Source organism: Pleuronectes platessa, chromosome 21 (assembly GCF_947347685.1).
Source record: "Pleuronectes platessa chromosome 21, fPlePla1.1, whole genome shotgun sequence".
In the NCBI taxonomy this organism is placed as follows: Eukaryota; Metazoa; Chordata; class Actinopteri; order Pleuronectiformes; family Pleuronectidae; genus Pleuronectes; species Pleuronectes platessa.
Genome location: NC_070646.1, coordinates 6,110,620 through 6,254,798, shown reverse-complemented (window position 1 = coordinate 6,254,798; position 144,179 = coordinate 6,110,620). Strand labels below are relative to the sequence as shown.

The 144,179-nt window shown below is 44.9% G+C and overlaps 2 protein-coding genes across 17 annotated transcripts in view; both read left to right on the top strand.

The window, feature by feature from the left end:
* Positions 1 to 7,471, top strand: part of vti1a (vesicle transport through interaction with t-SNAREs 1A) — a 107,329-nt gene extending 99,858 nt beyond the window's left edge. For both annotated transcript variants that reach the window (XM_053413477.1, XM_053413478.1), the window contains exon 8: positions 6,982 to 7,471. In XM_053413477.1, the coding sequence (XP_053269452.1) occupies positions 6,982 to 7,075 (94 nt within the window). In that variant the 3' untranslated portion in view covers positions 7,076 to 7,471. The remainder of the gene's footprint in view (positions 1 to 6,981) is intronic.
* Positions 7,472 to 36,487: 29,016 nt separating this feature from the next.
* Positions 36,488 to 125,974, top strand: tcf7l2 (transcription factor 7 like 2). Of its 15 annotated transcripts, none has more exons than XM_053413422.1 (15): positions 36,488 to 37,410; positions 37,610 to 37,676; positions 37,864 to 37,988; positions 67,738 to 67,839; positions 74,762 to 74,821; positions 108,904 to 109,036; positions 111,612 to 111,714; positions 112,752 to 112,838; positions 116,658 to 116,780; positions 116,880 to 117,042; positions 117,413 to 117,520; positions 118,231 to 118,279; positions 119,057 to 119,107; positions 120,230 to 120,302; positions 123,619 to 125,974. In XM_053413422.1, the coding sequence occupies exons 1-15, from the start codon at positions 37,222 to 37,224 to the stop codon at positions 124,076 to 124,078; spliced, it is 1,893 nt and encodes a 630-aa protein (XP_053269397.1). In that variant the 5' UTR covers positions 36,488 to 37,221; the 3' UTR covers positions 124,079 to 125,974. The 15 variants fall into 15 exon arrangements, with proteins under 15 accessions (XP_053269397.1, XP_053269396.1, XP_053269393.1 ...); XM_053413421.1 differs by lacking the exon at positions 120,230 to 120,302 and adding an exon at positions 120,883 to 120,955 and having other exon boundaries at positions 117,413 to 117,521; positions 118,217 to 118,279; XM_053413418.1 differs by lacking the exon at positions 120,230 to 120,302 and adding an exon at positions 120,883 to 120,955 and having other exon boundaries at positions 116,643 to 116,780.
* Positions 125,975 to 144,179: the final 18,205 nt, after the last annotated feature.

Genomic DNA, 144,179 nt, shown 5'->3' with positions numbered 1-144,179 from the left:
AAGCAAAACTGATAAATCAATTGATCGATTGACAGAAAGTTGATTTTAAAAATCCAATTCACCAATTCCACGTGAGAACAATTGAAATCTCTAACTGTCAATTGCATGTAAAAAAAAAAACATTTTACACCAGCAACAAATATCAAACCAAAAAATTCTCATAAATGTTTTTGGTCTGTGAATTAACCTGTCAGTCAGTGTTTTAGAAGGCTCCTATCTTTTGTTTTGGATTTTGTGTCAAACTTTACAATTAGATCTCTTAACATTAATCTCTATAATCTGTATAATATCATGCTTTTGTACGTGGTTAGTAATGGGCTATTTATCTTAAGTGCACAGTGAGTATGTGAGTGCCCTCTTAATATTGTTTTTCTTTGGGGAATTACATGATGTTGGGGACTTCTTTAAATAATTACAGTTAACGGCTTGCAATTATAGCCCCGCTCCGTGTGTGTGTGTCTGTGTGTCTGTGTGTTTTAAAATAAGTCATAATTTAGCTTGAACACACCCCTTGGGGGCAATAGGCATCAGATCTCTCCAACAAACAGGTCAATTCATTATGTCTGCGGCGCAACATGAGCCCGTCTGATTGTTTCTGGATTGTTCTTCCTTTTTCGTTCACTTGACTGAAGCGTCGCAAGTTTCTCACCTTTCTTCACTCGGGATGGATTGATCGCAGGCGCATCTCCACCCTTTATTTGTCATGTCTGTGCGAACTCAGACAGTACCTGTGTGTGTGTGGGGGGGGGGGGGGGGGGGGTGTGCGCACATGTGCTTCCACAATTAAACATTTATTTGTATTAGTTTGTGATAACACGTCCATGCATTAGTTAGAACTTACCCCCACCAGCGTTCCGCCTTCTTGTCCATCACTCAAACCATTTGTGAACACATGATCCTTCCCTCCCTCCTCTTCCCCCTCCTCCTCCCCTCATCCCCTCCTCCCCTCCCATGCTGTATATTCCCAGGGTTTGGAGGGAGGAGAGCCAGAATGGCTCAGACAGCCATTGATTTTTATTTTATTGGTCTACTAGTGAAAGCAGAGGAATAGGGGAGGGCCTGGGAGATGCAACTCTGCTGCTAAGTTTGTTCTTTGTGGAGCTAGTGTGTGTGTTTGTGTGTGTGTTTGTGTGTGTGTGTTTAGGTGGGTTGGGCCTATCTGCCTATGTCTGTCTGACTGAGAACTGTTTTTGTTTTGGTGGTAGGGGTGTTATCTGTCTGTCTGAAAGGTGTGTCTATATGTCTGTGTGTGCATGTCCAGCCACCTCTGAGAGGCATCAAAAGCTGTGGCGTGTGTGCGTGTGTCTGTGTGTTTTGTGTGTGTCTGTGTGCCCACCCTCCTGAGTTTTGTGTGGGCACAGACGTGTGTATCATTGAAAGGACTGGGGAATCTGGGACGCTGATGGAACTGGCATTAGGGACCTGGACCCCAACACACACACACATACACACACACACCCCCACGTACATATACACACACACACACCACACACACAGCTGAGGTGTATCCCGGTGCTCATTAGAGCTGGTAATAAGGCTGTGCTGCTGGAAGAGGAGGGGAAAAAACAGGGAGAGGAAGAGAGCGAGGGAGGGAGGAAGAGGGTGGGAAGGGAGAAAAAGAGAGGAAAAAAATGGGAGATTTTAAATTTTAATAACACTGGTACGATTTGTAAATCTTTCCTGACAGAAAAGTCCTCATTATTTTCATCTGTCTCCCAAGGAGCCTCTCCCTCCAGCTCTGCCTCCCCGTGGTAAATGGACTTCTCTCTTTCCTTTCCTCACTTTCCCTCTGTTTCTCTCCACCTCTCTATTTCTGTCCCTCCACTCGTTCTCTCTTGTTTTTCACTCTCAGCTGCTTATTGTCCATTTCCGTCCTTCCTGTGTGCTTTATTGTTTTGCTCTCCTTTTGCACTCGTCATTTTGACACACTCCCTCGCTCCGTCTCTCTCTCTCCTCTCTCTCTCTCTCTCTCTCTCCCTTTAACATTAATGCTGTATATCGGTGTATTTCCATTGAGTAAGGTGTAAGCTGACTGGCTGCGTGCAATGAAGGAATACCAGGAGCCAATGGAATGACCAGTATTATGTGCTGTTATTGGCTGGCGTCCTTAGATACAGTTACACTTGGTCTGTCTTCATGTTTTAGAGTTTTTTTTTAGTTGGGGGGGGGGGGGGGGGGGGGCAGTGACAGAAAATACTTGATAATTAGTATCATGTAGGGAGCGGGGTGAAGGTAAGCCTTCCAAAACTCAGTGTGTGTACGAGTGTGTATATGTGGGTCAGCATGTATGTGTGTACCTTGTACGTGCGCTGTGTGCATCTCTTGCACACACACACACACACACACACACACACACACTCGCCTCACCCCCCCTCCCCCCTCCACCTCTATGTCAAGTGTCAAAGCTGGAGGATGGATCCGGTTTGATAAGTTCTGTTCTGTCTGGCCACGTGTCAGGACCGGATCAACCATACGGCAGAGGAAAACCATGGTTCTTCACTCTCCTACCTCCCAATTTTGGGATATTTTTTGTGTTTTCGGGGGGGGGGCGGGGCGGGGGTATTCTATACTTGTGCGGCTGCTTCTGTTTTTAGAAATTTAAAATGGAGGCTAAGAACACTTAAAGGTTTAGAAGCTAGTGAAGTTGTAGTGAAGCGCTTTGCTGATAAAGATTAAATCTACAAGTGTCTGGATGTAGATGAGTTTTTTTTAAATGAATCCGTCCTCTGTTAGATTTTTTTTATTATTATTTTATACACACTAGTTGGTTACAAGTGACCAAATAGAAACAATATATTAAATGACAATAAGCAAAATAACTGTTGTGGGTAAAACTTTGTGTGATTTGGATTTTTCTAATAGAAAAGAATACATGTGGCACCCACATACTAAGGTTTGAGTCCTCCTACAGCGGCCATGTGTTAGGGACTTTGCTGCATGTCCTCCTCCATCTCCGCTATCTGTCCTGTCAATCAGGCAAGAGGCCTCAGAGAATGTCTTTTAACGAGAAGAAAGGAATAATTTCCCAGCCAACCTGTGATGTAACACAAGTAGTGACTTCGCAGCCTCCTCCCCTCTGCGGTGGTTAAAGGTTAATAAGGTTAATCATGAATCATCACTCGATCCTCCTCAAGCTGTCAGAGGAAAAGACTTTGCTGTTTACAGTGTCACAGACACAATATTCTTTAATGGACTTTCGCATTGCTGCAGTGAATTATGACTGTACCCCCCCCCTCCCCTCCCCTCTCTCAGGTCTGCAGGTCCTGTGGTCGAAGGCAGTTCATGAACTTCTCAAGATCAAGCTGCGGTTTTGACTTGAATTATTACGAGCAATAGAAGGGGTTGTGCGAGGTTGTGATTATTGGCTTAGTCTCGACACTCGGTTTCTCACAGTGAGTTTAAATCACACAGCTGCTGGAGTGAGAGACGTACTTAAAGTTTGAGTTGTGGCAAGATTGAGTTCGACCTTGATTTGTTTTACAGAGGTTAGTTACTTTGGCTGCTTAAAGATACAATATGAAACAACTCTTCATTAAAATGTCTTAAAAAAAAACAACTAGATCTGTGTTAAATGTTCTGTTGACTTGTGAACTTACAATATCCAGAAGGTTTCTAACAGTCCCGATTTAATTCGAGGTGTTTCATTTTGGTTGCCTTTTAATCACATCTGATTCACCTGTCAAATGTCCGGGGCAAACACACTGATAGGCAATTAGTCGTTTGGCTGTATAGCCGTGTTTGTATTGGTGACCTGTAATGGATCACGATGAATCATTGCCTTTGCTGCCTAACATACAACTTTAATACAATACCTCCTCATCCGTGACCCTTGATTTGTGCCCGCGTGGCTTCAGGGAGATTTTCATCAAACAACTCCCATGATCCCGTGGTGCTTCACTGCATCGTCAAACTAGGTCTCCTATTATTATTGTCTCACCTCGAGTGGCCAGAGTTAAATTTGCATCAAGTTTTCCTGAAGTTGCCACAAAATAACAGTTCAGGTAAAGGAGTCTGTCTGAAAACACGTGTCCCCTCAGGGAGTGGTTCTTAAATAGCCGGACTGTCGTGTTCCTCACTGCTTTCAACATTTAATTGTTTGAAGTCAGTCGGCGTTGATTTGCAACCGAATCAGATTCCTTTAATGAATGCTATTATTACAGAGCTGAACCCCCCCCCCTCTCTCTCTCTCTCTCTTCGCACCCCAGCTCCTCATCCAAGAGGCTAAACTAACTTCCTGTACATTTTTCCAACCCCCCAACCCCCCTCACACACACTCACACAAACACACACACACACACACACACACACACACACACACACACACACACACACACACACACACACACACGCAGGCCTCTAGTCACCCTCCCCTCTTTTCCCCCAGCTGTAAAATTAACAAACAACACAAGGCGATCTGGATTCTCCCAACACACTTAGACACCTCCTCTGGGTATTTGGCTGGGATAAATAATCATTCTAAATAATGAATGTCAATTAATAGGGGGAGATGTGGCCTTGCTAAGTACGCTCTGATTAGTGTTTCAGAGGGATCTCCTCCCCAGCTGGCTCCAGCCAATCACCACCGCCTCATCTCAACAGCGGGATCATCCCGGCCTATCGCAGCATCCCCGGCTCTTACCATAACCTAGACATGAGGGCATTCTGCAGCTTATTTGTATCACTGTTTCATTGTTGTTGTTTTTCTAATGTCATCCTCAAGGGTGAGACATCCGCGGGGGGGTGAAGGCAGGACCTGTAGCAACACGGTATTAAAATGCCATAACCGGTGCACGTGTCGTACAAGATGCTCACTGTATACACGTATGACACTTTCATGGTAATGAATGCATTTATTCAAGGATAAACCGTCTACTTACAAAGCAGCACTGCACACAAACAGTAGCTGTGATTAGCTCTCTGGTGTTATCCAGTGAGAGCGTCACCGCGCGTCAGGAGAACAACAGCATGGTGCTCCTGAGAAGACATCACGGTTATCAGTGTTATAGTACAAATACACAAACTGAAGTAATTTCACCAAGTTTTATAATTAAGTAACATAGTTGATTTTAATTGAAATAATAATATAGCATTATAAAACACAATATCAAAGGTGCAAAATTTACATTGAAGACTCTGCATGTGCAACAATACAACCATATGTAAACAAATAGGTGGATGATGTACACGGTCGACATAAAATAAGCGTAATGGAGAAAAGAATGTTGGAAACTGGTAACGTTAAGATACGTTGACCTCAAATGTTTGGAGTTGGGAAAGTATCAGTGTTAAGTGGAAACCAGTTGATGCCAGTTGATGCTCTCCGTTGATTTCTAAGGACAGAGCAGGAGCAGCTCATGTTTTTACAGCACCGACCAGATCCCCGTGGTAATCTCAGTGATTGAAGATGGAAAACGGTTCAACTAACCCTCAGGAATTTTACCACAATTGTACCGTGAAACTGTTTCATCCCCTCAAGTGAAACAAGTGACTGTTGACCGTTTTTCTGAGTTTTTAAACGTTAAGGTCTGAAAGTGATATAAAGCGATAGTTATGAGTATCACTCCTTTTCCGCTAGCATCACGCTTCTGTCTCCAACGGGATTTGATTCAGTCTTTATTCCCTCTCAGGTAAAATGACTCTGAAACGTCTGTTGGTTTGTCAGTGGCTTGAGAGTCTGTTGTGTGAAGTATAAAAGTTTAAGTCTCTGCAGTAAGCAAACCAAATACAGTGCCTAACAGCACTTCTGTGATACATTGACCGACTGAGCCGGGTATTTTATTTTGTCGTTCTTTCTTCTCTCTCAGTGGCCAGTTGAGTCCACTGCAGGTGTGGGTTGGTGGCCTGGACGCGGCTGGGAGCTTTACTGGTGTGTCAGACTTTAGAGGGTAGCAGGGTGACTGAGCAACCAGCCAGTCCCCCCCCCTCCACACCTCCTCCCCAGTGATAAATGGCCACAGCATGGGCTATTCATCTCCTGCTTAGAGAGGTGGACAGTGCCCCCCCGCCACCTCCTCGGCCTCTCCTCCACCCCTCCACATGTCAGCAAATGTGATAATTCTCTCATTTGTCAGGAGCAGCGGAGGGTTCATGAGCTGGTGTGTGTGTGTCTGTCTGTGTGCGCGAGGACACAAACTCTGGAGGATTGTGGCTGGTGTGTGTGTGTTTGGGGGGGGGGGGGGGGTGTTGGCGTACGTGAAATGAGTTGCTCGAGCACCCAGTTCCCTCCTCTGCTCCCAGCTTTGTGTTTTTTTGGTTCAAAGCCCCCCCCCCCCCTCTTGTCGAGTTTACTTAGGTCACAGTGGGAAAATTTAAATGTGCAAAAGAGTGAAGTCGTTTTATGGCAAATTCCATCAGTAATTCAGTGATTTTATTACCTCCAGGAAACTACTGAGCCACTTTTTCCACTTTATTGTGCAAATAAAATTTTAGAGCCTGTCTGCAGTGGGTGTGAGTCTGTGTGTGAGTCTGTGTGTGTGTGTGTGTGTGTGTGTGTGTGTGTGTGTGTGTGTGTGTATCGTACTTGTTTGGAAGTGTTGAACAGTGCCATGTTCATATGTGAGAGAACGTCAGTAGGAAATTTTACTGCTCCGGCTACGTGTGTGTGTGTGTGTGCAGGTCCGAGTTGTGAGACGTTTTTCGACAGCCCTGTGCAATCACTCTGCACCTTTGGAAGTAGTTTTGTATAGTTTGTGTATGTGTGCGTGCGTGTGTGTGTGTGTTTAACACTCCCCTGCCAATGCTTGTGTACTTGTAAATACCATGTACTCAGACCTCATGTTAGCTATTAAACATGATAAACCTGCAGTTGATGGCCGGTCATTTAGTTTGCACATAAACATGTGACTGTTTAACGTGTTTTGACTTTTCCTCGTAGACACAATATGACTTCTGTGAACCCAGTTCCTGATGCGTGTCTCCCTCTTTTCTTCTTTCCTTCTTTCTTCCCTCGCTCTTTTCTCTCTCTCCCTTCCCTCTCTGCAGGATCATCCAGAACCGTGTCCTGATCTTCATCCTCGGAGCCATCATCCTGCTCACCGTCATCCTGGCCATCTATTTCAATCTGCGGGGCCACTGATCTCTACACACACACACAAATACACACACACACTCCCCCTTCCCGACACAAATACAAACACACACACCCGTGATTAATAGCGACAAAAACGTTGTTCTGCTGTAATTAGGACAAATGGTCCCCATGAATCACTGTTTTCCAAAGCCTGACAGGGAGCTTTTTTTTTTTTCCATCTCTTTTCCGTTCGATGTCCCCCTCCTCTCTTTCTTTCCCTCTCTTACCTTTTTTTCTCTCTTGTCTTTTCTCCTCTTCAGCTTTGTCCTCTCTCTGTCGGGCGTTCTCCAACATTTCCAGGGACAACATCTTTTGGGGGGTGGCGATATGTTTTTATGACAGTTCATATTTTTCAGGGCGTCATCCTGCAGCTCATCGTGTCCCGAGGTGAACGAGGCCTGGGGGGGGGGAGGGGGGGGGGGGTTGTAACTCGAAACAGGTTCAGATATTTAGATGTTTTTTTTTTCTGTGATGAGTGGTGGGTCAAGTGTTATTCAGGGTGCATGTGTACAGAGAGAGGGAGGTAGAGAGAGAGAGAGGTAGAACAATGTGCTTGTTACGAACACCACCACCAACAGACACACATGATTCAGCTGTTCTTCATGTGGCCCCAGCACCGAGGACGCTGCCTTCACATAGAGATTTACTTTCTCACACTCCTGCTTCAAAACGCCGGCCGAGCCCAAAATAGACGAGTGGAGCTGCTTTGAAAAGACGACGCTCGTGAAAAAGGTTGAGAACACTTCACTCAGTCGAGGTGAAGGTTAATTTTTATTAATACGTAAACAGTTTGTTTAGAATTCTTACTTTCAAAGAAAGATACATGAAGATTTCAAGAGTTTACAATAGTAAAAATGATAATTTATGAAGTTTTAATAGAAGATGGAACTGACTCCAGTCTTTAGACGTACGATACAGATTCAGGTTTAATATCCATGATTCCCCCGAACGTCCCGAACACAGATTTCCTCTCTCATCCCCGCAGACTTTATGACATAAGTATCATCGGGGAGAATTATATGCATCGTGTTTGTACTAACATTTAAAACACACATGTATAGTGTTTCGCTCTAAATACAAGTGATTCTGTTACTATTTATTTATAAATGAGTTTACAATTAAGTCTCTGTACTAGAACTGTATATTTGATCAGATCTGTAGGTTTTCACAATTAATATTAATCATGTTTTGTTTTTTCCTTATTCAGTGATTAGACAAAATTCAGACTTCACTCCAGGACCAACAGAAATGTTTTGATTTCTAGTTTTCTGTCTTAACTCTTTATTTTGTATTTTTTTCTTCTGTTCTGATAAATGGATCTAACTTGTTTTAGAACTCGTACTCTGTTTTGTGTTCCATATTTTTCTTGTCAACTTCTGACGGCGGTGTCGCGGTCCCTGTTTCTCTGTTTATCTGAATCTTCACTGATGATGTGATACATTTGCAGGTTGTTTGAAAAACATGTGCGAGTTTACCGCTGTTTAATTCTTCAGGGGAAAGCCATTCTTCAGGGGGTCTTGGAAAAAAATCTAAATTTAAGAGCATATTAGGAGATTTTTTCTGAAGTCGGGGCGCGGGAAGGTAACGGCTTGCACCCTGCAAACACACACACATTACACACACACACACACTTACACACACACAACAGGGAGGAGCGCGCACGTGTCTCCTTTGGTCGGCGCGGCGGTTCCCAGCGAGGACATTTGCTATTCTGTTTTAGGGGCCACGGTCTTCATTTTTCCAAAAGATGCAGGGGCGTCTGGGGGGAATCGAGGGTCCCCCACCCCCAACGTGTGCAGCCTCCCCCCCCCCTCTCCCCCCCCTCTCTCCCTCCCTCCCTCCCCCACGACCACCATTTCACAGGCCCTCACCAGCCGCAGCGCCACAGTCTGCATCAAAGCCTCGAATTAATGGCCGACAAAATAGTGTGCCTCTGACCGTCCCATGCGGGCCGACCCACCAAGAGTTATCATTAAAGTCAAGGAATGATGAAACAAGGAAGGAGGGAAAAAAAATAAAAAAAGGGGAAGAGGAAGGAAGTGAAGAAGGAAGTGAAGAAGGAAGTCTGGGGGGGGGGTTGAAATCCCCGGCAGTTTGACAAACCTCATCTGGTAATGACCCTCAGTGATTGTTTTTTCACCCCGTGCACAGTGCGCGTGCACGTGTGTGTGCGTGTGCAGACTGCCTATGTGCCGATGTGCTGTCTTCTCATCCGCTCTCTCTCTCTCTCTCTCTCCATCCCTCTGTCTTCCTCTCCCTCCCCAGCCCTCGCTCCCCCCCCCCCCCCCCTCTTCTCTCTACCTCTCCTGCCACCTTTTCTCCTCCTCCCTGTCCTCCCCTCCCCTCCCCACCTCCCAGCCTGTCAGATGAGCGGTAGGTAGCGAGTGAGCGGTGGAAAGCAGCGTGGCGGCGGCTTCTATTTGAAGTTGTAATGGTGTCAAAAGTCAGGGCTGACTGACAGACGTCAGTCCCACAGGGCCTCATTAAAAACAGACCCACTTGACAAGGAAATAATTGAGCGCCGGCGACAACTCGGGGGCCCCTCCGCGTTTTTAGATGTTTTTATTTTCTTTTCATTATTAGCGCCGAGCTATTATGTTCATTAAGAAATGGCATTAAAACAAGTTTATAAAAAGCGAGGCGAGGGGAGGGGGAGGGGCTGAGGGGGCGGCAGGACGCACGGAGGTGGAGAGATAAACGATTTGTTTGGAGCCCCCCGTCCTGTTTTATTATTTAAACAGGAGCACTGTCATGTGATACCTTGGCAGACATCGGCTATCATCTGCCTCTCCTCCCTTCCCCCCCCCCTTTTACTCATCCATCACTCCCCCAAGCCCCCCCCCTGGCTTTTATCTTCCCCATTCTCTGTCCACCTTTCTCTTTCTCCACCCTCCCATCCTTCTCCCCTCGCCTCATCCCTTTCTTTCTCTCCCTCTGAGCGGCGGGTGTCGTCGGAATATGAACTAGATTATTCATCAGTGCCCCCACCACACCGCTCCCCCCCCCCACCTTTTGCTGATTTGGTTTTCGACAAGCGTCTCGCCGCAGAAGGCTGAGGATGAAAACTTGTCAAAAATAGGTTATATCTTATTCCAAGGGGCAACAATAGCAGCAGGTACAGACACCTTTAATATTTAATTTAGACGGGTGTTAACCCTCCTTAAGTGACTGGAGCTGTGTCTTCCATGCAGACACCGGGAGAGAGACTCTGGAAGGAGGGGAGGGGGAGAGCAATTAATTATTTGATGTCTGAAAAGTGATTGTGAAGCTCTCCCTGCCTCCTGGAGAAAGGATGGAGTCTTTGGGTGTCCCTGTTCATCACGTCCTCAGCCCGGCCGCCTCGCGAGGACTCAAACATCTGCGCTCGTGGTTCAGATCCTCGCTCCGCTGCGCCTCAACTCCATGCAGCGAGTGATCGTATAGAAACGGTTTTGGTTTGATCCCAGGAACTTATTTGTCCAGAGGAATCATCTCTTAACAGAGCCAGCTTGCATCAGCCCGTCTCGCCGTGTAGTCCTCCCCGTTCTCCCTGGTTCTCTCTAGAACATTAAAAGTAAAGAAGGGGGTTCTTCCACGAGGAACCACTGTGTTGCACCTCCATTACACAAAGCCGGATGTTTGTCAGCCATTTAGGACGACAAGGGATTGTGACAAGCGTCGTTTGAGCTGTCGGTCCCCCCGGTGCAGGGCGGGCCTTAAACGGGATAAACAGCTCCAGTGGTGGGATCACGACAGGAGGGTGGGCACTTCATCTCCAGGAGTGTCCATGATGCTTCAACACAACACAGACACACACACACGCACACACAAATATATATTAAATGAGCCCCCTGCAACAACAGCTACCCAAGAAAAACCCACAATGCCACTGTTTGAGAACTACAATGAATCTTCTACTGTTTGATTCAGCAAACACAGCCCCCCTCCCCACATACATACACATGCTCCAGTGTACGGCTGTTAAAGAGGAGCCATGTTCTCCTTTTGTACAAACCACCAGTCCTGGTAGAATGGCTTTCTTTCTCTCTCTTTGTTTTTTTTATCTCGTCTTTTCTTTTCGCACCCATCAGCGCCGTCGACCATTTTGCTCGAGCCTGCGCCTCACACAGAAATGACAATGCCCCCCATTATTTGAGGAAGTCGCAGGGGGCTGGCAGCCGTGCATGCACCACACGGATGTTGGAGAGCATGCGTGTGCGGGACGGAGCCGGAGGCTGCGTGGAATCGTCTGTGTGCACATGTGTCTGTAATGTCCGCTCTGACTCATTTTCTCCTGTGGACCAGGATCTGCGGTACATCTCCTTCCACCAATCGGAGTCTGAGCTGCTCCTAAATCTATGAAGATGTGATTTTCTGTCAGTGTTTGTCATTAAAGCAGTTCTGAATCTCTTAAACCAAAGACGCTGTGTCATCCGCCTTCCTCTGGACACACACACACACACACAGAGACAGACACACAACACACTCCTAGCTGACTCCCTAGGAACAAATAAGAAGCTAAAACTGTGAGCTGACATTTGTGAACCTAAAGCCGAGTTGTCCGACTCATTTTTATTTTTAAACAACCTTTTGCAGAAGCCTCTCTAATAACACGTCCCTGTGCAGACAATAGATTCACGGAGAGCTGGGTCAGAGCTGCACTGAGCCGGGCTAAACCACTTAGCACCACCTCCCTCCTCCATCTCCATTTTACCTTCGCTCCCTCTCTCTCTCTCTCTCCCTGTAGAATACTGCCACAGCCTTTGATCTGAAATTAACACTTTACCACTACAAAGGCAAACGATTGTAACCAGCTCTGTCATTTGCAGGATGACGGGGAGTAGGAGCAACCGACTTGCTTTTAAATCGCAGAGGCCGTCCATTAAACTGTATGTTATAACCTGGTATTTGTGTGACCTTTGCCTTTCAATGAAACTCCTTTGCCATGACTTCCTGTTTGCAAATGAATGCACATTATATGAAGTAATTTATGATTTTTTAATCTCTGCAAAGGAGGTTATATTTTCACCCCTGTCTGTTTGTTTGTGAACAAGATTTCACAGAAACTTCAGAAGAGATTACTTTGAAACTTGATGGAATGATGCATTATGGGTCGGGCAAGAACTGTTACAATTTTGGGGAGGATCCATACATGTTATTTCACTTTCATTAACATTGTCCGATTCATTTCTCTACATTTTATAATTTATGGATCACATTTAGTTAACAGACATATATCAGTGTGTGTAATTTGGGGCAGCTGCATTGATTGTAAAATAACTTTATGCCTCGTTGCCCACGTGTTTCTGGTTTTGTGAAATTCAAGAAGCGAATGTGTTCTATTGAAGTTTATTATATTTTTTCTCGATGCTGCTGTCTGTTTTAAAAGTGGACAGAAGATGGAAAGAGAGAAACGAGGTGTAGAGAGAGAACGAGCTCAGGTTGCCTGCGAGGCATTCAGCGGCCAGGACGTTCAGAGAGAGAGAGAGATAGAGAGAGAGAGGGCTTTAGTCAGACTCGCCCCTGTACAGTAATTTACTTTGCATATGGTGTCTTAGCAGACACGATTCTAAATTTCCAACTGGGAGGCATCAGTGGAGGAATCACTGTCTTCAAACGACGGCCTGCCAGTCACGCTCCTCTCGGAGCCGGAGATCTGAGCGCGCGGTGATAACCCGCGACATCTTTCTGGAAAAACGGGGAGTCGATCAGCTTTGATGGAGCACATCCGCCATGACAGGCTACTGAAGAGCTCGTTAATGAAGGGGATGGAGGGGGGGGGGGGGGGGTGCCACGCTTAGCATGACAGCCCGGAGGAGAGAGAGGTGGGGGATGGATGGATGGACAGATGGGTGGATGGAGAAGGTGGATGGATGGATGGATGTTCGCCGTGGAGCTACGTCAGGTCGCAGGTGGATGTAGGGAAGCCTGGATGAGAGGGAGACGGGGACGAGTGTTTGCATTGTCTTTCATAAAAGGACTTCCCCCCCCCCCCATCCAATCACACACAGCCCTCCAGCAGCCTGTTACCCCCACCCCCCACCCACCTTTACAAAACCTCAGATGCTTGGTGGCAATTAAAGATTCATGAGAGGGCGGCCAATCCCTCGGCCTGCTGGCCAGTTCGCTCCGTGCTGGCCAGGAAGTGGAAATGGATTCTTATGAGGGGGGGTCTGTGGTGGAGGTCCAAAGGTCGCAGACCCTGTAGGATGTCCTCTTATATTCCCCCCCCCCCCCCCCATCTGACAGTCTGGAACATATCAAGGTTCAGGTCTTTGTTACATTGTTCACGTTTGATCCGGTAGATTTTCACGCGGCTATTAAGGGATCGAACAAAAGACTGTTATATGAACGTCCTGTCATCCTCACATGTTCATTAACTTACGAGGTGCACAGAGAAAAGCAAAGTTTCTAAATGATCCGGTTCACTTTGTTAGTTTTGTTGCCACACTTACATCATCGTGGTAAAATGAACGTCCTGGTCGTTAACTGCAAACAATCCTGACACCTCCGATTCTTCCTTTCTTCTTCCATTGTTAACTTTCAATAAAACTTTCAATAAAGAAGAAAACGATCCAAACCCTGGCTCAGTTTGATCCGGACCGACTCCCCCTCTTTGGGTCCGACCAAATTTGGACCGCGGCATCGTTCACTCCCGTTGTTTTGTTTTCAGACTGAGATGAGAAGTCAGACGGTCCAGACCAAACAAGGCGGGAAATCCTCCTCCATCATTCAAACGCTTCTATTCCAGCCATCAAGGTTTAACACATGTCACTAGAGTCCTCACATAAATTACCCAAACTCCAAATTATGAACCAAACTTTCCCAGAAACGCCTTCTCCTCTGCAGCCTTGCAAGCAAAAAAAAGCTTCATCTCCTAAAGACGAACAGAGCTTCACCACGCACACACTCGCTCAGGCTCTCACACACCAAGTACACACAACAAGTACACACACCTCTCTATTGAGACGTATGGATGTGGCAACAAAATACACATTTTTTTGTTCATCTCAAGGACTTGCGAGGGCCCCAGTGAACTGAGAGGCCATATTGAAGAGGCCATATTGATTTCCCCTCTTTTCATGCTGTGACTCTGGGATTACCCATTTTCTCATTCATTTTTAAAGACAACTCGTGAGATTCTCACTTCCCCGTTTTCTCTCTGTTTTTTCCTTTTTCCATCGCCGCCGACACCCCCCCCCCCCCCCCACCCCCCCCTCCGTCCAACAGATACACACACCAGCCCAGCAGTTGTATGCACCCCCCCCCCCCACACCCCACACACACCCTACCCCATACGCAGTCAAGTCCCCCCTTGACCCTGAAAATTGTAATTCAACCATAGATTACAGCTGCTGAATATCAGGTCTTACAAAAGCACTTAAATAAAATATGTTGAAATCGTCCAATCCCAGAGGCCGCGGCTGAAATTCTAATCAGGTGAGAGGAAGGGGAAGGAGTCAGCGGGGGGGATTAGGGGCTAAAGAAAATTGTCAGGCTCCATTAGGGAAAGAGTGAGGATCTGACACGGAGATGGGACTGAAGCCAAACAGTAGCGATGGTCCTGCTGCGTCACGAGGTGGAAGACTTCTTCTCTTTTATTCTTTTCGAGCCGTGTCAACGAGCAGGGTTATTTTTAGTCTTTTTGATTCAAAATTTAAAAATATCCAGACACAAATCAGACGATCCGTGAATTTGCATACGACATGAATTCTATTTGTGGGTTTTGATGCCACCGCAAAGACGGAGCCTTGAGTGGAGACGCTTCATTTCCAAGTAATCTGAGTTGTACTGATCCGTAATTAGTGTAAACTCCGGCTCCGGCTCCGGCTGAAGGTCTTCGGTGTCGGCAGCTTCTCGTTTCCTGCAGTGACGACCAAACTGTTTGTGGAATAATTGAGTCTCCAGGTGCTAATGCACTCACTTTATGCTAAACAGGCCAACAACACTTTTGGCCTATAGGCCATCCTGTGACTGCCGTGGGAGGGGGGGGTAAAAACATATTAATTATCCTGTTGCCACAAAGGTTGAACCGGCTGAGGACGAAACTTGGGACCACGCTGTTTCAGATTATTTCGATTTTGTTTAATTTTCCAACAGTGAAGATTAAAAAAAAAAACAGATCCACCAAAACTACTTCTAGAAAATGAAAGATTTAAGTTTCATGGAGTGAAATAAATATTCCCCTTAATGAAAGCGAGCGTCATGCTACATTGGCTCCATCAGAAAATCATCAACTTTGCCTTTAGAACACAAGCGTGTCATGAGGAGTTGTCCAGCTCGGACTCAGCCACACAGGCCGGACAGTCCAGAGAGGAGTGATTGATCGAGCCTCAATCCCTCACTGGGTTCTCCAGACAACGAGACGCTCGATTACACTTCGGGATCAAAATGCTGAATTCACACACACACACACACACACACTCACTCCCCTCCAGAGAGAGAGAGAGAGAGACAGTGTGTCCGGAGACCTTCACCACACAGATTTTACTGGTTCTCATGACTTTGTGTTTCTGTCTCTGTCCTTCATTCATGTGTGAGCAGGAACAAAATCAACAACAAAGCCTCCTGGTCTTTTTTTCTCTGTCGCTTAAAAACAAATGTAAATGAGCGTCTCTCCTCCTCGTGGTCGAGTGGGGGGACAGAGAAACACTGACCACTTCCAGATGAAGCCCAGGTAGTTCAAGGTAAACACCACTGAGGAAACCACTTCTTTAACTGGATGTTACTGGGGCAGCAATCAAAAAACAGTCGGTCTCTTACACAGATAAAAAAAATCACAGGCTGCACAAACACCCACTGTGCACTTTATTAGGAACACCATACCAACACTGGGTAAGGCCTCAGTTCAAGAGGTTTGGAACATTCCTCTGTAGCTTCGTGTTGATGTGATGCATCACAACGTGTTCTACTGGATTCAACCAGTGACTAATGAGTATAAAGTGTGTGAAGACAGCATTCGCCACCAGCATCGGTCGGTTGGACTGTGTGGAGGAGGAAGTACAGATATTTGTAGTGGAGTAAAAGTACCTGAAAATACTCCAGATTCTAACACCTGCAGCCAAAACAGAAATCCAGCTTCGTTCGATCCCGTTTCCACTGCAGCCTTGAACTGGGACCAGATGTGGTCTCCTGCTCCTTTAGCCATGGTGACGCTCCTCTGACCTCTCTTATAATCCGTCCTCCCGTCCACTGTCTGTCCCAGTTGTCCTGGAAGGTTTGACGTTAGGGCTTCAGCCAATCCCAGTCTACGACTTTCTCCTGATTTCAAACACTTTTCTGTGAGTTCTGTCTCTCAGTTCTACAGCTCCTGTGTCATAGCTGCTTTTTAAACCTGATCCAAAGATCAGACGGATATTTGGTCGGATATTGAACCCACACTGTTCAGGATTTGCCTTTTTTATGTCCATGTTTGATTCACAGAGTTGGGAAAGACTCAACCACTGCAAGAACCAAAAGATAACAATTTGAACCAAGTCACACACTCGGCCAATGTTACAAAGTAGGAATTTATTTACTGTTTCTTTTTCTCCACGTTTAGGACGGTGAGGAGAATCTACTGATACATCGTGAGTTCACAGACACCAGAGCAATGCTTTTCACTCGGGCTGATAAATCTTTAATCTTGGATCTATCTGGAGGTTTTGTCAAGGACTACGGAAGGGGGGGGGTATTCAACTCTATGTGGACATGATAGCAGCGGGGGTGCTGTGGTCAATACAAAAGCATTCAGTATTTTTGGGGGAAAACACAGTGAAGGCGAGTCGCTTGTAGAAATAATGCAGATGGACGAAAAACAAAAAAAATAAAAAATAAGGCGAGCTGCTGATTCAAGCCGGCCTCTGTCTGCGCCCATTGAAATCACATTGTATGCTGAGCTGATGGCAGCGGCTGAAGGACGAGCCGCTCGGAAAAAAGGGAAAAGATCTTATATCCGCACACAACCAGTGCCGTTCAATGGACGCTCAGGGGGCGGGGGGGTCGCTTCCTCGAGTGGTGGTCCTTTTTCTCTCCGAACGGGACAATGGGATGGAAAACTGTAAGCAAGAGCAGAAGACGGTGTAACGATGAACTTTGTACGGTGAGTATCTGCCGGTCCATACAGAGCACAGTGGGGGGGTGGGGGGGGGGGGGGGCTCAGTCACAGGAGCACTCGTCTTCATCCAAGTGGAGTGCCGTGAGCGATTGTGCCGCGGCCTTGGGCTCCGATTGGTGCAGCCCCGACTACGTCTGCACAATGGATCCCACTGTGGTTACAGCTGAAAGAAGTTTCATTGATATTAGATTTGTAATTAAACGACAATTTGGAAAAGAGCACAACCCCACTTCTGCAAATGGAAAGTTCTGATTATAAGCGTTTTCATAATGTGGTATCATTACTTTTTGAAAATTGAGGGAAAAAACAATTTACAACAACCTCTTATGTACTTTATTTACCCGCCGTAGTATTCACCGTCAAGTAACGGTAGTAAAACACAGGTAGTCAGATGGTTCGAGGTATCGTAAACAAAATGGCGTGTTCTCCAAAAGAATCGTAGGAAAAAGCACAAATGTTACCGACAGAGTTCAAGTGGCTGAGTTCAGTTCAAGTGAACCATTACCAAACCAGCCTGAACCAGAACCAGGACCCCGAGATCGAGGCAGCGGAATGGAACTCAGCCGAGGCTCCGTTTGTTATTTACATCTGAAAATGTTCCGACTTTTTCAGAACTGCCGCTGTGATAAAAGGCCGTCAGCTCTGAACGGCTTCATAGTCCATGGATGAGTAGATGGAAACTCTGTGAGAGGCCCTCGGGTTCTAATACATGTGAATCGTTCTGCTTTAATAGTCCCACATAGAACATGTAGATCTAATTAAAATACTCTGAAGGGAATCAGCCAGGATTCAAACTACAAGCTGAGTGGAGTTCACATGTTCTAAAGACAGATGGATTGGAGTTCGGTTAATTGGAGATTCTAAATGACCATGAATGTGAGAGTGGATGAATGTTTTCCTCTGTGTGGACAATGGCTACTTGTCTAGGGGCTTGTCCTGTCCCCCCCCTATATCAGCTGGGAATGGCTCAAGCACGATCACCAACCCTCAAAAGATAAGTGGGATGGATGATGGATGGATGGATGGATGGATGATGGATGATGGATGTACGAGAGTAGCAAATCCATTAAACAATCTACTCAAGTATCATTTTGAGTTCACATCATTGTTTTTGTCACTGTAAAGAAAAGTAAAGTTTAATGTACAACCAGGGAATGAAACTGCAAATCAAAATAAATACACTTCGGCACTAATATGTCATTTTGGCAGACGCATGACCAACAAGCTGCTGGACGTATCACATGTACATTATTATTATATTTCATTACAATCTGAATTACAGTGCGAGTGATGACTCCCTCTGACTGTCTGTGTTTTTTATGTCCTGTATTTATTACTTTGTCTTTTTTCCTGTGTCCCCGGTGATAATAAAGACAATTCATTCATCTATTTGACTTCTGAAAGACAGAATCCAGGAGATTGAACTGTTCGTGTATATAACAGTGAGCAAAGGGCAATTTGATGTGTGAGTGAACAAAGACATGAGGACGAGGACCTGGATTCATTTCAGCTGCCACTGGGTCTCAGTCTGTCAGAGGTTGAACTCCATAGGTTAAGACTTACAGAGGTGATGGATGACGGGTAGAACCTCTGGAGAGCCGGGGCTCTGAGGACCGGCCGACAGGCGGAGCTGAACGGGTCGTGATCCGAGAGAAACAGGAAATCAACTCAGAGCCGGGAGATGAGCCGAACTCAGAGAAGAGAAGGTAAAGAAACAATTTACACTTCAATGTATAAACATGTCATTTTTATCTCGGTCTTTGAAGTGTGGTTGAAGTTAGTGAGTTGTAAATTTATCCGCAGAGCCTTCATCTTACATTTTACTTTCAAGACATCTTTAGTTTTTGTACTTTACTTTGCTTTGAACACATTTATCATGCTCATCAATATGTTCCTGGTACCAACTGGAAATGAAATGAAACCAAACTCACTTAGTTTTTCAGTTTGCTAATGAGTTTTCTTAGTGAATTGAAATAAATATAAATATATATATATATGAGTAGGCCATACACTGTAAAACTAAAACACAAAATAGCTCTGTTTCCTATGTTTTTTTTTACATAAAATGAACAAAGAATATTGAATGTCTATGTAAACTCAAACAAAGTTTAACTGGTCCATTAAATTTTAGCTTAATACTTGTTGGAGAAACATTTTTAGTTTTAACCGGAGCCGAGGCCAGGCAGGTTAAATACGGGGTTCACTGATCAAGTTTGTAGGGGTTTGGTTTAAGTTTGTGTCCACATACAACACCACCTCTCATCTCCCTTCAAAAGAAAAGTGAGTGTTTTTATTGAACATAGTTTAACTTATATTAAATATTATGATATTTGAGTTTCCATGAAAGTTTGAGTTTCCCTAACTATTTCTATTTTTGCAGTGTAACGCTCACGAGGTTGTTTTCTTTCTTACACACATGAACCATTAGAGGACAGAGGGACTAAAAATACATTAGTTGGTGTGACTTTGTTTGTCATTATGTCAAAGTGGTCGACAGATGCATGCTGGGATACGCACCCCCGTCCGACACCAGGTCGTTTCAGCACCATGGACAGATTCAGCAACTTTCACACAGTTACACAACTGTTCATTTCAACTTTTGATGCAGGAATAAGATTCACTGATGAGAACTGGAGGAGAAACTGTTTGTTCGCAGGATTACGCAAAAAACGACAGGACGGATTACCATGAAATTCGGTGGAAGGGTTAGAGACAAACCAACACTCACGTTCACGTCTCTAATTAACCTAACCTGCATGTGATTGAGCTGTGGGAGGAAGCTGGAAAAGCCACACAGGTACAATGAGAACACACAAACAGAAAGGCCCGGTACCTTGTTGCTGTGAGGCGGCAGTGCTAACCCAGCCATAACACCACCATATTGAAACCTGCAGTCTGAGCAGAGGAGGCACAGGTATCAAATCAGCAGTACACAAAAAAAAAAAGTACACCCACAACTACAAGAGCTCCATTATCATCTGGAAACCAGAGTAAAAGCAGTACCTCCTGGCCAGAGATGAAATAGTTGTTTTACATGTGACGCACACGGCTCCTCAGCCAGACAGGGTGGTGATGAAGCAGAGGCCCTCCTGGTTACACTACATCTCCTTAAAAACAAAACTCCCCCGGCGCGGCTCCAGCTCGGAGCTGATGTGCTATAGGGAGCCGGGGTCACCGGGTCATCCGTCAGAGAGGCTCGGCGCTGATGGATGGCACTCAGAGCAACGCGCGCCCAATCCGCCGCGGCCCTAACCGCCGAGAAAGGGCCTTCGCAGGCAGGGAAATAAATAAATAAACAGCAACATCAAAGGGATGTTCAAAAGAAAAACAAAGCCTGCACACGTTCGTTTGCAAACACACACACAAGCACTCACTGGCTCTCTCGCACACAACCGACGAGCGAGAGAGAGAGAGAGAGAGGGAGAGAGGGAGGGAGAGAGGGAGAGAGGGAGGTGGAGGGAAAAAAATACAAAGGACTGAAAGCATACACATAGTTTACTCTCCGATGACACTCGGCTTGAAGAAAATCTAGACAAAACAAGGCAGAGTGGAGAAAATTGGAGCATTTGATGGTTCGATATTCGTGCTGAAGAGGCTCCCGAACAAAAGATGGAGCCACAACTGGATACAGTTGTTTTTTTATCCTCATGAAATCAACAAACAATGATCTCCCTCCTCAGGTGATGCCGTGAGTCACCTTCACACACCGGAGCCAGCTGTGGTTTGCATCAATGAAACACATCTGAGCAACGCTGCAGCACTTAAAACTTCCTCTAAATGACTTATTTATCTGGTGATACTCTACATTTTGAACCTGTCGACAGAATCCATGAAAACCAACAATGACTCGCTCTCAACAGGAACCTTCATGCAGCCAAACATCCCTTCTTTTGATTTGGAAACGCACATTAGTGAGCCACAGCTGCCGTGGCTCTGCGTTATAGACGTGCACTGAAACTTCAGACTTCCCTCAGGAGATGATCCAGAGAGGCTGCACGTGAGACCATTTCCAGAACTTCTTCAGCCAGATCCCTCGTAAAATGTCCAGAGATCGTCCAAGTGAGTTCATGTGAGGAAACAGCAGGATATCGTCCAGAGGAGGAACTGTGGTGTGTTGACGACGTTTCTCAAAGGTACACAACTCCCAATGAACACAGTGATTATGGTCAATCCTTTTTTTCACGAGCACCAAATCCACCGCTGGCAGGAACGTTTTCTAAAATCCACCCTGCACAAGTTTTCAAGGAACTTATTACGGATTTCTGAAAAGTTAAAGAATATGTTTTCACCCGTTTTTAAAGATGAACATTATTGGAGGAACCGTTGAGCTTGAATTCGGGAGCTAATGTGGAATTTGTTGACAATTACACAAAATATAAGAACATCAGCCGCCTAACGTAGGAAACAGGATGTGCTGCTTGGTGATGCCAGTTGAGATCCAATCACAAATCAGACCCAGCGCCAGCAGCTCACCCAGAGTCAAGAACATGCAAGAGCAGCTTTTATTTAAACATGTTCAGAGAACCCATTGGTTGACATATTAGATGTTTTCATTTCACATGTATCTGGACAGAAAGTCGAGGAGAAGCAGCCGAAAAAAAGTTGCATGAGGTAACTTCATGCGATCATCCCCAAAAAAATGAATTTGAGCTCAGGAGCTTTTCACCTCTTCCAGACCCACAGGATGATATCGAAGATGAATAATCGTGTTTGGGTTCAGATGTTCAAAATGAGAATCAGGATAAGAGTCGTTTTTTTTTTTTAAATCCACGTCACAAAAGAGGTTTTCCCCGTGATGCCGGCTAACGCCCTGACCCTCACGTCCGATTTTTGGAGCCACGCGCACCAGGAAAAGAGAAAGTAATACAATCTACATTTATGAAAGTCAATCTCGGATTCATCGTGTTTCTCTTTGTCTCATTTATCTGATTCCTGGGAACCGCACTTAAATGTTTCCATGAGCGTTGATATTGGCAAACGGGAACCTCGGCAGACTGCGAGCGCTTTGGTCGGTTAGGGAGCCCGGCTGCACGGCCTTGAGTTAGTCAGCACGGGCTCATCCCATGAAATATTGAGGAAGCTGGAAGGGCTGGGGCCTCGTGAAGGTGTGTGTGTGTGTGTGTGTGTGTGTGTGTGTGTGTGTGTGTGTGTCTGTGTGGTGGGGATTGCCTGACGGTGGAAGCGCTGGATGTTGTGTCAGCTCCCCCAAACCAAAACAAACTCCTCAGCCCCCCAGTGTACTCCTAAAGTGGATTGCAATATACCTTCCATTGAAAATATACCATTCTCTCTCTTGTTTTTCACAGCCTGTTCCAACCCTCCCTCCACCCCTCCCTCCCTCTCATCCCTCCCTCCTCCCTGTCTCACACACACACATAGAAATAGACAAACACACACACACACACACACACACACACACACACACACACAGCAGTCGGGCTCTCTAGATTTAATCTCATCCTTATTCCTGTCCCCTTAATCTTTTCATTTCTTTACATCTCCATTTCCCCATGCAAATCAGCTCCTCTCATCTTTCTGACTATTCTCCGTCACTTTCTGCTCTTTCTCTTTCTCTCTGTTTTCCAATCAACCATCAGACCTGCTGCTGTGTGAGTGTGTGTCTGTCTGTGTGTGTCTGTGTGTGTCTGTGTGCGCGTCCAGTCAGCCAGCGAGCTGAGCTACAGTACAGACAGTTTAGTACAGTTGAAAGAGCACATCAGACTTCTGCCCTGCTCCCTCTGAGGGCTGATAATGTGGGCCCCTCTCACCTGTTAGGAGCTAGTGAGCCGCTGCTCCTCCCTCTAAATGAACTTCAGAGGGGGGGGTCGGATTGACAGGAACACCGAGCGGGCTGTGCCGTCTGACTGGCGGTCCTGTCAAGGTGAACCCAAGGTGCTCTCTCAGGCCCGCGCTGCTTTCCACAAGGCTGCCCCCGCTGAGCTGATTGGCTCTTAATGGTACAGTAATGACCAAAACAAGCTCCCCGACACACACAGACACACACAGACACACACACACACACACACAGCCTCACTATTGTCTCAGCCAAGGGCACGTTATCTCCAAAGATTTTCAGTAAACTTGAAGGTCCGAGCCGGCTAATTTAGCGAGTTAAGATCAGTCGAGCCTCCCCCCCATTAATCTTTGTTTCAAAGTATGTGAGGGAAATATGAGGCCGTGTGCAGCCGCTGTTTGAGAAACCATTAAGAGTGCGTGGTCTCGATTTCTTCCCCCGACAGATTCTGCATAGTAATAAAGGCGAAGGGAAGCCTCTCTTTAAGCCTCAGCACCTTAATAGCCTGTATGATGACACTTTATCTATAGTTTGTGCATATAATCACCAAACTAAAGGCGCTGACCCCAGGGCGGGGGTTCACCCGCTGACATTTGACATCTTTATAATTAACTGGGAAGGTCTAATCTCTGCCTTCAAATGACGCGTGGCCACATCCCATTTAATATGCTTATAAGCACTATGTATTATTCAAATATGCAGATGAGGCTCTGTTAGAAAACAGACTTTTTGACACAGGTTCCCCCCCCCCGTCGCGGTGGGCTGTGGGGGCCACTAATGGACCTGCAGGGTTCGGAGAGCAACAGCTCCTTGTGAAATTTTCATTCCCCGAGAACGACGACAAACTTTTTTCCTTCCGTGTCTTCGTCTTTGTTTAAATGTTTGAGTCGGAGCCGCGCGGGGACGACGGCACCGGAAGACAGATTCTCCGGCGCGATGAGAGCAAAGGCACCGAGACGCTTTTTAAAACCTAATTATTTCTGCTGTATAAGCCAGAGTGCACATCTATCAAGCCCTCATTACTCCGTATGAGAAGCTTGTGTGGATGTTTCTGAGGAGCTTTAATAGTTTTGGTCGGAGATGTTTTGGAAGGCCATCTTTAGACCGAGCGAGCCGGCGTATCTTTTTATGGATGTGGGCTCCTAACAGGGCTGGAAGAAAGAGCCTCTTATGTTCACTTTTGGCTTGAGTTACTTTTGAGAGGCTGGTGGTCGTGGGGTCAGAGGCTTCACTGAGCCGGTAACCGCTACACGAAGCCCTCAGTCCTCACCGGAGCCCCTCAGCAGCCGGAGCGGCAGCGCCTCGCCACATTCACAACCTCGTGTCCTCTCGTTTCAGGGAGAGGAAGAAGTCAGGCTGATGAGCACAGTGGACTCTGGTCAGAAATAATGTTCATTTTTCTTCTCCTTTTCTTTTCCGGTCCATATTCATGAAGCCCTTTTAAACCAGAAAATCAATATCACACAACGATTACACTACGGAGAGTTCATACAGTGTTATTTGGAAACTGTACATGAACAATACACATATGCACCAACAATAAATCAATAAATGTTTAATAAAAGTTTAACATGACGATAGAATTCGACTTTTAAAGTAAATCCTACTTCCTCACCTGCTAATCTGTAGTTATTTCTACTTCCTATAAAATACAGGCAGACGTATGCAAAGATTTGTTTTCCTCAACCTTGTCTACACGGATATTTTCGCAAACAAGTACGCCAGGCCAATAGGGGGCGACATCCACATCAACTATCCATCAAATACCATACGAGAAAAACGATAAGGTCCAATTGGCACTGGGTGAGGCTAAATTTTGCTACAGATGAACAAGACCTAGCTGTGCTGACCAAAACGTAGAGTAACCGGTATAAAGCCGCCATTGTTGTTGTGTCTGGTGCAGGGTGAACTGTGACGTCATAGTTTCCCAAATCTGAATCGAGAAAATCATTCACTTTGGAAGGTATTTGTAAAAACTGAGAGGCCCCGAGGAAAAAGCTATTTGTTGCAAAAGATGCTCGAGTGTTTTTGAAAGCTGAACCGAGCTTTTCTACGTTGCTTGTTCTCAGTCTCAATATTTCGACAAAAGATATGAAAAACAACATAAGAGACAGAATATTAAAGACCGAAGCGTCTGCTGTGTTTGCCCTCGGTCTCAGGTCTATCCCCAGTTTGCCGTTTGGCTGTTAAGGGGTTGATATTGAGCGGCATCGAATCACCTTTTTTTTTGTTCCTTAAAGGTTGTAAACATTTGTAAATGAGTGCTTGCATGTGTTGAAGGCATATTAGGTTTTCTCCCTGGTGTCTGTGGGGGGTTTATCGAGTGTGCTGCTGCTGATCCTGGGCTGTGGATCTTTCCCTGCCCTCTCCTCTGCCTGGAGCCTGCCCCCAGTCGCTCCACCACCTCCCACTGAGCTCCCTCCATCTCTGGCTTCATCTGCAGCTCCATCCACCTCAGCTCCCGCCTCCTGTCTCATGTCCCTTTTAACTAAACTCTGTGTGTGTGTGTTTTTTTTTTAAGATATCAGTATTCTATTCAAGCCTTGTGTTATTCATCCTTCTCTTATTGCTCATTTCTATGTATTAAACATACAGTTAAAGCAGTTTCCATTGTGTAAGTGTCAACTTCAAGTGTTGATATCTATAGCTGGTCCCCTTCATAACTCTCATGGGGGTTTCCCCCCTTCTGTCTGCCTGGGTCTCAATATAGAACCAATAAAATGCTTAAGTCCCAGTTTTGTTCTTCGTATACAAAACAGCTGTTGCATTAAATTGTAAACAGGCATCAATGGAAATTAAGTTCATCTACATTCAGTTTTTCAGGTGTCACATTTTGCATTAATTCCATTTTTTTTTTAAGAAAATGGGAATGGAGATATGAATATAGTGATTTGTTTATAATTATTGTAATGATCTTTAATTTGGCTAAAAGTTTAATAAAGTTTAGACAGAATCATTTGTCATTGGGGGGAAAAAATGCACTTTTGCACGTTTCACACTAGTTTGATAGCATCAAATAACTCATTCAAAACAAATCTACTGAAAAATAACATTCATGTGATGTGTACATTAAGTTTTAAGTTTGGTCCATGTCATATCCATTAACATGGAGGAGGAATGATTTATGACCTGCACTGCGGCTTACACTAATTAACACAGTACTTTTTACTTGATAATTACCAGTCATAGTTTATTTTACTTGATAATCACCAAGGTACATCTTTATTTTATGTGACGGATAAAACCAAACCAGAAAGCAAGTGCAAGCGTAAGATGCAAAGACAGGGCTAGCAAACATGAAACGCCAGAGCAGTGTGGACGTCGGGCATAAACGTAGCAAAAGTAAAGTGAATACCTACTAGTTAGTTGGCTAGTTAGTCGGTTATCTAGTTAGATAGTTTAGAAGTAGTTGAAGCAGGCTAACCTAGCTGTTTCCAGTCTCCAAGGCTAAACAGCTGCTAGCATCAGCTACATATTAGCACAAAGATGCAGGAGTGGTCCTCGTCTTCACAAGAATACGAACAACAACATTTTGAAATTGTTTAAATCTCTAAATGGGAATTGAACCACTGTGAAGTTTACAAGTGCACATAAACAATTCCCTCATCCTCTGAAATTTAAAGGCCGCGTGTTTCTTTTCATCCATGTTCGTATATCCCATAGCATATCAGCGGGAGACTAGTTTTCTCGTGCCAAAGGTTTGTGTACTTAGACATCGCCGAGAATTTGATTACAAAAATGTCAGACGGAGATGATGTTGCTGCACAAACGTGCGTGGGATGCACACAACATCTTGTGCATCTGTTCAGAGAACATGTCCGCCAACAATTCCTCCTCGCAGACTCATTGAGAGGGAGGAATAAAGAGGCGTGGGGAAGGGAAGCGAGCCTGTTGGCAGCCATGTTGGCTGAATGATTTATCACTTCTCTCACATCCACCTGTTGTTTTTCATGGGGCCTAATTAGAGGCCTACTGTGTGTGTCATAACGTAACGCACACAAACACCGGGCAGCCGTGTACAATTTGATTATCCCAAAATAAACGAGGCGAGAAACGTTTCCCGTTATCGTCCGTGTGACAGCGCCGGACGGCTTTAGCCATTTTGGCATCTCGACACCACATCACAACACAACACTGTACCGTCGGTGCGTTTGGTTACCGACTCACTTTTCAACACCCTTCATTTATCAAGTGAGATCTTTACCTCCGTTTACTCCTTTGCTCCACTGTCCTCCCCCCGTTTCTCCTCCATCGCCTCGACACATCTCTCCCTCTCCTCTCCCTCTCCTCTCCCTCTCCTCTCCCTCCCTCCATCTCCCGGCCCTGCAGATTGTCACTGTTATTTACCAAATATAGTCTGACAAAGAAGAAGTGGGATTTTTCCCTGATTGAAGATCAAAGTGGCAAAGTCCCCTCCTCAAAGCCCGCCCCTTCTATTAGCCGCCCTTAAGAACAGAGGAAAACATCAATTTCTCGCACATCAATGGCGGCTTCATAATCAATTGAAAAAGACACTTGTATGGGGATGCAAATCTTATCTTTGTCTTATTAGAGCTTTTAGAAGATGCATGTCGGGATTTAATGTTATGAAATAAAAGGGGGTCGCTTTTTTTAATCTAAAGATGCAGAGGCGTTAGTAATGGTCGAAATCAAAGCCCAGAGACTGTGGTAATTACTGGAGGAGTTTGCCTATCCTTATTAATATTGATCAAATATTACTGTGATCTGATCTCTGGGCTTATGATGAATTTGGAAGGTGGTTAACGAGCACAAAGAAGAACATGGCACTCGTTTTCCCCCCCGTGCAACACAACCACGAGAAAATGTCCATTTTTTGACCATTAAAGAGAGGGAGCGGGTGAAAACAGGTTTGCAGCCGCCGTTTGAGGTGAAGCTGTTTCAATAGTTAAAGATTTTTTTTAGCATCACATCTTTCTCTTATGGCCATTTTTCTCCGTTTTGCTTTTCTGCCTTGAGTCGTAACAAGGTGATGCACATTCATGCCGTTCGAGTGCCGGGGAGGAGGAAAAAAGAAACAGTTGCGTCAAAGGGAATTCAAGGTTGCTTTTTCATTGACCTGATGATGATGTGCAGAGCTTTAAAATGGCCCTAAATAAGCTGATGTCCTCTAGGCAAGAGGGATACACTGACAAAACGGCAATTCATCCTCTAACAATGCCGCGGATGATCACAGAATGTTAAAAGATCCTCATTTTGAAGTGTAAATAAGGCAGGCTCAAAGTGTGTTGCCAGAAAGGGAACGATTTCTACACCGTGTATCTCAATTCCTGGATAGCTTTATTTATTATTTTTGCGTTAAGTGATGATTAAGCGGCGACCAGAGATGTCATTTCATGCCCCGAAATATACATTGTGCATCATATGGGGATTGGTATGGTGGAAAAATTCATTAGTTTTTATTTCATTGAGATTCACATATTGAAATCCTCCAGCTATGAACACATAAACAAAAGAGTGATGGGGCTTTGGAGTCGCCCATGTGGAAAGCATTGATTGCTGCCTGCTTGAAGCCTTCAGGAGTCGATTGGACACAAAACTTGAGGCCAATTGATTTTTCTGCATTAATTTCTCAATTAGGATCCTCGAAGAAGACCATGAGGGCTGCTGCTCAAAAAACTTCAGTTTGAGGGATGGACGGGAAGCTTTGGGGCCTCGTTTGCGGTGAGTGTGTGTGGGTGTGTGTGCTTCTCGGCTTGTGTGTGTCCACGTTATGTATCCGTGCTGTATCTGATCTACCTAACGCAGAACCATCTGTATGATTACCAACGATTTTGGGATCAATTTTCAGGAGAAAGGAGTACCTGAGAGCTGATCAATATTTGAACCAACTGTGCCCTTAAACTTCATAGACTCTCATCCCTGCATCAGAGTGAACATTAAAACAAAAGGCCGACAGACCTTTAAGAGCAGCTGTGTGTGTGTGTGTGTGTGCGCGCGTACAGTGTGTGTCATACTGACAACAAAGAGCATTTCAACAAAGAGCGGAATTACACCTCTAAATGTGCAGTTTGGTGTATTTTGTTCTTCTTGTTGTTTTTCATCCACTGCGTTTGTACAAAATCACAACTGTTGATCTCGTCTCCAGCCTCCACTTCTACTTCACAATGGACCTTTGAAGCATCAGCACAGTAATTTAAGGCTTATTGACAAAATGCAGTGATGGAGAATGTGAGTGATGCTCTAAATACATTTAAATTGTTCCGGTTATTTTTTCTAAATTGTGAGATTTCACGTTACAATTTAGTAAATTTAAATCTTTGATCCACAGGTTTCTTACTTTGCCCTTGAAGATTGCTGTTGTATCAGACTCAGTTTTGGAGTTTACACATACAAAAATATGATGTTTGTGTATAAGCATAAAGATGAAAATATAAAAATGGTGAAGAGTATGTAAGTATTATAAACACTTTTACTTAATTGACATAATTTGATACTTTATACTCCTAATCCAGAACAAACTTTGCAGATAAGATTTTAATATCCATCCATAGCAAAACATATCTATAAAACATTTTAATATAATTTAATGTTTCCAACATTTATTTATAGACATAATTTTAATGACAATCATTAAAGCAGTTAATTCTAGCTCCATCTCCAGCCGCTACAACATTGATTACTGTTTGCGTTTCAATACATCAGTAATAATAATCCGATATAATCATTTATTAATCCTTTAATTAGACAATTTGTCGATTTTTAAATTTTACTCACAATATTCTGTATAAGATTACAAATGATTTAGACCTATAAAGGAGTTTTTTTCTTTTACCAATGCATGAGGTGAAAAACAGATGTGTAATGCATATGCAAATGAATAAAGAAACTTATAATAGAATAATGATATCTGATATGTATCGTCTCTTACAGATGTCAAATATGTATCTACTGATGTTGAATAAGTGCGTTTTCACAGGTGTTGACAGCAGCTCAGCGTGACTGTACACAGAGTCGATTAATAAGAAAAGCTTTGGTACGTGCAGGTTGATAATTTATGCTCCTTTCCCTTTTACCTATTATCAAATGTAAACTAGCTAATACAGGTTGAGTTTTATCACATCGGCTTTACACGGAGAAGACGAGCTGACAGAAAAAAAAGAGTTACACAAGCGTTGAATATGAGTTTAGCTCTCCGTGCTGTTTTCCTGTTGTCTTCACAGGAGATAATGGGAACAATGTGTGACAGCGGGGCTATGAGCCTTCGCATCAACTATAACCTGCTCGCAGCTTAACCTTGGACGATGTTTAGCTTTCTTTTGACTCGCACTTTACAAAAGAGCGTGGACTAATGTCTCATTAGTGGGCTCTTCCGTTCCGTTAATGAAAACGTGGCCAAATGAACACGAGTCACTCTGATTGGTGAAGTCAGGGCGACTCGTTGGACTCAAGGTCACGTCGCCATTGTGCCGCTCGTTAATATGTGTGCGCGTGGAGCGTTAAAGATGAAATTGTTCGTCTGTACCAAAGCTTTTCCCAGGAATTGTATCGTGCTGAAATGGAATCAGACGTTATTTTATAACTCAGCACATGAGCAGTAGTGTCAAGTTCAAATTTACCTGATTGCTCTAAATTCTTAAATTCTTCTGTTTCTATAAAGATAATGAGATGATTCAACGAGCCTTCAGCGATCACATCTCTGAATGAGACTCTCAATTGTTTTATTCAAATATCAACATGATTTAATTCATGGTATTAACTGGGAGATATGGTAATGAGTAGGTGAGGAATGGACAAACGTGCCAATTTGGACACAAAACAGTCAAGACGTGCAGCCTTTGCTCAAAAGTCACACACACACACACAGTCGCACAAAGACAACCTGCCTTCGTCGTGCACACAATGACTCTTCATTCATGCCCTCGCCGCAGTTTTAATTATGACCCCCCCCCCTGTCAGGAGCAAGAACGTGGAGAAGACACTGCTGCTTCTCTTTTCTTCTTCTTGCACAATGAGGCCTCCTGCTTCCTGTTTGAGGAAGCACCTTCCACAAGATGCTCCCAGTCTCTTAACAAACAATCAGAGAAGGGTTCGCTCTCTATCAAAAGCCTGAAGACGTGGAGGGTCCTGCACACAAGACCACCGGAGAAAGGGAAAGGTTCCAATGTGCTCTTCTGACACACACAAAAAAAAAGCAGGGGTCAACAGGAAGCCACTTTCAATTGCCTATAGTGCATCAGCTTTTTGGCTTTTGCTTCGGTTCAGGGATTCAATTGGTTGTGCGACTTTTGCTTTAGCGGATCCACAGCTGATAAACTGCACACTTCACATTTCTCATATGCTCTTGCAATCATAACTGAAACAAACACAGAGATAAGAGCTCATAACCATCTCTTTACATGGGTCCGGGCTCGTAAGGAGAAGAACACCCGCGGGGGTTTTTCTTTTTCCAGCCGTGATTCCTCCTCTGGTTTAATCACGCCGTCTGTCAGCGAGACTCTGATAACATCAACTTTAGGCTCAGTCATGTGGCCGTGTACAGGAGGAGAACTGCAGCTGGACCAGAGAGCCACACTCTATCTTCTCTCCCAATCAAGACATGAATCAGCGTATAAATATGTCCGTTGGCTACCTGACGCCCGATGCGTTCACTGCAAAGCCAGTGTGAGAATATGACTCACACCACCAACCCTGCTGGCGTGTATACCATTGACCTTTAAGTAACATTTACCAGCCAGCGGCGGCTTGGCTCGTCTCTCCCTGCGAGATGCTGCCGTGACAGACAGGTGGACGGTGTGTGCAGACCTGCAGCAGCCGGGGACATAGGTTAGCTTGTCTCTCAGGTGGATTCCATGTTTAGAGAGTTCAGGACCTGCCTCGGACCTTGATTAATGACTATCACGTCGGGTTCTGAAAAACGCTGGTGCTGTTTGTTTTGGAGGCGACGGGAGACAGCGCACGTAGCCGGCCTGGTGCGGTTCCCACGATGCCGTGCCCCGAGCCCGGGGATGGGTTCTGGAGACACCCGGCTCCTGCTCGAGTCCAGTACCCACAGTGATATGAAAAGCAGAGGAGCTACATTAATCATGAGCGTCTGGGCTGTTCACGAGAAAACTCCAGACCCCACTCCAGGGATTTTTTTTTCAGGGAGGGAAAGAAATTGAGGCTCTGAATCCAGAGGTTTGATGTGATTTGATGATTGATTCATAAACTTTTAACCTAATGAAACGCTTGTTGAGCTGTTTGTTATATTAGAAGAAACATCTCAGGGGAGTAATATTGATTCTAGATCAGTGCAGAGTCACACACTCTCTTCATTACACAATTATCCTCTTCCTCGGGTGTCTTCTTGGTGATTTGTGTTGTGGATTACAAACATACATTTATGAATACAACAATTTGAAATATAGGTTTGCCATATCTTCCCTATGCCCACTCAGACGTTGTTGACTCCCAGTGAGCAGATGCATTGTATTAATATGTGCACATACCTCACTGATAACAACTCCAGCAGTTTCTTTAGGTGAAAAAATATTTCACCCTTCAAGCTTTGCTCAACATAACACAACACACTTCTGCCTTTTACATTAATTTCTGAAGGACTTATGAATGCAACTCCTGCGTACAAAGCTTTTATTTTCCAGTGAATTGTCCCATTGTGTCAAATGATTAGAGCGCTGAGGGGCCAGGGAGCAGAGAGGATCCTTTTATGCAAGTACAATAAAGGAAAAATAAACGTGTACTATATATATATATATATATATATATATGTGTGTATATATTGGACAGGGGTTTCAAGAGAGAGGGACTCCTTACTTCATTTCCAATGTTTTGATGTGACAAATACGAATCCATACAGCAAAGGTTTACTCTGAGTAATTAGAATAAAAAGCAAATTCACAGAAATGTTCATTGTTGAATTTGACTAGTGCATTAAATACAGTAAATGATAAGGAGAACAAGATTGAAGAATTAATTGCTGAAACATAAATGTAATATACAGCATGAAACAATCTTCTCATAATCAGGTAATGGATTTCTCCATCCTCTCCACCATCTCTCTCCCCCCCCCCCCCCCCCCCCCCACCACCACCATTAGCATACATGTAATTATGGCACACCACAGTATTATCATGGTGATAGAATTTATACCAGCCACTGACAATAAAAGCCCCAAAAAAATGCATAAACAACAGCGTCTCTCGCGACAATAGAGGAAAAACCAAAGTTAAATGTTTAGTCCCTCTTTTATTATCCAGTGAACAAACTTCCTCTCCAGAATAAATCAACCCACAGGTCCACCACCAAACAAGCCTATTTTTTTTAGCGAGGAGAAATGAGAAAATGTCCAGCGGTAATATGTTAATCAGCAATGAGGGACCTTTTAGCTGGCATGGCTGGCAACATGGATGCATGATGGGTAATTAACTGTGTGCAAACGTAGAGGATGTGCACTGTGCGCCGCTGCTGCCTTCTCTGTGTAAGATGAAACAGGAGGGGGGGGTGTTCACAGAAAAGTAGGTGATTTCTCAAAGTAGTTTTGGGGTGTGTGTGTGCGTGTTTGTGAGGGTTTTAGAAAATTTGTTTCTTTGAGTTTGTTGTGTAGGCTTTATTTAACCAGGTGTTGTGTTTCTTTTTGTTCTGCCTGGGAATAGAAGCAGACGAATCTGGCCACGTTCTCTCAGAACAAAAAATACGTTTAAAAGACGTTAAATCACAATCACCAAGAATTCTGTGACAAAAGAAATGTAATTTTATGAACACGAACAAATTAATCTAAAAATATTGACCCTCAGGATATTTTTTCTATGTTGCTGTGCAGATTAAACACATGTTAATTTCACTGTGCAAACAACACAACATTTGCTCAGTTGGATTTAGACGATTGTGAGATTTAAAAGCTCTATTCACTCTTATTGGTTAAAGATCAACTCTTTAATTATTCAAATTATTTCCCTTTAAATATAAAGAATATTAAAGCTAAAATGTGTACAGAAAATAGTGCCATTTAAATATTATATAAAACAACAATAATTTCTGGATGTTGTATTTCATAGTGTATTTTTTTAATCTGGATTTCAACAAGAAAGTGGTGGTTTATCATCATTGACATGTTTTGTTAATATCACATATACAGTAGGAGTGGCCTGAAAAAAGAAGCATGGCACAAAAGCCCTGGTACCTTCAGTATCCAGCAGCTGTAAATGTGCTAAGCACTGATAATAATTTGTTTTCAAAGTGAGTGGGAGCCACACAGAGCACAGGAATCCCAGTAAAGCGACCAGCAAGATGACACAACATCATGAAGTGTGACTCCTTGAAGAATTCAGAGTATTTGTCTTTTTCTTTGCATTGAACTGTACATGAAGACAGAGTCGTGATTCCCTCTGCTCCAGTGAAATGTGATGTAAGCAGGTCAGACATGCTGAGTTTAGAGTATGGATTTATCATCAAGGCTGATGAAGACTGCAGTGGAGAGCTGAAGTCTGGTGATCCCAGCCTGGCGATGCCTCGGCCTTCCCCCGTGCTCTGAGACGTGGTGGTGCACGGACGAGACAATCCCCACGTTGCACCGAACCACCGCTGCACACGGAGCAGAGGTGAACATGCACCACCCTACACCAGGATAAACAGCACCAACAGGAGCCTGTGCGTGCGCCTGCTCCGTCATTCAGAGCAGCGATGGCAGCCTATCATCCTTTTATTAAAGGGTCCTGTAGATTAGAATCACCGGGGCGGCATCAGAGGCAGGTGTCCCCGTGGCAGGCATGATAACACGCTGCCAGCCCCCAGTAAACTCTCAGGTACCTGCTGAGGCAATCCGGGGAGAGGCCGGCTTGGAGCCTCCCTGCTTTGGTCTGGTCTGTGTGGGCTCAGGTTTGAAGGGCCCCGAGCGGCGGGGCGTCTCTTCTTCCACCGACTGGCTAAACACAGACACACTGGATGAGAACAAGAGGCGGCGAGCCCTTTCCCTTCCTCCCCGCTCCTCTCACGCTGCTGGCTGCAGCCCAGCCGGCTAACGCAGGCACAGCCTCCACCTCATCCAGATAAAGCACATCAGTGATCATCGAGTGGAATAGTCGTCTTTCATGGTGCTGCCTGGTTCGAGGTGCGTTGAAGGCAGATTCACGGCACATTTCCCCATCACTGCTGTCTGACAACACGGCTGGGAGCGGATACAGAGGAATTAGTGTCATAATGTTTGTTTTCATGCGTCTAACAGCATGATGACATGAAACAATATTTTTTAATCAGCCATTCTGTGTCTCGTTTTGATCTTGCACTGATTTATTTTGCTTGAGAGGAGCCAACCGTGTTGCAACAGAGTGTAAGTGTCACCTGGATGTGTGCGTGTGTGTGTGTGTTTGTGTGTGTGTTTGTGTGTGTGTGTGTGTGTCAGTTCTGTTTCTTGCAGTTACATCTGAAATTCATTGTTGATTTTTATGATTGCTCCATCACATATAATGGGAACTGCATTTCCCCCCCTGAGCTGATGAGATAAGGTTACAGAATCCACCGGTGCTGAGCTCATCACCCACATGCACGCACAACAAACACACACACACATACACACACACACGTGCACAAACCCCTTGTTCAGCAGGGCACAGCCCCCCCCGCCCCCAGCCTCCATTCATTGCTCCTAAATACATTTCAGCTATAAACAATGTCCATTTAAAATATAAATAAAATTGAGCTCATTCCTAAAATATATTTTTATTAAGAGATCATTATCAAATATTAAAAAATATATATTTTCTTATGGCATGATGTTTAAATAATTAATTGTTAAATATATGGAACACACAATCCAATATATCCCATTGACTTAAAGCATAGAAGATCCCATTGACTTAAAGCATAGAAGAATATGGTTTTGTGGACACATTATAATTTCATGTGGTTAAATTATATAATTTTGTTTCTATTAACTGCAACATAGACAAAATTATAAATGTATATCTTCCTGAAAAGGTTGAATTTATATATATATTATAAAACAAGACAGAGAATTGGGGCGTCAAAATGTGCAGCACGAGTTATTTGTGTCCAGTGCTGCTGCTGAGGGAGAAGAGAGTGTGTGTGTCTGTGTGTGTGTGAGTGTGTGTCTGTGGAATCCAGGTTCCTCCCAGAGGACAACACACCTGTCAAGAAAGCAGGATGCAATAACACACTCCATACAAAAATAATATAAAAAACAAAAAAATAAAATAGATCTGAGGAAACATTATCTAATAGAAAAGAAAAAATAGATCTAAAAAAAAAACAACCTCAGTGAAGGTGATAAATAAAGAAAAGGAGAACAGGCCTCTGGTATTTAGTTAGTGAGCAGGAATAAAGTAGGTTATAGCAGATGTATTGAATAAAAATAAAAGTGAAATATAAGATATTATATGAATTGAATGTGTGTGTGTGCAGTGTGGCTGTGGAGTCAAACAGCCAGAGGAAGTACCCTCTTTTCCTCTCTTTCTTTTTCTCTCTCTCTCCCTCCCTCTCCCTCTCTCTCTCTTCCTCCTCTTTACTGGGAGACCGCCCATGTGCGCGTTTCATGCACATTTGCAAGCAACTCCTCTCTTCCTCCTATTTCACCATCACTGTCCTGCTGCGAAAACACTGCCTTTTTCCTCCTCTTCTTCCTCCTCGCGTCGCTTTTCCACCGCAGCTCGTCTTCCTCCAGTCTCTCTCTCTCTCCCTCCCTCCCTCTTCCTCCTCCTCCTCCTCCCTCCCTCTCTCTCTCTCTCTCTCTCTCTCTCTCCCCTTCTTTTTTCCCTCCTAGTTATGAAAACGTCACTTCAAGTCCCTCCCTGTTTGAATCTCATTAGTTTCTTGTGTGTTTCTCCCTGTCAATAATCCTGAATCCAGACTCTCTCTATTTCCATCCCTCTCTATCTGTCAATCAGCGCCGCCTTTGAACTGAAAACCACTCCGACCAACTTCAACTCACTCAATCCGAGCGGCTCGCCTCCTTCTCCGGCTTCCTTTTCCTGCCAAGATCCCCCCTTTTTCTCTTTTAGAGTTTTTATACACCCGACAGACCCCGCCAGAGCTTTTTCGGAAAACGCCAGTTGCAGACCCCCCCTCTTTAAAAACAAGAAAGAGACAAGAAAAAGCAACTTAAAAACTCGGACTTTTCTCGATCCACCAAGAGGGGGTTCTCTCTCCCTCTCTCCCTTCTTCTTCTTCTTCTTCTTGTTTTTTTTTTTCTAGAACTTTTGTGTCTTCTTTTTAGTTTTTTAGCCGCTCGCGTTTTTTCTACTATAAGAAACAAATACAAAAAAGAGGGCAAAGAGACAGAAGACAAGACATTTTCTCGCTCGGGGAAAAATGCCGCAGCTGAACGGCGGTGGAGGGGACGATCTCGGCGCAAACGATGAAATGATCGCGTTCAAAGACGAAGGCGAGCAGGAGGACAAGATCTCGGACAACTCGTCGGCAGAAAGGGATTTAGCAGATGTCAAATCGTCGCTGGTGAACGAGTCGGAGACGAACCAGAACAGCTCGTCGGACTCGGAGGTAAGTTCCGGAGAGACGGCGGCGGCGGCAGCGGCGCACGCTCCGGACTCGAGCCCCCGGCGGGGGTTTCGTGTAAAGCTAAAAAAGTTTATTTAAATCAAAAGAGGCCCCGCGTGTTGTTACCGCGGTGCACGCAACGCTCCTGCACTTTTACCCACACGTTGTTAACGCACTCCCTGTGTTTCATTGCATTCTGAAGGCGGAAAGACGGCCTCCGCCTCGATCCGAAACTTTCAGGGACAAAACAAGAGAAAGTTTAGAGGAGGGTGAGTGTGTCCGCCTCTGTGTTCTGCACCGTGACATTACTGTGAGCGTGGCGGAGGGACTGTGCCCCCCCTCCCCGCTGTATTCCACTCGTTTATTAAAAAACTTTTTCTCCCTTTTTCTCCTTCTCCGCTGCTACTCTCTCTCTCAACCCCACCACCACCACCACCAACCCCCCCGCCATGTTAGCTGCGAAAAGGCAAGATGGAGGGCTGTTCAAGAGCCCACCGTACCCGGGCTATCCGTTTATAATGATCCCCGATCTCTCGAGCCCCTACCTCCCCAATGGATCACTTTCTCCAACAGCACGCACAGTAAGTTGCATTTATTTACAACTGTTATGTGCACACACACTCTCTCTCACACACACACACACACACTCCCCACACACACACATGAGACAGCCTGCTGTGTTGTCAACCAGAGAAATCATAATAATAATGCAGAGGCAAGTTTTGCAGCTGCCCTATGAAGTGTGTTACTGTGCCATGTTGTGCATGTCCAGCCTGTGTGTGCGTGTCTGTGTGTGTGTGTCATGTGCAGCAGCTAGCATGCTAACAGGGCTAGGAGTCAATGCAATGAAAAAGGACATAATGGTTTTATGGCAGGTCATTTGCACGTGACAATGTTTTTATTTTTTTATTTTACTGAGATGATGCATTATGAATTTAAATTGTACAACTTTTAAATGAAATGCACAGCAAAGTTATTCTTGTTATTATTGTAATTATAATAATTATTATTAGTAGCAGTTGCTTTATTGTTGTGCAGGCTCTGCTGGGTTCCAGCCCACAAGTGCATGTTTTTTAAGGCCCCCCCCCACCCCCCCACCCCTCCCTGAATAATGCAGCTGGCTGGTGTTTGCACAGCCTCATCAAAAATGCCCTTTTTTCTAACACAAACTGCACCCAGCACCCAGACCTTCACACCAGCGGCTCCCTGACACGCGCGCTGTACAGCACTGTGAAGCAATGTAAATCCACACAAATGAAATCAATATGCAGATGTGCTTTTCAAAGTGATTTGCATGTGTCAAAACGTGTAAAGACATTAGGGGGAAAAGTGGCGCATGCATTAAAATTTGACGGGTGTTCCCCCCCCCCAAAAAAACCCCCATTAAATTATTCTAAATATAATTTTCTTTTATTAATGTATATGTTTTTATTTTAGAAGTGCAATTTATTGAAGGGACACTCTGCATGTGCATCATTGCCTTCTTTTTAAATATAAATAAAGCCATGCAAACCCATAGTTATAAATAAATTCATGTTATTTATTTAGACACAATCAGCCGTGCTATAATTATGCTCGCTTACTCATTTGCTCAGCACCTCGCTGGTCCCACTGGGCCATTGCAATCCTTAAGCAGCATAATTTTTTTTTTTTTTCCTCCCAAACCATGGGTGTCTTGCTGCCCCCCTATTTTAAACGGTTGCAATTACAAGTCTGCGCTTTAGGACCTGTCATCTCATTTTACAAGGTTAAGGCAAAGACCAGGCATTAGGAAATATGACCCCCTCCACCACCACCACCACCACCACCTCCACCTCAGTTCTGCCTAACGAAACTGATATTTGTTACCTCCATTTTTTTCCCCCGTGCGCTGTGCACACCTTGAAAAATAAATGCACATCTGACACATAATGCCTTCTTTTGTGTTTGACACAATTTCTGCTTCTGAGAAATACATGATCACCCAGGGTTTCACTTGAAATAATTTTGGCATCTTACACAATTCTCCCTACGTGTGTGTGCAAGTGTGTGTGTGTGTGTGTGTGTGTCTGTGTTTTATAGTTTAAAAAAAAGATTTTACTATCATTCCCAGCATATGCCCACATGAGAACATTTTGCCATTCTTTCCTCCTTACTCAGCCTTGTTAACGCTACCGGGGCTGGCATTGTGGAATTAGTCGCTCATCATCACTTGACACAAACACACACACACATGATTTGAAAATGAAGCAGTTCCTTGTGTCAGTGGCGGAGGGTTGTGTAGATTTCTTTGTGACTGTCACAGCGCTGTGTCCTGTACTCGTCCATGCAGCGCTCGCTTCATTGTGCTTATGCAGCATTTAGAAAAAGCAGTAAATTGTGTGGTGTGGACGGAGGATGCTGCGGCCAGACGCTGCTGACCTTTGCTCTCTTAATTCCAGCCCTGAAATACTATTTCCAGTCCAAACGGAAGGATCTTTTATTTTTATTTTTTTAAATGCATGTTCCCTGATTTTTTTTTTTGTTTTTAATTATCTGTATGCTTACCTCCTTAAATGCCACGTTTCTGCTCATTAGAAATATCAAAAAGCCACTGGTGACTTTCATTAGACAAGGCTGCAGCTTGATTCTCAGATGTACCTGCACAGCGACTGGAGATGAACATGGTTTTCAGTTTGCACTGGTCGTCTCACTGTACAGCCTCGGCCCCCACTGTCTGCAGCGCCCTGTGTGTCCAGCCATTAGAGCTTTGAAGTCGGCGGTCGCTGTAATATAAATGTATTAGACTTAAAGCTGGCATAAATAATTCACCTGGACATTGATTAGCTGTCTTGCTCCCTAACATGTCACGAGAGGCACTGAATATGACTGCTAGTATTATTGGAATGAGACTTTCTCTGTCTTGTCATGAAAGGCTTTGATTCTCGCTGCTCTTCCCTCCATTTCTCTCCTCCTGCTCCTCTCGCCCGGGATGATGCTGTGATATTATTTTCAAGATTATGGATTCAGGGCCTTTTTAACTCTGTTTATTTTTCTATTTATTATTAATACATTTTTAAATTTAGATTTAGTGGCAAAAATATTCGGTATTTATCTGGGAAAATTATGATGGATTTTGATTTAGTGTTAGTCATCCTGCTCTGTTTGCACATATTACCTTGTTTCTGTTATTTTCTGTTTTTGCATGACTTGAGGGGGAAAGAAAAAATTCCTGCATGTGGCAGTTACTATAATTTGTTGATCCTTCGGGAGCAATAACCTGTAAGAATTTGTTTTTCCTACCACCTACGTCCAAGGAGGCTCACAATTTAGTATAATTTAGCAATTTGACATGACGCTGTGCCCGGGCTCTAAAAGCCTTCTTGCCCCCGTCTCCTCCTCTCCTTCTCCCTGCCGTCTCCCTCCTCCTCAGACCCCGCACACAAAGGCCTGCTGGATCACCGGGTGTAGGTTGAATTGGAGAAGTGGCCTGGCCAGTTCACCCCAGTTTGTCCTGTCTCCTTTCACTTTTCCCCCCCTTCTGTTCCCTTTGCTCTCCCTGCCTTCCTTCCTCTCTCCGTCTGCCTTTTGTTTCCTGCCGATGCTAACACGGGGCTTGTGAAAAAAGGGCGATGGGTTAACTCCGGTGCTGTGGGCTAACATCACACCTCAACAGGTCTGGAGAGGCGGAGGCTGAGGGAGGGTGGACGGGATCTGGGCGACCAGCTCTCCTGCATCGGGGCTGTAGGGCCGTAAATCCACTGGCTTTATTTACTGCCTCTCGGACTTCTGAATGTTAAGATATTTGACGCCACCCCTGGCCCCATAATTCTCCAGGCCTGGAGACTTTTGGCGGAGGTTTTGAGTTTCGACCTATAATTACGAGTAGTTTAAAAAAGAACAGGAAAAGTGTGTGTGTATGTATGTGTGTGTGTGTGGTGGGGGTGGGCGAAAGCACAACACCGGGCGTCCACCGCTGTGTTTAGAGTGAAAAAAGATGCTCTCAGAACCTGTGGCGATTCTCCTGAAAGAGAGTGGAAAGGCTTTGTGTAGTTGAAACAATAGCATTTCTCCCCTTCTTCCTCTATTGTCTCAGTCGTGTTGTCGTGCTCATGTTGCCGCAGATTCACCTTCTCCAAAAAAAACAACACAACAACCCTAAAATAAATCCACTTTCATTCAGACTCCTTCCCTTTTTTTATTTCAGGGAAGAAATAATAGGGGATTTTCTGGTCAGATTACTATAATGAACATGCAGAAGTGAATGCAACACTGGCTCCTTTGTGCTCACGTGCACACGCACACATCGCTGTGGCCTTATCTGTTGTAATTGACACAGACAGACAGTATCTTTCCCGAAACGTGGCAGCAGCATAAGCATAACAATGGTATATCATATGGATTATGTGTGTTCGGCTGCTGTAAATGGATTTTTGGCTGTGACAAGAGGAAAGATAGTTTAATGCGGATTTATGGGATAGGGCCCGCACCTTATCAAATTGGCTTTACATGTTAATGGGGCCTAATTGGTGTCCGCGGGGGGTTTGGTGGCACGACGCGGCTGCATTCTGTGCCTCCAGCCGCAAAATGGACTCTGAATTTAGTCGGAAGGTTGCGCTCCTTTTGTCTTGCAAATCACTTTTGTTTACAAAGTATGGCGGAAGCGGCTCTTGCGTTCTCTCTCTCTCTCCCTCCCACTATTCCTTTTTGTGCTCCTCTCTCTCTCCCTCGCTGCTGTTTCTCTCATCCTATGCTAGGAGAAGGGGAAAGAAACGGTCCTTATTTTTTTTTTTTCTTCGACTCAATAAACAGTCATAAAAAGTACAATCTGCTTTGGATTTGAGGAGTTAAGTTGCGGGGTGGGGGTGAGGTGGGGAGGGGGGCTGGAAAGCAAAGTTTGGCACCATTAAACTAAAATTGAGGCCTGCTAAACATTAGCGGTGCGCAGCACATTCTCGGAGCTTAATTAGTACGAACTGTAATTGTTCATGGTCTGCCAATAGGAGTAATGCTCAGGAAAAGTGGAGTTGCACTAAATCGGCCCCGGGTTTTTAAAACAATAAATCACTTGCATATTTGTGCCGTGATTCAGATGGAGGCTCGACCTCTCCCATCTCGACATGTGGTAAATTGTAAAGTCAATGAATCGCAGATGTAGGGAGAAGGGGGGGGGGGGGGGGGGGAGTGTAGTGGAGGGGGACTGGGAGAGAGAGAAGGGAGCAGGAGTACAGTAAGGTTTTGTTAACTGCCTGGCGAATAAATGGAAAAGATTTGTGCAGTAAATATTTACGAAGGAGATTTGTTTTTTTCTCTCGCTCAGTTTGTGGGTCTTAATTGTCTAACGCTGATGATGTTGGCAGGCTGAGCCGGGCGAGAGCTTATAGTCCGTCGATCTGTCACTCTGCTTGAAACGCCACAGAGGGGAGAAGAAGAAGAAGAGGAAGAAAAAAATTCGAGTCGGTTTGTGGGTGTGTTCCTAATCAGATTTTTAACTCGTGCAAAGGGAGTCGTGGTTCCCTGGTGGCGCTGCGAGCTGCGTTTGGGTGTAGCTGACATTCAGCTGGTTCGGAGTTGGAACACATTTTTTAATTAAATCATTGCATTCATTGTGTTTTTAATGTAATAACGGCTAATCTGATGCCTAATTTGGACTTCAATGTGACAGATTATGCCTGTTACTCATTAAGTCACTGCACAGCCCTGGATTTTTTATTTAAGTACATTATTCTCCGACTGGGCACATCCACTGTTGCCTCCTGTATCCCTCCCTGTTTCTGTCAGTGAGCCACCGCACTCTGCTTTTCTGTGTCTGAGCAAAGAAAAAAAAAAAAAGGCATTAGTTTAGCAGCTGTGCACTGGTGCCCCCCCTCCCAACCTCCCAGCCCTCAGTGTAACCCCCTCCTCTCCCAGACACCCCCCCCCCCACCTCCCGCCTCTCTCTCTCTCTCCGTCTTTCTCCCATGCATTTCTATAGAGCTCAACACAAAGATAGTACTGTACATCTGGAATGCAACTTTTGTCATCTGTTAAATATAGGCTATAGCTCTGCTCCTGGCCCACAGGGCTTGGGGCTCCCTGAAACATGGAAATTAAATTATTGTGTGTGTGTACGTGCATGTAGCCACCAGTTAAATTTGTCAGCATACAGAGAGCATTGCTTTATTTTTATTTGCTAGTTTTTTTTTCCATGGTAGACAGCACATTTTAAAGCCACCAGAATTGTTGGCAAGTTCACTTTTAATTTCAAAAGCAGCGAATGCACAGAACCAGATTATACCTTTTTAGGTTTTTTTTTAAGCATTTTCTCGCTCTAAAGTAAAAAGTCTGACGTTTTCCAAACTGTCACTTGAATATACTCCAAAACTTGAGGGGCCTTGTTTAACTGACCCATTCATCCCTGCATGTTAAGTGGCCCCCGGTGCCAAATACACATGTTGACAGCGTTGGTTGGTCGAACGCGAAGCTTCCTCTCACTTTGCAGCCAATAGCGTGAACTCTCATTGAACCGTTTCAAATAAAGATTTACTGAAAATGGTGATAATTCTAAGTGGTTGCTGGAGATTTGGGATTTTCTTGGCAGTGTTGCTGTGCTGCGCCTGCCGAGAAGATAAGGTTAAAATGACTATTGATCGCATCTGTTTAGATATGAAGGCTGTGGTTAGGATTAGCTAGTTTCAAGATATGATTGCTTGGAATCTATATTTTTATAAAAGCAACTAAAAGCGATTGTGCATTTATTGAGTTTTGAATGCTTTCTCAAATATGTTGTCCTGTAAATGTGCATTTAATTAATATAATGTATAAGTTCATTTTTGATTGAGGAAAATAAATTATGTGAAGAATTGAGCTGGACAAACAGAGCTCAGGTAATATCCCAGAAACACTCCTGGTATGTGAGTTTAACTTTTTTTCCCCCTTCCTCCTCGTTTCCTTGCCTGAATGTGCATATTTCTGTAACTTCATTCATAATGGGACCAGAGTGCTCCAGTAGCCAAATGAGTTCACCAGTAGCTGAGTGGGAGGGAAATGACGGGGTGGGAGGGGGCAGAGAAAAGCGGGAAACGTGTGTTAGGACTCAGTGTGTGTGTGAGAGTGAGTGAGTGGAGGGGGGGACGGAGGGGCGACGGCAAAGGGAGCTGGGGGTCGGACACACAAAAGCCTTCTGAATAGAGCGCATAATTGCTGTTAATGCCAGGGCAATGAGAGCAGCGACAGTTCCTGGTTAGATGTCCAAACAATGGTGCCCCTAGGCTTCACATTTATCTTCCCCGTTTAAAAGAAAGAAGGACAGCAGCCGGGCCCGAGCAGAGAGGGACACAGAATTGAAGCAGGCACGTTTTTGCTGTTTCCAGCCACGCTCGACGAGCACGCATATGTTCATGTATGTGGCTTCTGCTTCTAAACCCCCCCCCCCGCCTTTCCCTTCTTCATTGAGTCCTCCACGTTGCTCTCAGTGCTTCCCACCCTCGACGATATGAAAAAAAGTTTTTTGCCTTAAAAGCTCTGGGTGAGAGGGCCACTGTGAGGCTGGAGGAATTCTCGTGGTGCCGGCCTTCTGTTTGGATTGTGGAGTGTGTTTGGGAAGGGTCAAAGTGCACCGGCGCTGACATGCTTTTCGTTGAGAAAGGAGATTCCCCTCTTAGCCCCCCCCACCCTCTCTTTTTTTTTTTTTTTTTTTTACAACAACCGATAAGAAGGGCTCGAGTCTCCATTGGAGTCTTTTTCCCAAGCTCGTGTGTATGTGCGCAGGCAGGAAGGAGGTGCCACACTGCCATCACAGCTCTTAATGATCATGTCGAGCTAGATAATGACTAGCCGTGCCAGTGAACACCTGTGGTACACCAGCCTCTTTATGGATGTGGTAGAATGCTCTGGGACGCACCACAGAAGAAGAAGAAGAAGTAGAAGAAGAATCTCATTCGTCCTAAATTTTTTTTCCAATAATTCCCCCCCCCCCCTGCTTTTTCCTAAGAGAAATACATTTTTGAACATAAGATGAAAAGGAGTTATCTCTTCTCACGTGTAGTCTCTGATGCTCTGCAACATTTAGATTCTTATTGCCGGATATTAAACATAAATTATGTCAAACTCTATATGCAGCATCAGAATGTGTGCAGCTACATACAGCCCATTATGCAGAAGTTGTTATTCAGCAGTCTTGTTGTGTTTACCCGGCCCGTTTCTCCAGTCTTAATGTAGTCAAGGGAAAATCTGTATGCAGATAATCTGTTGAAAATGGCTCAGATGGGACGGAGGCACTTTGTGTGTGCTAAACACATAATGGAGGAGTTTAAGGTGATAAAACTCCAGTCCGTGTATTTTTAATCTACTAATTAAACTTTTAATTGTAGCAGGATAATCTCCAAGGAGTGTGCGTGTTTGTGTGCGTGTGTGTGTATGGGAAGCGGAGTGAGTCCGCTAATGAGGTGATCGTCTGCTTGTTTGTCGTTAAAGGTGATGGATTCATACCCGCCTGCAAAAAGGTGAGGGAGGTTTCAGGAGCGCGAGCAGAAATAAATTCATCTACTAATCTGCGGATTACGGTCGGATTTGGCGGAAAAAGAAATGTTGGCGAGATTACTTAGAAATGCACGAGGCTAATAAAATGTAACCCCTTTACCCTGACTTGCGGCGTGGAGCTCTGTTAGATTCTTCTTTTTTTTCTCCTCTCGCTGATGAACCAATTCCAGTGGAAAACAGATTAAGAGTAAATTCCTGTTTTAGCTCTTTAACCAGCTGTTAGAAACCTATTTACACACAGTAATAATGCGCCTTTTGTAAAGAGACAGCTGTCAACTTGTGTACAGCACGAGATAACATTTCATGTGAACAGCTTGTCACATCCACACATGGGCTATGCCTGGCGCATGAGAACAGAGCTGCCTACTATTGTGCAGGTAATACTGCATGGGGTGCACTAAGTGTTTGGGCATATGATTGGTTGTGTAAATTAAAAAAGATAACAATTTAATTTCTATTCTACGTATTGTATACTTTTTAAACTAGAAGGGTTCTAGAAGAGTGTTTACCTCCTCCATGGCTGAACAGACTGAGATTTTTATTTGGATCTGCTCGAAATTTTACACACTCATAAATATCAGTCCTCCATCAAGATCTAGGTTTAAATCTCATGAGAAATCAATTCAAATTCTGCCCTGCTTCACCAAGTCCTGGATCCACCCTATGATCCGCATCTGCAGCTAAATATATTGAGTTTTTTCTTCACTGACCCAAACCGCATCCTTCCACCAAATTCTGTGTTAATCCGTCCAGTAGTTTTTGTGTTATCCTTCTAACTAACAGACAGACTCACAAACAAACACAGACAAAAAAAAATGATACTAGCATTCCTCCTTTATACCCCCAGAATGGATCTTTGTATTTTTAACTGCACTCATGTTGCGTTGGCCTGAAAACTCAAAACACATGTCTGAACATTGTTTAAGCGTGTGTTCAACTTAAAACACATACCTCCCACACCCTCCACCACGTCCCCAGCATTACGTATTCATTCCACCCCAGTGAGGGGCCGGTGTGTCAGCAGTGTTCGGGGTCAATTCCAAAAGTGAACAAATTGACTCACAGCACTGAGTGAACCGTCAATTGCCTCCCTCCCTCGAGGGGTCAGAGTGAATGGAGTGTCTTGTTTGGACAACTGTCCCGGAGTGCGATGAGTGGCCTTTACCATTAAGCCGGGGGGTACGAGCTGACGGACAGACGGAGAAACCAAATGAACTGGCAGACAAACAGATAGAATGGCAAGAGAGAATGTGGCACTGTCGAGGCGGAAGACAATGAAATCTAGTCACCCTGAAATGACTGCTTGATTGACATAACGACCTGCAGTTCACTGTGATTGGCCGCGCTGATGTTGTCCACCGCTGAGGCATTGACACCAAGACGAAGCAATGACTGTTGCAGTTTTCCTATAATAAAACTTGTCCTGAATGACAGCTGGTTTAGTAGATCTCTGTGTTAAATATTAAATGTGGATCAGCCCTGCTGATGTTTCTGCACTTAGCGTTCACATACTTGCGCAGGAATGCTCACAGGACGATTGTTCTACATCCTGGTTTTTCTAATGACGGGTCTTGACCCAGAATGGTTTTTTATTCCAGCAGGTTCCCCTGTGGGAGTCTTTTTTTCAAAACTGTCGGAGTGAGAGATTGAATTTCATATTTGGTTTGGAAGCTTTTTAAGTCAAAGTCCAATATTAACACCACAAAATATCAACGTTTGCCTTTGGTGGGTAAACGGGTAAGGAACCGCTGGCCTGTAGCTTCCATAACATCTTTTAACAGGAGTATAACTGCTTAGGTGATGGCATGTGTGAAAAACGCATGCTGAGACTTAGAAACATAATCCTGAGGTGGTCACTTTCATTTACCACCTCTTTGCATGTAAGCGAAAGGTTAATGTCAGGTACTGTGTGTCTGAAACCTGTTCAGTCATAATGAAAGTTGAGATAACCCACTGGCATCTCTGAGCTGGGTTGGCCTTTGTGACATGTGATGCTCGTCATTGTGCCCTTTGGAACCGGGAGGCTCTTTATCTCCTCTTTACTGCCTCTTGTATCTTTATTGACCACCACACTTAACATATTTCAAATATCAATAAAGATAAACTTCCAGCTACATCCCAACAGGTGGTTTCAGAGTGGATCTCTCGGCGACGTGATCAGCTCGGCTAATCTTCCTTCCGTGCCAGTTCATTGTAAACTCTGGCTGTCAGCATTTCAGTAGCCAGAGTAAAGGGCGAGGAGCCTTTCTAGGCGACGAGTCCAGTTTTGCATGTCTATAAAAGCCCTTTGTCTGTTGTGGATGACCCTTGCTGTTGTAAGGCCTGTATCTGTCTCTGCTCCGGCGGGCGGGCGGGCAGGCCTGCAGTGAGGATGCAGCAGCTGGCTGAGGCCCCGGCACAGGAATGCTGTGTGTGCTGTTTAAACAGTGGCTTGTCTCAGTGCAGGGCCTGGAGGAGCGGAGGGAAGGAAGTTGCTGCATGTTTACTTAGCTGAATTGTCCTTTGGGCCCCCCCAGTGTCTAATGCACTTCTGTTCAAACATTCACAAGTGTGGAGATGACCCCCACTGATGCCGACGTTCACGGCTCTGCCTTCGCCGTGTGTCTGCTCTCTGTCTGAAAGCGTGTGTGAACAATGAAGACTCGTAGCTTTCCACTTTCCACCCTACTGTGGGTGTTTGCTGCTTTAACCTGGAGGCTTGGATGATAGATAAAAAGTGCAACAAGGCTCAATTTATCACACTGAGGGAAGGGCAGGACAGATACGGACATATGAAGCGATAGAAGACACCTCATTGCTCTAACCAAGGTCCCTTCCAACAAGCAGCTAGACATTGACATACGGCGGAGTCGTCAAGCTAATTGTTATTTGAATTACCTGTTATGAGTCGATGACAAATCTCTCACACTCTTGCCACCAGAGCGGAAAATGCATCCGGGGATTGGCATGATCATCGGCAGTGTGTAAACCTGGCTTCAACAAGATGGATAAATGCAATTATTGGGCAGACCTGGAGAGGAGAAAATCCATTTAAAGCCCGTAAAGCTAAGCAGGGGCCGTGGTTAATTCATTTGGCCAATTTACGGGTGATGTACGAGTGTCAGGGCACATTAGTCAGGCGCGGGGGAGGTGGGTGTGTTGGCTCAATGGGTTGGGTAGATGTGGGTGTGTATTTTTTGGGGGGGGACCACATGTGAAGATGCTCTTTGGTTGCAGCGCAGTCTCCTTGAGATCAATGGGCGCTTACTTAAGTTTTTCTTCACTCTCTCCCCGTTGCTGTCTCAGTGGACAAAAAAAATGGAGCCTGGATGTGGAAATGACAAAAAGATGTACTGAGTGGGAGGGAAGCGGGATTGCTTTGCAAATGATGTGGGGAAAATGTGGCTGTGGTCCGCTGGGCACCAGCATGTTGTGTCGTACTGAGAGCTCAATCCGGTTCCTGTCGGCACCTCCACATCCTGCGAGTTAAACAAATGCCATTTTTAAGCAGCAGTCGTGGCCACGCTGATATCGGTCATAGTAATTAAATGGTGTACAAGAAAAGATCCGTAACTTAATTTCTGGTTCTGATTTCAATCTGTCAGGAAGTGTTTTATTTATTTTTATGTTATTATGGAATTAGAAATGATTGAAACATAATGCATAGGAGCAATAGGGTGTTGTTAATGTTGATTAATCATTACATGTTACTCTGACCCTGTTTGACTTCAATGCTCTCTTTGAACTCAGAGTTTCAAATAGTAATAAAGTAGTGTTTGCCAGTGGTTGACGGTTGAAGGTATTAAGCACAATGACTCAGGCTCACCTGGGAAATATAATTCCAGCCGCTAGCAGTCTAACCTATGTTGCTGTTGGTTTGTTTTTTATGAAAGCTCCTTGCTTGCTTGCTTGATGCTCCAAGTAATTTTTTTTTATATTCTGTGTTTATCTTCTCTTGAAAGGCACTGACATTAGATGGCCTCACTCTGCTTAGTCTGTTACACAGCCATTGTTTCGCTGGAGCAAAAAACCACTCAACGGTTACACAAGCTGAGCGGTATGCAAAAACAGTGGTTAGAGCACAGCCAGGCTGGTGAGAGGCGTTGTGGGAAGCTTGGTTTACAGCTCCAAGCCACAGCCTAAATCAGGGCAGGGTTTGCTATCAGACAGAGAGACATGAGAGGCTAAGACCTCTCTCACTATGATGCCGATTCTTTGAACGTGGTCGGGATCACACTTGAGTGCCTCTCGGTTCAGTAGATGTGGATTGCCAGTGTTGCAAGCATGTTTACAGTCTGTGTCAGAGACGGTGTGTGTGTTAGCATTTGTCACCTGACTGGCAGGCAGCCACCCTCAGGAAACCAGAGTCAGTGTGAATGCCGAGGCTTGTCAAAGACAGGTGCCAGCTCCGCCGCCCATTCCTGCCATATAGCAGCTGGGGGAAGAGTGCAAGGCACACGGTCAAGTCCAGTGAGGGCCTTAGGGAGACGGCATCAGCTTGAATTCACTGCTTGAGGGAAAGTAGGCAGGCCTCTGGCATAAGGCACAAACAAGCTATATGCGCCTGTGGCATGCACCTTCTTTAACCATTTGGAATACCATACATTCTGTGCTCTTGTCTATGCACTTCCATAGGGCTACATGAGGCGCTGAAATGAACTTCGACCTAGGTTTTAGTTTGATGAACATGGAATTATGTTTTAATCTGTTAAGTGTTTTGAATTCGGGGAGATGGGGAACAGATATGCACACATATTAAAATGAAATTCGTTCATGTACCAATGAACACTAGCAACCACAAGTTCACTGTTGCAGAGTATAACAAAGAACTTATTTTTTTATTAATAATTTTTTTTAATTAAATGTTTTCTAAATATTTAATTCAGTTATGGGTTTGATCCTCCCTCCGTGTATAATTATCAGATTCATATTTGCCTTGTTGCGGTTTCATTTGAATTCAGAAGTTAATTTACCCAGAGCAGAACCGTGTTAGGACTGCAGACTAACTGGTAACTGAATCATCGTGTGAAAATCCCCCTTCAATCCTCCTCTGGACTGGTTTTTATGTCTCAAACCTCCTACAGTACTGAGAACATTGAGGCATTAAGCAGCCGAGCAGCTTCTCTCACGAGCTGAGCAATGCCACAACTGGAAGGATGAACAGGAAACCTCCCCCCGTTCTCCCAGGGTAGTGGGGCTGTAGATGTGCCTGGGAGCCATTACTGTAAGTCCTCTGAGCCTTCTGGGGAACTTCCATGGACCCACTCTTCTCACTTTCTACACTTGCCTTTGGGATCCCTTTTGAGTCCTGCAATCTGAAAATCCCGAACTGTACATATGCAGATCCCGTCATCATCTTCCTATCCGCCTGCTCACTTCTTCCCAGATGCTTGCCCACCCTCATGGGAGAACAACTGCTGCCGGCCGTCCATAGGCCAGTCAAATTCCTCACCCCGACGGGAGAAAAAAAATAAATGGAAGTTTTCTATATGCTCCCACAGATCGTTTTACATCAGTAGACGTCCCTCCCCGCACAACTGTTCCCAGTTAGTGGTGAGCTGCCAGTCTTATTATGGTAACTGGTGTGACAAATGTTTTTCACTACCACTACGTATAGTTTCGTACTCTGTGGCTTAGTTGTAAAGTTAATTAAGCATTTGATCAAACGTGTTAATCATCCTCCTCTCGTGCTTTGGTAAATTTAGAAGTAAAACATAGCATGGCCCTGGCATGGGACATTAAGTTTAAGTTTAATATGACACAGACCCAAGTCATTTATAGTCATGCAGACCAAAGCATTATGGTTTTAATGCTATGTCCAAGTTCCAAATTATGGTAATTGAGTTAACATTATTGTTAGACCCACATTTAGAAGTGATCTCACTCAATTCATTTGATATTAATGAGGCCAGTCAGCACAGTTATTTTGCTGTAATTTAGCTCTGCGGTTGTGTCAAATCATAAACAGGCTGAGAGAGAAGATGCCTCACCAACAGCCAATAATGAATAAAGAGCAAAAACTCAGTCCTGAATTGAGGAGAATCGTGTTCCTCTGCTGGCAAGCTTGACTGCTGGAGCTCCCCGGCCAGAGATTGAGACGCTGTGGTCTTGAGACTCTGGGAAAGTCAACCTCTAATTGTTCACAGAAGCCATTGGCAGGGGGGGTGCTGAGAAATGATGAGTGAGGTAACAACAGAGACGAGACTGCTCACACTTGCCGTTCAGGTTTTTTCAGGAGAGAAGTCAAGCTCATGGGATGCTCCCAAACTGGTTGTCCTAAAAAGAGAAATAACTCCGCAAACCAAACTTTTATTTTTTTTCCTTCCCTGGCTCACTTTTAGGAGACAGACACTTTCTTCACGTTTTAAATTGGCCTTGTCATGCGGTTTCCTCAACTGGGCTGCCGGGAGCCGACTGTTTCCACATAGGCCAATGTTCTGTACCAGTTTTGGTTTTGAGAAAAATAAGGGTCTGTTTTTTCTGGCATTGATCACTGTGGTATTAAACTTCCCATTTTTTCCAAAAGCTAACACAGTCATGCGCTTGTATTCTTCACGCCTTTTTGATCTCTGTCACAGTTGCTTGGCAAGCGGCACATCTGCCTCTGTCCTAACAGTGCCCCCACCCTGTAACCTCCATCATCCAACCCACTAACACACACACACTTGTAGCACAAATCCAGCTTCTGTGGTGTTTTTTTTCTCTGTGGCATAATTTAGCAAATAACATCAATAATGATTCAATTGGGCTTAAAGTAATTGAGAAGCGTCCTGCTTGCCATCTGTCTAGTGAGATTACTACATTCTGTGTAATTAAACATGTGACCTTGCGGCCGTGGAGGGAGGTGCCAGTGGGCAGCCTCCACTAAAGAGCCAGGCCGTCTTATTTGAAGTCAGGGGGATGCTGGCTGGGACGGGGGAGAGTTGTTGTGCGGTTTTAACAGTTTACCCCAGCTACTAAAGATAGCACAGGCTGATGTGAGTTGAGCTTAAGTGGAAGTCTCCTTTACATGGATGTGTACTGTGTGTGTGTGTGTGTATCTCACACCAACGAACCCGTGTCAAAGCCCAAGTCGCCAAGCCTCAGTCAATTTGGTGATATGAGAGGAGCCCAGCTGAAGTGTGAGTGATCCCTGTGTGCACACAGTGTAACCAGGAGAGGATGGGAGATGCTGTGGCCAATGAGAGTACGCGTGTGTTTGAGCCGGTGGGGTCACGACGGGCTGAATGGAGGGCTGCTGTTTTAACTCCGATTTTATGTGTGGTTTTGTTTGGACTCCTGAGGTTTGGTTTCTCTTGGACAGTGTCCAGAGACTACAAGGCCTGCTTCTCTTCAGCTCTCCTGCGAGGCCGTTGTGAGGAGCCCTGCAAAGCTCTGTGATTGGATTTCAGTCCTGATCTGGTTGTTTGGCGTTGTAAACAAGGTCTTAAAGACAGGGGAGACGGCGAGCTAATGAGTTTTTGTGTCGGTGGGGGTGGTTGTGTAATTTTTCAGGCTTTATCTTCCGCATCCTCTGTTGTGGTCCCACACTCCTGATCAAGAAGAGAAACCAAAATCTCTGCAGAGCTCTGATGACATACAGTAGAAACACGTACACAAATCCAGAGTATGCAACTGAAAAATACATCAGTGTCGGCAGGATGGTGTCTTATAATACTTCCGTCCGGAGCTTGGAAAAGAAATCCTTCTTGTCCCCCCCAAAACAAAAATAACCATTTTAATCACTATGGTTGTGCTATGTTGCAGCCACAGCACGGCTGGCATGACCCGGCTGAGGTGGCACCGGCCACTGGGGCTGGGGACGAGGCCTGGGCCGGCCTCCAGGGAAATTACAGGGTATGTGGAGGAGGAGGAAGAGGGCCGGGGATGAAGCCTGCCTTCCACTCCCTGCTGTCAGTCCAGAGAGCTACTGTTTGCAACGAGCTAGCTCCTCACTGTTTCATCTTTGCCCCCCAGAGATAATTGGGAATGTAGTGTGTGTAAACATGTTTTTTTGTTTCACCGTTACGTTCCATTGTTTCAGTCAGAAGGCCCCTGTATCCACCCAGCATGTAGGAAAGAAATACATTTTTATTCTTTTTTTGAATCAGTCCACTTTTGAAATGTTCTTAAGTTTCATTTTCTGTTGTTTCTTACATTCGTATTCATCTGCTCTCTCTTTAACCTCTTCAGCCTTGTTTCCACCTCCCTCTCTCCACCCAGAAATCCCTCCCCGCGCTGCCTCTCCTCTCTCAGTATGTGCTCTGATTACCTCTCCAAACTGGCAATAAGTTGATTGCTTTACAGAGATGATGTAAGCCGCTGCCCTAGGGTACATCAGGTTGGATTTCTCCCGCTTTATCTTGTAAAGCCTAAATTAACAGCTGGTTTGGTTGGAGTTCTTCTGGATCTGACTAAAGGATTAGGCTTGGTTCTCATGCGAGTCAATCCAGTTTGATTTATTGCAGGTCTATCAAAAAAGATCAATAGGAGTCCTTTTGAAAGTAAATCCTTAATCGCCCTTTGCACTTACGTGTCATCATTGTGAATTTATTTTCCTCCCGTCTATCTCTTGCTCGGTCCTTTCTCCACTTCTCACTCGCTTCTTATTCCTTCCTTACACCATTGACCTGTCTGTCTTTATATTTGTTCTTATTTCTTCCTCCTTGTACAACCCACCCAACACAATCTGTTGTAGCTATTTATCTTCTGTCGATGGTATCATGGTCAATTGCCGGATAGATTTTTCTCTGTTCTCATTAGTTATCCATCGGGACCAGTCTGCCTGAAGCCTGGCTTTAGTATCCGCCAGTCCTGATCATAACCGAAATAAGACCCCACCGCTGCCACTATTGTTTTGTCTTTTTCCAAACTTCGCTGAAATCGGGCCCCGTCTTCTCTCCACATTAGAACTTCCTCTGGCCTCTAGCACAATGTATAGTGGACATTTAGGAATTCACATGCCTTTTCTCACTTTCCAGTAAATATTTGTGAACACAAATGAAAAGGCCATGCTGGGGAAAGTGAGTATGACAGAACCCTTGGGGATGATCATGTGATATGGCTTCTTTATTTTCCTGGTTCTGACAGTATAGCACTTTTTCTTGGTTCAAGCTCATTTACATTCTGTGGTTCCTCTAAATCAACAGAGCAGCCTCGAATTTCACCCTCTGATGACATGAGGCTTTTAAATCCGGGCTCTTTGGTTTCGAGAGAGTGGGAAGTTTATAGAACTGATGGACCATGGTGACACTATTGGCAGATATTAACTCAGCGCAGAGATATGAGCCAATGTGTAACAAGAAATTATCGTACTGAACAGGAAAAGACATGTCATTTTGGGATCTCAAAATCTCAAAACATGTGTTAAGCCGATTCCAATGACATAATCTGAGATTTTGGCTTTCTCCCATATTGGAATACTGAACGCTTCTTTTCTTGCACATTCGAGTGCACATACTTCCCTGTCACCAAAATGATATAACACTCAAGCAACACCCTTCCGCATATACTTTTCTAGACATTCGTAAAGCGACCTGGCAGCTGTTGAGAAGTGAGGGAGCGGGGCAAAGAGCTTGGTCAGGCTTATATAGTTCCGTCTACTCCAGTTCACTCTTTCGGTAACACTTTCTCCAGTTTCTTCATCAACAGGGGTCATTATGTGTTACCTCCAGCACCCTCATCAACAACTTATTTTTCCCAACTCTTTATCCTTCTCTGAATGAAACGACTTTCAAGAAATGTCTGTCTTGAAGAATGCAACCAGTGCCACCGTGATGACAGCCAATGTTTTGCTGGTACGCTGTCTCTTCCTAAGGATGCTCTCATACCAAAGTTCAAACTAGTCAAGCAATGGTTAAATTTTATCTGGACGGAGACTACCCTTTGTGGTCAGATACATTTTGGGTGAATATGCGTAGGGTGGAGGGGATGAGACAGGTTCAGGGTCGATCCCTGTCAAATTCAGGTGCATTCTCCTGGCATGCTCGGTGAACTGGATGGCTCACTTTTTCATTTGGCTTTGAGGGTTAAGACTTGGTTTTAAGGTTAGGGTAAGAATAAAGTTTAGGGTATTTAGTTTAGTTTGAATGGTTAAAGTTAGGATAAGGGGCTATGTATAATGTCAATGAGTGTCCTCACAAAGATATAAGTACAAACGTGTGTGTGTGTGTGTTGGGGGAGGAGGGGGTCGAAGGGATACGTGGGAAGGAAGGGCTTGCTTGTCAGCCAGCTGGACCTCTTAATCCTACAGCCTTGGGGAAAGGGCCTGTGTGTGTGTGTGTGTGTGTGTGTGCGTGTGTTATTCTCAGAGATTTGTCAATTTTAGCACACCTCTGCTCCACTCGTTGGCCCAGCTGAGCCCACTGTGTGTGTGTGTGTGTGTGTGTGTGTGTGTGTGTGTGTGTGTGTGTGTGTGTGTGTGTGTGTGTGTGTGTGTGTGTGTGTGTGTGTGTGTGTGTGTGTGTGTGTGTGTGTGTGTGTGTGTGTGTGTGTGTGTGTGTGTGTGTGCTCCAGTGAGACACAACCAGGATTTCATGTGCACTGTGTTTACTGTTGTCCTTGCTTTAACGCCACACTGTATATTCATGTCAAGACGACACAGTCTCTCGCGCCCTTGATGTTTGAGGGGGTTGCCTGGGGTTGGTGTGAGGCGAAAGCGGTCCGTGATGGGGGTGAGGGCTGTCCCATGTTGCCGGTTGAGGATGGGGGGGGGAACAACACCGCCAGTATCCCCCGCACCTCCGCCCCATTCAGTCCCATCCCCTGTCTCCATGCCCAGCCCTCTCTCAGTGTCAAACCCATGTTCTCCTAAACTCACGTGTGTGCATTTTCATCCTGCGCTACGTCACCCTGTAACCAAGGGGCTGGTTGCGTCATCCCCTTGTCATTCATTAGACAAAAACATACTGTTTAGCCACATTCCATGCAAGCTTCCCCCCCCCCCCCCCCTCCCGTGCACGCTCTCTCCTTCTTCCTGTCTCTCTCTCGGCCCCACTCTCTCGCTCTCTTTTGGCGTAGACTTTTGCATATATCACAGGCTGGCAGGCTAAGAGCTTGGGACTTCCCCACGCCACACTCCAAGCCTTTGATCCTTTGCTTTGGAGGTAACATCAAAAGGAAAGGCATAGAAAGGCAGCTACTACTGTGAAGTTCAATGTTCAACTTGATGGCTTGGCTGAGGGCTTTTTTTCTCCTCCCCCCTCTTCCCTCACCTCCCTCCCTCCTCCCGCTGCTCCCTCGATCCCTGCGCTGCATCCCTCAGCTGACAAAAACACACAGTTTGCAGCCAAGGGTGTTTTTGTGTGTGTGTGTACGTGTGTATGTGTGAGCGCCTTTGACCTCACCTCCATATAACCTATCTGGCATAAAACAAGACCTCCTCCCCGTAGAAACTCAGATATACAGATGGCGTATACAAAGATTCAGTCATTTTTTTTTTGACGGTGTGGTAAAAGGTGCAGTTCCAGTGCCCAGCCCTTTCCATCCCTTTCCCCTCCGTGTGGATACCATGCAGCATCCTATATTGCAGCTGGTTGCATCAATGCCAAGCCAGGCCCTGTTGCCGCAGCGGTGCTAGATAGGTTAGCTGGAGGAAAAGGGCATCACATCATATTGTTTTCTGCACGCTCTCTCTCTGTGTTTGAATAATCCATCCATCCTATCAACATCACTTCTTCTTTAAGTGAGAAAAAGAGAGGAAACGCTCACAAAGGCAGAACGACCTTCTCCTTGCTTTGCTTGCTGTCTTGACACGGGGAACATAAAGTACGCATTCATTTGTTCTCAGGAAAACAAACAATTCTCATAATGAGCGTCTCAACTGAGTTTATTATGCAAACTCTCGAAATTAAGCAAGTATCAGATGAAACTGGTCATTCCAGGTCAAAGCCAGGTTTTTCCGTGGTATAGTCAACCGTATTTAAATGACACAGACTTCTGCGATGCAGAAAGCTGAGGTGCTCCACTAAATGCTTTTTCGTCTTTTATGAGCTTCCCTGTCTGACTGTGCCAATTAGCAAAGGCGTGTGGCCTGCTTTTCTTCTCCTCTTTTTTCTTCTTGCTCCAACTCTGTTTCTAGATAGACTCTTGCACCGCACACACACACACAGGCACACACGGCAGTACACACACCAAGCACACGTTTCACGTTTGGTGTATCATTAGCTTAGTGTGCGGGGAGGCGTGCGAGCCCGGGCTCTCTCCTGCCTTATCTCCATGTCAATCACAGCGTGTGTGTGAACATCAGTTGTAATGATCTCCATCCAGCCTGTCGGTGCGTGTTAGCGCCTGGCTTCCTTCGCCCCCGGAGCAAGCCGTTCCCTAGCTAATAGATGCAAAATTAAGCTGATCAATAGATGGCCTCAGCTCATTATTGACATGTTATTGCAGTGTGGGATTTTTGTCCAGGGGTTTTATGGAGAGCTGGATGCAAGGCAGGAGGAGCAAACAAAAAAAAAAAAAAGTTAGCCATATAGCCCAGGTCACTTTATTTAAATTTTGCAATGATAGTGTGCTGAGATAACCTTCTCAGTCACGTGCATGCAGAACAGACACACAAAGCTCTATTTAAATTTATTGTCTTATTGGAAGAGTAATCATCTGCTCAGTGGTAGGAAATGAGATGGAGACTTTGTAAAACGGCGTATTAAAGATTCATCAATAATTGGCATGTGTGCTGCTGTTTGTGTTGCGGGGGTGAGTGTGTGGGGTGTGCGTCTCTTATGGATGGAGCACTGTGTGATTGAGATAAGTGGTAATTAACCATGAGAGAGGTGTGTGTGTCTTTTTTTTTTTTTAAGCCTGTGCTTGCAGTTGCATGCGTACAAGCACAAAGCCGCTTATGGTGCTTCGTGTCAGGGAAGGTGGGGAGGGTACCGAGGAGGGTGCATCAGTGACAGAGCTGATTGGGAGGTGGCGGCTGGGGTAACGTGGTCAGATTAGGGTGGGACAGGAGCGTTGGGGGTGTTGGCACCCACTCTGGCCCGAGCCACAAAGATGCCTCCCCTGACCTTCCTCAGGTCTTATTGTCATGGAAGCATCTCCAATTTTAATGAGCTCCAATAACCAAGCCCTTATTACTTATTTATTCATTAAGCTACCGTGGCAAAGCGGCAGTACCCTGCTGTGTGAGTGTGCATGTAATTGCCCGTGTGAGATTTATTCCTTTCCCTCTTCCTTGCTTGATATCATAGCAAAGACTGTTTCGTAACAGCAATCATTGGTTAGGTAAAAGAAAATTCAACCTAATACAGATGAGCCCCCTTGGATGGGTTACAAATCTATCACCTGAAACAATATTTGAGATTTGTTTTGAAAGCTTTAAAATTCTGGGCTTTAGGCTTGCTGAGGGAGAAGGCCTCATGAATATAGAGGTCGAACTGCTTCAAGGTGTATGTGCAAGTACGAAAGAGAAACCCAACAGACTGAGTGTTTGTTGGTTTCATGTGATGCTTTTGTGAAGATTAATTGCCTGTTGGTATTTGTGTGTGATGCCTCCGACTTAATGCTATCTGATTGATGAATATGCGTAGGTGGAATTGTGTGATAGCGCGTAGTGATTTCTGTATATCGGAAGTCTCTGTGAAGCCTGTGAGTGTACACACTCTCTCCCTCTGAGGCATGTTTCATAGCTTCCTTATATCCAGTCTACCGTTTAACTAATTCATAGTGAACTCTCGCAGAACAAAACCAGACGCCCAACATCAAGGGCAGCGTTCAGCTCTCCTCCAGCACAATACCAAATACAGCGTTCACCGGCAGAACGTGGGCGCTGCAATCAGCCGACTTCTCTCCCTCAGCAAAGCTCATCTGCCTTTCACCTTTTTAACTCTACCCTAACCCTGCTCCCTGCAAGCAATGGTAAGCGTGTTGTGAGAGTTTGAGTTGCCCAACCTCTTCTCCTCCCAGCCTCTGGTCTGGCCTTGCATATGGGGCTCAGACACACATAGGCCCGCAGACGTGCCTGTTCACCCCCATGTAGCCTGTAAGTAGGTCAGTGTGTACGTGTCTCTAGCCAGGGAAGTCCAGGACCTGATCTTTGCCCTGTCAATCCAGCAGCATACTTCCGCTTTGATGTGGCTCACCTACTGATACCGTCAGTAATGCACAGAATATCAGAATGCACACAGTACAGTAAATAATAAATAAATACATTATCTAAATAATAGATACTGTAAAGTAAGAGTTTAGTCATCTAAGACCACAAGATGATGTTTCATACTCATTACACATGGAGGGAATGTGTGGTAGCCTACACATTAACACAAAGGAAACGAACAGGAAAGTAGAGTGTGTAGACAAAAACTTGATTTGTTGTTTTAACCTTTACGATGTTTCACCCTTCATTTAACTGGTAAGTGGCAAAACATGCTTGTGACAAAACATCCTTGTGACAAAACCAGTAAATCCAGTTGCCTTTGACTCAGCACATGTATCCTGTTACCTAGGTCACTGAAAGTATTCATGGAAAGCATCACCATAATATAATCATGCATTTTTAGCAACATAAACCTTGTGACAAAAAAGGGTGATTTCTTAAAATTATGTTAAAATGTTCACTTTGAATGACAGATGAACTTCAGTGGTTTAAGGTCAAGGTCAGTGTGAACTCACACAACTTAGGCATACATCCACAAGGCGGTAATTGTAGTTGTAGCCTTTGCAGCTCGAGCACAAAATCAAAGAATGAAAAATAACCACACTAGGGAGTAATGACTTGTAATCCCACTTAAATTAACTCTAATTGTAGTCTTAATGTGAGTATCTAAAATGCATTGATTAGGCTGTAAATATTACCGTCGCAATAATCCTAGCTTCCAGCTGCATAACAATTAACCCACTTTGTTTATTATGGAAGTCAAAGAAACCGCCTATGAGTCCAAATTGTATTGTTGACTGAGTAAAGGAAGAGAAGGAAAGAGGGATAATCATTCACAGAGAAGAGCAGTCAGTGCAGCTCTGTGAAGCAGGAGAAACACCTTAAAGCAGAGGCATTCTGCAGCAGAGCCTGATGCTAAAGGTGCCAGAGTGCCTGTTCATTAGCGAGGCTGATGGAAGACTAGCCAGCCCCTGCTGGCCTTCACCCTCTCTGCCACTATTTATAGAGCAGCCAAGAGATACTCTTAATGACACAGGGAGAGGGACAGTGGGTACGGGGGTAGGGGGTGCAAAAGTCAGAATTGAATGGTGTTTACTTTCTGAGCCTTGTTTAGAAGCTGGTGTGTTTTGGACTGCAATCATGTCACCCTCACACTTCCTTTTGAGAATGCTGCCGTGTATGCGCATTCAGGTGTAATCGCTGCCAGAGTCTGTCATCATCCAATCACTTTAATTATAGGTAGTGAGCTGTGTTTTTGCTTAACTTAGGTCTAGTGAGCAATTTTGGCTCTGTGATTGTTGTCAACAAACTTGTGTCGGCTATGTGTTGCGCAACCGTTTAAAACTTTCCGGTCAATCAGCTGGTGTTTGAACAGCACATTTGTCCACACCTGCTATGCAAACAGTGTCAGAGCAAAGCCACACTCATGAACTGGTGTTTAAATGAGCGGAACTAACTTCCAGAACAGGCCAGATAAAAGTCAAGTGTTCATGGAAATAAGACACCAAACCACATATTTTTCCAAGCCAAGCAATTCTCTCTCTTTTTAATAATCACTTTCTGAGATGTCTTCAACATCAGTATTTCATAAGCCTGTTTCTTCAGCCTCCTTTTTAAGGGTGAGTAAAGTCTGGGTTTCGTAGAGAGGATGAAGAGGTCATGTGCACATGCTCTGTGTGGAAGAAAGGCTTACATGAGACTGTCAGGGTGAGTTTTTCAGCAAGAAAGAGTGAGAAGGGGAGTTTGAGGTGGAGGTGGAGATTGTTGGCAAACGGGGTAAGGGTAGGAGGTGCGGAGGGGAGGTTTTGGATCAGGTCGGCTGCCTCAGTGCTGTCAGGGCCAGTGGAACCCCCTAGGTGTTCTGGCTTTAGAGTAAATATGGGCCCAGCGGACCCCTTCCCGCCCCAGGGCACACAAACCCCAGGCCTTCCCACATTCCACTTTTATTTTCCTGGTTGCAAAATGCCCCTGGCTATCAGAGCAGGTGGGGTGTTTTTTCTTTTTTATATTTACTCATAAAATGTGCATTAGTAGAATCAAAGCAGCCATGATGGGCCCTCTTGTGTCTGCTAACTTTCTCCCAGTTTTGTCGAGAAATTCTTTGGCTACTTCCATTCACTTGCCGGTAAACAAACCAAATCCATTTGTTTACACTGAACTCTTCCAACAGACACAACAACGTATCACATGTCTGAGTGGGCTGGTGGCTTTTATTATTAGTATTGTTTTTAACCAAGGGGATTTCAAAGGGTCTGTGTTGCATTAAGCATCTCCCTCCCTCAATTACAGAAAATTACCGTCCCCTCCTCAACAAATTACGTGCTTGTACAACCACGTGTTGGCTTCTTCTCTTGCACCTGTGAGGAAGGACAAAGACTGCAGTCAATATCCGCAACAGATCGAGACAATATGCTCGGCTCTCGTTTTTTAAAGGGATAAAATTGTAGTCAAACTGGATGAACTAATCTCTTAAGCTCTGTGCAGTTTACTCGCAGAGCTTTGAATGGGCTCCTCTTACTAGCCTTGATCATTTCAGCCTTAAATAAAGCTCTTTATAGTAGCAGTCTGATTGGTTTAATCTGCAAGCTGTCAATCCCATCTCTGAGCGCACTCCCAGAGGAGCTGCCGGATCTGTCGACCACAGGATGTACAAATATGGGTGAGCATTGTTGTTCAGGTGTGCATATGTAAGTACATGTACAGTATGTTTGGGGGGAGGGGGATCACTGTGAATGTACATATGCTATCTGTGCAAGTAAAGCTATGTCATATCGGTGATATGAGGAGGCCACAGATGGGCTAAAGATCTGCTGGACTCTGTAGAGCAGCACCCAGCATCCATATGCTGACTTTAAACCCAAGCTGCTATCTGTCTGTCTCCCCTTGCTTGAACTGCCTCACATGGCTGGGATGCTTGATGGAGCCCCAGTGGTCCTCATCATCTGTGGTCCCTGGTCCCTTGCTGGAAAGGGGACCAGTGTTTGGGAGCCATATTGGCACATACGGAGCCCTGTTTGTTTGATTGGTGCGAAGCCCTCTGCTCTTAATCCAAAACAAAATGAACAAGCTGTGTGGTGGCTGCTGCTCCAGCCGCCAGGCCGCATGTGATAAATACATCAGATGGGGGATTGATGGAAGGAGGAGCTGGTTGTTGACCAGAAACGAGCAGAACAATCCTGCACTTTCCGTGTCCGTCGTTCACACTAAAACATTTATGAGCAAGACTTCTCCCAGTTTTTTTGTCAATAGCATGTATTGACGTTTGGTTAATGTTTGATGGGATGTGGAAAAAATGGTTTATTTTGGAAGATCAGAGTCTAGCAGCAGTACCAGGAAGTAGTGTTTTAGGTCAAATTGCTTCTGATGCTGCTTGTTGAATTAGTAACAACAGTTGTGGAAAGCTTGTGTGTGGACGTGTGAGGATGATGTGTGAGTGCTCGGGATTGCCCTTCCATTTGTCTTCAACCTGCTTCTCCTTTGACACCTGGACCCGGGCCCCAGCTTCTTTTTTTTTTACTGCGATGACAGTGGGTGTGGACTTGGGTTAACACGGGCTCATAACATGCCAAACCCTGGTGCAGCAGGAGTCACTCATGTATGGGCGAGTGGTCCAGCATGCAAGAAGGAAGTGCCATGCTCAGAAATAGTATAATAGCAAAACCGTGATTAAACAACTTTGATATTAATTAATCAATGGATAATTAACGATCAACAAATGTATTAAATCATGAATGTTGGCAATGTCTTATATTTGGGTTTTGGACCACACATAATATAAAAACATCACGTCGGGACGTTGGGCTCTTTTTATTTGCGTAGGCCTACTGATTCTATAGACAAATCAAAGTTGACAAAATAATCAATAATGAAACTAATAATTGTTTTAGCCCTTGCAAACAGCCCCCACCGACAACCCCCTCCATGTGCTTGGGAACGCAGTAGTTGACAGGGAAATCAGGACAGTGAGAGTGAGTTCATCCCTCTGTAAGGATTTAGAGGACTCCCTTGTCTTTCACTTCATCAGAGACAATTGAGTCATTCAGCTCCCATTGTGGGACTGGCCAGGCGAGGAGGGGCGCAGGGTTGGGGAAGAGAACGGAGCAGGGGGGGGGAGAAGAAGGAGAAGCCGTCTGGCACACAACCGGGTGCCGGAGCTCAACCGCTGGGTGGCTCTTCCAGGGTGGGTCTGTCAAGGGGGGCTGGTTAGTGTTTGTGTGTGTGGGAGGGGGGGCAGGAAGAGTTACGGAGGGGAAGAGAGAGTTATCCTGGAACTCCAGAGCAATTTGTCACATTGGAATGGCTCTTGAGTTACCCGGGGGGCCCCCTCATAGCAGGAGAGTTTTCAGGTCGTAGAATGGGGAAGAGGGAGGGGCTTTGAGCAGCGGAGAAGGGTCAGAGGCCATGGGCCTACTCAAGCCCAGGCGGTGTGTCCGTTAGCAGGGCAGACGGGAGGGTGGAGGGAACGCGAGAACCAGAAAGAGGAAGGAGGCCAAGAAGGGGGTAGTCGGAAAGCCCAGAGTTTGCCAGGGCTCCGTTTTCCTTGGCATGCTTGTAAAACCTGCTGGAGAGATTAGTGTGTGAGAACATTTGCAATAGCAGGGCTGAAGAGGAGCCACTTGTCAGGGCATGCGCTCCGGCACCCTCCCTCTCTCTGCAGTCTTTCAAAAGTCTCTCTACCCCGTTGCCACAGTCAGGGGTGTCACCTTCACGCTCCTTACCCACCTCCTCAGAATGTCCTCTCGACCCCTCTGCCAGCTGCAGCTGTGTCTGAATATTTGCATGTGTGAGCATGTGTGCACATGCAATGGCAGGACTTTCTCATGGACTACATTCACTACCCCCCCCCAACCCCCACTTGTCTTCAGCACTGGTTCCTCTGGTGCCAATGAACACCGTCTTAAATTACTAGCTCATACATGACAGCGGCACTGTCACTCCCGTCCTCCTCTTTTACTGTTACAACACTGCCCCCCTCTCCTCCTCCTCCTCCTCCTCGCGCCCCTTCAAGGCAATTAATATCCAGTGTGGGGGGTCCATAAAAAAACCACAAGACCTCAACTCTGGAGTTTTTACAACCTTTCCTTTTTCCACTCTCAGGACACACAAACAAGCATAAACAAACCCAGTTTTTTTAGCAGTAAAAGTCGTCTTGGGGTCATAAATGAGTGGTAGCGGTGGAGAAAGACCAGGCAGCAAGCAGATTTTTTTTCCTTGCAGGGTCTGTAACCGAGGACAAGGAGTCAATAACTCCCTCCAGCGTCTACCACTGGCAGGCACCCCACAGTGAACTTTTCGCTAATTACCACTGATTTAGACACAGTCTCAGGAAGGGTCGCGACACACTCACTCTCTGACCAGCACTGACACACACAAACACACACACACGCACTCACACATACACACGCACACTCAGAGATGCATACAAACTAGTGGTCACCCTTGCTGGATGGCAGCACAAAGAAATTAAATAAATGGACCTGCATCTCCATACAAGAGATGTCTCCATAGGGAGAGATAAAGACTGTGTTATAGGACCAGACCATGGGTTGCATTGAGTGGTGGTTATTTATGACAGAACAAAACTTTTGTTAGGTTTAAGGTCCTTTCCAAATGCTTCTAGCTCCTTCACCTCTTAGAGCCGAAGCTATTCCAAAGGCCTCAGAGTTGAAACAGCTGCTGTGACCTCTTTCCCCTCAAACTGGGTGGCTGTGACATTGATAAGCAGAGTTTGGACCATATATTGCATGAAGGTCAACATCGGGCAGAATATTATTCACAATATTTTCCATTTGAATGCTTTCTAAATTATTTGTCATGTTTTATAATGGTTGAATTAATGGAAGACGATGAGAGCTTTTCCCTGCTCATCTCAAAAGGTATAACGCTGACCATTTTAGGTAAAACAGTCCACCCGGCATTAAAGTACTCCACCCAGTTTATAACAGACAGATGTTTCTCATGAACCTTGTTTCTGCTTATCTGTTTTTACTCTGCTTACGTGTGTGTGATTGAGAGGGAGGGACAAAGCCGCTGAATTAGACATGGTATCAGGAAGGGTCACCACACGCTCTCTGACGAGCACTAGACAAACACACACTTTGGACATTCATACAAATAAATATACCTGCACCTCCATATAGAAGACTTTTTTGAAATTTCCCTCAGCACTTCTGAGACAGTGTTAGAGGACTTGATCATGGCTGAACCGAGTGGTTGTAATTCATAACACACCCAGTGCCAAAATTGTGATCCTAGGCTCTGGGCCAATAGTTATGGTGAGATGATTATGAAATGTTACAGGATTGCATGAAACTCTTTGGTTTTATTTCATGTAATACAGTTTATTACCAGTCAGACAGGATCTTGAAGTGAAAAAAAAGGGGATCACATGCATAGATCCAAGTCCAAGTACATTAATACTGGATTTACCCCCTTTACCCTTTTTTAAAAACACTGAATTTGCTTTGGAGATATATGTGGCAAGAACGGTTAGCTTCCTCTGTGTTAACTAGCCAGAACCAATGCTTGCTCCTATCTTGGTTCCGCTTCTTTTGTTTGAAATCGTCCACTCCTTTTATTGTCAAAATGGGGATTTCATTTGGATTTATGCATTTTTGAAACTGCTATCCGCTATCCACATGTTGTACTCCCAAGCTGGAGGCGTGGAGCAAATTTTTTTTTCTAAAGGTCTTAGGTTTTACCCCATTTATAGCAGTCGCCCCTGATATTAAGTTCCACACAAGTTTGTCCTTTCCACATTTTTCTAGACCCTTCACCTCTTAGAGCCGAAGCTATTCCAAAGGCCTCCGAGTTGAAACAGCTGCTGTGACCTCTTTCCCCTCAAACTGGGTGGCTGTGACTTTGATAAGCAGAGTTTGGACCACATACTGTATGAAGGTCAACACTTGGCTGTCAGTGACTAAACCCACAGAGAATTTGCTCAATGGCCACTGAGTATTTTTATTATTTGTCATGTTTTTTTAATGGTTGGATACACCAAGAAGAATTCAAGAGCCCTTTCTGCTCCTTTTAAGCAGGTACAAAGTAAATCCTTTTTTGTAGAACAGTCCACACAGCACATGTCATCAAATTAAAAAAAGTCTCCACCCAGTTTATAACAGACAGATGTTTCTCATGACCCTTGTTTTCTGCTTATCTCTTCTCCTGTGCTTATGTGTGTGAGTGAGAGAGAGGGTGGAGAAAAAGAAAGAGAGAGACTTCCGATAGGGGCCAAGTCAATCATTTATGGGGCAGTCAGGAGTTTAGCCTCAGAGAAGCGTGGTGAGACGCCACGCTTTAACCTCTTTATGGGCTCCAATAAAACTGTGACAACAGTCATATTCATGACATTAGGTCATCTTAAAGCCGTAAGCTCCCTACAGTACTTCCCCGAGCCGCTGCCCCCCCCCCTCCCTCAGCTCTGAATCAGTGACCTAATGAAATCCACTCCCCTGCCACTTTAGAAAAACCAAAATAGTTTTTTTTTCCTTCACTGTGAATGAGCCTGGTTCCTTAAACAGTTTGTTGTATGTTTATGGGGAAATAATGTGTCATTTACGCAACCATTGTGTGTCCTCCTGCTGGACTCTGCGATCTTCATCCCATCCACCACCCGCCTTAAGATCTTTCTTTGCTTTTCCATGTTTTTGAGTCTCCACACCCATACTACCCCGTCAAGAAATGTCGTCTCCCTTTTTTTGTCTTACTTTTAATTTGTTCTTTTTGGTTTTTGCTTTCTGCATTGTTAACAAGTTTTGTTTTCTTTCTTTCCATTCTGTTTCCTTTCTACCATTCAGTACCTACAGATGAAATGGCCCCTGCTAGATGTTCAACAAGGAGGTCTTCAAAGTAGACAAGCACTTAAAGATGCCAGGTCCCCATCACCGGCACACATCGTTGTAAGTAACACTCCGCTCGGTACTTTTCCTCTTTCCCCAGCTCTTCTTCCCTTGTTCATGACAGAGAGAAAACAAACAAACCCTTCTTTGCTTCTTTCATCCATCCTGAACACGTCTTCAGGGTTAAGGCCCTTCCCTTTTCCCCGTGAATGGATGTTGTAATAGGAAAAATGCGCACTGGTATGCATTTACCCTTAAACCACAGTCACTAACAAGCTCCAGTCATGTTTTATGTCAACTTCTTGCTTTAGATGTGCAAATTTTGAGAATGAAAGTTTTTGTATATTGCAGAAAGTATAGTTTTTGTCTGTTAATGATCAGGAGGTCAATGGTGCAGGGGGCTGCCATTGTGGCAGGTGGAGCAGTTATTCTTTGGACGGCCATGTCGCCTCTAATCCCAGAGTCAATGATAACTCCCAGCTCAGAGCTAATGCTGGAATGCCACGGGATTGTCTTTGAGGAAAGTGTGGGTGTTCCTTCAGCATTGATTAGCCTATCCATGGAGTTGGAGGAGTACTCTGGCAGGAGAGTCGGCTGGACAGCCATAGGGGCATACGCAGCGCATACACGTAATGGAGCGTCCACCCCAGGCATGTCAATATCTAAGAGGATAGCAGAAGCTCTAGAAGGAACACTTGAATATGAACTTAGCAGTTAGCCACGGGCATAAAGTTTTTACGAGGTCAGCGGAAAAGGTTGAACATAGGGAGGTGTGCGTATGCGGTCACGGGGTTAGCGAGCGCAGGAAAATCAATGAGTGTGGGGACTGAGCAGAATTAATGAGGTGACCACGAATGCCCTCGGCCATTATTGGCACAGTTGCTACTTTTGTCTTGGAGTCGTGCATCGTCTACATCTTGTTCTGAAAATGAAAATTTTAAGAACGCGTAACAATTTTAGATGGAGGAGCCTTCCGAGTTTGTGTGCTCATGAATACTGTAACTCCAGTGGTGAAAGTGCAGCGCTGGAGATGATAATACACAGCTGACCCTTTTTTGTTTACGTACTCGGTACATCAGCAGACAGCGGTTAATTGACATCATGGCTCCACAGCTCTCAGAAAAAGTAGTTACGATTTTTAAAGGCGAAAAAATTACTCTATCAAGAAACGGCATATCCCTGAGTCACATTTGACATTTGATCAGCTCAGAAACAAAGAAAGCAGTTACTCAAAAGTTGGCGAGCCGAAGCCTCCTTGCTATTTTGTCCATTTAATTTAAGCACATCTCAAAATAGCAGGAGTCGACAAGGTTGTTTATTCCAAACAGAAACCTTGTCAAAAGTTGTGTTTAAGACAAAGCGTGAGCGTTGACAAGTGTTATTCTGAACAAAACAAGCCCAGCTAAAGCCCTCCTTATCTTCCCCTGTGATGCTGCTGTTATTTTTATACCGAAGAGTTCAGGGGCCTCTTCGTACTCTGTTATTTTAGGAGACGCTGAAAGAGTCCCAGCTCCTATGAAGTCATTAAACTGGTTGTAGGAAGCAAAAGCTGCAGGTAAATACTTGAGGTTTTATCCTGCTATGAGTCATGTGGCTGTAAATACTCTCTTCCATCGAACCTCCTGTTATGCGATTGAGTCTTAAAGGAAGTTTGGGAGCAAAAGTTAAGTGTTATGGCTGCAGATGCAACTTTTGAACGCACTAGTAATGTCATCACCCATTTTTATATTCATCTCTGTTGTTATAGATAATATTTGTTTTGATTCCTTAAAGATGCCTTGGGAGGTAAATTAACTGTAGCTATAACAACATGCTCTTCAATGTTATTTTTGAGATAGAAAACGTAAGGAAGTGTTTGTCACAATGTACACAGACAGTTGAAATGCAAACAGTGAAGCTCACAGCCTCACAGGCTCGAAACAAACAGGCTGCACCAACTCAACTCAAAACAAAACAGAAAAACTGGCTACAGGGCGAAAAACAGACTTGAAACAAGAAAAGATGGACAAGCAGTCAAATGGAAAGAAATAGGCTTGCATGGCTGAAGTGTATATACCCATCCAGTATAAGAGAATAATGTGGCTTTAGCTATTGAGTTACATGAGATAAAACTAAATCTGGTGGATTATGGCAGATTAGTGAGGTGTAAAAGTGAACTTTTTTTTTTTTATATGGCAAAATACAAAATTGACTTCCCTCAAATGGAAGAGTACTAGTTTATAGTTTTTAGTGGTTAACAGTAAGTGGACGATGCTGATGCTTTTATGTTTTTGTTAATATGAATATGAAATATCTTTATTACATTAATGGTAAGGTTAAACTTAAACACAATTTTACTTTATTGGATTTCTGCACAGACGGGTTGGGGAATGACGTGCTTGATTAGGTCATGTTTGGGATCTGAAGTTTCTGACCACAGATGATGAGGCAATTTCTGCAAAACCTGAGAAACTAATGAAGTTAAGAGACATAAAGACGTCTTTGTGAGGTCAAGAAAACAGTTGGATGTGGCGATGAATATCTCAGGATCTGAAACTTAAACCCTCTGCGTGCTTTCTTTTCCGAGGCTTCAGTTCTGAGCAGAGCGAGGAGGCAAACAGCCGAGCGCAGCAGTGGGAGCGCTGTTAAACGTGCATCGGGATTAGCACTGACACTGATCAATATGAGGGAATATATATTGTAATATTTGTGGTCATATTGCCCAGCCCTAGTGTGATCTGTTTGATAGAGTACACAGGCTGCTAAGATCAGAGGCATTGCAGCATCACTGCACAGGCACACAATTCGCTGTTAGCACAAGTGATGAAATTGAATGTGAAATGCAGCTTGTATTGTTGGCGCTCCTTCCATCCTGCTCCGGCATCCACCTCTGACTGAGAAGGAAGTGCGATTGAATGTTTCCCTGGTTTGCATCATACCGGCTGTCGTACATATAGAAAAGACAGATTACTCTGGACAGCATCGTGAATGCCAATGATAACCCCACACGGACTCCCGCCGGTGTCACTCAAATCACTCAAGCTTTTTTCTTTTTTACCACAAGATGTCTGCCTGCGTGTTCCAGTACGTGATCCCCTTATCAATAAATTGGGCTGTAAACGGTGGTTTTCTTTTTGTTTACAAATGCGACGACACACTCAGGCACCTTGACCTCTCCCCGTCTGCAGCGCGAGCGGGCTGCACAGGCGCCGATAAGACGCCGTCGATTGGCCTGCCAGATAACGGCGATCCGGGCCCCGAGTGACCCTGACGCCGTTGAAACAACAATAGAAAGGCGGGGAGAGATAGAGGGAGGGAGATATATGGCTGCAGATACAGCCTGTTAGAAAGTTGTGGCCAAGGAGGAGAAGGACGGAGGAGAGGAGACAGACAGACAGGGACTTGGATACAGACAGACAGGCAGTCTGGCTGCAGGGCTCAGCCGAGATGGAATATACTAGAGGATTCGGCCCGAGAAAAGAGGAAGTGACCTCGCGCAGGCTGGTTTTTCTGAGGGCACGCTGAATGCCCCTGTTTATCATGCCCTCAAAGGGGGCCACGCTGGACCTTTTGAAGTAGCTGACCGCCCCGCAGGCAGCCTGGAAACCTGCCGCTGCTGAACTTTTATGCCATTGGCTGAAAGTTATTCGATATTCATCCACCTATTGATGTATATCTTTTTTTGAGGGACAGACTCCCACAAACATTCGTATGCTCTCGCAAAGCTCCTGAGGGAAAGATCATAAAGAGTTCGCACTTTGTCAACTTGCATTCTTGTTGTGATGGTTTAATTTGACGTGTTAGACTCGAGGAGCGCCTGCGGATACTTTGCAGCTGGTGGATGAATTTACGAAGTGATGTGTGTTTTTGACTGTAATTTAGACTGTGATTATTGCATTAGCCCCACAACATACCACACCAGATTGTTTAGTAAAACCACCACTTTATGTGCGATAGCATCAACAGCGGTGCAGCAAAGGACTCGGCAGGAGTCCAGGCTCGTGTTGGTAATGTCGTGACATAATTTGGCTGAAAGGTGTCTCATCTTAGTAGATCAACCTTTTTCTTTTTTGCAATTTCATAAAAAGAACAAACTCCTGAATGAGATCTAAAAGCAATTTTTTTTTTGCTGAATTGGCCATTCTGGGAACTGGGGCAGAAACATGCACATGTGAAGAGCCTACACACAAAAAATTACTTTACCGACATTCAAGTAAATACACATGCACACACATAGACACACACACACAGCCTCAGAGTCTAGAGCAGAGCCCTGGCCGAACAATGTCTCCATTGTTTTGTGGGCTTTCACTGGCAGCAGGGGACGGCTGGAGTGTTAACCATTTCCCAACTGTGGCTCACTGTGTTGTTATTGTGTGCGCCTGTGCGTGCGTGCGTGCGTGTGTGTGTGTGTGTGTGTGTCAGAGGTAGTGAAGCATGGGCTCAGGGATGAAGAGAGGGAGGGCACTTGCTCCAAGTGTATGGTAATTAGTGCGGAGGAAGTGATGGAATCTGGCCATTTTTACGGCCTGAAGACCTCCCACCTGAGCCTTTACAACGACCGAACATGCTGATTTTATTCCCATTCACTCTCACTTGTTCCTCTGAAGAATGTGCACTGGTGAGGGGCTGTGTGAAAGGACCGATATGTTTTTGATACAAAGTTAAAAACGGGAAATTTTTCAGCGTTTTAGACGAGTGTTCAGAAAAGACATGCCACAATAACTCTGCGGATCCCCACATGTGACTGCTACTCCAGGTCAGCGTTAGAAAAAGACAGAGCCCCGGATCACATTCACCCTCCTTGACTGCTTCTCCGTCCATTTTGGAGGAACAGGGATAAAAGGGGCTTCCTGTGGTCTGAATGGGCTGTGCACCTGGGCCGGCCAAACAATTGCTCAGGACTCTGGGAGGCCTGGCCTCCTCAGCTGTTAATGAGCGACCCCATGGTCAGCCAGCACCACCCACACACCGTCCATCGGCTTTACCTAGAGGGCTCTTTCTATCCCTCCGACCTTAAGCTGCATTCCCTCTGCATTTCAAGCCCTTTTCCAAATAACCTCTCCCCCTCCTGTTTGTCTTCTTTCTGTGCATCCATCCCTCCAGCCATCCGTCACCTCTGCTGCAAGACCAAGCTCACATCTCACACATTTATTACATTCGGATCTGGAGTTTCAAAACGCTATTTGCATTTAGGATTATGTATTATAACAGACATTCCCCTCGTATCGTGATTTGTATTGTTATGTAAATCTAAATTTGCATTTACCACAATTGAAGATGTTATCTCTTTCGCCCGGGCTCTCTTAGGCGCGTGATCCAAACCTCAGATAGCGACAGTTAGCGCCCGTCACTGCCTGTCAGCTGTCTCTCGCAGTCCTCCCCAGACAAGACGTTTGTTCGAGGGTTCAAACTTACATCATCCGCTCTGGCTGAACTCCGAGGCCGTCGAGACGTGGCGTCAGGCCCCGGGAACCGTGACAATGAAAATGAGAGCACCTCCGTCATTCTGTCTGTCCGGCAGTCCGGGCGGCCACTCGTTCCCACAGACAATCCACTCAGTGTTGACTCAGTTAGCAACAATACCACAGCAGTGACTGAAGAGTCTTCAAACTCCTTTATGAACTCAACAGAAGAACCGTAACATGTTGAGGTTAAAACCCCCAGTTGAGTTTAATGACGATTCTAATGGTGAGGGCAAACCAACCAGAATTCAGAATTGCCCGAACTTTGCACATTTCTCTCTCGTCGAATGTGTATATTGAATTAGTGAAGATCGTTGTTAAGGAGCATTACAACATCTGATTTGTAGGGGGTGTGAAAGGCAGCTTTTTGCGTTGTCCCTCTGTGTTTCTGTGCGTGTGAATAGCTGGAGGGGCATTGTCGTCTTTTTTTCCTTGCTGTGGTATTTGACCGATGCATAACCCCTGTGAACTTGAGCTACCCCAGGGAATGTGTGACTCTGTCTTGGACACGCAAATTTAAAAGGATAATACATATTTGTATCTGTAAGTGTGTGTGTGTGTGTGTGTGTGTGTGTGGTGTGCTTCACCAATAACCACTGTGTTATTAACAGTTATCTCACTCGCCCCAGGTTCAAGTACAAGTAGAACCCAGTGATCTTGGTGAAGAGAAAGCGATCTGCACAGTAGCTTTTTTATGCACTGGTGCCCTGCAGTGAACTAAAGGCCTTGTTGCTTCTCTCTGCATGTTCTGAGACTTCTGCTACCGTGTCCTTGCTTCCTTAGGAAATCTATACCTCCCTGTACCTTCTTCCTTTCCTGTCCTCTGTCATGTCCAGGCATCTATCAAAGAGATCAGATTTATTTATTTATTTTTGCTGTTAGGGCAATAGATACAAATCTGGATCGGGTAAACCTCTGAATGCCCAAGATCCGTTTTTAAACTGGGAGAAAGATGAGATGAGGCAGTTCTCAATTACAACTGTAGTGATATAAGAAGTGACTGCTCTGGGGACCTGTAGCAATCACACTTTCTCGCTTTTCTTTAAAACCTATTTTATAACATGTCTTTTTTAACATCACTAATACCCAGACCAACATGACCCTGGCACTCACCCTCTCTATTGCTTGAACTCACCTCCTTGCTAGTGACGGAGGATCCCCAGAGCAGCTGATTGCTCCTGAACATCTGTGAAGGTTTGGATGCTAAGGAGGTTAACTGTTGTACTAAAGTGAAATACTGTTCTAACAACCAGCCAGCCAGTACCAGCAGCCACGTCCACCAGTTCAGAGCTGGTGTTCTCCTATTCTCTCTGTGTAAAATTAGTAATAATGGGGCTGAACATGCACCTGGGGGAGAGCTGAGCCAGCAGAGATGAGGTGGTAGTTTAAATAACTTAAAAGCCAGGGGATGCATTATTTCCTGAGAGAGCATGTTGCTTTTGCATAGAACCTGGTTGGCTGGGATTGTGTGCAGATGTGTGAGAGATGGAGAGCTGATATAATTGTGTGACTTGGGACCGTCCATCTTTGCCTTTCAGGGGCCCTTCTGCTGGGAATTCCCCGGACAGTCAGATCTGAGCCTTCACCAATTTCATTTGGTGAGAGACCTTTGAATTCCCAAAATATCTTACATCTTATTTCTTTTTGATTGATTCCACACACAAATTAACCACTGATAATTGATGATTTGAAACAAAGAAAATAATGAAATGACTAAAAATAAATAAAACTAAATCCTGCTGTTGCTGATGATAATCATGCTGTGTTGTGCTTTGTGCTGATTCCGTGCTGCTGCTTTGATGCTGATGTGCTTTTTAATTTATGAAATGACAATGCAGGTGATGGGATACTCGTGTCAGAGTGGTGAACCAAAATGCTTAATGGAGTTTTGTAAACGCTAAAGAAAGATGGAGCCCTTTTCAGACCTGCTGTTAACATCTGTCCCGACTGATCCGGTCACAAGTCGGCTGCGCTAAGTTGAGGTCATACATGCGCCCTGGGATCTGTTGACTTAAGTCCCTTTTCCGCTGGTAAACAAACGCGCTAACACCCGCTCACACATCTGGCTAATCTCTGGCCTGCAATGGGAATGGATACAATTGGCATTCACTCCCGGGTCAAGTGATTTAGCAGTAGACATGGGTTTTAATTGACTCCAGTTGGCAGCGATGGAAACGTGACGCTCCCGGACGAACGTGCCAAATTGGCAAGACAGCGAGGTGAGAGAGCTTCTCCGTCTTCTGTGCATTTGTGACATCGAACATGACGCAGCGGGGGGGGGGGGCACAGACGCAAACTCCTACTGGCAACAGTTAATGAGTTAATCCCCTTTTTTAATCAGTTTGAAAAACCCATGTCCACCTGCTAAGTTTGTTTCGGTCTTCTAAAATACAAATAACCGTCGCGATTATTTGCATATAGAGCCGGAAAGTGAGACCCAATCATAAGTGAAGACAAATTTAGGACCCATTCCGATGCCAAGTACCAGCTGATGAACTTACCGTTGTCCACTTGTGATCGGATCTCAGGATGGATGTCAACACCAGGTCTGAACCGGGCCCTAGTCCAGAGTCATGTTGTTTTCCTGTTCAGCTTTCAACACAATTCCCCACTGCTGTTTTCCCTTCTCTGTTCGTCCTTTTTCCCTCACGGGGTCTTGGCTTCTGCACGGTTCTGGTTTAATGGAAACATCCCTTTTTAGTTTGGGGGTGCCATTGTCTCAGAAATGTGGATGCACTTTGGCTTGGATAAGCTGACAATCCACCAGCAGGAGTTTGTGTCTCTTTGCGCAGCTGTTTTGAAGAGTTCTCTTTATCCACAACATCTGGCTCCGAATATTAGAACAAAGAAATAGATGGAGTAATAACACACAGGGTTTATGTCGCTTGGTAACACACTTATTGTGCCCCCTTCTGATTCAGAAGGGAGTTGCGGTCCAGAAGCGCTGCAACTTCTTAATAAGTCCCTCGAACGCTAGCTGTCATTTAAAGAAACATGAATGTAGAATGAGTCTCGATTGTTACTGGGGAGCTGATGCCATCAACAGGCCGTGTTTCAGTTTGCTTCAGCTCAGGCTCTGTGAAGCCACAGAGAGGCTGGTTTCACGCAGCCCAGAGGGCAACTTATTAATCTCCTAGGTGGCGACTGGGGCTCTGTGGATTTGCCTGCTTGAATAGTTTGACTAATAAATTGCTTGTTGATTTTTTTCACTCTCCGCTGGGCCTTTGTTGTCTGTAAATAACACGAGTCCTTCAAAAAAAAAAGAAGACGAGAGGAACATAAGGAAGGTAAACCATGCTTGATTGTGCAAACAGCTAATGATATGATGGTGGAGTGAAGAAAAAAAAAGAATAACAAAAACATTCCTCTCCCCGCGTTAACTTCTCCCTCCCTCCCTCCCTCCCTCCCTCCCTTCCCTCTCGTTCTTATACAAGCGCCTTTGCTAGAACTTGTTTGACAAGGTCTGGCAGGATCATTGTTGGGTGTGCCTGTCTGTCTTTCTCTGTGTGTATCTGTGCGTGTGTGTGTGTGTCATACAAACACACCTTTGTCTACAATAGTACATGTGTTGTGTCCTTGTACCGTAGGTGGGACCTGAGTTCTAGATGACAGGCACTCAGAGCCAGGTCAGGTCAGGTTAAATCTTTACAAACGATGATGTGAATTTATTAGATCTGACCTACGGGCGGGCACGTGGAGCGAGGCGAACGCTGAGCCAAAGGATTTGAACAATTTAAACCGGCAGGCTTTAAAGGAGATGTGGCAATCGCGATTTGATCACAGTTCATTTTGCACAAAGAACCAGGACGAAGTTTCAGAAACGATATTGACAAATAATCAAATTGATGACAAATGGCCTCCCGACAGGGAAGCCTCCTCCAGCCTAGCGAGCGACGACACACTCGGCAGCTCCCCGCGCTACTGTATTAACACTGAGGGCCGTTTCACTGAGAAACTTGTTTTGACAGAACTCCAGGTGTCTTATTGTTGGGGCTGGCATGGTTCAACAGATTTACCAATTAGCACTGGGCCGAGGGCACGGGAAGGGTGGGGGGTGGTTGTGGGGAGGGGAGGGAAGAAACTAAAACGTGGAGTGAGGCAGTGGTGGGCTAGAGTGGAGGGGGGGGGGGGGGGGGGGGGTGGCTACAGTGAAGGAATGAGGTTTTGAGTGAGAGGGGAAGGTGAGGGAGGGGAGGGGGATTTGACCATACGGAGGGAGGCTGGAGTAAGGCGATCCGTGACCTCATTTCTCTTTTTTTCTTCTTCCCAGCAGCAGCAGCAAGGAAGTTTGAACCAAGCTGCAAAGGGGAGGGGAACTACATAGCAAAGGAGGGGGGAAGAATAAGAAACGCATGATAACTTATTTATTTTGTACCTAACCCAAATTTAGGATGATGATGCATGGTTTAGATAATTTCAGGCATTTCTTTCCACCTTCTTAGATAAACTTCTGACTCTGGGTTCTGTTGTTATGCGTTGCTAACACACATCCGTCTGCGGGAGAGCTAATTTGTTTTTGCTGCAAGTCCCTTTTGGCTCGCTGCTCTCACTCCGGTACGAGGCAGAGTTTGTGTGGGATTAAACACAATGTTATTGCTCGCACTAACCCTCTCTGTTATTCCTCAGAAATATCTGCTCTTTCTTTTCCAGGAAGTTTGGAAGTGAACTTGTGAGAACAGGGTGAAGTGACTTAGTAAATATCCCAGAGGTGGCCTGCAGAATTTGGAGTACTCTCCTGAGTGTTATGACACTTGCACATGTGCACACACCGGCACTGTTGCATGCATGTTCTGTAGACACGTGGAACACCATGGAATCAGTGTCCCCGAAAAGAAACAGGGTTTAAAATGTTGAACTTGTGAAGTTGTATTTGCAATATTGTGCTTCTTTAAATCTGAAAGCCTTTCTGAAGTAGAAGAAAGTTTTTTGTGTGGATTTGAGCCAACAAATAAAAGTCTGGCTTTCTCTATATGTAGGAAGCTGTCATTTTACGACACAACAGCAACAACAACAACAACTAGAGTTAAAGTGAGGGAAGTAGCAGTGGGGGAGTTGAGGGATAACGGTTCGTCTGATCTTCTCAGTGTCTTAGCAGCGCTCTGGATGTCTTGAGCTGTTTAATATCAGGGACTTGAACATAAGTAATGATCACAACAGATAAACTGGTGACATGCTGTTCCAAGACAGTAGATGCTTAATGCACCTTTCCCAAACCGAGAGGAGCGAGGATGCTTCCTCCAGCTTGACTTTTGACTTGAAGTTGTTGGTCTTGGCGTAATTAGGCTTTTAGGAACATGCTCTGTACATGTGAGCTGGAACACTTCAGTCTGTCAGACACTTCTCTGTTGTCACCAAGCAGGGCGGAGTTCAGTTGCCCTCGGGAAGGTTTGACACTCGGATACTTTGTCTCTTCAAGCCTTTCAGGAATCCTGTTACAAAATATTTAAACAACCGCAGCCCCAATGATTACACCTTCTACCACATCACCTATTAAGAAGTCAAGGAGCACATTTTAAAAACACAATCAACTGGAATGCCACTCAGTAGAGTGCATGCTTCCCCATGCTAATCCCCTAGGAATACATTTTCATTCACTAGATCTGGATTTTTATTTGGATATGCATTCAAGTTATACACGCTCATAAATACCAATCCCTTAAACATGCTAGATTTTTTCTTATCAAGATCCATTAAATATTAGTTTTTTGTAACCTTGCTAACAAAAAATCAAACCAATGGACATGGGTGAAAACTTAACCTCCTTGGCAGATGTAAAAATCAAAAGAGTGATAAAGAATCAGTCTGTCATGGATGCCCCCAAACAAGTAATTGTTGCATCCTTCAGAATAGGCTCCAGATCACTATGTGGCCTCGTGAATCCATCTGGTTCTGTCATGACTCGGTTGTTGAGCGATTCCACAATTGCCGGAGCGACGTACAGTATGTTGGAGCAGCTTGTGAATGAGAGTGATGGAGACAGCTTTTTGGAGAGAGAGGGAAGAAGGGGACTAGAGCAAGGGGAAAATGGGGTGGAACACGAAGCCCCCGCCAAATTCCCCTAAGAACAATTTACAGTTATGGATGAATACACTGTCACAGACAAATCTGAACTGTGTAGATGTGTGTGTGCGGAGTCACTGTGGAATGCTGAGTGATTCCGGCGAGCACTTAAGCTGCCTTGAATTCGGTTTTCTGTTCCCGCCCACCTTATAACAGGAGAGGGGCTTTTCTTCGGGAGCTCGCTGGGGTAAACACGGGGTATCTGCTTTCTGAGTCATTTAGCATCGTCCTCCGTCACCTTCCTCATATATTCCAAACAGTGTTTTCAGGTTTGTCGGGCCAGCCCGAACGAGACTAACACCCCCCCCCCCCCCCCCCAATTTATTTGATTTCTTTCCCTCCCGGCAGCTCCAATGAAGACCTATCTGAACTTTTCTTGGATTTGTTTGGCTCCGGTTTTGATGTGCGTGTTGTTATTATTATTTTTTTCTTCTCCTCCGTCTTCTAAGTCTTGTGTAGTCGACGGTGTCTGAGAGCCAGACCCTGCTTTTGTCTCGGCCCGGGGAAGGAATCTGATGCGAGACTTATTTTCTTACCCAGTCAGTGTCTTTGAGCATTTATTCCCTGCGCCTCTTTATTTATTCTATTTGTATTGCTTCTTCTCCCCCCTAATAACCCTGGAAGTTTTTGGACACTTCTCCTAGGCAGGTGGCTGTTGTGTGAATTGCTCTTGCATACCTGTGCAGGTGTGAACAGGCTTTCGTATTTATTTATAATCCGGCATTTAAAAAATAGAAAAACTCTTCTAATTGAATGGCCTGTTAAACCGTAACTGGCATCAGTCAGGTCATAGCAGGAGGGAAGTGTGATGGGGTGAACAGAAGACCTGGATTCCATGAGATTAAGGAGGATCATCATACTAGAGGTTTTGGATGAAGGCAGAGATGAGATGGCTCAGTCTTCCTGGCGTATCGGCTGTTTTTCATGGAAGAGGAGTCTAAACTAATGTGTCACACCACTTTCCCTCATCAGCGAGATCTGCCACAGACGCTCAGCACCGGCCAGACATCGCCTCGGAAAGATGCAGAGAATTGCATGCTGGGAAAAGAATAAACAAGCCTGTCACCGAAGTTGTGGAAGGAATCCTTAGTGCAGCGCTACTGTCAAAACGCAGCTTCCATTTCATACATTATTAACATTACCTAAACGCATTATTTGTGTATTTATTCATTCATTTGTCTTGTTAACATCCTCCTGGAGTAAGATAAACAGCGCGGCCAGACTGGCTGCGTGACAGTTGGGTGTGAGATTTGAATAAGAAGCCCGGCAGTGTGATTGGAGCGAGACAGGAGCGGATTCCGTGGACACCAGGCTTCCTCTCCAGACTCATTAAGGGACAGTAAGGCAATGATGTCGAATCGGCGCACACTTTACCGGCCTGCCTTTTCCTTTGAACAGCGTCGCCCTCTTATCTGCAACATGCTCTGTTCCTCCATAACAAGACGCTCCCGCTGCCGCGCGCGCACACGCTCTGTCTGTCTCTCGTCCCCGCGCACAGACATTCTGCCCACATACACACTCCTCGCACTTATTTAGTTTGTGTAGACAGAAAAACTCTTAAGTATGTGGCTTGTCCACAGAATTTTGGCAGCTTTTGTTGTATTTTCTCCTACGCTATCGAAAAAGCCCGGTGCTTGTTTATTTTTTTGTTCTTCTTCTTTTTCTTTTTTTTTCTGCACAGACATCACAAATGGATATTTTAATTGGAACTTTTGGCACTGTCTCCATCTTGTGTTGGAAAGGCAGACAAGTGAGTGGCTGGCTGGGCCGGGGCCGGGCTGATTGGTGTGTAGTGAGGCATGCCTAAATCAACTGGCAGCATGAATAGCTCGCTTGATTCTCACTGGCGTTCTCTGGAATCCATGACTTTTTTTTTTTTTTTTTAAACCAGATTCTTTCTCCGGGATAACCGAGAGGGGACAGAGATTGTTCCTCCGGCCTCCCTCCAGCATGAGTTCCCATTTGTTTTTGTCGGCCCTGTTTATGCCAACTCACTTTTTGGGGTGGGGGGTTTGGTTATGTCAGAAAGAAACCACTAACCCATGTTGTTGTTCGTAGAATCAACACTTCACAACGTCAACTATTGGAATTTTAAACGTTAATGTGCTCGTGAGAATGGAAATAATCACGTTAACATAACAAATTATCGTCGCACCCTTGATTTCTAATTTATTCATTTTGCATTCGACTCAATCAAAGCGAATAAGCCCGATGGGATTAGTGAAGAATAACAAAAGCAGATTGGAATCAGCCCCGAAGATAATTTTAAATATCTGCTTTTTGAAGTGACTTTTTGAAGTGTCTGCAGGCGATGTGGCAGTCATGACTCTGTTAGGCACCATTGTGTTTGGATATGTTAAGCTGTTTCAAGGGGGGTAAAGAAATGACGTCATACAAGGGTCTCTGTGAACCTTCACGTTCGAGCAGCAGGACGAAGCCAATGAGTTAAGCAACTGTTTAAATGTGATGTGAAGGACGGAGGAAACTGCGACTAATTTGGTTAATTAGCAAAGCTGCTTATGACTCAATCGTATAAATAGATCCTGCACATTTTGTATCCAGAAGTCAATCTGCCATATGTCTGTTAGTTCCTTCAGATAGAAGAAAATGTCAAAATGTTTGCGAGAGTGGAGCATCGAACTCACGATTCCATATGTTTCATATATGCACCACTAAAATATACTAAATATGATATTCATGTATTCACCTTTTGGATTTTTGAGGAAATAGCCACTTCCAGAATTCAAGGAACTGAAAGCGAGTTGATCACCATCCCCAAATGACATGTTAGACGTGACTGCTCTAGGCGAAGCTCACTTTGGCTCCACTGCAGCAACTAATGCAAACCAAATGTTTGAGCTGCGCATCTGCATAAGTACACACCTGTTTAGACTGTGGACAATCCTTAACCTCAAACAGTAAGTTCAGGTTCAGTCACGCCAGCGGGGGAACGGCTGCAGAGAGGGTCAGGTTGGAGTCATTGTGATCCGCCTTGACATAATAGACTCCTCGTGTTTGGCTGGGCTTGTGTGTTTGGAGGAGGAGGAGGAAATGGAAGAGGAGGAGGACAGAAGGGGAGGAAGATATTGTGTATCTGCAGTTGAGGTTGTGTGATTATTGTACCCTGTGAATATAAATACGTGTTTCTCTCTCTGTGTGTGTGGGTGTGGGTGTGGGTGGGTGGGGTAGTAGGCTGGTAGTCAGTGCTGCGAAATGACCTGGCGCTCTGCCACTGGAGCAGAGACAGACGTGGAACTGTGTCTTACACAACCTACCAGTTTGTTCAGCTTGGGGTCTGGACAAGACATGGGAACTCTGGGAATGTCGGCAAGGTCGTGGAAGATTCTAATGACTTGCATATTAAAATGAATACATTTAAATCTATCTTATAAAAAGGAAAATAATATTTAAGTGTATGCACACACACTTTCAGGTGAGCTTCAAACTCATAAATTATTATTTATGATTATGATATCTTTGGTAATAATTAGGGGGGGTAAATTGTGATTATATTCAGCAAATAACCGGAAACTGTTATCACAAGTTGTAATTAATAATAAGAGCTTCTGGACTTCTTGATTTAAATGCAAATTGTTAGAACACATAAAGTAAATGTAGGGCTACGGGCCAGAGAACAGTTGTGAAATGCTGCACTAATGCCGGAGGGTAGAACACACTTAACTGACACGGAAACAGAGCCAGCCAATCAGAAACCATGAGAAACCACAAGATGGATTCATAGCACCAGCATTAACTGGCATGTGACCCGTTATTGCTTCACCAGTCACTGGGGAACATGCTGTAACACTGAGGTGCACCCCCTACCTGTAAAGGCCAGCGTCCTGGGTGCTCAGGCACGTGAGCTGCATACCGCGGCGTCGGCCTGCCTCTCCCGCCATTTTAATTGTTATATCTCCTCAGTCTTGATATGTGCAAAAAAGGGGAGGCTTCGACAGAACCTGGCACATCAAAGGCTACCTCCCCGCGTCTTACAAGTTGCCTGTCTCTTTGGAGGAACCCGGGCTTCGCAGAGCCAGAAAAGGGGATTGGAGAGGCAGCATGGATTCCCGGCTGGAATGAGTTTGATGGGCTAATTGTAGCCCCCAGTGGACACAGCCACACATCACAGAGGGCCGGCAGAGCGGGGAGGCTGAAGCTGCGGATGAGGAGCTGCGGTGGCTGGGAAAATACTCCCGTTAGTTCTGCCCTCCATCTCTGGATCTTTGCACCAAGCTCTCTCTCTTTTGCCTTTTGATTCCACTATCCTGTTTCTCTGTTTCCCCATTGTTCCCTCGTTCATCGTGCCGCACATGCACACGGCTTCTGTAAACCTGGCAACTCCCGTGAGTCATCCTGCCCATACTTGTTTTTTATTTTTCCACAAGACTACATTTTCTTTTCATTCTTTTTTTTTTATTGTATTTTTATGAGACGGGAGCTGCACGCCTTATCTGCCCCCTTTGACATTCTCCATCGGAACTGACACTGTCTCCAGGCGATTGAGCACATTAGTGATGCAAGCACACCGGCAAGCATTGACGAGACTTTGAGTTGGTCACCACATTTGTGTGACCGCGCAGGATCCCAGGCTGAACCAGGACACAAAGCAGACAAGCACTCACAAGCCTTACTAGCCACAACACTACTAAATGGCTCTCCGGCGCTTTTTCCCACATCTGCATCAAAAAAAGAATCAATAGCTGAATCTTTGGAGCGCATGTATCAGTTTTTCCTCCCCGCTTCCAGTTTGGCAGTTGTACATTATGCCACAAGAGTAAAACACAGTAAAAAAAGAAAGAAAAGGAGGATATGACACCAGCAAGGAAGCAGCTCGTGTTAGGTAGAGCCCCGGCTGGGAGAAAAATCAATGGGAGGGAACACTTACATACACGGAAATGGCACAATGGGAGGGAAGGAGAGGGAGGGAGGGGAGGGGAGGGGAGTAGTTATTTTATTTTTATTTTTTTTACTGAAAAATTATGCATTTGTCTTACCCTACCCAGGGAGAGAAACGGCAAAGTCGAGGAGAGAGAAAAACACTCTTCTGAACATCTTTTGAAAAAAAAAAGGCGAGTTCTTTGGTGAGGTTGAGTTGTGTGGTTAAGGTTTGTTTTATCCAACTGTGCGGAAGCGTGTGTAGCTGTCTTTCAGGTCTCTTTTTAGTTGAGGCGCAGAAAGACTACTCATGGCATGTTCAAGGGCACTCAGTGGACACGAATGCCCTGCAGGAGGCGGAATTATGAATACAACATGAGTAAACAGACACCTACATATACTATTAAAACAGTAAGCTCGGTACTTGGCAAGAGACCATTTCTAAGTAGTAATTTGAGCTGGTCCGCAGCCGTTCAACCTTCCTCTTCTGAGGGTCACCGATAAAGACTTGTGAAAAATCGGCTCTAATTTGCCTGATAGTGGAATGATTTGCACATTGGTAGTAATGTATTCCCGTGTGCATTCCTCCGATACAACCCTTTTAGTATTCAGCTTAGTGATAAAGGATTTTTTTTTACACAACAGCTGTGAACAAAGAACACAATAGCACACAAACTCGAAACACAATTCCAAGCCTGAGCCTTGAATGGCATTCAGGCTTCACTGTGACTGAGCGTACCCATTCAGTGGGAGTGCGCGGCGGTTGGAGAGATGGTATCAAGTTGCCTGCAGATGGAGGTCAGTGTGACTGGCACAGTTGGCACCTTGGCACAGTAGCAGCGTGCTGCAGCACTCAGCCCCGCAAAGGATGCGTCGACTGAAGGGAGGGGACTGGGGGGGGGTGGGGGGGAGCGAAGCGTTCTTCTCACTTCTCCTTTTTTTGATTGTCTGTGCTTCCTGTTTTGAAAGCCATTAAGGAGCAAATTTCCTCACAGCGAGGGGGGAGATGAAAAGGCCCAGTCTTTTGAAACATGTCCAAGTGCAAATGTGAAAAAGAGGGGGAATGATAGCTATCTGTAAACATCTCTGTCGAGGGGTCGACGGAAAAGGAATTGTGAGGGGGGAAAATGATACATTCATTTGCGTTCTTTATTATTTTATTTTTTTTGATTTGATGATGAAAGAGATGCTGCCGTTTTTGTTCCAAGCCAGCTGTATTGCTCTATTCACAACCGCACTAATATCTCAGGGCTGGCTCACATTACTACACAGCCACCACCCCCTAACCCCCTTCCGAAAATGCTTTGTGACATCTGCATCCACACATGTCTGCATTCACTGCAGCCAGTGAGTATTTATAGACGACTTGGTTTTGCAACGCATTGACGCCTTCAAGTTCTCTGATCTCAAAACTGTACTTTTAAGTTGTGTTGATGTGGCATCGTAAGCGTCGTCTCTATGTACGTGAACCGAGCGCCTGAAGTGACCTTCTGCTCCTAACCTGCTTATGAAGACCTGACGAGGCCCTCGTCCACAACTGGTCACGCCAATTCTTCATTTTGTCTGTCACAGCTGTCATTTCGGTTTTACATCCGTTTACTTCATTGTATTTACACCAGTTTCCTCTCTGTGGTTCTTGCCCAGTTTCTCACGAGTAGCAATAGCATGGTGCTGCAGAGCCTCCTCCTCCCTCTCCTCCTTCTTCTCCCTCCTCTATCCCACACTGCCCCCGAGCCTGGCCAGTCTGTGGCTCTTAATAAAACCGACAGGCTCTAATTGGGCTTAATTGCACCCTTCGGGCGTCGTCAAAAGGAGTGTTGCTAAACAAACTGCAGGGTCTGCGAGCAGGCCAGCCAGTCTACGGCTGCACATCGCGGGCGCTGAGCTCATGGCTGCATGCATGCGCGCAAATCTCCAGCGCCGCTGTACGTATGGCAAATGCACGAGTTTATAATAGCGCGTTAGGAATGTGCATGAGTAAGCATCGGATTTAATCATGTGGGTGTATGTGCAGTGAGGTTGGAGGGATGTAGCAAACCATTCATTCCTCACAGGGAGCCAACTCAACAAGAGCTCACAAGTCTGAGAATCTTATGCATTCACGCAGGCAGCATCACCCGACTGTGAACCTCCATGCGCCGCTAAACCGACACCGACTGTAAAACAGAATACGTCTCTGTCTTTGAGGGGAAGTGTCTACAACTCCATGTGTCAGAGAAGCCTTTTAAATCCCCACTATTATGAAAAGCCCCGACCAAACAAATCCCCACCTGCCTTCCAGCGGTAGAAGCGAAAAAGATGAAGCGGTGCTCCACATCCCAGTAGCACCACCTCCTGGTTAATGGACGGGGACGACCATGACACCGCGGCGCCCGTTCGAACAGGCGCTCTTATTCAGTGAGGTGGGGCAGACGCTCACCACATGGGCCTTTGCTGGGTCACTGAGCACAATCGATGGAGGGCTGCAGACGCGATTGAGTCATTGAAATGGCAACTGCGTGTGTGTGTGTGTTTGTGTGCGTGTGTGTGTGTGTGTGTGAGAGAAACAATGGTGACCCCTAAAGCTGCGACCCGCAAGGAAAGAGGAGAGATAATCACACTCAGCACTGCGCTGTGCTAAATTTCTCCTGGCCATTTGTCCCCCCCCCCCACCCCCCACTTCTACCCTTTGAGTTGTTTACTCATTACAGCCTTTCACAGCTTGTTAGTCATCCCCAAAAGTTGTGGAACTCCGGATTGTTTTGAAGGCACACAGCGTGATGCGTAAAATGCCACAAACGGGATAATTTTCATTGTGTGCAGCGTGCGGGAGCGCGATGCCAGGAGAGACATGGGGGGGGGCACGAGGTATTCGCTGCGAGCTTAAAAGTCATGTAATGATGCAGTGGCTGAGCTGGAGGCCCCGTAAAGACTGGAAGGGCCTCATACCAGTGGCCTGCTGCTGCTCCAGTGCCTGACTCGCAGACTGTCAGGTCTTTTAGGAAAGGAGGCAGAGCACATAATTAAGATATACAGCCCAGGGTGGACTGAATATATAGACTGAAAGTATAGAGGAGCAGACCAGTCGGCCTCAATCACAGCCTGTGGTTAAGTGTTTGGCTGCAGACAGAGCCCAGACCTGTGCAAGAGTGTGTGTGTGTCTGTGTGTGCATCTCTCTCTCACTCACTGTGGTTGTGTGTGTGTGTGTCAGCAGTCTGAGCAGCATGCTATAACAGGCTGGTGAGTTGAGCCATAGCCCTCTCTGTGTGTCGGGGTCACGGTGTGTGTGTGTGCGTGCGTGAATGTGAACACGTACACACAATCTATGGGTGTTTGTTGTGTGTGTGCTGGTGGAAGACGCAACTCCACTCTTTCCACATCCCATGTCTCTCTATTCATCCCTGTCATAATATATAATCCCGCTGTCTAGGGCAGTTGTGTGTATCTGAGGACACATCGTCCTGCTCCATGACTTAACACCCAGTGTGTACACACACGCACACACACTACTCCCCCGCCACCCCCCCCCCCCTGCTGCTCACACCTCAGTTGTTTCAGTGCTTTGTCACACTCTAATGATAACTATCCATCAATGGCAGGGGCGTTGCTCTTGGAAATGAAGATGGATTGAATTAGCGCTGAGTGCGCTGGCCGTTGCATTGTGGTGGCAACCCGTAATTACACTGTCAGGACCATTGAACCCCACCCGCCCCCTCAACGAGACACTGAACTTAACACATTTGCACCGGTGTTGATTACGAGGTCTCTTAGTCTGGGCAGATTCACATCATGTAGTTCCTAATGGCAAGTGAAAGGCCCGGTGATCTGTGGAGGATTAGCGTGGCGTGTGCGCTGCGGTTCCCGAACATTAAATGAACAGGAGCGATCAAATCTGTCGACCCTGCTGCAAATGAACCCCGATTGTGTAGCACATACACAACAATAGCAAAAGCTTTGTCAAGAAAAAAAAATAGAGTGGAGCAATCATGTTTTTTCAACTAGCCTTTATACTACATTGTTATCATTTAGAGAGAGACAGGGACGAGTCACGACTCATCTGAACCACAGCGCTCAGCTGCTGATTTAAATATACGGTTAAGAACTAGGGATACACAATTGTTTAATTCTATTTTTGGTTTTTCAACTCAGATAAAAAACATGTAAATTAAGTCATTTGAAAAAAAGCAGTTTATGCTCAATATGATTATGCATTTTTACAGATGGCAACAGCTGCAAAATACACATCTGTAAGAAACCAGTTTTATTTTCTTATAATGATAAATTGGTAGATTTGATTAAGGGAAACTTGAAGATGTAAAAAGATATGATGAGGTGCAACGAGGGACAAATGTTTCCTCTGCACAGATGAAGAGCTTCAATCCAAAGAGAGGGAAAGTCTATCATGTGTAACTTAGAGTTAGTTACCGTAAGAACAGTGTCCGGCTTCGTGCAGCTTGTCCGTTTTAAAAACAAACCTTTAAAAAAAAGGGTTTGTAATTAGTTTTCAGGTACGTGTTAGAAACAACAGGATAATGGGATCTGACGTTACACATTTGGTCTTTGAAGAAAACACAAAAAACACAGATAGCATTTGCAGTGAGGGGCGGAGGAGGCAAGTAACACAAACAAGCAAACTCTCCTCCCCTCTCTCGACCAGCACGTCCATCTCCCCTGCTCTCGGCGGGAAATGAAAATTGGGCTGAAGTGTTTGTTATTAAACACGTCCGCGGAAACTCCAGGAAATGGACTTAATTTTATATCGAGGCACATGACTCGGAGGATCTTAGGGAACCAATTAACCTCACCTCGGCTCATTAAAAACTCCCCTTTCATGGCCAGAAGCAACGACTCATCCGCTAACACGGGACATGAAAGGGCAAATTTGTCCATCCCAAACTCTTGAAAGTAATTGGAAAAGGTAGATACGAAGGGCCAGTAATCTAGTGACACAGCCTAACTCGAGTGAAGTTAGAAAACAGAGGTGATTAACGAGAACAGGAGGACAGTCGGAGAGAAAAGGAGCCATCACGCAGATGACCTCGGAAAAACTCCTGATCATATTATCAGCTCCGGAGGGGGAATGGTGGGCAGTAGAGATCTTAGCCGTCAGGATAGAGACAATTTCACTCAAGGTCGCCAGAGCTGGAAATACTGAAACAACTGCTTCACACAGGAGAGGTCAGTTCCCTCTGTGTTTCAACGACGCAGACAAGGAGACTTGTTCCTGCAAATATATCCAGGTCACTTTGTCGTCCTTCTTCTCAAATCTCTTTGTCTGGTTGCAGCAATGTTTTTTTTAAATTTATAGTGCGACCAAAGCATTAGAAAGTAAGATTTGTGAGGAGTAGTGTTCCATTGTTTTCTGTGTTGCTCTCATTGAAAGTCCATTTGCATCCCCCAACGAGACCATTAATATTAGTCATAACTGAAGGATTGTAATGCAGTAATTTCACGTGCACTGTATTTTTTTTTCCTGCACATGAAAAAAAAGAATATTTCCAGGCCTTTGTTGCAGATATCTAATGGGTTAATGGCACTGAGAGGAAGCCATTCAGCTCTTTGCCACGCCAGCATGCGTCTGCTCGCGCCTGTGTGCGTGTCTTGGCTCACACTGTGCACACTCATCAAGCCACATGCAAACAACCAATCTCTGTCATCTGCATCGAAATAATTATAGAGAGATAAACACACCATTTGACCATTTTCACAGAGATCTAATCTGAAGCCGGGCTGTGTAAGCGCATGAGGGAGATGATCAAATCCCTGCTTAATGGAACTGATCACTACTGTGTGTTCAAAATCCAGCCGACAGCCGCATCTCTTCTCGGCACTTAGCATTCCTGCATTCCTGCATTCTCCTTTCTGTCGGTCCAATTTAAAACAAAAATTACTTTTAGTATTAATGTAGAATTTTCCCTTTTTTTCCTTTGCTGTATATACGATGAGATCACATGTGTGAAATAAAAGTGCTTTTGTCTTGAGATCAGGATGCCGATGAACTGGGAGTGTATTGGTTACAGGCCTTTAGCTCAGCGCGTTTCAATCTCCTTTTAGCTAGAAGGCAAACGACATTCGAAATCTGATTAGCCTCCATTATAAAGAGTGATATTTTCATCCCGCCGATTCTCGGCACTGGGTCGGGGCATTTGGTCGCTTTAATGCCGGGAAAAGCCTGCTCTTTTGACAGATAGTAGATATTCCCAATATCACTTGTTTGGACATTCCTGTCTTTTGTGACATGGAAGAAAAGACGGGCACGAAAATATAAAGCAACTAAACAATGTCAAAAGATCAGAAATCAATGGGCCGGAGGAACGTGATCCTCACGGCTCCGTGTGCGACCGCTCTACCCCCCCGTCCCGCATTACGAGTGTCTTTCCACAGCCACTAAAGTTGCTTTTGTGCACCCCCTCGGAGATGTAACTCAAGCATGAGGAAGCCGTCTGACATTGTTTGGATATCGGCAAAAAATAGCTCTTTACTTAAAGGTTACCGGCCGAGGTTTATTGAGTTACACGTTCATCATCGGTGATGGGAGGCAGAAGAGTTGAGCCGTGAGCGAGCTTCGTTAATGTGTTGGTTTATATTTCACATTTTGATGTAACACTGATGTGGAGCAGCAGGAAATGATCAATGAGGCTGTGGATGAAATTGTAGTTTTAGATGGATGTTTTTTCAAATCTAGTCTATGCAAATAAAATTACATTTATATTTGTTAGACACAAAAATTTAATAAAAAGTTCATTATTATTTGTTTATTATTGTAGACGATACACTGCTAAATGTGTTGATATGGAGAGATTATTTGCAATAAACAGTATAGATAGAAACACCTTAATTGTCTTTAAAATAATTGAACAAAAGATTTATTTTATTTACATAGCCGATTATAATTCTGACAATATTGGTATAGGTAATAACTTTTTTAACCTGAAAATTAAATGATTGATCATAATGTGAAGATAAATAAATAAAATAATCTGGTAATGGCTCCCCTCGTTGGGTAAAAATAGACACTGCATTTATTATCACTCAGTATTTTTGTTAAAACTCTAGGTCACTGGCAGGGTGCGTTATCACCTCCTTTTCATCCCGAAGAACCATTGTACTCCTTTTTTAAATAATTCTTACGGGGTTACACCAGAGGTTACAGAATAGGGTTTCAACTTCTGTGGGAGTTGTGATCTGTTCTAATAAGTAAAGGAAAACGCAGCACCACAACACTTTGTGTCGCCCACTGAGGCTGAGAGATAGACACAGGATTAAAAAAAAAAGAAAAGAAAGAAAGGGGGGGGAGGGAAACAATTTCTGGACATTTCTAGGAGATAAATTTAATTTCTTTGCTATTTGGAGGTCTTCTTTGAAAATGCAATTGTAATGAACACATTCAAAACTGGAGAATAGATTCAGCCTCGGCTTCAAATAAGTCGGCGTTATCGGACTCTGTCATTCGCTCCTTCCCATTTTCGAGCTGCTAATTGATGTTTTTGATGTCGGCGAGAAAATTGAAGAAAATGTCATGTGTGAACCGGCGCGGAAGTTAATAAGATTGACTTCGTTGACTGAATTCACAATGAGCGACGGAGAGGCGTGTAATGGGGACTGCTGCGAATTCGCCCGTCCATCTGCCGAGGGATGAAATCGACACCTAGCACGAGTGGGCCCGTAGAGGTCGATGTGGAGGGAGGGGGCATTTTGGAAGCCCCCCTCCACCTCATAAAAAAAAATCGTGAATATATTTTCCCTCCTCCATTCTTCGCAGTTGGGTTTTGATTTTGTTTTCCCACTGATTGGAGTGCATAAGCAGCTGTTTTTCCAGAGGGCTCCTGCCCCGGCCCGGGCCCGGCTATTCAGCCGAGTCGTCTCCCAGGGCTGCCTCCTTCCTCGCTCCAAACAATACTCGTTGTTAATGCTGTTTTGAGTCTGAAAAGCCACAGAGCTTTATAAAGGTTAGATTAAGATGTGGCTTAAAGATGCACCAATATCAGTTGGGGTCATTGCATATGCTTGGCCAATGTGTAACAGAGCCTGAACTTAAATCCCCTTAAATAAAAGGATAGAAGCACCACCGGGGTCGCTCCATCTTGAGCCATTTATCGAATGCTGGCTGAAAGCCAAACGTAGCCGCTTTAGCTCTCGAGTTTATTCTCTTAAAGTAAATTTCATTAAATAATTAAATTATCGGACAGAGTTCGATTTTTTTTATAAAAGTATAATTTTTAAAATACGTATTTATTTGTTGATTCACATTAGCGCTAGGTGTTTTGGGTTTTTCGCGATTTTAATTGGGGCGCGGATTAGTCGAGTCTGGTTCAGTGCTTCTGATTATTTTTTCCCGGCCTAAAGGGAACTGAGCTAAACCCCTAATACGGCCAGTACCCCTAAGCGCTCTTCTTTTTGAAGACACCAAACAAAACAAAAAAAAATTGGCCTCAGCTAGCGTTCGGCCCTCCGAGGATCGTGGATAAGGGACATTATTCTCAGAATAGGCAATTAATTCCGCTGGCAACGATCGGTTAGAGCTTCTTCCCCCACCGCCCCTCCAAATGCCCTCCTCTCCGCCCTCCACTCGCCATTTGAAATGCTAACACAATGAAATATTTTCCTATTGGTCCGTGTCCCTCGGCTAAGCCACCGCCGCGGGCGAAGAATTTCATCGACTGATGAGACCACAGGCATGCTCGATAAAAAGGTTAACTGTACGTGACACGCACTCCAAGTAGCCCGCGCTACCTTGAACTCTCAAGTTCTGTAACTTTTATTTGACTTTTTATTGTTTGCGAGGCCGAGCTTGTTTCGCTGCCGTAGCTTAACAAAACAAAGCGAAGCCATTTTATTTTTGCAGTATCGTCGAAAAATGGGGATAGCATGACAGATTTGATTCTTTTCAGATAAAGCAATTTGCACGTTTTCGATTGTGCTTTTCCTGCGACGGCATTTTGCAGACGAGTTTCAATAGTCGCTGATTATTTGACAGCTTTTTCCATGAAGAGAAACTGGGATGTAATCAAATGCAATGCCTTTAGATGATAACTCAGGATAGTTTTGGCCGTGTAATGTACTGTTTCATACAATGTGACAGAGGAATTAATTTGTTGTACGAAAATATTCCTCATGAAGACGAGGAAATTGATTGAAAAAGGATTTTATATTCGTGCTGAATTAATATAATAATAATTATTGTTATTCTAAGCCTATATATACCCTTTATCGTTCGTTTACACTGTCCCTCTTTACAACACAGTGTGCATTTGTATCTATTGTGTTGGGTTTTACAATAGCTTGGCTCTGCTGTGAGAATAAAGAAGAATCCAGGATGGCACATTTCTTCCACCTTCAGGGATAGGCAAGGTAGACTGCCAGAGAGTGGGAGGAGGATTCCAGGCTGTTTTCAAATTGTTAGTAAAAGATATATGGGCACAGAATAGGTATGGCTGCTGCAGTACCCCCAACCCCATCTTTCATGCACACAAACACACACGCAGACGCGCGCACACACACACACACACACACACACACACACACACACACACACACACACACACAGAGCGCTCTGCGAGGACTGAGGCAGGTGGCTCCCCATGGCTGCAGCTTCATGACAACATGCCATTAGAAATAGCAGGCCTGTTGATCAATCCTGCCGACATGACAGCTTCGCCGCGAGGCCTGGCTCTTTGAGTGCCGACGCCGCGGCAGCTCCCTCTCCCGTTTCTCCCCACTAATTGGTGAAGGTTTCTCTTATATATGCTCGTGGCACAGGGCTTTTTTTTTTTTTCCTCTCCCCTCCACCTCCTCCTCCTCCTTTTCTTCTTTTTCTCCCTCTCCCTCTTTTTACTTTTTTAGTTTCAGCTTCTCTTTACCCCAATCCACCCCCCCACCCACCCACCCATCCATGCATGCCACCCATTTTTTTCCCGATCTTTTTCTCACCATTTCTCTTTCTCTCTCGCTCCCCCCCCCCCCCCTATATCCTTATGTATATACATATATATATAATGTAATTTTTTGTTTTTCATTTTAACATTGTCACATTGGAGGCGATAACTTTGGGTGAGATATTGCAAGTGGGTTGTGTAAAGGGATGTGTGTGTGTGTGTCTGTGTGTGTGCCGCGGGCGCTGTTCGTTCTGTATTTTTTTTGTGGGACTATTGGAGGTGAGGTTTGACATTGACTCTAGGCAATGTGCATCAGCACCAGATACACAATGGGGGGATCATCAGAAAAAAAACATGAAATCTTTGTCAGGTGAAATGAAGGAGAAACCAGGGCCTTTGATACGGCTACATTTTTAATTGCAAGCTTTATTTTGATAATTTAGGCAATGCTGCTAAAAATACCCCGTCCATAATTAAGTGTCATTTACGTTGAGGCTCATTTATTTATTTATTTGTATTTGTTGCCTTTCACAGACAGCTGTGTGAAGCAGAATCCGTATTTGTGTTTATTTGATTTATCACGTAATCCCTTTCTTTCTCATCAAACGGAATTAAGTTGCAGAATGTCAAAACAATCGTCAGGAAATGGCTGCGCGCTGCCTGCTGACTTGTCACGGCGCACGAGGCTGCGTTCTAATTCCACCAGCGTTTCGCCGGCGCATCACTCTCACACACCACCCACTCTGAATCTCTCCCAACTAAGTAAATGAGGGGGGAGATAAGCACACATTAAATGTTTAACTGTCTCGCATTTGTCATCTGTTTTACCCCTCTTAATTAAACAGACACAGCTTAGCCCCGGCACTCCAACTGCACACACACACACACGTACACACACACAGAGACACAGACACACACACGTACACACACACGTACCCACACCCTGCCTGTGAGCACTGGAGCCTGAGCGCAAACCCTGTGTCCTGCCGATGATTAATTTAGTCGTTAATATTTATTTTTGCTCCGTCCCGCGAAGTTAGCAGCTCAGTGGTGGGTGAACCTGAGATCTGGTTTCTCCGTTTGTCATTTTGCAAAATTAGCAGCAGAATTTTTTTTATTGTTTTGCTTTATTTATTTTTTTCTCAATATCTTTTTTCCATTTTTCTTATTATGGCTTCAGTCAGAAGACAGGAGAGGTGTTCTGTGGGCTGTTGGTGATTCGTGTCTGCTTCAGTATATTATAGTGATGCGGTGCATGTTGAAAACATTAACTACTACCTCCACCCAGTGGCACAAAATGAAAAAAAAAGAGGCAGGTGTGATTGGCAGCGCACAGTATTTAATGTAGTGGGAAGACTTGCCGTAAGCAAAGAGGGGGATGTATTCACAACACAATAGTACCGCTATCTCCCTCTCTGCATTGTCTCTCTCTTCGCCGACCTTATTACATGCCGTATTTGGCATGAAGAATCCCCTCCTTATCGGCACTGAATTTTAATGCCAATACGTGTACATGGCCACCTTATTCTAGTAGTTGTTTTGACATCATATTGCATTTCTATGTGTGTGTGTGTGTGTGTGTGTGTTGGTTTATTTCTTTTCCTGTGTGAATCAGAAAGGAGATCTGTCTGCACCACTGTACACTACTGTGCTCTCAACTTGCTGACTGTTCTGTAAAATATAGTGTGATTGAACAATGCGCGGCACCGTTGCTTTGCCGGTTCTCGGGCGTCAGCAGACACAGGAAGCTGAAAAAAAAGGGAGAGACGGAGCCCGGGCCTGGGGTGAGTGGGAGAAGAGAGGAGAGCCGAATTGGGGGGTTCCTCTGAAGCCCCCTCTCCAGATCCGAGGAACGGAGCGGGGATCAAAGTGGCTTGTTTTATGTGGCTGGTGCGAGACTTTGAAGTCCCAGAGTCACCTACAGCACTCACTTCATCAAGTTCACTAGTGTCTTAATAGCAGATCAATAAGTTTCAAAGTCGGAGAGTTAATTTGATAGCAGCGCTGATGTGATCACGCTGGGCCGCAGAGCCGCCTGCTCTGCTCCCTCTCGTCTCTCCCTTCCCTTCTCTCCCCCTCACCTAGATTGGACCTGTATTAGGCTCTCAACTTGAATTAAGCCACGATGGGATTCTGTGTTTGGTGCCTGTTTTCATCGGAAGCCTTGCGTGAACACTTAATCAGTGTCTGTGCTCGTGTCACAACAATTAAAAGATCATTTGTTTCATTAGAATTGTATTTACAGCATTCTTACGCACGCCATTAGAAATCTGAGATCTATATTCTACATCCTTAATATTACATTTTTTATTATGTAGAAAAAAATATCTATTATTTGAAATAATGCTGTCTGAGCTGCAATGTAGATATTTTATTCTGTGCAATAAATTATTTGATCTGGCTCAAAAACAAATACTGAAAGACTTAAATTAATATTAGATTTAATTTAGTCTTTCTAAATTTATAAACATGATATTTATTCAAATTAATTATTTCTACTGAATTGGATAAAATCTCATTCATTTGACGTCTCGTGAGATCTTCCAAAATATAATAATAAATAATGTGTATATTAATGAACTAGGTAACATTTTAATATGAGTAATCAAATTGATGGAGTTTTAGATTTAAATGTGAATGCGGCGCAAGGAAAAAATAAATACGGCAAAGCCGACGGCTTTCAGAGATCGGGAAAATCAGGAAATCGGAGCGCTTTCTTATGCGCGCTATTCATTTCAGTAAAAGAATAAAGCAGCACCATCTGTATTTGGTGCCGGGATAAGAAAGAGTTGGTGAGGTCGGATCGGCACCTGGAGAACAAAAGGGCAATTTAGTATGTTCATCTAAGGGTTGCTAATGGTATTAGGAAGCCGGCAGGGTGGTCAGCAGGGGCCCGGCGCTCCAAGGTGAGCCCGCAGCTTGACCCCCGCACTCACACCAATTCACTGGGCTGCTGGCATTAGTGCCCCACATCTGCCATTTGTTTGTGCAACCCCCTCAATGCCTTTCACTTTATTTGATAGTGTATTCTAAGCAGAAGATACGTTTTTAATTCGACCCGAATAAGATCTCGCATTCGGGACGTTAGTCTGTCCGAAATAACTGAAGTGAGATAATGAATCAGATCATTGTAAGAAAAAAATAAAAAGGATGGATTCTGACTGGGAAAATTGATGTTGTGTTGCTTGAAATTTAGAATGTGAGAGAAAAGTGTTTGCAAACGATATTGTGAAGCTCTGGGCGGAGAGGAGTCTGAAGATTGTGTTGTGTCGTCAGCTTAATTTTTCAAGACAGGTGCCGGGTGGAATGGTTTTAAATCAGGCAAATATTTCAGAGAAGTGATACCTTAATATTTATCAAAACCAGATATTATTTTTGGAATGGCAGTATTATTTAGAAAATAGCGGATATTGTGCATTGTGACATATCCAATGATGGCTGGAAATTGTGCAGAGAGCCGCGTTTGACATCGCTGTGCGTCTTGGTGTGAAGTTGTTACTGTGTGAAGCGGGTGGCGGAGGAGATGAGGCGAGAGCTCCTGGATGGAGCTGAGACGCTGCAGCGGGTGGTGCTGATGGAGGCTGCCTGTGTGGTCCTCAGCGGTCGGTGCTCCGCCAGGCTCTGCCGCGAGCGCCGGAGGTCCACGCGTTTTAATGAATGTTTCATGTTAAATTTAGCAGCGGCATTATTCGCGGTGCTGCGCTCATTCACATCTTATTTCTCCTAATGTTCCAACAAAGGTGAAAAAGAAAAATGCCAGATCTTGTAAAAAATGTCAAATCAAGGAGAATAAATCTGTTGTAAGTCGTCAAAAAAGGGGGAAAAAGGATGTTCCTTGGAATTAAATTTTGTCTGCCGTGATCAAAATGATTTCTAATTTATGATTCCCAATCCTTAAAAAAAGATTAAAATTAAGATTCGAAATATTTCTCTATTCCCCTCCTTTTTTTCTCGAGGTTCCTGCTGTTCGTGCACCACGAAATCTTGCTTCATTAAAAGTGTATTAATCTCGCCTCGTCTCATGGGAGGTACCTTAAGATGATGTTGTGTCTTTTTCTTTAAATTGTTGGAAGAAAAGAAAAAAAAAATCTTCCAGATTTGGTCCCTGTCAGTCAGAAATAATTGTGTGCTTAATCTTGTCCCTGATGGATGACTTGGAGTTCAGCAATGGGCCAGCTCCAATGACAAATACAATATTAATATTCATTAACTGCTTTGACAATGCTAATTTTGATGCAGTAGTAAAGGGCCTTCCAAAGTTAGCGGCCAAAGCATCAGAGCTGAGCAAGGTGGCAAGATAATTTGTGCTGCTTTACTGAGCTCAAGGCTTTTAAAGTCTTAAGCAGGGGAAAAAAAGGGCTAGGTACCACAAACAAAATAAAAGAGAAAGGGAAAAAGTTCAGACGCATTGGAAACCAGGACTGTGGAAGTAATACGATCAAGAGACGGCTACAAAAATTTGACACCTCCGCCGCTGCATCTTTGAGCAGATTTCCTTTTTTTCTACTTAAACAAAAACTCGCAACAAAAAAGGATCACAACATGGTAAGTCAGCACTTTCTCAATTTTTTTGTTTAATCATTTTGATCTTTTTCAATTATCGCCATTTGAAGATCAATAGTCATTTTTCTCCGCTGTGGTTGAAAGGCTCACAGCGGTGGCACGGTGGATGGTCGGATCACGGCTTTAAGAGTGGGCTTCCTCTCCTCGAGCCACCAGTTTGCCGGGTGGAATTTTTCAAATGCCGGCGCTCCTGACAAGCGTGCGGAGGCTCGTATCCAAATTATTGGTATTTTTTGGTATTGTTCTAACTGCTGTTGTCGGCTTGTTGTGGCAGGTTTTGACTTTGGAGTTGGGGCTCCTTTTCCCCCCCGCAGTAGTCTGAGGAAGTAGAGTTCAGCCGGGAGAGCTGGAGGTGCGAAAAGCCGCTCTACAATGACAGGCTCTTACCGTGATAAATGTCCGGGGTGTTTTTTGTGGGTCTTTTGTGTGGCTGTTTTTTCCGGGGCTCGCTACGTTAAAAATTGGGGCTACCGACGGGCAGGACTCCGGTGCGGCGTGGCTGCAGCGCCACAAACCCTTCGCCCTGGATCGGAATGCTTTTCTAAGGGCTTTTTCCCTCCTGACACTTTCTCTGCCTGTCGTTTGTGTTTTTGATTTTGTATTTAATTTAGTGTGACTAGCGGTGAATGGAGCGTGGCTAGTTTTGGGGATTAATGACATGACGAGGGACACCCCGCTGCTTGAGTTTAGCCAAGTTAGGGCAACTCCTATAGACGGCACTCCACTACCTTTATGTCTGCCAAGCCGCTGAATGAAAGCCTCTCTCTTTCTCTGGCTCTTTTTGTTGTTCTTTCAACTTATCAAAGAAAGAGAGATGGACACAAAAGGGCTTATTAGGGGGGATATGAAGATGGGCACGGGGGAAAGAGGGAGTCTCGGTCAGATTCGAAGGAGAGCAGCGCAGCCGGAGAGTGCGTATGAATGCATGAGGGGGCTGAGAGTGAGCAGCCAGCTCCGGCCGCCGGCTCGCGGTCCTCCCCGCTCAGGGACCTGGGGGGCTGCCGTCCTAAGTCGGTCCAGCGAACGTTGGCTCTCGCCCGGTCCTCCGGCCGCTACCTTATCGGCTTAACCCATCGGGCGTTATTGAGGGGCTGCCGTAGATGAGGTGCTGCCCCCCAGTGGATTAGTGGCTGACATGGTGGTGGGAGTCTGCTTGGAGTCTGTGCACTACCACGAGTGCCAGCATGCTTGTTTTAACCAGGAACCGAGCAGCATCACAAATACAGCTCTTTTAAATGGTAAGACTTTTCAACATTTTAATTACAGCTGTGCTTTATTTTCTATTGCTTGTTTGGCTTTCTATATAATGTTTTGATTGAATTTATTCATAGATATTTTTTCTGGTCTCTGTTTGGCAATTTATAACACTTATGTTGCTAAGTGACAGATTGACAATTTGGATAATGAAAGGCAGTGTTTGATTGCTTTGTCTTGACAGCCTGACAAGGGTGTATTATTCTACGACTTCAAGCTAAATACGATTATTGTTTATTCTATTGTAAAGCACGGTTATATAAAATCAAATTGACAAATGCCATTTTTCACACTGGCGGAATTTAAATCTTATATACTGTTTTAGCGTTTAGGTTATTTTGATCATACGTCACATCTGCTATGACTGATGATTCTGTTAACTTTAATAAAGCAGGGTTAGTATTTTTTATTAATGTCTAAAATATTGAAGTATCTAATTTCCAATTGATTATAATATCGTAGATAATTTCATTATACTGTAATTATCACAGTAAATGCTTAAAGAAGGGAACCAGGACTTTGAAGTCAGACACCCATGTCGATAGTGTTTTATATTTGCCTTTTTTATTTGACACTGTTAAAAGTTATCTGACAAAACAATGACTGTAAGGTCACGGGTTGTTTTCTTTCTCTGCGTTGTTTTGTCGAACTTTTCTTTTTTCTTTTCATTCTTTTCTTTTCTTTACACGCACACTATTGGGTCTCGTGCGAACATCTCGGACAGTGGAGTGGAATAGAGTATTCTCTTCTTCCCCCCTTCTGCTCCCTTGTGTTGTGGCGGTGATGCCATTGTGGCCGGGTGATTGGGAGCTGTCCATCACTCGCCGGCGAAACTGGCAGTTTACTTAAGAAAGTGCACGTGGGACAAAAGGAGATGGCAGGAGTGTGGCAGGCCGGCTGAATGGAGGGAGGGCAGGCAATTAGCCACCGCCTTGTCGGGGCTCTTTTACTTGTCAAGCTGGAGCCCCGGCGCTATTGTCCAAGCTGTGTAAAGGACATTCCCAGGGCTTTGTTTTGGCTTTAAGGGCCTCAGGACTGCCTGCTGCAGGCCAGGGGAAGAGCAGGGTCCTAACAGTGACAGAGAGGCTGAACGACAACAGGAGCAAAAAGAAAGGAACAGCGCATTAACAGAAAAGCCGATGTTCAGTTTTTTTTCTCTAGTTGTTTCTGTTGCCAAGTCTGAAAATGCCTTAGTACAGCTGAGAGAAAAAAGAGAATTATTGGCCCCCCCTTTTTAAAGATATTATTCTCTGATTTATATCCAACATTTCTAAATTCCTTTGCTTTTTTTTTTAAAGATAAGTTTCGTCCTCAATACCCCACGCCAGATTATATAAAAAATATATTAAATATTACTGCGCTTGGATGGAGGTAATATATTCTATAAATATTTAATATGTCATGGTCATTAGTCAGGTTCAGGTTGTTAGAGGTTATAAAAGGTAATTAAAGGATGACAAGTCCAGTTAATTATCGAATGTAAAAATGAAAAACAACCCTTACAGTTGGAAGATGATTATTTTTGTTGCACTGAAAAATATATAATAAAATGTATATATATAAAAAAAAAAAATTAGGTGTTTTTTTAATCTGAGATGATTTTATCTGTGTAATGTTTTTTATTGCTCCTTTTTTTTATTAAATGTATAACTATCCCCTAATATAAATTATTAAATGTGGGAAATATGTAATTCTCTATGCGTTTTCAGGAAAATGATAAAAAATCTTTAAAATGATTTAATTACCGCATACTATATAATAAAAGTTAATTTAAGCAACATCTTTAGTGACACAAAATAACAAATAAGAAGTTGTGTTTGACGGAATTCCTCCTTATCGCACCAAGCCTGTGTATTCACAACAGATCTATTGAATTTCTTTGTGCTTGTTGTAAAAAAGAAAAAAGTCATGACCACGTGAAGCTTATCATTTGACTTCAGTATTCAGCAGTATAATGGATTTGAAGGTGAAATAGTTGCGGAGAAAAAAGAGAATGGAGAGAAGAAGGCAGCGAGGAGGAGGTGGGGGGGTTGGGGGGGGGGCTCGTCGAGGCCTTGTTCACATGAACCTTGAATGGAGACAGAGCTGGGGGGGGGGGGGGGGGTTAAGAAAGGAATTGTTCTGCACTCTAAGGTATTGTTTGGGAAAAAGGGAGGAAAAAAATGAAATAAAAAAAAAAGGATCTCGACGAAAGGTGGCACATCCATGTCAGAGTGAAGACTTTCTCTCCCCCTCCCCCCCCCCCCTCTCTGGAAAGTGGGCTTGAAGAGGGGACTGTCAGCATCACACAGATAAAGTGACTGTTGGCCACACTTTGCTGAGCCTGCCCTCCCTTTGTGGATGTTGTTGTGTCTTGTTCCTTTTTTTTTTTATTCTCCCTTTCTCTCTCTCTGGCTCTCTCTCTCTCTCCCTCTCCTGCTCTCTCCTCTTTGTCTCCATCTCTCGCCTTGCTCGCTTTACCTTGTAGCCAAAGCTTTTCAAGCTGCCAGTTCGTCTCTGGGCATCCTGGAGGCACAGCAGAGCCCACACACATACACACACACACACACACACACACACACATGCTCTTAAGAAACACACACACAGGCCCAAAGTACAGCAGGGATTTGGGTAATAACTGATTTTTGTGAGTGCGTGTGTGTGTGTGTGTTTGTGAGTATATATTTTTTTCTCCAGTATTGCTAGTGGGAAGCTGCAGTGCTGAAAAGCTGCTCACAGTAATTTTTCCTTCTCTCTGTCCATATTCTGTCTCTCACTACTTCTACATCTTGTCACCAGCGTCAAAACTTTCACTGAGCAGAGAAGAGGAGACTGCAACTGGCTGAGAGCTGAGAGCGCGTCTGTGGTTAGAGTGAAAGATTTGGGGGATTTTACTTTTAGGGATGCATGTGGGTGGGTGGAGGGGATTGTGGTGAGTGTGTGTGTGCATGTGTGTAGCTGTGTGTGTGTGTGTGTGTGAATCTAGGCCTCAGACCCTGAGCCTGTTATAGACGCCTCAAGAGATACACACACTCATGTCATAACCTAAGGGAGCGACGGTCAGCAGGCCACCGTGCCAAGTGCAAAGAGAGGGGGGGCGGATAAACACACATGCAGCCACACCACACATGCCCAGCAACACACTCGTGCACAGTGGAGCAAGGAGCCAAGGCAGAAACAGACAAAGAAGAAGGAGGAGAAGTGAAGGAGACAAGCGGCCAAGACAAGCGAGGGAGCTTCTCCCCGGCATAGAGCAGGAAGGAGGAGCTGGGGGGGCCAGGTGGAGCGAGGAAGAGGAGACGAGGGTGGGGTTGGGACGGAGGGGGTCATGTACCCGCGGGATGGAGCTCCAGCCGGGCCGGAGGAGACGGGAGCCAAGGCAGGAGTCCTGGGCCCCGGGCTCTCGCTCCTCCAGCAGGTGGGCTGCTGGCCCTTCAATCTAAGCAGCTGGGTGAGTAACGCAGCACGGCTCCCCTGCTTCTTCTCTTTCTCTTTCTCTCTCTCTCTCTCTCTTGCTTTGTTTCTCACCCCCCACGGCCTCGTAGCCTCACTCTGACAGGTTGTTGATGGCGTTGTGGTGCAGGTTGGTCGTAGGTTGGTGACGAGGAGGGAGGGGCGGGCTGGGATTTGGCTCAGGGAGTCCTGGTCATCAGAATTTTGAAGTCTGTAATGGGCCACTTTACAAACTTTCTTGTGTGTGTTCATGCTAACTATATTATACACACATGCTATATCTCTAGACTCCTTATTGTCACACACTTTAAAATGTGTTGTTTCAAATACTTCTGAATTGGCCTGTATAATAAATATTAAACAAATCTAAATTAATTTAAAACGACTTAATTCAAGTTTAGAAAAAAGAAATGATTGTGTCAAGAGGGATTTTATTTACTCGACAAAACATTAGTTGATATATCAAACCTTTAACCTCGAAATGTAAAATAAGATTTCAGGATTAACATATCCCTTTGTCAATGTTGCCATCCAATTCAAATTCCTAATTGCGAGGCTTTTCAAACGAAATTCTGAGGAGCTGATTGCATTTCAAAAGGCAGAATTCACTCTGGCTCTTAACACTGCGACACAATATCACCTCTCAGCGAAGCCCCTTTAACTCAGGTACGAGAGCTCAAGAGGCTGTTTACATTGAAAGGGAAAAGCTTTAAAAAACGCACGTGTGTGTCTAAGAGGCGATTTGTCTTCACAGAATACAACAGTTCTGCCAAATACCACTTCATATTTAAGCTATTTGTGCACAGTTTTATTTATCTGTGACATATCAGAACACGTCCTTTCTGCGATTCCATTTGATGTGCCGACTATCAAAGATGGGAAGCGAAAATAAATGGTGACGAACGACTTGAGCGCTAGTGAAGAGAGCAGGAGGAAGGGGAGCAAAGGCTCTGGCCCACATAATATTTTTGTTCAGCGCTCTGATCAAGCAGTCGGCATGTCACTGCAGCAAAGTGAATAGATTAACTTTTAAATATACTGTGGTCTCAGGAGCCTCCTGCCCTCAGAGACGCATCTTCTCTGCAAGAGGAAACTGATCAACACCTCCATATCTGCTTTTTAACTCCCCCTCTCCAGTTCACCCCCTTACAATTCCCAGGTTCTTAATATTGTGAGTTATTTATTTTTTTCTTTCTCTCTCCAATGATTAACCAAGAATTTTTTTTTTTTAATTAGTGTGCTGGGCTGTGGAGGATCGTGGCTCTGATAAGCCTTTAATTTGTCGAACATTTCATATTCTATTGCCGTTAATCTCTGAGTATTCCCTTAGATTGTCTGCTTGAATCTTGAGGATTGATTTGACCGGCTGCTAACGGGGCTTTTGTGTGTGTGTGTGTGTGTGTGTGTGTGTGTGTGTGTGTGTGTGTGTGTGTGTGTGTGTGTGTGTGTGTGTGTGTGTGTGTGTGTGTGTGTGTGTGTGTGTGTGTGTGTGTGTGTGTGTGTGTGTGAGCTGGGTTGATATGAGGTTTGCTTGGAGATGAAGATCTTTAGCCTGGAGGGGGCACTCTATTCCTCCCAGAGGAAAACAGCAGCCGTCGTGTACGTAAACACCGATACTCAACAATTAATTCCATCGGTGTCAACGCAGTTTGAAACTTTTTGTGTTTCGGCCTCACTTTCTCTGACAACACACACGCTTAAACAAATTACCTGTCCCCCCTCTGCATCACTGTCGTGTGGTGTCACTCCATGTGCCTCTGGACGTGGGCCACTTCTTTCTGCTTGCTTTGGAATGTGGAGGCCTGAGAGGACCCCCATCCATCACGCCACTGTCATCCCTGCATCCCTCTCCTCTGCTGCCCGGCCTCCCTCCCCTGCCCCAGCCTCAGTACAGCTCATTAGCGCCCCGCAAGCTGTTGTGACAACTCATCATATCATGACATAAAGCAGAAAGACAGAGGCTGTACCCCCCCCCACACCCACCGGCCCCTGGCCAGCAAGGTCACCACATTCACATTTAGGGCTCAAATTGCCCCAGCGAGGTGCCACCAGGCGGAAATGCAAGGCCAACAGCTTTTTCCTGTCCGGCTTCCACCTCTCGGTCGCCCTCTCTTTGTCTCACTCCATCCTGCTGTCACTTTCTCACCCCCTTCTGCCTTCTCCTGTGCCCCCCCCCCCTCCCTCCCTCCCCAGAGGTCTGACTTGTCTTCTTTCACAAGGCTCTTTTCAGACGTTGGCCGAACAGTGTTAGTCACCAGCTAGCACAGGAAATATATTTGTACTTGAGATCATTTCCTGGTCGTGGCAGCATCACAGCAGGTGGCAGCAGTTTAACACCTGCAGAGAAGAATTGTTGGAAGGTTTGAGACCAAAAACAGTAATGATGGTTAGTACTTAATAGGTATTGTAGATTTGCCCCATTGTGAGGAGAGTGTTATCATAAAGAAATAAAAAAAAATGAAATACAATCAGGCCCATGGACCTTCTCTTCTTTGAGCACATGAGCCTCGCAGCTGGAAACTGAGAATAGAAAAAGAATAGAATAGAATAGAGGCAATATCAATAACATAACCAGAGGCAGCAGCTACTGCCTCTGTTTGTGTCTGCTGTGTTAAAGTGTGCTGCCTGCACTTCACAGCACTGGCCCTTCCTCAGCAGCAGGCGCCGTATGTGTCCTGGATGTGGAAGGAGTCAATGTGTTCATTGATGTTCGTACAACAGTGCGCTCTTAAATTCTTCTTCGGGGTCTTTTGAATTCGAAATCTCTCTTTCTCTTCTAAAGGCTTGGAGATCTGGTGATCATGACTAGAGAGCTCTGTGCCCGATCCTCTCCTGCCATATCTGTTTGTTGTAATGGCGGAGGTGGTGGGAAGGATGCAAGTCAGCGGGGGTGTAGGGGCAGGAAATGTTCTTTCTTTTCCCCTGGCTTTTGTGGAGCGGGGAGAGCGAAGCCTCCCACGTCGACTGCCTTTGTTTCGCTGCGCTCTGCGGTCCTCTGTGCGGCTGGAGCACCCAGCAGCCTGCCAGACGAGTTCCGGGCACGCATTGTCCCGCAGTGGCCACAGGGCAGGTGCGGGGCCTCCTTCCCCCGGGGACCACCGAGCGCTGCCGCCATTGACGTCAGCGGCGAGGCCAAGTCGAGGCTAGAGCGTGTGCGATGATCACACGGCATGTAGAGCGAGCGTGTGTGCTGATTGAAGACATCAGACCACAGGAAGTCCACAGCAGCTGACTGGCCATGTATATGCATTCGGCGATTTGACTGATGGCAAAGGGGATTCCTTGAGTTTTCGGCAAGAAATATAGAAGAGGGTTAAGAAATCTACTGCAACATGTCAACAGAAACTCAACTTCCTGTTATTACTTTCCCTTTCTGGCCTTCATATACTGAGGAGGACAGTGGGGACTGTGGCGGCAGCAGTCTCTCAGGCCGGCCTGTTGCTATTTGCCTCACTTTGGGGCTTTTCAGGGAGAAAAGAGAACCCCTCAAAGACCACAAGTGACTATGATGTAAATCGGCTGGCTTCTAGTTCCCTCTCCCTCCCTCTCTCTCTCTCTCTCCGTTCCATACACACCCTCTCTAACACCCTTCGTCTAAATGTGGACTCAGTGGATGGGCATTTTGAACTGTCTTCTCAATGGCCCGGGCCCCTGCACAAAAGAACTCATTTAAATGGCCACTAAAGCTTTTCAGCACAGAGAGATGAAGAATTGACAACATTCTTTCACATCATTACCCGAGGGAGGAGCGGGGAGAGGTTAGGAGGTGAGAGATAGGAGGGGTGGCGAGAGAGAGAGAAAAGGAGGGAGGGAAAGCAGAGGCCATCTTCTCGCGTTCAGCTGCCGACTCATCAGGCTGCGTTTGGCAGCTGTCATAACCCCCCCCAACCCCCCCACCCTGGTAGTGTTTCTACCAGTTTCTTTTTCATCCCTCTATTCTCGATGTGCAGATCAGATCGGGAGCCCCTATGCAACAAGATGTGTCTTGGTTTGTGTTTCTTTTTAACGAATCCCCTTCCACCTACCGCCCCCCCCCCTCCACCTCCGACACACAAACACACAGTCCCCCCCAGCCCCTCTCTCCTCCTCTCCTCCCCTCCCCAGCCTTTTCAGCTCAGGGCTGTGAATGAGTCCCAGGAGTCTCTCTGCCTCCCTGGAGTTCTGCTGGGGTTCATTAATCTTTCATTGGGACCATGGCAATAGGGAATGCCCCCACTCCGCTCCCCCCCCTCCACCCCCCATCATCCCAGCCCCCAATCCAGCTCCCTTACCACCGTCACTGTAAAATAGAGATCTGCACGGGGCCGTACACATGGACAACTACCTACTGGACATGTAGCGCCGGGCTCCTGAATGAGCTGTTGCTGTATTTCACTCTCACACGGGCCTGGTATTCACTACAGACTCACACAGATGATTAGTTTGCAGCATTAAGCTGCTCTCACGTCAGTCTCGCCCTGGGCCCACAGCTTTGCATTTGTATTGTCAATGAGCATCGGGCAACTGAGCATCTTATGTATGTATGACCCCCGCCCCCCTCCTGCCAACATCTTGTCCTATTAATGTTTTTCAAAGTCTGTTGGAAATGTGCCACAGTGGAGCTGTTGTTTTTTTTATATCTTGCATGGGTTAAAGTCACTAATGAGGGTGTGTGGCCTATGAGAGAGGAGACTGAACACACACACACACACACACACACACACACACACACACACAAGCAGCTTGGTCTCTCACTCCTCTCCCCCTGAACATATCATCCATGTTATGATAAGCCTGATTAGTGCTGCTTCTTTGACTGCTGAGGGCAGGATAAGATTGTGTGGTTAAGGAGGCGAGGAGCAGCCTCTGCCACCAGCCTAATCTACAGCAGAGCTCTAATCTGGTTATCTCGTGGTCTGGGACTGTGTGTATTAGTGTCTGTCCCTGCTTGGCCTGATGAGAGGGGCTGAGCGCCGGTTAACACAGGGGCCCACGGCAGCACACCCCTAAAGCTCCACTGTAATCTTTGGGTAATTGAAAAAAGGGGGCCTGCGCCACTTAGGAGCACAAAGAGAAGATTACATAGCTAAAACTAATTTGGCAAAAATGCAGAAATGGATTTTCAGCCCCACCTCCTCTCTCCTAACCCTTTTATTACAATACATCCCGACCCTCTGTGAACAGGCCCCTGGGGAATAGAGGAGGGAAGGGGAGTGAGGAAGAGGGGAGACCAGGAGGAGGAGAGTTGAGCGCAGTGCTAATGACTGTGGATTTACACGCGCTGCCTTGATTTCGTGGTTTACAGATGATCGATTACTTCACTGCAACCGTGGTTAAAAGTGCCTCATCACACGTCAGGCCCAAATGTGAACTGGCAACCCCCCAAGCCTCGCAGATTGTGTTACCGAATTCCAGGGTGACACCGCAGAAGTGTTTTTAATTACAAACCACACTATTTTCACTGTGGCTTGGCGGTTTGGCGCCTCGGGAGTACCCAGCACTTGAGCTCCTCTTTCGAGAGCTTTCGAAAAACCCAAGTTATAATCCTGTGGCGAGCGCCTGCATTCTCCAAACCCTAACCCAAATATTAACGCCCTGACCTCCTTTTTTCCCCCTCTCCCTCTTTCTCCCTGTCCATCTGTATCCTTCTTCTTTTCCACAGTCTAATAAGGTTCCAGTGGTACAGCACCCTCATCATGTGCACCCTCTCACACCTCTGATCACCTACAGCAATGAGCACTTCACACCGGGGAACCCCCCACCCCACCTACAGACAGACGTGGATCCCAAAACAGGTAAAAAATAAATTTCTTTTTAATCTTTGAAAGTCCTGTGCGCATTATGAATATCCTTCATGTAGGTGAGATACACAAAGGAACATCCCCATCAATCTGCACCTAACTTAACACAGTCAACTTCACAACTTTATCATAATCCCTGAATGATTACAAGCTCAAATGGGGGAAGTTTCAGAAAATAGACCATCTCGCAATGTTGAAGAAGTTGAATAGAGAACCATTCCTTACAATGGACAGGGGCATAAACATAACCTCCTTGGCAGAGGACAAAACAAGTAGTAGAACTGCACACAAGCAGCTCTCCTCAGTTCAGGCCCCTCAAGTCTTTGAGAGTGTTTGCACTCATGGGTGTGCAAATGTTTTATTATGCCCTGCTGCCTGGTTCAGGACCTGTACTGTTTGTCCTAATGGCGTCTGTCTGTCTGCAGACACTTTCTTGTGAAAACAATTCAATATTCAAACAAAACTCCGATATCATATTTACAGTACAGGTATTGTGTAGAGTTCACTGTAATTTCCTATTTAAATATATAACACCCATGTGTTTTCTTAGAATCCTCTGTTACGCAGTATAGTGGGACAAAGTAAACTCATCGGTTACTTATTGATTTTTCGATCATGTTCATGTTAGAGAACAGGAACCGGAACAGCGGCTGGTAAAACCCCTGTAAGACATGGAGTTCAGCAAACAACCTCCACGTCTCATGACTGTTGCTCCGGCTGCCAAGGCTCCAAACAAGACCGCCACTGTAGTTGGAGGACCTCACATCCAACTACCAGAGAGCAGTGAACACACAGAAATCTGCAAGGCTGGCTCCATGAGAGGATGTCTGTACACAAAAACCTCAAAATGGGAGACGTGACCCGAGCACTTGGATTTGTACAACGTTTTTTGATCATCCAGCGCGCCTGTCAGATCTGCAGTTATGTCTTCACAGCCTGTTGATCCTGCAGACTCAGGGTGTCCAGGTTTACCAGTCAGAGTCTGCCCACGCGTTCCCGCTCCCGCAACCGCTCAGCAGACATTTTGAGACGATTCTATTTGTTTTTCCGAGAGCATCTTTGACCGAACGCTTCAGTTTAACTGTCATTCAGCGCCGTCCTTTCAGGTTAATGCATTCTCGGCGCAGCGAATTATTTCCGGCTTTTCAAGGCTCTCCGGAGGCTTCAGTCAATGTTTTAGGTAATAATGTTCCCTTATTATGATGGTCCGTACAAAGAGGGAAATAATATACCAGCTGCTGTTTAATGTAGTGCTTAATGGGGCTGCTTAATTGGGCTCAGTGTAAAATTAATGCTTTAATTAATGAGCTATATTAACTCTTGAGCACTGGGTGGCGATTGGATAATGTTTGCGAGCGTTTTCCCTTTTTAATAGAACTTGCTGTGTTTCCAAGACCATTTATGATTTTCGGATTCTACACAAACTGCTGCACAGCACATTGTCAGTCAGTAACCGGATCCGTCTCCAGAGACAGTTCCTGGATGACCTGGATCAGCCGTGAACTCGGGGTGTTACCACAACCACGGGCCAAGTTCTGATCTGCGGAGATTGAACTGGCTCATACATGTGCTGGCACCGACTTAGATAATGTATCTGCGATGACAGCTGCGCGGTGTGAGCCAGCTGTGTGGAAGAAACACACCACAGCCAAAATTAACAGTCTCTCAGTTCCTCACGCACACACACACACACACACACACACACCTCCCTGCTGCGCTTTTACACACATCTAGTGTTCCCTGTTTCAAGTTTATCATGAGAGAGAAAGTTATTTTTACACCCGGCTGCATGCGAGACCTTTTCAAGGCGTTCATTCGGGGCAGCTTGTTGATGCAATCGCCTGTCAGCTGCCACAGATTGTAAAGGCAACACCGCAGACGCCGCAATTGCCCGGCGCTGCCCCTCGATGAGAGCTGAGACGTCTTAGTCGCTGTTTGTCTGAAGCTGTTTTTATGTTTAACATGAAAATCAATCGGACAAATGGAGATTTAGACCTTGTTTCTTATTTATCTCAGTCAAAAGCTCAAAGACCTCTTAGTTTAATTGGTCCCAACTTGCAGCTTTTATTTCTAAAATAGCTTGAGGTGAAACGCATATGCATCCAGCCGGTTTGCCAGAGTATATTAGCCGGCAGCCTCAATCTGTAGCCTGGTATTGAAAGCTCTGTGATCACAGAGACGCCTTTAATTATATTGTTGTGTTCCGTTAACTTCTAAACCTCAGTTATTTTATATCATTAATCTTCTGATTCAGTAGACAAATGTGACAAGAATCGAGTTGGTGTTTTCCCCTCACCTCTCTCCCCTCTGCCTCTTCCAACACATTGTGCCGCCACCGCCGCCGCTGCCTCAAAGGCCTTTGATCAGGGAGTGTGATTTAGCACTGTGTACATGCGAGCAACGAGCCCTTCTTCCTCCCATCTGCACTCCTGTGATGTCTGCCCTGTTCAGATGTGAAACTCTCAACAAAGAGTGAATTCATCACCGACACAGATTCAGTTCTCTGGTTGTCATCATCTCCTCGTCTGACCACCTCCTCTCTGCTCCTGTCTTCCTCTCTCTGCCGCAGGAATCCCGAGGCCTCCACATCCTCCAGATATATCTCCTTATTACCCACTGTCACCCGGCGCTGTCGGCCAGATCCCCCATCCGCTAGGATGGTTAGTACCACAGTAAGTCAAACTTTTTTAATTACTCTTTCTATATTGTCATGTGGGTTGTGTGAACAGCTTAGCATCACCCACACATTGTAATGAATAATTAGCAAACAATGTATATGAATGTAAATCGTTATTGAATAAAACAATATACAACAGTAGCTGATATTACCTTACTGTTGTGTGATACTGCAGCAGCAGCATGTTGGTCTTTATGCAGACACAGTCAATTACAGAAGCTGTTATTGTCTCCTGCTGGTCCCCAGCGTGGCCCCCCCCCCCTCTCTGAGTTAGCTACCTCTCACAAACGAAAACTTGATCCCTGAACTCTCCAACACACTCACTCCTGGACCACAGCCGCCCATCGCAGCGTCCTCGAGTCCTCACCAGCCTCAACCCGCTACTTTGTGGCAAATCCTATTTTGCATGTGTCTGTATGGTCCAATTAGAGTAATGAACCGTGATTGCCTGTATTTTACCCACAATTCCACACGGGGGCTCTCCCCTGGTAACTCTTGTCAACACTTGTTAATATGACAAAAGGCTACAAATTAAGCTCTGTTAATTTAATGTTTTCTCACCGCGATCTAAATAGCGAGAGAGGCCCCGAGCGCAGCCATGGCGCCCTTTGATTTGCTGCACTTTATTTTGGTATAAATTTACATTCATTATTGTTTGTCTTTGGATGTGTAGACCTCAATTAGCGTGATGGCTCCATTAAAGAGACCCGCGCTTCGTCTTTAATTATCACAACAAAACACCTAGTTCCAGCTTGGGGAGGAACAGGGCCCCACTCTGTCGACACAGAGCGAAGGGTTATGAAATTTAATTAGCCATCGCTATCAAGATTTGTGGCATTCAAATTGTTCAGAGTTTTCCCTCCCTTTGATCCGCGCTCTGCAATCCCCCAGATTTTTGTCCTGATCAAATGAGAATAAAGAGGCCCACGGTGGGGAGGGAGAGAGAGGGAGACAAGGGGCTTTACCTTCTCCTCCTCCATCAACCCGGTTCCTTTACCTTCTCCTCTTTCTTCTTTTCTTCCCCCTTCCCAGGCAAGGTCAACCTGTTTATCCCATCACAACAGGGGGTTTCAGACACCCCTACCCAACTGCGCTCACTGTCAACGCATCCATGTCAAGGTGAGCTGAGCCCTAGGAGCTTTAAACACACACACAACCACTCACTCATTCATTCAGTTGTGTGTGTTTGTGTTGGCTGTGAGGGCAATTCGCAAGCAACACACACGCACACGCACATGCAGCGAGCAGCAACTTCTCCCTTAAGGAGGGCTCGCACTCCCCATCCCTGTGTTCAAAAGGCCAATTCTCCAGCGTGGGGGCTCCAGCTCGCGTGCTCAAATATTAATTATATTTATCATTTTCTAATGAGGCCCCTGAAGAACATTTACCCCCACTGCATGTCAGGCATATCTGAAATGAGCTGGGGCATGTCCTTGCTGTGAGTTTCAGTTGCCAGACAGATAAACAAACACAGCAACACTTTGAAGGAGACTAGATAGATGTCGGGGGGGGGCCCTGGCACTTGTCTGCCTCTTTGGTCCAGCCCATTAGGGTCCAGCTCAAGTGCTGCTGTGGACATTAATGCACCCAGGGGGGGGGGTATGTGTGTTCGTTGCCATCTTGTATACATGTCTGTGTTTGTCTGTCGGTGTTAAACTACTTGTTTCTCCCTTGAGGGAGTAATGTCCTCTATATTGTGTGGGAAGTGAAAATAATTCATTTTAGATGGCTAACAACAAAACAAAACAAAACCCAATCCTCCCACCCTCCCCACTCCCTCTACTCCTCCCTCCCTCCACTCCCCCTCCATGTGCACTTGCAGCAGGAGATTTTTGGACGAGTCAGGGGAGGAGGCCGAGCTTCAGTTTAATTACCGCCTGATTGGAAAAGCAGCTCCTGAGGGCTGCGTGCTTACGCCCCTGTGACATTGATGGATCATGTTGAGGCAGGGAGGAGTCACAAGGGGGGGGTAGTGGCGTTTTTTTTATTTGTTAAAGCTATGAGAAAAAGAGAAAAGAGTTTGTAAACTCACCCAGACAGTTCAGTTTAGGTTTTAAACACCGTCCTGAATCTTCTTTCAAAATGATTGTGGAAATTGGTGTCTGGATAAGAGCCATTACCCCTCCCCCCCAAAAAAACCCAGAGGAAGTCTCAGGTGCAAAGGGTCAGACGCTGGGTCTGTCCAGACATCGGCATCTGGCAGCAGCAACCCGGCCGACCTGGACTTCAAGTGACTGCTAATTTGGTCCCTTAATGGCAGCCTCTACATTGTGATCATCTTATTTCCACTGCTGCTAATTGAATATACAGGCGGGGGTGTGTGTGTGTGTAGGGGGGGGACTGGCCATGGGGAAGAGCTAATGCCCTGTGATGAGGCCCCTAATTGAATTAGTATAACTGAATAGATGGAGGGCTCTGGGAGCTCTCTGGAGAACGGGAGGGTTTATCCCCCCCCCCCACCAACTCCCACCTCCTCACCAAAATTCTGACTTTGACAGGGCAGAGGGGAAAAAAATGTAATCCAGTCCTAATTTGTCTAATTGTGTCAGCAGAACGGCAGAGTCCCTTCACCCATAGCCTTCAGCTAGCTGGTTTTGTTCAAAAGAAAGGACCAGACTGTCGCGATGGCTCAAACCATTTGTCAAGTGCCGCGCTGCCTGCAAGAAACCGGAGAGAATAAGACGTCCTGGCCTTGTACTCGTGTCGGCAGCCAGGTCTTTGCAGGCGAGCGCCGCCTCGGTATCAGTCCCCTGTGCCGAGGCCTGAGCTGAATTAGGATGCAGGGAGTGAATCTGGTAGCTCGTCGTCCTGCGGTGAACACCTTACACCCAGGTCCTGTTTAAAATACATTGTTTTAGGACGGGAGGGAAAAAGAGCCAAGGAGAGAAGAGAGACAGTGATCGGAGCAAATGAAAGACATTATTTTGATAATGGGGTTGGAGCCGGTGCAGGTCCCCTTATATTGTGTGTGTGCGTGCATGTATGTGTGACAGGTGGGAGGATTTGAAGGCCCCCTTTGCCCCTCATGCTTAAGCCTGCCCTTTGATATGTTCCCCCATCATCCTGCTCCCTCTCTTTTCCTGGGGAACAGGAGAAGTGCACTGGCCGGATCATTATACATTAAACAGGCACGGGGGCTACTGCTTCACACTGGCAATTAAATGGCACTGGCTGACACTGGGCTTGCTGCGCCAGTGACCCCCCCTCCCCCCCCACCCCTTCCACACGCCTACCCCAACACCGCCAGCTATTCTTACCTTTCAGATTGAGACGTAGGAGCCCCGGGGTTGGGGGTCTCCTCCACGTCTCCGTCTCTGTGTTGGTTAAATTGGTCCAAGGCGCCGCTCGCTACTGATGAGCCCGGATGATGATGATGATGCCCCCGCGCTTCAAAGGGATGGCCGTCATGTTTAAACCATAACCTGGGCCATGCAGTGGCAGCGGGAGGAGGAGAGGGAGGGGGGGGGAGAGAGAGAGGAAGCGGAGGAGCGCAGAGGTGGCGAGGGGACAAGGAGGAGTAGAGAAGAAGAAGGAGGAGAGGAGAAGAAAAAAATATAGATCTCAGAACAGAGGAAATTTTAACAAGTGCACAGAGAGAGGAGGGAAGGTGAACAGGGAGAGAGGAAACGGAGTGAGTGAAGAAAATGCGGCAGCCCTAATGATGGGCGATATGCAGCCACTGCTGCCGAGCTCCCCATCAACGGATGACATGGCACAAACACCAATGTGTCAGTGATGAAGGGAGAAGAGGGGAAAGGAGAAAAAGAGGGAAAGAGTTTGAGGGGGGAGCGCACTGGCACTCCCCTGAGATGGCCTCCAACAGAAACTAGTTGTTCCTGGCAAGTTTATCCTCATCATTATATTCTGGCTCGGAGCCATGCAGCCAGACACAGCCGGATAATGAGCTGCTTTAAAAAAAAAAAAAAGAAGGAGCATTATTCCTCTTTTTTCCCCTTCTCCTTCATCCCCCTCTCTTCTCTTAAATTTGTGTGGTCACGTGGTGTAAACACACACACACACACGGATGTTAGAATAATCTCAAACTAAATAATCAGTGTCGTACATACACAGGCACATACAGGGCAGCAGTGTCTTCTGCCAGTGAAACAAATTTCATAAACAAGGTTCTCTCTGGGTTTCTGTGGAGCTGTGATGATGAAATGATGAGAGCAGTGTGGAGGGATGGAGATAGAACTGTCAGAGCTGGTGATGCTGCTGAATTGGCAGAAAAGAACAGGAGGAAGTAAATAAGAGACCAAGAACCTGAAGTGACTCTGGACTTTGATGGAACATTTATATTTGGAGATAATGGCCGAAGCTTAACCGATCAAACCCTGAGAATTTCAGAATTTACAGCTGAAGCACAGAAAATGTAATGGTCAGTAAAATGGGGAAATTATCTATTTTCACCAAGCTCTTATTTCGGGCTACATAATAATGTGTAGAAAAGTTCAGGATGCAAAAAAACCTTAAATCCAGATTGTTGCCCATATAAGAGGAGACTCAATGAGGCTGTGATTTCCTATTCCCACACAATATAGATTTTTTTAATGTTTTATTGATTCTTTGTCATGATTAGATGTTTAACATTTGTTTGAAGTGTTTTGTTTAGCAGGGTTGGTTATGTGTGTAAATTTACTTGTGTTACATTTAGTTTAATTGGTTGCTAATAATAATGACAATAATAATAATGATAAATGAATCAACCCTGGATATATTTTATGTGGATGTTTGCGTATATGCATTTATTTGTTGTGGCTGATTCCATCCCCCCCCCCCCCCCCCCCCCGAGAGAAAATTGAGAAAGCACTTTGACATGTCATTGAAAGAAGGGAATGGGATTCAGCCACAGCTGCACTGTCTTGTGTATAAATGTTATCCATCATCTCATTTCACCTGTGTCCATTCTGACGATTTACACAGTCTTCTGTCCTCCAGGTTCCCCCCACACATGGTGCCCCCCCACCACAGTTTGCACGCGACAGGCATCCCACACCCGGCCATCGTCACAACCAACGTCAAGCAGGAATCCTCCCACAGTGACATCAGCTCCCTCAACTCGTGAGTACACCTTCCATGGCCTGTAATCCTTTCTACCAGAGAAGCAACTTTGGCTGATAGTGCTCACCTTCCTGTCTTGTGCCCCCCCACACCCCACAGGAAACAGTCAGAAGCTAAAAAGGAAGAGGAGAAGAAGAAACAGGTCCACATAAAGAAGCCTCTGAATGCCTTCATGCTCTACATGAAGGAGATGCGGGCTAAGGTGGTGGCGGAGTGCACACTGAAGGAAAGTGCCGCCATAAACCAGATCCTGGGCCGGAGGGTAAGTCCCAGATACACAGTCAGATTCAAAGGGCTGGTCACTGTGGTTCTGAATCCCAGTGCTCAGGTACAACACACCCAGTGATGGATCATAAAGAGTCATTAGTAATTCAGTGAGAAATCAGTTTTGTGTTAATCCAACCGGTAGTTTTTGCTGAAGAAAACATAACCGGGCTAAATATGGATATTTTTACACCTGGGATTCAAGGCTAAAGCATTTACCAGTCTGAATTTAGGACCATGATTTGGACTGAGATATAAAGGCGACCTGATAATAGCCCAGTATTACAGATTGAATTCCATTTCACAACCTGTACGCCCTTGTTTTCCATGTTCATGGTAAAAGCCTTGCTTCTGTCTCTCTTGCACAGTGGCACGCCCTAACGCGGGAGGAGCAGGCCAAGTACTACGAGCTGGCCAGGAAAGAACGACAGCTCCACATGCAGCTGTACCCCGGCTGGTCAGCACGCGACAACTATGTAAGTTTTTAAGTTTACAAGTCGTAACGGACTGATCTCCCCCCCCCCCCCCCCCCACATACACACACACATACACACCCCTTCACTAGGTTACATGACCAGGATGAGTTCTTTTCTTTTCTCACCTAGCCTTAGGGATCTCTCTCTCTTTTCCTGTAATGTTCTTTTGATGTATATTTGAGACTGGACAAATTGCCTTGACCCAAGCTACATCGTGTAATGACATGAAGGAATATTTACAACAAAGGCCAGAACATGATGTTGATTAGAGGAATGTCGACGCTTTGTTCTGACACACGAGCGCTCGCCGCGTTCTCATCAGTCTGATCCAGTGTATGGTATCGAGTTGACCACGAGCAGCCGCCTCAGAGAAATCTGCCTTCCAAAGCAAGAAGCGCCCATGTCAAGACGTCTAGATGTTCTCACAGAAAAGAGGAAAATAAGACAAAAGATTACAGAAACAAGAAGAAACGAGCAGAAGGAGGGAGAACTCGGGTCTGGCCTGCAGTGGCTGTTACAAACCGGAGGGCAGAGACAGTAGAGAAGAGAGAGAGAGAGAAAAGGCAGAGAAAGAATGAATGAATAAATAAGTAAACACAAAGATGAGTCCTATTCTCCGTTTCATGTTTTGGGCATTTTGCTATATAATAACTAAGGTTCCTGTCTGTGTCTATTTTTTTCTTTCTATTTTTTTGGCGGCTAACCAACAGGGGAAAAGGAAGAAGAGAAAAAGGGAAAAGCAGCAAGCAGAGAGCAATGGTAAGTGAGCTGCAATTATCTCCCATATTAGAAGAGCCCCATCATGTGTCAGGCAGATGTGACATGTTGCAAGATAAAAGTCAAGCTAGTTTTTGTGTGTTTTATTTGTGTGTGTGTGTGTGTGTGTATGTGCGTGTTATTGTGCCTGGCTATTCTTTTTTTGGTATAGTTTGCTACCCGATGCAATATTTAAATACTAGAGTTGCTTGTAATGCCCCCTTTTCCCCAGCTAATAACAACTGAATATGCATGACCCCCCCCCCACAATCCCCCTCAACTCCCCTCTTGACACCCACCCTCCCCTCCCCACTTTGCCCCTTAGCGTTCTCGTATTGTGATATGTGTGTGTGTATTTTTTTTTTGAGAATGTGAAGTTGAAGCATTGTGAGAGCCATTAACTTTGCCAGTATTGTGTATGTGGCCCTGTTTTATAATGCCTGTGCCCTGCAGATAGACTTGCACTACTGTACCGTGTGCGGGTGACTGTGCATGTGTGTGTGTTTGTGTGTTTGTGTGTGCGTGCTCGTTGGGCTGCCCCTTTGCTTGCTTCCGTGCATGCTTTTATACCAACATAACCCCCCCCCCCCCCCAAAAAAAAGAATCACTTATATCTTAAAATTAAGGAGGTTTGCTAATTCTATGATTTCTTTATTTTTCTATTCCCATGATTCACATTCTTCTGATCATATTGTGAGCCGACTTGTGACCTGTGTATTTTGCGCTGGTTTGGTGACGGATCTCCTCTTGAAGGCCTCTCTATCTGTTCTTTTTTTTCAGAACACAGAGAATATTTTCCAAACCCTTGCCTTTCACTCCCTCCGATTACAGGTGCTAATGTCATTTTGAGTACTTTAAATTACTAACTTGTTTCTTCTTCTTTATTTTTTAAAATTAATGTATATTTTTATTCATCCATGAATGTGCAATATTAGGCCGGTTTTAAAGTTAAATTCATTGAAATATGCTCTTTTTATTTATTTTTTGCTTTGTTCGCTGCTTTCCTTCTTTAAACTGTTGCTATTGTTTATTTGACTTCAAGCTTAGATTATATTTCATTTAATTTACCTCCATCTCATCTTGCTGCTTTAGTCTGGAGCATTTTCCCCCATATTTTGGTAAAGTTATTATACTTGAGGAAGTTATTTAAATTATTTAAAGGTAGATTATCATTGAGGAGTATGACCTGAAGTGTAAACCTCCTTAATCTATACGCCTCAGTAGCCGCGCCAGTGCCTTTCCTCCAGGCCAGCATGAGTGAGGCCTCTTCCTCCTCCTTTTTAAAACCTCTCTATTCACTCCAGGCCTGGACTCAAACACTGCACCGCGGTCACGCCGCTCCGCCTCTAATGACGACATGATTATTGTGTGGAGCGAGCGAGTTGACTGGCAGCTTTTTCTGCCACTGATAGAGAGCAGTCAGCTGTTTGAAGCCAGGTCTCAGGAGTAGTTCCCCTCTTTTTTAATGCTTCCCCTGGCTCGGCCTAACTCACCACCTTTTAGCAATCTGCTGCCGCTGCCTTAGAGCTCCACCACCTTGACCTTGTCTTTTTTTATAAATCATAATGCACTGATAACATCTAGCGGCAAATTAACCCAATCTGCATTTTCTCCACTTATATTTAAATAATCAGAATTCAGATCACACGACTGAAAGCATTTCTTTCCATATTAATACCATAATTTTAATCATTGCATGCATTTTGATTTTGACTAATTTCTGAAACGCACTAATTGTGTTCAGGCCTGTCTATAAAGGCACACTTGGGAATGGCTTTAAGGGGGTTTTAGGGGGTTTCTTGCACAATGAGCCACTGCCAAAGCTTCATAGATTCACTGTATTCTGTTTTCTCTCCTCGTTTCTCTCCTCCTTTTTTGATTTCCTTGTTTTTGGATTTATTTTGATTTTGGGTACTATTCCTCCTCTCTGCTGGCTTCCCTTCCCTTCCCCAGACCTGAGCGCTCCTAAGAAGTGTCGAGCGCGCTTTGGGCTTGATCAACAGAATAACTGGTGTGGCCCGTGCAGGTGTGTATGGTGTGTGCTTGCACTGGCCGGGGCCAGGTGAAGGCTGGGTAACCGTACGCTGGGACTTCCTCCTCCGCTCTGTGCTGCTGCCTTTTTCTTCCTCTTCTCTTCCCTTCCCCTCACGTAGTCTCTCCCGCCAAGCTATCGTGACCTCTCAGCTCCCTCCAGCCACGCCCTGCCGGTCTATCTGTAGGGTCCCACTATCTGATTTGTTTACCTCCTGTTTGGGAAGAAAGGTGTTTAACACGATATGCCAGAGTGTTTGTATGAATGGCGTCTGTGCGTATGTGTTGATAAAGACTCATTTCTGGGGGCTACAGGGGTTTCATTGCAGGATGTACAGTACAAAAAAAAAAGCCTCACTGAGATTGGTGAGAGAACTGGCAGGTCGGGGCTTGAAGGATCTGGAGCCCGATGGTTTGGTCAATATGGAGGACATCCCAGTGTTGCCAGCCTGAACCTAAGCCCTGGCTATATGTTGTTGTCCGTGCAATGACGTGTCCATTTTTCTTTTTGTTTCTATCTTTTTTCCTTTTTTTGTCTCTGTGTGTATGTTTGTGTCTACCTCTTTGGCTAACAGATGCAAATACCCCAAAGAAGTGTCGTGCCTTGTTCGGGCTTGACCAGCTGAGTTTATGGTGCAAACCATGCAGGTATAACTGCTGTAGTAGCAATGGGAGGAGGACATCCACAATGAGCAGCTTCTTCTCCTTGATGATTCGCTCAGATATCCCTCTAAAAACATTTTTCCATCGGTGCACTAAAAAGTGGAAAAACGTCTCTTGTCTCCTCCCCTCCTCACTTCGAGGAGCTTCCTGCTTTAAATTCCCTCACAGTTCTTTTTCTTCATTCAACTTGGTTCAAGCCCAGTGGCCGAAAATGGATTTCTAAATAAGATCAGCGAAATTTATCTGGAAGAAAGATCTGGCAGCAAGATCACGGCTTCCTAATGCAATTTGGAAAACAAAAAAATCGTACAATCTGGACTTGTCATGGCTGAAATCCATTTTCTCTCCGGGCACTGGATAAATCCCTCCCATCTTAACTGTCGTGTATGTTCTAATTGGCGCCCGTTGAATAACAATGTAATGCTTACAAATTTAGCCCTGCTTTCTCTGAGGGCCTGCTCAGTGACACTCTTTTCTGTGCCCTCTTCCTCCTCTTTCTCCACCTCTTCTTCCTCCAAACTCCTCTTCAATAACCCTTACTTAGTCCCTACCTGTTGTCTTTCTGTTCTGACACAAGCAGTCTTTGAATTGGGAATATTTTCATGGTAGGTATTTGTCTCTGCTCAGTAATACCCTTCTCTCTGTGTCTGGCTTGCACCCACATCCCCCCCCCCCCCCCTCCCCTACACACAACTCTACGGCGCCAACCATCACAACACATAACCGCAGCCACACGTTTCCTTGCATTGTTTTTATACCGTTTTTACAGACGGGCTGGAAATCAATGATTAGTCAAGTGATTTTAGGATGACAATTCAAAATCAATGTCACAATCTCAAATTAATTGAATTTACCGCGATAATTTAACCAGTTAAAAATAGTTTGAACACATTATCTTCACTGAAACCTGTCGGACATCACACTCACCCAGCTCCACAGTCTGCCATTGTTTCCACTCGGCTCTCTTATCGCCCTTCCTGCCAAACACGTTATCAAAAATAATGTGTTTTTTCCTTAAACAATAAACAAAAAACCACATGGTGACATCAGGAGACAGGAAAAGACGATAACTCAGCCTTTGTTTCAGGAGCCGAGAGGTTAAAAGTTCTCTCTGGGCTCCGCTTCCTAAAAGATGCATCTGCTCGTAATTTCCCCCGAGACGGAGAAATCAATAACGTACACAGGCACATACTATGAATCGATATGTCTGTTAAAAAAATGGATATTAGCTCATTTGTTGCGGTTTGACAGACAGTTATCGAGAGCGAGATGTGCACGTCGCGGCAAAATGATAACTCCTTACGCCCGGTCGATGCTCCGCACCACCCAAAGACACACTATCAGTGCAGCGTACACTTTAAAAGCCGTATTCCCCCCCCCCCCCCCATACACTCTCTCTCCTAGACTTTTCTAGTCCTCTATTCCGTCTGGTGTTGTGTGCTTGTTCTGTGGAGCTTATTGGAAATGCATGCGTGTCTCTCAGCCCAGCATGCGATCATGATTTCATGAGCCTGTCTATATGATTTGTTGCTGTCCCTCTTCTTTTTTCTTTTTTTTTTTTCATCCTTAGTAATCTGCTCTCTCCATTTGTGTATATGTAGAATTCCCCCCGCCCCTCAGAATTACAGGGAAGTGATTGATTTGACAGCTTAACTTAAAACATTGGATCAGCCTCACATACTCCAAGAACCTCAATCTTTTAGATATTTTTTTAAAAAGCTCCTTTTTTACCTTCTCCCTGTCCCTGTGAGTGTTTAATACTGATGCTCCGCAGCCTTCAGGCATCCTTGTGATAGAATGGAGAGCCGAGAGAGAGAGGGGTCACTGCCAGGGTCAGAGTAAAGACGAGGTGGGCAGAGATTCCCCCTTAACCAAATCTGAACGCAGGCCTCGCTGAAGAGTCACCACAGATAAATGCAACAATCCCCCTGCACCCCCCAACTCCCCCCTCTCCCCCCCCCTCCTGTGTGAGCACACTGGGTTCCACCGAGCGCAACGGGCCCCGGCCCCGGGACTCGGGCAGGCAGGGGGAGGGTCTTGACCCCAAGGCAGGAATGCAAACATGATGCCTTGACCCCTCACTACACTCACTTGTGTCTGTGGGGCAGAAGCAGTGCAGTGTGGGTCTTGTCGACTTTTGCGCCTCGTATCCAAACTTTGTCCCCTCAGGAGACGAGAGAGTAGAGCCAGATAGAGGCAGAGGCCGGTCCAGTAGCAGGCTGATCCCCCAGCTGTAGCTCTGCCTGTAAGAAAGGCTGAGTTCTACATCCAGAGAGCAACCAACCACCACATCTAATTCTCTCATCTTCATCTTCATCATCTCTATGTGTGTGCTTCTCATTTCCCCGCTGCTTCCTCTCCAGGTGCTTCACCCGTGATCTTTCCTCCATGTCTGTCCTCCTGTCTGATGGTTTAGTCTTTTGGTATCTGTCCCTTCTACAACCTTTCCTCTTAGCACGAGGTTTACCAAGCTACTTAAATGCACCTGCAGAATTTTAACCTGTCGAGTGAGAACCACTGTGATAGAGTGGATCTCCTCAATTCGGAAAGCAGAAGGTGCATTTAGGTCAGCGGCGGTGCTAAGAGGACGAAGCCGCTCGAAGATGTGAAACTAAACCTGCTTCTCTGTCTCTCGCCTTGTCCCCCAGGAGAAAAAAAAAGTGCATTCGCTACATCCAAGGTGAAGGCAGCTGTGCCAGTCCTCCCTCTACGGACGGAAGCTTACTAGACTCCCCCCCATCCTCCCCCTCCTCGGTGGCCCCCTCCCCCTCCTCAAAAGAGTCCAAACCTCAGACTGAACAAATGCAACCTCTCTCACTGACTATGAAACCGGCCCACCAGCCACTCCACCACCCGCACCTCCTGGCTGGGCCTCCACCGCCATCTTTGGTTCCGCTGGAAAACTCTGCTGCATCTCGCAAAAGGCCCGGCGCCTCCTCCCACAACGGAGCCCTGGAGCACGGCGACGTCTCGTCCTCGCGGCAGCCGGGCTCCTCTGTGGCGTCCTCAATGGCCCGGCCCTCGGCATCGCTGTGTCATTCCCACTCGCTCCTCTCCTCCTCCACGAACCCCCAGCCTCTGTCGCTAGTGACCAAGTCTATAGAATAGTCTATCCTATTCTCCTTCTCCTCTTTTCTAGCTCCGCTCACACACACACTCACACAAACAGACAAATCCTTTCGAGGCCCTCTCTCTCTGCTATATCTCACTTTGCCGTCGGTTCTTTTATTTTTTTTTCTGTTCCTGTGCCACAAGGCGTCGAAAGTTTATTGTTTTGGTTTTATCGAGGTTCATTGGTCAATATTTGACCCGTCATTATCAACAAAAAAAAAATCTAATTATTATAAAGAAATGATACAATGAGCTGTAGTATGGCTTTGTGAATCTGCCAACATTTTTATGGATTTTCGTTTTGTCTTTTTTTTTGTAACGTTAAAACAGTGCAAACAGAAAAAAATGATCTAGTTCCACTTCGATATGTTTAAAAGACGGATATAAAAAGATAGGTAGATGTTCAATGAGCCCTTTTCTTGAAAGAGTTGGTTCTACTTCTTTATTTGTATTAAATACGAGCTTGCGAACCAATCATTTGACATCTGTTCAAATTCTAGGAGGGCATGAGGCTAGCGGCGACACCTCTCTGAGGAACAACTTTAATTGTGATGTTACTTGTTCTTGTTTAAATGTACAGAATAATGGGGGGGACGGGATTACTGTGTTAAATATGCATTCTTCCACTGCGTTGTCTTTTTATTTTTGTTTTTGTTGTTGTTTACCTTTGGGGCGGAGTCAGGCAAGTTGGGTGGGCTTGATTGGGGGTGGGGCGGGGGGGTCGAGGGTTATTAAAGTCAAAATGTCACAACGCTAGGACCAGTAGTATTTATTGCTTTAGAGATTGCTTGTTGTATCTTGTACGTGTCTCTTTTGGACTTTTTTTTTTTTTTTTTTTTCTTAATACATTGTACAAATATTTTTTCTTAAGGTAAGCGACTTATATATGAATGATCCATTTTTACAAGGAGGTTTTAAAAAGGCAAAAATCTTTAGTTTTTTTTGTTTCTTTGATTTCTTTCCTTGCTGAAAACCTGGATTCCACTCAGTGTACTGTGTAGATCTCATGAACAGAAGTATGCACAACTTCATTTCAAGAAATGCGTCTATAAGCCATTTTACAAAAAAGAGGAATAGAAAACTTGAACCAGGAGACGGTGGGTACCATGTCTTCAGTAGATGGAAACGTGTCCGAAGCCCTTCTTTTTTATTGCACAGTCGCATCTCTCCGACTGTAGATTCGTGTACAGATTTTTCCGTGCCAAATTTTTGTGATAATTTTCTCTGCCCCTCCAACCATGCTGTAGGGATCTCTCTCCTTTTTGTTTTCCTTTTTTTTTTCCCGTTTTTGTTTTGTTGTCGTTCTTTTTTTTATTTCGATACCATTCTTTGCTGTGACGTTACATAGATTGCTATGTATGTAGTATAAATGTTGCTATAACAAATGTGTTTGGTAGCAAACTGTCAAATATTAAAATTTAAACTTAAAAAGACGGACATCATACTGTATAAACCCACAAGGGCCAAATTATGTATATTAGGAGGTTCATAAAAAAACTATTAAATACAAAAAAATACACAAACTGCCACTTTTAAGTACACTACTACATATAGGTAGATAGAAAAAATAGGCATGTTGATGTTGCAAGAGGCTGTAAAAAAAGCTACAAGAGAATCATCCACTCGGTGCCATTGTAGTTGACATGACGCGACTGTAATCTGTCAATTTCTTCTCTGGTTTATTAAGATGCTAATGATAAATAGTTTGAATGTTTCCTTAACGGCTGTGATGTTCCTGTTCTATTTTATGCTCTTATCTTTTTGTTTGTTTGTTTTTTTCCTGTTATTTTAAATGGTTCCAAAACCATGTTTTTTTGTAATGAATAAATGTTTATGCTGTACAGTCTCTGTAGCATGCAGTTCTGTATTAATAAAAGCAACTTAGTATGTGCACATCTGCGTCCTCCCTTCATTCCGCTGGCAGGTGCAGCGGCTTCAGAAACGTGTGGAGCCGGCGTCTCGGCAAGCGGCTCCACTTCAGACCGGTTCATAAACAGATGTAATTTAGATTTCTACCAATCGGTTTTAAGAAAAGCAGTTGTCTGTGATCACAGCTTGAAGTTGCCCTTTTGAGAGTCGCATCTTTGTAATTAAACAAATAAAGTAAATATAGTTAAAAGTTTTGTTAAGTGCAAATAACGGTAACATTGCAAATTGAAGGATAAAACCACATATCTTATCGGAAACTAAACTTATCCTCACTTTGTAAGTTCTAAAACATTTTGTATTTGAGAAAATAAAGTTGCCCAACCCTTTAGGTCACTTTGAGAAACTCAGACTAACACAACGCTTAGATACAATGAGGTCAGTTACATAATAAACAGTTATCTGCCTTTGAATCATCATATATTTACTGATTATTTCCAAATTGTTCTATTAGGATCAAATATCCTCAGTAATCACCTCAAAACAGCAGTTGTGTAGGTGGATTTTGTTTTTAATGATCTCCAAATTGTGATTTACTGACTTTCTACAGAGTGTATTTGTTATATTTAGTTTTATTGGATCTGCATTTACAACAGTTACAAGTCAGAAATCATGTAAAACTGTTCATCAGCTCAAACAGAGTGAGGGGCTTTGTTTGAGAGAGATAGAGAACATCCATAAATATCAAATTATATACATTGTCAAGATATTAATCTGTAGTATCGTAGTAGTGCAGTATTTTATCACAATAAGAGTAAACCTGTGAGTATTTAGTGTAAGTGAAGTATCACATTTTAGAAGAAATGTGGTTTTGTCACATTGTTTTTAAGTGTTTCGAACGGACCTGTTGTGTGTCCAGATATTAACACAGAGCAGAGTGTGTGTAATCAGACACACACATCCTCACACCAGGTATCAAGGAGCATCATGAGAGGCCACTTGTGATTATTATCTCTGCTCAGTTTGGATTTTATTCAATAACTAGAATTTCACTCAGAGGAGTACAGACCTCCACCAAGGCCCAACTTCACAGAAATCACTCCTCTAAGTACGTCTAGTTTATTCCATCACGATTTCTAAAAATTCTCCTTTCTCACAATGTGAAATAAAAAAATAAATAAAAAAAATTTCTGCAATCCGCCCCCTTACTGGAAACTGCTCCAAAAGTTCTTCCTTGGCCTATACCCCCCCCCCCCCCCCCCCCCCTCCGCTCAACCGAGTTTCAATAAAATCCCTTCAGTCTGGTTTCTTTGGCGTACTCCTGCTATTTGACAGACTGACAGACAGACAGACAAACGAAGGCACAGACAATCAGCGATGAAAACATGTTATTACAACTGTAATTTGTGTTTTCCAGGATTCAGTTCTTTTCACGCTGCAGAACAGGACGTGTATACACTCGTCCCTAATCGTAGTTACACCTCGTCTTAATGTGTTTTCACTCGGATGAATCTTCCAAATTTATTTTAAGTGTCAAGTTCTAAGAAAGACTAAATTTACATGGTTCTTTATTTAGGAAAAGGGGAGAATATGAAACAAAACAAACTGTGTAGAGAAGAATACGAGAGACATGATGGAAACTGGAGGACAAAGTTCTTCATGTGCAGATTTCTACCACCTAATAAGACAAATCCTCACACTGGGCCATGTCTCCTGCCGATGGACCCCTCATCCTGAGAAAATAATAATGTTTAACTTTAATAATCCTCATGAGGAACGTCTCCATCACCTGCTTGTGTCTACGTTCAGGACAGAGTTGAGTTCTGGATCCGTGAGACTCTCAGAGACGAGCTGAAGTTCAGACAAAGAGGTCACCGGGGCATTGTGCGTCACTGTGTGTGTGTGTGTCTCCGTATGCCCGAGTATTTTAACATAAAGCGTCCTTCAGCACACTGAGCACCTCAGCACCGTTGTTCAATGTCTTTTCACAGCCGTGATTTAATGTCGCGTGGGGGTTGTAAAGGTGTTTTGCTCCATCAGCAGTTGAGGTGTTTTGTGCACAAATGTTCTGCATCAGAATCGGCTCACGAGGCGGCTGCACCGCGGTCAGAGCCGACCGTGTTGTTTCGGTCGGTCCTCACTCGCGCGATGTTCTCAATGGATCCACAACAGCTTTGCTTAAAAAAGAAGAAGAAGAAGAAAAAAGCATTCTCTGTGCGTGGACACGCTCGCGAGTGAATGCAGCATTTTTATGGATCGGCTCCGTGCTCTGAGGACAGCGGCATTGATTTGTTATCCCGCTTTAAAATCTACAAAATAGCCGAGCAAACAAGGAGAGAAAAGAAAAAAAGTATCCAGATGCATTTGAACGTGGTCGTAATGTACAGATCGTCCTTCAATGAATGCCGAGTGAAGAAGAACTGAAACCAGGGGGATGGGTTCAGTTGTGATCAAGCCAATGCGGGCCCCTTTTTTTTTTGTTCCCTTTGAATGTGTACAGTGTGCAGACTTAATGCATTTGTGTGGGCTATACCCTTGAACTATAAACCGACTGGCGACGTATAGAGCGGGAGCGTCCGTGACGGTTCTATTACATTTCAAGAAGGAGGAAAGTCTTTGTATTCCCGGGTAAAGAAATTACGTTTTTGATGTCGCTGTGTTCTGGAGGAACAATGTTGAAGGCCATAGCTGCAGGCGAGCATACAAATCCCCTAGGTTACAACCAACAAAACACAAAAATATATTGTTTTGGATGTTGTTAAATAAAAAAGGGGATGTGTAACCGTCATTCTGATCACAGTGGATTGAAAAGCTGAAGTGAAATCCAACATAAACATCTTCAATGCCACGCACAGCTTCATATCTACAGGTTTACTCCATCCTCTAGTTTGAAAGTCACCATTTCACCCCAGTTAGGTTTGATACATAGTTAAAAGTAGAGCGGATGGACGGAGCTTTTGAAGCTTTAAAAAAAACCTAGAGAGCTGAAAAGAATCTGTTGAATCCAACTCCACCGCCGCTCCGCCCCGATGGCGTCACTCCTCGTGCACTTTGGCACATTTCTCCTCTGAACACGAGATCTGCTCGGCCGACAAAATCCATAAGCTCAGAAAGCACTTCAGTAATTGTTTAAGGAGTTGGAAAAGCGAGCTGCTGTTCCCCCGTTTGGGCCGTATCTCATCGGCTCAAGACTTGAGTCACGTGTCGTAAGTGTGACCTGGAGGCAAATGTTTTCACTTTTTACAGGGTTGCAGGAGAAAGAGGAACCACAGAGGTAAAGGATCCTGAGGTCACATCAAAACTTGTTACTCAGCAGCGTGGGGGAAGGGGGTGAGGAAGAAGAGGGCAACACAGAAGGAGAGTTCAAGTAAAAAAAAAAGAATCCAGAGTTCAGGTAAAAAGGCCTTTTGGAAATATGTTAAAAAAGCACTTTTGGGAGAAACTTATCAGGAAACATCTGAAAGAGAGAGAGAGAGAGAGAGAGAGAGTGCAGGATCTCGCCAAATTCTACATTAACCCAGATGAAGAATGTCCAGTGCCCCTCTACTTTGATAAGAACCTCTTGTTTTAGCTTTCATCAGTTAAATTAAAATAAACATGAGAACAATCTAAAGATTGAGATTCTCCTTGAAATGTTTTTTGCAAATCAAATTTTCTTTGTCAGTGAAATTTCATGCAGGATTATCTGTTGCTATATGTTTGCCAGATGTTGCTCTGCAAATCAAATTCACTTGAAGATAAAACAGTGAGGCAGCAGCCAGGAGAGTGTTTCCCTTTTAGAATTGTAACTTTCTTCTCACAGGTCAGCAGCTCATTAACGCTCCCGACCCTCGTTTTTATTCATTTCAATACATAATACAGAGTAACTTGTAAATATCCGCTTCTTCTCTAAACTAATTTTAAAAGAAGCGTCGCTCTCTTTATTCAGTAACAATTGTCCTCTAACCTTGAAGAACAGAAGGATGCAGATGAAAGGTGGGTAGTATTTCAGGAGACTCTTCTCTTCCCGGTGACATGAAAGTGTCTCTTTCATCTGAGAAATAAATAATAAGGGACGACAACAGAAGGAAATAAATTTGGTAGAATTTGGTTCCACAATGCATTTCCCTAAAGGACGATCCCACTGTGTGCCAGTAACAAGGCCATCTTTAATCAGAACGATTTTTGGACCCATTGAGGCCATATTGTGTGTATTGCACTACAGTGGATTCTGATGAGAGGGACAATGAAAGCAGCGATCAAGTGCACAGACGGCAGGGACGAGCGACAGGGATTGTTCCATCAGAGAGAGAGAACATCCAGAACAGAGTCATCAACCCGGCTCCGCCTTCAAAATGAACGTGAGCCAACGGGACGAGCGTTTGACAACGACACCGATAACTAGAATAAAGTACAGAAGAGTTTAAAGTGTTAGTTCATCCGCACCTTCTCAAACAGCAGTCATCCAATCAGCTCCCACGACTGCTGAGGTAAACAGTGGGTTTTATTTCATTTAAAATTTGGACAACACAAGGAATTCCTCACACTTACAGATATTAGATTTTTTGAAAAATATAGATCTGTGAATGATTCTCTGGGATCCATAACAAAGCCTCTCCTGACCCAAACCACATTTTTCCACCAAGTTTCTTGATAATCAGTGGAGTAGTTTGTGTGTAATCTGGCAAACAAAGCAACAAACAAATGGACAGGGGTGAAAAAATACATCAATGATGAAAATATTAATAAGTTGAAACCCTGAATGAGATCACGGTCTCGTATTTAAATGTTAATCATCACCTTGAAGTCTCTGAGCCAAACAACGGAGAAACAAAGTTTAGCTGCTGAAGATCAACTGAACTCAGTAGTCAGATGTTCACGTTGGTGTCTCCAGCTGGTCTCAGATCACCCCTGTTTGTGAGAAATACCAATTCAGGCGACCTCCCGCCCACAATCAATATTGCCGACTCGGCATTAAACAATAAGCCTGCAAAGTGTGAGCCTGAAAAAAGTGTTTGAAAATCCAGAAAGCTCTTAAAGGCACCATCAGTGGCCAGTGGCGGAGCGAGGATTTTTACAAATCAGGGGTCTTGGTCATATTTATTGTTAGAATTTGATTGGTTTATTTTTTAAATGAAATGACTCCTAACAGGACGGGGGCACTTCAGGGCCCAATCACATTTCAGCAAAGGGGCCAGTGCCCCCCCTTGGCCTCGCTCCTGGATCCGCCCCTGCCATCGGGTCTCTGGTGTTTAGAACTGGGCTCCTCTTCTTTGCTCAGACTTTCATCATATTCATCATTTCACTTTTAAAGTTCACTTGATTCTCGTCAAGTGTGTCGTTAAGATCTGTCATGTGGCGCCTCAGTTACAGTAAAACAAAACTACCTTGAGACCCGGTGTGAGTTCAACAAACACACACAGACACACACACAGACAGAGAGAGAGAGAAGAAGTGCTGCACATATACAGGTGTTCTGTGTGTGTGTGTGTGTGTGTGTGTGTGTCACTGTCTGGTGTGTGGGCTTGTGTGTCACCTTCCCAGCACAAGTGCCCTAGTCCCTAATGATGGCGGTGTGCAGCGAGCTAACTACCCTCACAGTGGAGCAAGCCCCCAGGCTAGTGCCACATCTCTCCATCAAGGCCTGCCTTCATCCTGCTTTACACTGGCCCCTTCCAAAGACACACACACACACACACACACACACACACACACACACACGGAGTCAATGACAAATAATTCATATTATGGCCGGCCTGAAAGTTTGCCACACTACCTCATTAAGCAGCCTATTGTAACCGGCTGACATTCTCTCAGCATAATAACATTCCTTGGTCGGGGCTCTTTTTGATGTGACATCTCACTAGAGGGAAACAGAAATAAATAAAGAAATATATAAAAAAAAAAAAAAAAAGAAGAACACCCAGTTGTGCTGTGTTGCTTTTCACCTTCGGAACTCTCAAGGTGACGCAACTTCAGCTGCCAGATATCAATAATGGATCCCTGTTGTTTCTTGATGTGGAACAAGGTCCAGCAATGACATATCAAATGAAACGACAGAGGCGCGGTTACTTGTGTCACTCTCATTGGAAAAACGTCTGCTTTCACCGTTTCAGTACATTACGGCTGAAGGGGGGGGGGGGACAATGGGACAAGGACGGGGGGGACAAAGCGTCGGCTCTATTACACGTCTTCACATTAATTAAATCACAAACATTTTTAAAAAGCAAGGTGCGTTTATGAGTTTGCTGTCATGGCTGCATATATTTATCTATTATTTATGTCCCCACAATAACACAATAACCGGAGCCTTCACCTTTCTGGCAAGGTGACCAGAGGAAGTGGCAGCTCGAGAGTAAATAAAAGTCTCATGGTGTCAGGACGAGGACGCTTCATTCTGTACGAAACACAAACTAATGGACGTAAAGAACACGTGGACACACACACACACACACACACACACACACACACACACAAACACACACACACACATTGATAGATTTATTTGTTGTAATGACGACACAACACGGCTCAATCCAAACCCACATATTGAGTTTGATCTCCCACTTAGGGCCGCCATTGATTTCCCCTCTCAGCCACATCGTCCAGTTCACCGCCGCCGACACCCCAATGAAGATTAGTCAGTTTGATTTGATTACTGCAGGTGAAGACAGAGGCATTGTGGGTAAGAAGTCAGGGGGAGAAGGTTGCGTGCGATGGGGGGGGAATCCAGGGATCGGGGTGTTTGTCTTGATGAGGGTAAGTGAAGATGCTCGTTTGATGCGCTTCATGTTTTGCTCACATGGCAGCAAGTGGCACATCGGCAACAGTGTGGGAGGTTTTTCTTATTTTCTTTCTTTCTCTGAGAGGCAATCAGTCGGTTCAGAGGCGCTGAGCTGCTGGCGAGCCTACGAGGCATGTGGCTAGGTGCTCTCTGTCCTGGGGGCGAGACAGGGAGAGCTCCGACTTCACTCCGACTTTTCGCGGGGCACCACCGAGGCACCGGGAGAGGAAGAGGAAACTTTCTCTGCAAGGTAAAAGGCAGAAGGTGTGGGGGGGGGGGATTGGGGAGGGGGGGATCATCCAAGCGAGGCAGGCTTGAAGTGAAAGCACTGACAAGCACTTCAATATTCACTTCAGTCTCGACAAGTGCGCCAAACATGTTTTTTTTGCATAAGCACACAAGCACTTCAAGAGGCAGACGTGGAGATGAAGATGAAGTTATTCGAAATAACAAAAGGGGGGGGGGGGGGACGAGAGGAAGTGGAAGTGGAAGGCGAATAACCACCCCCCCCCCCCCCGAACAGGAGGAGAGAGGGAAGACAACCCCTGCTAAGTTGGATCCTGTCTTCCATCTCCCTCAGCAGATAGCAGGAATGATAGCGAGGTGCGTTCCAGCCTCCTGTAATGAAGTCCAGATGCAGAAAGTCAGCTCTGCTCCTCATCATCACCGGCTGCGACCTTGGGAAAAGTAAACCTCAGCTGTGCATGAGCCTCTCTCTCACATTAGAGACACAGCAACCCCCAAGCTCGAAGCCAGGGGATTAGGAGCAGGAACATTCCAGAGAAACGTCTTCTCCAAACGTCAAATGGCTGCAGCTCTGTCCACTGTCGAGTTAATGGCGTGGCGTCTGTCCTCGTCTGTCTAACAGTCTCCTTCCTGCAGGAGACGCGCCGCTGTCGAGCCGGCCCTGAACCGTCCTGTGTAACAACACAACACGTCCAGTGCAGAAAGGCGACACACAAAGATCCACTTTGTGTGTGTGCGCTCGGTAGCGACGGAACAAAAAAGATTGATCTTTTCTAATCACCTGTATTTAACCAGACGGCTCCACTGAGACAGAGCAGGACCACGATTCACCGGTAAATACGACTCCAATACCTGGACTGACTGAACGATTCCGAGTACTGATCTGATATCATTGCAGTTAGAAAACAACTTATATAACATATTTGAACAGCTGTGTGTTACTAACCCTGGATGGAAGTGATGAGTGATTTCATTGTTAAATAGTCTGGTTCAGGTTAAACCACTTTGAAAAACAAATACCTCCAGAGGATTAATGTCATAGAACTTCTTTTAGTATTTTCATAACTGAAAAAGATCACACTTGAATATATCTAGGATCAACAATGAATTCAACAGTTTGTTACTTGTCCTTCTTGTCTTTGTCAAACTTGTTGCTTTATTTGAAAGTGGTTTACAGTGTTTTTGTCCTTTTGTTCATTCACTTGTACTCGTGAGACTTTTTAGAGTGAAATTTTGCCAAAGTGTAAAAACTGAAGCCGTTTCAGGCTAAAGCTGCAGTTACCAGAACTCCCTTCTACCTCGCTGCCCTAAAAGCAGAACTTACCAGTGGCGGTTCAGCACAACTGAAGAAAGAAGAAGAAGAAGAAGAAGAAGAAGAAGAAGAAGAAGAAGAAGAAGAAGAAGAAGAAGAAGAAAAAACCACCAACACCCACTGACTCTGCAGCAGACACCGTTTTTCGTAGAAAAGAAAAACAAAACAAAACAACTCTGCCTTTTTCAGCAGGTCTATCCACAAAATTGCATCCACATGCTAAGTTTGCAGTGACAGAGTTCTGATATACTTCACTTTACACACGGTATCAGATCGTTACATAGATCCACGTACTTGGCAATGCTCAACCCGTCATTCTCTGCAGGCTGGAAGTATTTCTGATGCTTGTACCTGAACAGAGCAGAGACCTGGATTTAAAATATCACTTTAATCACTTGAGAAACTTGCCCTTTAGATAAAGCCACAGATCCTGCTCCAATTTCCCTCCAAGGAGCCGGATACATAAACCCTGGAGACAAACAGTCGTCAGCCGGTGTTCCTGCGTGGAACTCAAGTCTCAATCACTTTGAGTACACACTTAACAAGTGGCTTTCATGGTAGGGCTGACAATGGGAGCAGACTGAGTGTTTGTACTGCAGATTACTTCTTATTACCTCTGTTAGTGATGGGAGATTAAAAAGATGTGGCTGAGAATAGCAGGTAAAAAAGAAAATATATAATAAAAACATTTCACAGATTTTCAGCTCCTCAGTCAAGTGCAATGTATCATATGTAACTTCAGTGGGGCACAGCACACTCACCGTATGAAAGAGAAAGTGGGACGGCAAAGTCTCATCGAGGAGACGCAATTACAGTGCAGGGGAGATGCTGCGAGCACGGGATGTAAGACAAGGGAGCCATTTTAAAGGAGATTAGTGCTGACACCTCCCCGTGTCTCGGCGTGCAGTGATCACACTGCGCCAGCGCCTGTGTGTGGGAGGCCTTTTGTCACTTGTACCATTCAAAGTGGGAGAGGGAAAAAACAAGCGATGGGATGACACCCAGACGCCTCCGACAGATCAAAACCAAACTAATAAGCCGGGATGCTCAAATTAACAATGAGGCCTCTTGTTTAACTCGGCTGCTTGACTTCCTCGGCTGAGGCACAGCGACTACACAGGCACATTTAAATCCATACGAGGACCAGACTTTGGAAATAATGACTGCACTCAGTGTCATCGGGAGGAAAAAGAAGCGTTTGGAAGGAAACAGAGGTTTTAACAAAAGCTTCTTTCTGTCAACATGCCGCCAATTGCTAAAAATATAAAGTGGATGAAAACTGTGACAGACAACAGTTGGTAACAGCGGCGGGGCAGGGGGGGGGGGGGGGGGGGGGGTTCGGTTAAGGCGGAGGCTTATGAAGAGGCCAGTCACCCACTCAGAGGACCTTGGAGTGTGAAGCACGTGAGGCCGTCCGTTTGCAATGATAATCCATCTCCATTCTTCCCCCTGAAGAGGCTTGTTGAAAATTAATTTGGGCCGGTCAACAGTCAATAACATGTTCCCCAGAGAGACGCAGTTTAACCCCCATACAGCTCAGTGTATCATAGCCCACACACACACACACACACACACACACACACTCACACTCACACTCACACATTCCACTCAGCCGCCTCTCAATAGTAAAAGGAAATTATTATTGACCAATTTCTGGGGTTAATGTTGTTTGGTTTCACCCTTCAGGCGATCGGCTCTCACCTCCTCCACTCGGCTTTCATCACTTAGAGATGACGTCTTTTATTCACGTCCAGTCTTTACACCCGAGTTTTTCAGAGACACGAGACAAAGACGAGGATAACAGCAGGATTAATAGCAATATTAATAGCAATATAACAAATGTTTAATATATAGATATGTGTGTCTCAATATACTGCTTGTGTGAACATGTGAGTGGTATTACACAAAATGAATCCATCTCAGATTTGTAAACTATTTAGCTGTTTATCAAGTGAGTGTTATTCTCTCTTAAAATAGTAAGAGAAATAAAAATGAGACATTAATCTTGACACACAGAATAAAACAGTTCACCGACATAGAAAATATTTCAATTGGTGACATTCAATTAAATAAAATGTTGTGAAATGAAAGTTATCAATTGTTTTAATACAACTTAACTTTAATCTGAACAAATCGATGTAATTTTTTGTTTAAAGCTGTTTTATATTTTTCAGTGTAAATATTAATATTGACCGATGTGAAATTGTAATTTTTTTTAACTTAACTATAATTCCTGACCATATCATTTGAGTTCTTTCAGAGCAGGGCTCTGTGTTGTACAGTAACATTAATGTTTGATGCCGTGTGCCACAGTCTTACATCAGATAAATCTCTGTTGTGTACAATTCGGTTTGTGTTTCATTCTAACAAACTCACAAACATGGATTCAAACAACAGTTTTTTTTATATTTGCACATTGTGACCAAACCATCATAATATAAATCCACTTAAAGTAGATAAATGCTTACAATGAATTTTTGTCCTGTTTCTTCAAAGTGTTGCAGAATCACGATTGTTCAAAATTCTGTGCCTAACCTTTTTAAATGTCTTCAATGTGAGATATTATTATTATCATTTACTTTCTAATCTTTTAAATGATGCATGTGACTTGTAGTAGTTCTGTTGAGGAGGATTCATCCAAAGTAGAGAAAAGTAACCGTGCACTGACCCAAAGTCCTGACGACCACTTGTTAAACTGCTGCATGTTCACTTTACATCACACACAGTACCTGACAATGCTGCTGTCAGCTTTGTATCCACCGCTCACTGCAGACAGCGTTTGACATTACAGAGTTTCTCTTTCTGCAAAGTGCACCCAGAGATGTTTTTAGTGGTAGTCAGCTGTTTTCAGTGCTCAAGTTCAGTGTTTGCCGACACGGGGGATGAGGCAATTCTGCCGAGGAAGAACACAATAGTGTATATATGCTGTCCAGTGTGTGTATTTACTCCTCCACGAAGTAGACATTGTGATTCACCCCTAAGGGTCAGCCTAACAAACACACACACATCTCCGTCTAGTGACAGACTGAAGCAACAGCCAGTTAAAGTGTTGCAATCCCCTTGAACACATTTGGGACGCTTACATCAGGACATTTTCTTCAGCTATAATCTCTCCAAGACTGAAATGATCCCCAGTGACAGAGGCCCTGATGGTCTTGTTAAATGTAGAAGATTACATTTAATTTATATGGATCATAACATAATGATGAGGATGATAATTTTGGAGGATTGTTATAAGGACGTGGCCGCACTTTCCTGCAGCTTCAAATTTGTATATTTGACGTTTTTTAGCCGCTGTTTAACAGATAAGAGCCAAAAACCTGTGACCACCAAAGTGCAGCTGAGAAACATAATGTGATTTGTTTTAAATCAAGGGGACTGTCGGTCCTTGGCAGAGGTGCGAGTGCTATTCTGGTTTTACTTTGAGGAAACGATTAAAACTGAATTGAAGCAGACGTCGGTAAATATCCCTTCAAAGTGAAAACACTTGTTTTTCAACCCGAGCTTCTCTGCGTTGGAGAAGAAAAAGAAAAAGCTTCTCTCCGAACTCTTTTAGCACCGACTGCTCACAACCATCCCGGCGCCCCGGATCTATTGATACCAGCTCCTGAGCTTCTCTCCGACTCACCTCCTCAGAGAGGAACACTGCGAGCCCCTGAACGTTTGGTGCTGCTGAGATTGTGCAACACACATGAGCCATTTTGTCAGAGCAAGCGGTGAAGGTTTGGTGCTGAGCGAAGACACCAGAGGAGCAGCGCCTGCGTTGAGGTGGAGAACGAGTGAGCGAGAATAGAGAGAACGGGGCTCAACCCCCCCCCCCCACATCAAAGCTCTCCCCTCCAGCGGTGTCTTGTGATATTTATTTATTGAGATGATTTTGCCAGAAACCCAGTGGCCTGGCTGTGCCCCCCCACTCTTTGATATGTTGCTTGGTTCTTAGCCGGCTGTCCTCAGAGAAGGCGGGGTCGGGGGGTCAGCCAAAGAGACCCCCAGAGGAAGAAACACGGCTCACCGAGTACACCTACAAACACCACACACCGCACCGCATCCACGTACGCACACAGACAGCACACCAGATGATGCGCGGGGGGGGAAAGCGGGAGGGCGGTGCTGGTGGAGCTGGTGGTGGGGGATCGGGCATTGATTATCATTAAAGGGCCAATGATTTGTTTCCTCCACCGTTTGGAGGAACGCGGCTCACATCTGAATGAATATCAGATTAACACCTTGAAGTCATTACGGCGCGCCCTCCTGATTCGTCATGTTCAGTTCGAGCTGAGTCGATCACAAAAAACAAAACAGAAGATGTTTCTTTCATGTGTGTGTGTCTGTTGGACCGAGGACAAACAGCCCCGGGGTTCGATTCCCTCGTTAAAATGTCCAAATACAAAACAGGTTGACACCTTGTAATTTGATAAACACACACAGACACACACACACCAGCCTGGGCATCAGCCACATTTCAGCGGTGTGGCCGGGCCTCTTGTAACCAGATGAAGCTTCTCTTAATGGTCACGAGAAACGGTCACATGCTGCTTCGGGAAGCTAAGATTAGCCGCAGCCGAAAGCCAAGGAGGCCCAGCCTGTCGCAGCAGGCCCAGGTGGAAGCCATTTGTTAGCACCATGTCGTTTACGGCGTGAAATAGCCTGGCGGTGGACCCGGGGCGGCAAGTTTACAGGCCAAGTCATTTCCATGGAATAGTAAACCTCAGCATGGGAGAGAGCTGTGAACTCTTTACTAGATCAGCAGGAACAAGACGAGAGCTTCCTCTCAGTTGTTCTGCGGCCACTTGGGGAACAATCAGGGGAGGTTCTACAATATACTGTCTCTTTTTATTGGTTCTGTGCTGGACGTTGAGTGCAGAGCTTTTTTACATAACGTCTACGGGGCAGAGTGAAGACTTAAAATACTTTGCATTCATCCCACCTGGTTTATTTGCAGCCACGAACAACCAGATTTGATTAAATAAAATGGAATTGGCTTCATTCTTAATACTTTATTTATTTATTCTTTATGCTTCCTTTATACTATTCTTGAAAGATTAAATTACCTGTTGTTATATTTGAATACATCGCAAGTCAGTTATTTCACAAGTGACACAATCGGCACAATCTTCAGTATCAAGTTCACAAGAGCTTTTCAAAATAAAAGCTCTATAATTCAGCTCAATATTAAGCAGTGCATCAACAAAACAAACATTGAGATTTTACTTTGAAGATAAATTGCTAAAGAGGAAGTGACTCTATTAATGTTGCTGCCTAGATGGAGATCAGGACTCTGGTGAATGTCTGATATGGTGAAATAAAATAATAAAATGTTTAAAATGATTAGACGGGTCAGATATTATCTCCAGTTTAGTGTGAAGATAGATATGCGTTCCATATACACACAGATCTGAGGATTTAGTGGGTAGATGGTGAAGAATAAGACTCAAAACAACAGTTGCATCTATGCATGCTGATGCTTTTTATGATTTATTTTGTCAGCCAGTAGCTCTTGAGTAAGTAAAGCAGGGGCCTCTGTCAGCGGGTCCACAGAGAATTCACCAAATGGAGCCGGGAGCCACCACAGGTTGTAATTTCAGCCCCGGGGGAGGGCGGGGGGGGGGGGGGGGGGGGGGGGGGGGGCAGCCTCATCTTTTCTGCCTGACAGATCTCCAACATAACGCATTGTCAAATAATTCTTAATATGGCGAGTGTGACACGATGGCCGCATTCTCAATATTCAGATTTGCTCTGGCTCATAAACCCGGCTGCCACCGCGCCGTCGGCCCATCAATCAAGACATCTCCACCCCCTCCCCCGTCCCCCCCCCCGTCCCCGACTCTTCTTCACCTGTCACCCCATTTGAATACGAGGTGGCGCTTGGATGGCTTCCGTGAAAAAAAAGAAAATCCGCCTCTGGGAGAACAAGGCCTGGCAAAGCTGTTTACACATGTAGGAGATTTGATTGAGGAATCCGAGGAGCTCTCCTGTGCCAGTGGATGGGCCGACCCCTCTCGCCCCAGCCTCTTCAGTCTTATTTACAAATCAACCTGTGGCAAAGAGTCAAGGTTGAATATGAATTTCAGTCTCTATTGTTGAGTCCTTTTTCGTTTGAATGGGCTTTTACAAAATTCCTTGGCAAACACGGCGGCTCGGGATGAAAGCCTCCACGATGTTTGCTCTCCGGGTTTTTGATGAGGAGAACAAACACTGACAGGAAATATCAAGGCCTGACAATCACTGCCCATCTTTCTTAGCCTCCCCTTCGATAACCCTCCACTCAGACAGCCGCTATAATTGAGCCTGTGTAAACAATAATCCATTTAGGAGCAGAAGGGCCGTTTAACACAGAGTGATTGTCTGCGCGTGAGGGTAAACAAACAGGAGCTCCACCGGATCTGTCAGGGCTCCTGACCCCTCCAGATAAAGACGGATGGGTCGGCAGAAAGGGGGGGGGAGGGCCGCGTCAACTGCTCTCCCTCCTCATGCATTAAATTCAAACGAGGGCTGGTGTACAAAAACTACCACTGATCAATTGTAAATGAAGGGGGGGGGGGGGGGGGGTTCGGTTTGGCATACACCATCAGCACATTGGGCCAAATGATGTCATCCATCAGGACGGACACTGCAATTTGCCATCTATTTCCTCATCAATCAAACTTGAGCTTTCGAACAAGGGGGTGGGACATGTTTTTGTATGTGTGTCTTCTGGAGACAGAGACGTTTGGCTCTTACCTGCTGAGCATTAAGTGGCTTCACCCGACTCACTCCTTTATCCATGAGAGAGATTCACTGTGTTACATTTAAATTACATTTTATGGATATAATGCTCAGTTTTTTCCCCTGATATACTAAACAATGTACTAAAGATGACACCTTCCTAATGAAGTAAAAACATACAATATGGTATTGGGGCCATACGGAAGAAAAAGGGAGATTTCGAGGTTAGTTTTGTAATATTACAAGAATAAAGCTTTAAACTTATAGAGAATAAAGTCATAATATTACAAGAATTTGTGATTTCACTAGAAAAAAGTCAGTACAATAATAAAGATGAAAATTTTTCTTTTTAGGAAATAACCAGCAAGAAGACCCCTGCATCCAACATCTTGAACCGATCCCACTGTTAATTCAGGAACTTACGCAACCCCTTTAAACGTCACTCAGATGAAACCAGAGATAACAGTCAACCACTACACTCTTAGACATAAGGGTCCTTAAAGGGTTCTTCGTGGAGGACATGGGTTCTATCCAGAACCGTTTGCTTCTGATGAAACCTTCTTTTGCAAAGGGGTTCCTTTTAAGACTAAGGGTATCACTAAAAACCTTTTTATTATTATTATTTTATTATTATTGTATTTAGATTGTGACTCTACTGATCACTTTTATTTGTAAGAGTGTACTTAAAATTTCCTTCAAAAGGCAACTGTGGTTCTTTCTACACAATAGTCACAGTTTCTTGCACTTTAAAATACTTTTATCTCATATAACATTCTGTAACTGACCACTAGATATTATGCCTGCTAAGAGTTCCTTAATTATATTTAATACCAACTTTTAAAAATCAATTATCAACAGCTATTTAGCGGCCGGCACATTTGCATTCACGTTCCAAAAACGCAGTATTTGGACTGAATTCTGTTAGTCCCAGTGAGTACAAGCTTCAATTTTGAAATATAAGGTTTTAGAGGGATGGCTTATCATGAAACTAACTTCAGTAACTTCAGTGGAAACATTCTGGAGAAAGAAAAACAGGTGATAAGTAATCTCTTCATAACGGTGCTGGATGATCTCTGCCTGTCTGATTGCTGAAATTGCTGATTAACATTATTTCTCTGATGGATAATTCTCAGCACATTTTCCGTCTTATCCGAGGAAGCAGATATTGGAAAAACTGAGCTTCTGCCAAATGAAAATTCCCGAAGTTATGAAGTGACTGATAATAATTTGAACATTTAATATTTAATGTATTAAACCAGACATGTGGTTTACAGTAACTGTGTTTTTTCCCTCCCCACATCGCTGATTCAATATTTGATCTGAGAAATGCAGGAAGACTTTTCCCTATGCGTGAATACAAACCTCAGTCTAAGACCCTTTTGGTCATTCCGGAGTCTAGACTTGGAGGTCAGGGGGGGTCAGGAGTCACTTCTGTCAGGACCCTGAAGCTTTGGAACAATGTGCCCGAGGAGATCGGGGGTGAGCTCTCCCCAAAAGCATCCCCGGCTCCGGGATCAACCTTTGCCCGGTGGCTCACAACGGAACCACGCTGATCGCGGCAGAGAGACGCCGCCGGGAATCTCGGCAGACAGCAGAGAGACTGACAGGTGGAGGGAAATCACACAGGAAAAGGTTTACTTAACTTTTACCTGATATTTGAATTAAAATTGCTTCGAGTTTTATTTGCCAAGTATAATCACTGACAATGGACTTTACTGTAAATTACTTATACAGTATTTTTCTTATGATTACATATAAAAAAACTCAAAGTCATAGAACCAGAGTTCAAACGATGCAGCTTTATGTACATTCAATTTATTCCCACCGCCAAGGAGGCTGTGCTTTAACCCTGTTTGTTTGTTTGTAAACAAGATTACTAAAATACTATTGGACGGATTAAAACAGAACTTATGGAACTAACGATATGGATCAGGGAGGAATCCCTCAAATTTCAATAGCTTTGTCACATTGTGAGGGACTGAGATTTCCCAGGGAATATTAAATGGATCTTTATGAAAAAACATCAGGCACATTTCAAAGGACTGATATCTGAGTTTGTGCAATTTGGAGCAGCTTTATTGTTCAAGTTGAATTTAATTATTATGGTTGAGTCACAAAATTTAATATTTTCAGTTTCAAAACATTTGCAATAAATCCCAGCCTGTTTACGACTCTGTTTTATTTTCTCCTTCTGATTATTATATTAGTTCAACGACTGTTTTCACTACTGTTGTTATTTCCACCATCATTTATAATCCATTTGTCTAGAATCTCACGGCCATTATCTGACCCAATAGCCCAGAACAACCACCAATCTCTCCCTCATCACTTTCCTCTGCTTACATTGTTCAGATAATGGTCTCATCCCCTCTGGGGGGAGCGAGAGAAGAGCGACCCGTCTTCCCCGGGACTGGAGAAGATCAAGTTCACCTCATTATTAACCTACACGCCCCCTCTGACCTCTCCAGCACCCACCCACCAGGCAGCAACATGTGCATCTCATTGTGGGAGGACTCATTGGCCCCCCTTCTACCCCCGGCCTGCCTCGGCTGGCTCGCGTGGAGATCCAGAGCTGATTTATGGGCCTAACAGATGGGTCCCCAGTGGCTCCGGATGCTTTGCAAACTGTGACACTTGAACAAGGGCTGGCACAAGTGCTTTTTGCATGATTTGCTGAGGAGGCAGAGTCCGGGTGATTTACGCCTCCTGTGTTTTTATTCAGACCGGGGATGTCACCATTTCTAGAAAATGCGAAAAATTCAATGTTGAGTCGTGTTTTATGTCCCGAGTGAAGCAGCAGCTGAAATTCTGAAATGAAAAAAGTCTCTCAGACATCATCACTTTTATTGGACACACAAATCATTTGACATAGTTTAACCAAACACTGTTTAAAAATATTACTCTTGCAGTTTTCTGCAGGAACAAGACATTTCCAGTGAACCCTGGAGTAGTAAAAGTTTAAGCTTTTGGAAACTTGTAATGTGCATAAAACCAAATTATAACCAGACCTGTGAATTCCCTTTTTAAATCTTCATTTTCATTCCTCATCTAGTGTGTAAGGAAATATTTTTAAAGCAAATCAATTGTGAAAAATGACAAGACAGTGTTGTCCTTTATTTTTTTTTGCTTGATGGAGATGGTTTGAAATGTTGTAAGTTTTCTGCAAGTGAATATTTAAAAGTGTAAATGGATTTGATCCAGACTTT

Coding starts and splice junctions, on each gene's coding strand:
- tcf7l2 (XM_053413416.1), top strand. CDS start 37,222: ATGCCGCAGCTGAACGGCGGTGGAGGGGACGATCTCGGCGCAAACGAT. Junction 74,822..108,903: donor GCCTTCACCAATTTCATTTG/GTGAGAGACCTT, acceptor TCTTTTCCACAG/TCTAATAAGGTTCCAGTGGT. Junction 111,715..112,751: donor CTAGGATGGTTAGTACCACA/GTAAGTCAAACT, acceptor CCCCCTTCCCAG/GCAAGGTCAACCTGTTTATC.